The following is a 144179-nucleotide window of genomic DNA, read 5'->3' on the forward strand; positions in this document are numbered from 1 at the left end:
GTCAGGGGATATTTCACATCACATCTATTCTATAACCAGCTGCAAATGACCCAGTGGATACGTGGGTCAAATTGGGGTGTATGATTGTCTGTTCTGTAATCCATCACAGCGTGTGTTTGTATGTCCTGACAGAGCGACGGATGAATAGAGAGAAGAGTGAGGAAGGCAAATGAGACGGCGCACAGATAGAGCAAGAGGGCACGAGGCAATAGGCTGTGGCGTCTTATATCATTTCATAAGGCAGCAGATGCGCCATCAAATTCAATTAACAGCTTAGCCCCCGCCAAATGACACTGGCTTAGCCTGACCAAAATGACATCAGGGAATATGAGAGCTTTTTTTTTTTTTTTCCTGGAAATCCCTGTAATGTTTTCACTCATCCCAAAGTGACACAAGCTTCCGCTCGCTGCCACTCACATCTTACACATCACCGCTGTAATGGACTGGCAAGAATTGATTATGAAACCCGGTAGTAACAGATCATTTGATTACTCAACCCCCCTGAGAAAACACAATTATTTCAAACACATAGGAGGCACCCCACAAACCTGCCAGCCTAATGAAAGATAATCAGTTCATAATCAGCAACTTAGGAATTGTACTGAAGCTGACAAATCTAATTTCAATCCCATCAACCAAACTCAAATCAGTGGGGCATCTCCACAGTGAGACATGGACCAATCACCCTCTCACTTTTTTAATCTTCCATCTCAAATAGAACAGTAATTTCAATGATTTATAGATTTGTGATTTTACAATGGTTTCTGTTTACTGGTAACTCAATCTATAATTTAGAGTGGAAATAATCTAATGTAGCCACAGATTCACAATAACAAGTGCAGCATTTCAAACAGAAGACGGAGCTCAACGAGAATTGAGTGACAGGCACCTCCCAAGTGATATTGTGCACAACTCATTCTCTGTGAATCAGGGCATTAACACAAACATCAAACAGACTTATGGATCCGTTTTTTAGTCGACATGAAATAAACCTACCAGTGTTAAGGCTGCACAAAGAAACTGAGGTGGTGGGACCTGTTCTTTGTGTATCTCTAATGTCTGTACAGTACTTACAAATATGGTGTGATATAGTCTTCAGCTAGATCATAGAGTGATTTTACATCCACCTTGTTTGGTCCAGACCTTCATCTTTGTTTGGACCAAAAGGCAATAATTCGGTCCGACCAAAAGAGGGAGTATCCGTCCGGATCAACCTGAACCCCGATTGGATTTATCTGCAGTCTGAAAACACTTGTTGGACGGTTCTGACAAACCAATTAATGCCAAGTATAGAGAGACACAGGCCATGCAGGTGGTGACGACAAAATGGAGGCGTGTCATACAAAATGTTTTAGTGCACTTGCAAAATTAAATGAAACCAAACTACTCTGATCAGATATGTAAAATGTAACAAAAGCATGAACTTTGGTTTGGACCTTCAGGTGTGAAAGCATCCTTAAGCACAAAGTCAAAGGCTCTCTTCTGTTAGAGGGTAACACAGAGAGAGAGGACCTGAGCTCTAATAGGGCAGCTAACTCCAGTTTTCTATCTGTCTGGGGAGCAGATGTCAGCAGTCCTGATCCTTCTCTCTGAGAAATCCGACCACCAGGAAAAGCATGTCCTCACACTGTTGTTAAATGTTTTTCTTACCTCTAGACAGAGGAAAAGAGAGTCTGAGAGAGAGAAATCCATTCTTGATTCTTACTTAAAAACAACTACAACATTATTTTAAACCCAAAGTATAATCATTACTGTAAAGCAACAATGTACTGTGGCAGCACAATAAAATTGTCAGAGCGAGCTACACTTGAAAAATACAGACTCAAAACAATGAAGGACAATAACAAGAGTATTGATTATTTGAAAAATGTATTTGATGTTCATCCAGAAATGTTTTTATCGACTAATTTAATCCGTGTTATTGTCATATATTCAGTCCATTTCTATCGATTCAATGTTCTTTCAGAAGTTATGTCAGTTCAAAAGATTAAGTAAACTTTCAGACATGAAAAACACGAGGAACTGCATTGAAGAAAAGGTTTAATTGGACCGGTGGAACGTGTCTCTCCCGAGGCGGTAACATGGAAGAAAAGTGGGGGATGGAGTCAGATAAAGAAAAGCAAGTCAGCAGCTCTCCTAGACTGAAGAAGGGGAGATGTGTTCAGTGACAGGAAAGGGTTAAGGGTCGGTGTGACAATGTCACTACTCCCCCATAGTAGGAGGAATGATAGGGGGGGAATTGTCTCTGGGGAAAACAAGAAAGGGAACGCACAGACGGTTAAAGATGGCATGGATGCATCAGCCGTCCATACTTGCTAGCATCAAAGTGCACTGAAGTGGATAATGGATTTATGGATTTAGCAGCATATTGCTTTTACAGGAAGAGTGAGTGAAACTCGGAAATTGAAAATTCTCCAAATAAAAACATTACCACATTATATCACAATATACAAAGTGGAATTGACTTTATTTAATTGTGTACACGATGAGCTACACAGAGCTGCACCAGACTTTACATCCAGAAGCACACAGTTTGATAAGATGATATATAAATTGGGTCCAACAATATAGACAGAAACTAGGTCACTAGAAACTGAATTAATATCATTGAGATTTGAATTTTAATTGCTCAACTTCAATAATTGCATTACTACAATAATTTCAATCACTTAATTTGAATATGTAATTTCTAACTTCAATAATTGCATTGAGAAACTGAACCTGAACAGCACAAGTTCAAACTGAGTTTATTTGTTGAAACTGAATTTCAATGAACTTGAAACAGAATATTCAAGTATGAAATTGAATTTATTTGCTCAAAAACCATATTTGATACTCGTGAAAATCCAACTCTCTCTGTTCTTCTACATTCAGTTCTCACAAGTCAAATTAAGATAATGAAACTCAATTTGTCGAAATGATTATGATCTATTTTCATCTATTTTCAGATGAACCCAGAAGTGACGTCTATTTTTAAATACAGCCTATGCTCTTTACTATGGGGAAAGAGGAATACCACCGATGTCCACTAGGGGCTGGCTCCAATAAACTGCCATTGAACTTCTCATGAAATACAAAGCCAGAATTTTTTTTTTTTAAAGTAATTATGGTGTCTTTCACAAAAGTCACTCCTTCTTATTTGGTTTTCTGGCAGTCCATCTGAAAATAATTCCATCATCAATTATATATTAAAGCCTCAAAAAGAGGTTTGTTTGAGGGTGTGTCTGTTTGATTTACAGGCCCATGGTGCAGTCAGGTGGACGGGGCGAAGTGTTCTCGGGTTCTCAGTCAGATCGAGTCAGATCCACCGCTGGCTCCTCCCCAGCTCATCCAAATATGGTCACTTCTGGCTCCAAAAAAAACAAGATGGTGACGACTAAAGTGCCCAACTTGATGCTTCAAAACAACAGTTCACAAACCAACATCATGGTTGGTTGTAAAACCCTATGTCTCCAACTCTTTAGTTCCACGATTCTCTTACTCATTTTTACATTAGCAAAGAGAACAAGTAACTTTGTAGGGCATGCCGAGGTCAAGTGGACAGTTAACGCTGAGTACAAGGTTATTTATTGCTGTGCTTATATTACAATGAATTTGGTGTCTAAACAGATCAGTATTGATTCAATATTTATTTCCTCCCTTGTTTGAATGTAGAATTTCAGTACCAGCTTTAATACATGTGCATATCATAAAAATAACTTTCCTTCCTTTCATCCTGGTCTGGGCATTATGTAGCTGTTAAAATTATTCTCATGTCAAGTATATCTCCAATCATTGGTCTCCAGCTCACATTTCACTTGACCACAAGTCATGAGAAACATAAGCATAAGCCAGCGAGGACAAATAGACACAAGTGTGTGTGCACTGTGTGCCTGTATTATGCCTCCGTTTAGTGAATAATGTATGAGCTGTCTGCTCTGTGTTTCTCTGACAGATGCTCTCCTCTGTCACTCATCCAGCACTACCCACCCCCCTCACACACACACACACACACACACACACACACACACACACACACACACACACACACACACACACACACACCTCAACACATCCTGGTTATGTCCGGAGGTCACACAAGAGCACGGAGGAGACGGTACGGTTGCTTCCACGCCAAACAAATGCTGCCCCATTTACTCCAAACATTATCATGGCTGCTTTACAGCACAGTGAGTCAAAGTCAGGCTTCATTATAGTCAGCTGAGGGCAAGAGTAAAAGCTTTATTAAGTGGATATTGTTCACACAAAGCAGAGGAGAGAAGCAGTGAGGGAGAGATGGCATCACGGTGCCAAACAGACTCTCCTTTTAAGTCAGCATCAGTGGAACTTATCAGAGCTCTGGAAATCAAGATGAGAGGTTGGAATGAGAGACTTTTGGGGGGAAAAAAAGAAATCTGTTGGCGGTGAGCACAGCCGTGTAATTTCCTCTCCTGGCTTTCAAAGGCTCTTCCTATCACCGCCATTGATCTAGTGTGTCTGGGGGATCTCGCTCTGTCTCTCTCTCTCTCTCTCTCTCTCTCTGTCTCTGGTCTGTCTGGGGGGAGAAACCAAAGGAGGCGAGTGGGAGTGGGAGGGGAAGGAGGAGAAGAGCAGGAGGAGGGAAGAGAAAGTGCAGAAGACAAGATAAAAGGGGCTGATGAAAATAAACAAGATAAACACTCATAATTGGCATTTCGAGCAAAATACCATTTGATAATAACTCTGAACTATTTAATTATTTTTCAAAGACCCCTCCCCTCCTCCACCACCTGCCATCACCTTCACACACACACACACACACACACACACACACACACACACACACACACACACACACACACACACACAGACAGACAGACAGAAAGAAGGAGAGAGTCACTATGTAAATCAGGGCTCAACAAATGTCAAACGAAGCATGTCTGCAGCTTCATCTTTGAGATGAGGGCTGTTGTTTCATCTGCACGTCCAACATCAAACTTACCATTGCCATTGATTGCTGATCTGTCTGCTCTGTGCTTCGCTTTCAAATGACTCTGCATTGCTGTGGTAGACTTATGATTTGCTAGCTTTACCAGGCTGAATTTACACTGCACCTCATAGATTTATTTGTTGTAGTTCCACACACAACGTTTTGTTGGCTGAACTAGTTTTTGCATGTTTCCGCTGTTTGTACCGTAGCATCTGCACTTACATTGCCACACGTTTTAACCAAGCGGCAACCAACAGTGAAGTCACCCATTGTTTTGTAAATGACTGTAATGAAGCCTCAAGTTATTTGAATGAGCTGGGGAGGAGTGAGCCGGGGTTCTGACTCGATCTCATTGGAAACCCGACGATCCTACATCCCGCCCACCGATAGCCTTAACCTGACTGCACCACAGCCCTGTGACGCATCTTTTTGAGGCTTTTTTTTTCTAATTAATGACGGGATTATTTTCAGAGGGACCACCAGAAAATGAAAAAGAAGGAGTGAGTTTAGCTAGCAAAACCAAAATAAGGTCATATATTACTATTATTTATTGACTTCGAAATTTATGAGACTAGTTGAATGGGAGTCTATGGAGCCGGAGGCCTTTTGGAGCCGACCTCTAGAGGTACTCGGTGGTATTACAGCTCAAGGCACCTCAGCATTGGTCTCACTTTTCAGACCCGGAAACTACGTCCACTTTTATTTTCAGTCTATGGTTTTAACGGAGCCTGGAAGAAGAAGGTTCTTATTCGCCTCCTTTTCTTCTTTATTGGTGTTTGGCAAATTGCTTTTATGTGCATCACCGCCACCTTCTAGCGGTAGTACACATTACTACCAGGTGTTAGTCAAAAATAGGCAATAAATCCAGACAATAGTTGCATAAATGGATAAATTTAAAAAAAAAAATGTCATTACTATTAGAAAATTCGAAAAATCATGTCCCATCCCCAATAAACACCAAACCTGAAGAAAATACATGGAGAAAAAAATATGAGGAGAGAGCAGGGGAAACCTTGATGTGTCTTTTGCTACACAGTCATTATCAACCTTTTCTTCTACCATTCTTGTTTCAAACCTGATCCTCGGTCCTCTCCCTTCAACCTCCTACCCTGCAGCATCTACATAATGAATGTTACTCTGCTCTCCGTGGACTGCAGTACATTGCAGGGCCATTTATTCCCGGTGAGCACAAGGGCATAAGAGTCACACAGCCCACACGCAGTAAAGCCACTGGATGAACCGGAGCCTCGCTGTCCCATTAAATGTGCACCCACCCGGTGTCCTCTCAACCACCCCCCCCCCCCCCCCCAAATACCGTAGCATGAGACCATTAACTCTAACAGGTGTAGCAGACGAAAAAATTAAGGACTAAATCAGACACGCACTCTGTGCTGCCCTCTCATTCTCCTCCTGCCATTCCCATATCATAACAGCTTAGCTGTATTAGCAACACCGCCCGAGGAAATGATGGCGATTTTCACAGCTAGGATTGATGTCTAGAGAGATAATGAGAGCAACCGCAATTTTATATTAATGTATCGCTGTGAACCAGACAACCTGGCTAAAAATACTTACTCAATGACATCAGTTAAACACACTGTCCTCTGCTCGGAGGACTGTTCAGCAGTTCCGTCCTGAACTTAACTATATCTGCTGACTCGAGGCAATTAACTTCCACTGAATTATTTTGTAGGATTTAAGCCAATGAAAGACCAATTCATGATGACCACTCTGGATATGAAAACTGTCCCAATGTACCAGTGTACAATCATGAGGCCCCACACTCCCGTAGACTTTATAATTACCAGGATTTAGTAAGTTTAGATTTAGATTAAGTAACAATGCGTTCATTTTCCAATAAAATAACATTTTGTTCTTCAATTTCACATTTGAACTTTTTAGCTGCTTTTTTTTTTATGATGCATACATTTTTAAAATCACCTTTCTTGCCGTCAAAAATAGATGTTGCATTTGTTTTTTTAAATATTTTTTCCAGTTCATCAACATATTCTCATAATTATGCATTAATATTATTTTGGGCCACTTGGGGCCAGAACTCCACAACAGGCTGAACATCACAAACATTTGACATATTAAGCCTCTACAAAGTGAATATAGCTAACTTGTAAGCAAATAGTTGCCTATGAATGTCCAATATTAATTCTCCCCTTCACTTTTCTTAATTTCAAAGAAATGTATCTCCTTCATTAGCTTGCCAGACGCTGCATTGCGTTAACCAGACGTTGCAGTTTTCAGTGTTTGCTGTTTGGTGCTAGGCAGGTAGCAGCCGGCCGGTTTATCAAGACTAGAAAAACAACTGCTTGCTGCTGAGTCCCAGTTTGATGAAGAGTGGGAGACTGAACCAAAGCAGTAAGACCCTGTGTCCATCAAAGCGTGTTCGCCCGGTTGAAAACGTCAGGCGTGCTTCTGAAAACGTCCAGCAGGGAGCGCTTGTGAGCACTTCGGCGGTGCACTGTTTTTTCAGCTGACCCTTTGGTTGCTGCCAGACCAAATATCCGCAGAAGTAAAGGTTAATTTATGTGTTGCAAGAACCCAATTTTTCAGATAGTTTGTGTTGTCAACAAATACTGGGTGTAAAAATGTCAGAACAGAGTAGAGCACTCGCTCTGGATGAAGGCAAGACTAAAGTTTGTAGGGAGCGAGGATGGACCCGGGGGCCTACGTGGGTTCATGAGAATTTGTGTCTGAGGAAACAGCTCGGCGAGTACCATCATTTAATCCAGGAGCTGCTTGGACGAAGCCCGGTTCAATGAGTGCTTTGGTGTGAGCAGGAAATCCTTTAAAGTGTTCAAATTTGACCTTTCATTTCAAGGAAAGACACAACTTAACGCGAGGCCATCAGCTCAGAGCAGCACCTCTCTTGTTTGTCTGAGGTGTGTGCAGAGGTTAAAAAGATTTAACGTTCACCTTCATTGTGATCGGACATCTGGTTAAAAAGTGACAGTGACGAGCGCAGTGTTTTATCCAAAGTTCAATATTTTAAACACACAGTGACCAGAAAAAAAAAAACCCACAAAGTTCAGTGCTCAGTGCCTCGTCACGCTGCCAGCGTTCCTGTTAAAAAACAATTTGAAAAATATGCTCATGAAAATACGCTTTGGTGGATATGAGCCCAAAAGCTGTGAGCCGTGAAACCAAAACAACAAGCTGAAAGACGTTAAACATGCACAGTGGCACTGTTTGGTGTTACCGCAATCATTTTCGGTGACCCCTTTCACATTTCACGCAGCCATTTGAGGCTTTGTCAAAATAAACTTTTTGAATAGTGCAGCTTTATAGAGTAAATCATGACTACAGCTGCTGCTGCTCTACTTTTCACAGACCGAACCTTTTGAGCGTGTTGCTCCCGTCCTCACTCCAATCAGTGATGTCACAGCAGGTGCTTTGCCTTTGACAGCTGATGGAAAGCCCCCGCTGTGACATTGATTTTGGGGTGTGGTGAAAAAGGTGCACCGCGCTTCAAAGTTGGGGCCCAGGGAGAGGACTGCTGAGAGTTTTCTTGTCTGTGTGAATATTGTTGATGAAGCAGTCGTTAATAGACAGATCAAATACATCCAACACCTCCAGGATTAAAGTAAGCATTTTAATTGAAGCCCACTTGCACTGAGATTGATATTTACATCTTTTTTTTTTTTAATTAATTTTTGTACTCGCTTTCTGGTTAAATACAGGTTAACCAAGTGAAGCGTAATCGTGTCGCTTGTGATTTTCAGCCAACGGAGGGGGAAGTTGTGCGGATGCCAGGCCGATGTTGGCATGGCAATCAATCAGATGGGTGTGGAAAATCATTGCGATATGTTATTATTAGAACAAAATAGCCAATTTGTCACTCCATTATTCCGACACACACACACAAGCACAGAGAGGTAAGTCCTTTTTTTTTTTTTTTTTTTTTAAAGATGCCTGTGTTGTCTCGGTGTTACACGCTGTTGTTTGCACAGCAGAAATTAGATCATTCCCGGATCCCCCCGGGGTCACACTTCCTCAAGAGAAGGGCGAGAGGAAAACATGTGGATGAGAAGCAGCGCGCTCAGACTTGTAGAGGAAAAGGACTCCAGTTTTTGTTTTTTTTAGGTTTAAAAAAAAAAAAATGTGGCTGACGAGGGAGGAAGGAGGGCGAGTGCGTGTTTGGAGAGTAAAGCATGAAAATAGATAAGAAGGGGAGAGCAGAGAGAGGAGGGGGAGGAGGAGGAGGAGGCAGAAGAGTGGCGGTAGAGAGAGACAGGCCGCTTGCCCTTTTGCACTTTTATCAGGCCTGCATTGGAGTCGCCAGGGGGACGGATGCACGGTGTAGTAGACACAATTCACCATGCAAGGACAACTTGTCACCTTATCGTCCGTCTCTGCCCTTGTGTGCTCCTGTTCTCTTCGCCCGCAGCTTTCGTGTCTCTTTATCCTCTCGTTTGCTTGAATCGTTTAACCCCTCCACGTCCCTCCTGTCTGCAGACAACAAGTGCTGCCTTGAACCCGAATAAGACACCCTTATTCGAGTGTTTCTTGTATTTTAATAAATATCCTTGGTTTGGTCTTGCACCCGTGAAGACATTCATGGTTGAATGTGTGTCCTCTCTCAGGCGACCTGCATACGTAGTTTACAGGTCAAGCTTGGACGTCATATTTTGAAATCCTCCTGAAAAAGCAATATGTTTTCTGAGTCCTTATCTGGCCTTAAAAAAATGCTAAGAGCCGCAACACGTGCTGGATGTAACATGAGTGCCCCCTGGTGGTCACATTCAGCACCTAAAGGAGGTGGTTGGTGCATAATCTAGTTTTATTCTTGTTTTTTTTTTGTTTGTTTTTTTAGATTATTTGTATCAGTCCATATTCTGGGTGTCATTCATTACAGCTGAACTTGAAGTGGGTGTTTCTGAACTACGACCCCTGACCATGCAAGTTCAACAGATGAAGCACAACGCAAACTCCTTCTCAGCTCCTCCGCTCATCACTCATGTCTTCCCCACTTGAACAGGGCTTCGTCTCCATATTAATTTGGCTGGAATCAGCCGCACTCGACTACCCCGAGGTTACAGAGCTGCACTATCAACGGAACTTTCTGATTAAAGTCCTCCTCTGTCTCCTGCTTTGAAGTCAGTAATGATATTCAAGCCGACCTGGATGACACTGAATGAGAATTATAATGAAGGTGAGATCTCAGATTGGCTGGGGGAGTTAAAGGGGGGGTGTCACTATGAACCAGGACATTTAGAGTGGTGCGTTTGACTGCACACATTTAAGATTAAAAGAGAGGAAATATTAAAAAAAAAAAATCTACTAGGAATACAAACAATACTAAAATGATTATAAGAGTCAGATATTTGACAAAATGCCACATGTTCACAGTGTACAGTACTCTTTGAGGAGAATTTATGGACTTACTGTGATTTCAAAAGAGGGAGGGCTAATGGATAATGTGACAAATTAGCAGAAATAAATCTTTAAAAAAATATATACATTTTGGGGTTTGTTAAATCCAAAATTCATGAAAATATGGTTAACAAAGAAAATATATAGCAGCAACAGTAACAAGGATATAATCTTTCTTTTAAAAAAATCCACTCCACTGAAACAATATTGAGTAAATGCGTCGACATGAAAAGCAGAATTGCAGTTATATTTTAATTCTATTTCCTGTCACAGTATTTCATTGGTTGAAAGTCACTGAATACATTTACTCAAGTACATCTCTGTACTTGTACAAGTATTACCATTTTCTGCTGTTTACTTCTCAATATTTGTCTTTAATTTCCACTAGATTGATTGTATGTCTATAGTTAATAGTTACTTTATCAGATTATGTTTTTACCCACAAAACATGACTAATACTGTATGTTGCATTATTACAGATTAAATAAGAGCATATTAAACCGATAGATTTGCTCCCTTGCTTCAAATGCTGCTATCGTGTTATTTCATCATTAATAATAACACAATAACACGGTGCATAAAATAATATGCCAGTTAGAGAAGAAACAGTTTTACTTTTTATACTTGAAGCATACTATGTATGTATGTTACTAAATACACTTCTATTCTTTCACCACTGTGGATGAAATGCTTTTTTTTCCCCCCACCACTGCCACATTTTCACTTCTCTGTTGCCATCTGCAGTGTGCAAGACCAAATGACATCTTAATATCGAGCCCCTCTTCACTCTGACTGGTAGGTGGCAGCAGATACCAACATCTGAGTGTTACACTCACCGGGGCTGATTTCCACTGCTGTTTATATTTGTAATTACAGAGTCATTAAACGCGGAGCCTCCTCCCTCAGCTGTCGAGGCAGACTATTATCTGCAGATCAATAATGCTGCGTGTGTGTTGAGGGTAGAGCGAATACTTGGGGTTGACTGCGAGTAATGGGCCATAATTAGGGGTGAATGTTGACACACTCGCACACACACGAGGACGTGCACACACATGCAATAGCCCGAGGTAATTTGGCGGCACTAAATGAGATTATCAGTAGCGAGGTGATTAATGAGCATCCCTACTGCAGAGCTTTACAATCAACAGTCACCGCGCTGCTGTGATTCACACTAGCTGGAGCTCTGCGCAGGTACACCATACCCAGCACCTGCTGCTGCTAACATCAGCCTCTCCCCGCCACATCAACCGCACCAGGCTCCACGAACAAAGCTGAAATCTGAAACTGATCTCTGGGGTGCCGGGGAAACTTTTAATTGCATTATTGGGTCGTGATTGAATCCACTCACGTGCCCCAGTGGTGGATTTAATTCAGTTTATCTCTCTGGAGCTTAAATGAAAGTGATCGGTGTGTTGAAATGAGGGAGGCGGCTGAAATTTGATCTTTTTATGGTGAATCAAACAATTGAAATGCCATCCCAATCACAAAGCATACAGTAGGGGGACCTCCAACTGTAGCATTATAATTCATTTTAGTGCTCATTTTGAGACATCAGTATAATGACAATTAAAAAAAAAATCATCACTGACAAGGCAGATCATCTCGACATAAACTCTTTCGCTGTGTCCATTTGTGACAAAAACTGCACATTTTCTGATAATTTTACTTTAACTTATCATTAAAAAAAAAAATTGCCTTTTGTGCAAAGTGAAAGAAAAACATTGTCGTTTCTCCAGTAAATTAGAAGATTTATGGGAAATGTGTTATTTCATTTTGAGGAACATAAATACTATCCCAACAAAGACACAAATGTCCAGTTCTTATTTCACTTATCGGCTTCTACCTGTAGTGTTGTTGCATGAATCCACTGCAGCGAACAAACACGGATGACCTGTAGCCTCTACGGGACATAAATAAAACAAAATGTGGCATTTTACAAACATTACAGGGAATTATAGGGTTACACTTTTTGAGCAAATACAGCTTTCAATTTGTCTCAGGATTGCCATCAACAACTATAACAAAAAATCGGAGGAAATTTTCTCACACCTGGTGCTTCGAAAGAAATTACAACTCCAATAAAAATAGAAAAAAATACGCCGCACTCTGTCTAGGTTCCTACGGTAACCTGTTATTAAGATGCAACATTTAGGTCAGTTTTTGTCATATTTCAAAGGTCCTCTGATTGTTAATTAGGGTGTCCTCTGTGTGCTCGTCTCTATGAGCAGGAAAAAATGGAAAGATTGAAAAGCCAATCCGTTCCAAAGTCACATGCAAAGTGTGTATTCACTTCCATAAGGCAGAAGACAATTGTCACAGAGGAGAAGGAGGAAAGGGCAACAAACTCATACATCTTCCGTACTACAGTTAATTTCAGGGTTTATGGGAAAGTGGTGTTTATTTCGAAAAACATGAACTAAAAATATAAATATTGTCAGGTCCATTTCTGTAGTAATCTATATCATGTGTTGTTACTGATCCAATTTAGGACTGATATTTTTAAATGTCTAATATGGCCGAGCTTAGCCATCATATTTTCCTCTCAGCTCGTCCTCAGCGGTGGACTGAGCTGTTTCACCATCTCTGTGTGCAGACACCTAGATCAGATAATGCTCTCTAACTCTCTATAGTGAGCTGTTTGAAGAGGCTCCAGTGAACCGCAGCCCTCCCCCAGCCTTCGCCTCTTGTTCCGCGAGAGCGGTGCAGTGTGTGCGGGGTGACGGGGTCAGGGTGACTGGGTCCCCTCCATCTCCATATAGGCTGTAGGCTACAGCTGCTCCTATGAGATTGGCACCTCAAACACGCAGACTGTGCCTTAGATGTCCGCTGCATGTGTGTTTGTGTGTGTGATAAGGGCCAGAGGATAGAGACATCTTCATGGTGTAGGAGTGGGAGGATTATCCCATCACCGCTGTATTAAATACAAAGACGGGGATGGTAGGCCAGTTAACCAGGTGCTGCAGTACCCACCCTGACTGTGACCTTTCACCTTTACGACAGCAGGCCTGGATCTTCACTCTCTTTAAAATCCTCTCATCATGTAAGTTTTCACTCCTACACTACATACATTATACAGTACCTTTTCCTATCACTTTCTAAGAAGGCATACATTATAACAGGGATTGTAACAGAGTCATTGTTTTAATGTTACTAATCTACCGGTCCCTCCAGGAGTTATTTTGTGATTGCTATGACCAAAAACATTTGATTTTACAGCAGCTTTTCTAAAAAAAAATTATGATGCAATTTGCAGAGATTTATGTCTTATATTTTGGCTGTAAAATTGCGGTAATTGGCAAAAATTGCAAGTCAGGGAAAAAATGTACATCAGTCAATTACCACACTATCTACTAAACAAAAAAGTCGTATGTAATCACTTCCTATGATGATACAACTCTTTCACATCATAGAAATATGTGGAAATATTTTAATTCTCATCTTTTATGTTTTGTATTTTCTGACAAAGAACCATGAGCTTAAAGGTACAAAAAATATAGAATACATAGGGTACATATTTATTAAAAACTAATTGCTTTAGATGCTTATTAAATTATATTAATTGAACCCATATAGGATGCACTAAAACAAAGTGTAATCTCTTACTACTCTAAAGATGTATGAAACTCATGTATTTTAACACATACTGTATTTTAACACGATTGGGAGCATAATTCTTAGGTTTAGACCCCATTTCTCACAAACCCTGCTTTTTGTTTTTCCAGTTATCCGACATGTGGTTTGTTTTGATGAGAGAAGAGGTTGACTGTAAATGAGGACTTATTTTTTCAATGAAGCAAGTTTTGTTTTGAAAGGCTGACTTTGTCCTGTAATGCCTGCAGCAAAGCTTCTGTTAAGGACCGTAACTGCAGAGAAATCACAGGAATTTAGCAAAATTGCAACCTCCTGCAAATACTGTTGAATTTGCATTAGTTATTGCAATCGTAATATCTATTTAAGTCTAGTGGTATTCGACATTCATCCTCTCAACAAATCCCCCACGAACATGGATTGATCGCGCTAACAACTATCACTTGTATATCTAAAACCTGATATGTTTCATTCCTCCACCACGTGACCCCTGCTGGTGTCCAAAAAACATTTACAAAACTATCAGTAGACCACGTGTTACACTTGCGACATGTTCCTGGACACAGGCACTGTTTATTTTGAAAAATCTACACACACATCCTGTTGGTGTAAATTCTAATGGAAGTGTGTTTTAATCCACAGTTGAAAATAATCCCCAACAAAAACACTATTTACGTCCGTTTGAGTAATGTTTACTAGAAACTACTAAAACTACTACCTTCTTAACTTTACCTTATTTATTCCTTGTTCTAAATCTATACAATATTAATAACTGATTTATGAACTACTTTTAAAACTATTGTTTTCAATTTACAAACCATTCATGAAGTAATTCTTATTAGAAAATGGTTCATTTGTGTCTTTTGTTTGTAATATTAAAATGGAATTGAAGAGATTAACATTTAATTATGAGCTTTTGACAAAACCTCACATGCAGCGAATCATAGTGGGATGGGAGATGATCACAAATATATTTTTGTTAGATTTAGTAAATCAGCAGCTTTAATTGTTGTAGTTTTGTTCCTGCAATCCATCACAAATTTCATCATTGCAACAAAGTATGTTTCAATGTAAAACACTATAGTGTGAAAAATGTATTCCAACCTCATAGTGCTTTAAATAAAGGTCAAATTAGTGATCAAGACATGAAAGAAGCACCATTCAGAGGCCAAACATATTCTGCTCAAACCTCAATATTTCAGTTCTCCCAAAACACTGCTGACACTGTCACAGTTTCTAAGTTGTGCTGGCCTGCAGCAGAGCCACTAAGTGATCCCAGCTCCAGAGCAGCGAGTGAGAGTGTACAGTCTGTGTCTGTGTGTGTGTGTGCGTGTGTTCTCCACATTTATCATCCCAGCGATCAGCACACGACTAATATTTACCCCGACCTCATCACTATTTATCCGCTGATGCCTCAGCGTCGCCGGGTTTTGATTGTTTATCATCCTAAACAAACATGTGGTGTTGAACAAAAGAATGCATACGGTGGGAATATGGAGCGCTCTGGTGCTGCTTTCTGAATCAGTAACATGTGAGAGGGACTGCTGTCCGCACAGGAAATCTGCTGATGCCGGTGTCTTCCTAAATCTGTTCAATATGCTTCCTTAAATCACAGAGTGACAGTCTAATGACACAGCATCATCAGCGCTGTTGTCACTGCACAAATATGTGCTGTTGCATGTTGTTTACAGTCATGCGTTGATTGTTTGATCCTGTGCGGGTGGAAGTCAGATTCTAAAAATACCACAGGACACTTCATAGGGCATATACGTGCATTTATGTACCATATACAGTGTCGTACTGTCGTGGTCTTGCTCTTTCCTCCTCCAGCTCTGCCCGTGCAGATTGCCATTTAAAGTGGTTGAATAATTGAGGAGTAACATTTGCGTCAGCCATCCTGGGGTGTGTGTGTGTGTGTGTGTGTGTGTGTGTGTGTGTGTGTGTGTGTGTGTGAGAGAGACAGTTCTTCGAAACAAGTCACAAACACCTGCTGCAGTGGCTGCAGCTCAGCAGCCATTAGTTGTGTCATTATCATATCACATAGAGTAGAAATTACACCTCTGTATGCAGAGTTAATTTAATACAAACTGAGGCTTCAATGGGACATTACCATGGATATTCTTTTGTAATGAATAAACAAACAAACAGGCAAAAAAAACACATCAGTATTCTCAAATGCATTTTCTTTAAGATCCCAAAGCAAACACATACAACAGGAGAAGGAAATCGTTGTTATATAAAACAAAATATTATTTAATCTTACTGTGTCACTCAACCCAAAGCACCTAGTTTCCTACTGAAGGAATAAATCCTCAAAGGAGATCTTTTATTTTCTATCACATCATTTTTTTCATTTTTTAAATATTCAAAATATTTTTCTTAAACTTTAAGGGAAAAACTTTCCCCTCAAGCTTTTGACAAATGTAACTAAAATAGAAATAAATTGTGCATCTATGTGCTACTATTTTCAGCTGTTGAGGAATACATTCACAGAAGCAGGTTGATTTATTTGGAATGGGCACATTTTTGTGTTAATAGTTTTCAGACATGAGTAGAGGTGTTACTTCACTTAGGAAGTTTATTGTTTATCAGTTTATTGTTGCTTGTGATCTGTGTGATTTGTTAAGAAAACTTGAATGTTGCCGGCCTTATCCTTCAAAGGAAATATAAGCATTCTAGTTAAAAACGTTCAAAAATTAACAATAATCATCATCAGAACGTAAAGAAAAAATAGGTCTGACGTTATGTGAAAAACGTCAATGCACGCTCAGCAGCTACCCAGTCCCGTCTCGTAATACCACCCTGCACCTCAGGGGGCGATAATGAGTCACTGTAGCATCCATTTCCCTCAGGCCAACATCCTCTCATGTCAATTAATAGAACAGTAAAGGCAACGATGGCTGAAACCCTGGACAAGCGCCCATTACCACCAGCATGACCGGCAAATGGCAAAATACCACTTTCGGTGGAAAAGAAGTGATAGAAATATAGGCAAAACTAGAGTTAGCATTGGTGTTGCTCTCCCTGTCCAGAGAATCGTAAGTAATATTAATGTAACTCATGTTGAATATCAATTGATAGCTTACATAAGTAGCTTACGTTATAACATTACTGACATTGCTATTATGTAAATTTAGCTTTTTGTTGATACACGGTTCAGACTAGTTTTAATAGCTGGATGTGACTAGCTCGGGCTCATTAGCTGCCAAGCTGAGGCAACTTTATGTAGCAAATAAATCAGGCTTACTGACCTTGTTGGGACTCTTCAAAACAGCCAATGCAGCTAATGACAACACAAACTATGCCAGTAGTGTTGACAGGATGTAAGATGTGGCTGTGGCTGGAAAAGATAACCAAGCTGGAACGTAAATAATAGGCCAACGCTACATCTGGAACTCTTAAGATAGCAGTTTTATCTCGAATGTATTACTTTTCAGCTTTCTAACTTTCCAACCTTGTCTCAAGTCATAACAGTAATGACAAGTGATTGCAGTATAGTCAACCGATCACCAATTTTTCAGTCAATCCACGACTGTCTCTAAAATCTAACGTAACAATAATCAGTTATTAAAAAACAAACAAATAAAAATCTACTAACAGCTGGAAGGTAAATTGCAAAATTCAACCAAACAGCTGAAACTCTGAGAGTCAGACTAAAGGCAGACTGGTTGCTAAAGTGACTCACTATCGCCTCCTAACATACAAAGTGGTATTACAACCCAGGAGGTAATACTGACATAAAGCACCTTTAACCCACAGATAGTAATTTAACTGTGACTTATTTCCCCTCTGTACAGGATTTTGATGGTGGTAATGTAGTCATTCAGAAATGATTCATTTCATCATGGGATTATTTGAAATTTATACAATTATAAAGCTCTCTAATTTCCCTTGATCCCCTTCAGTGAAGTTCCTTCATCCCTGAATCCCAGTTTGAAAAATGTAATTACACGAATCCACAAGACTTTCTGTTCATTATTCAGCGAGTGTATGCCGCCATTTTGTGTTTCTCTTGTCACAGTTCATAACCCTCACCTCTGAACCTGAGCGTCTCGGAGGTAACTGAGGCCAACCCCGAGGATTAATCCCCAAAATGGCCGCCTCACCGAGCTGTTTATCCACTGACCTTTTATTAAGAGAGGGTCCCTAACCTGAACGAATACTGTTTCACTGGCAAACACAGGCAGACCCAATTAATCAAAGCCCTGTGTGTGTGTGTGTGTGTGTGTGTGTGTGTGTGTGTGTGTGTGTGTGTGTGTGTGTGTGTGTGTGTGTGTGTGTGTGAGGGTCAGATTTCAGGCCGCACACCTCATGAGTGTGTTTTCACACTGCACAGTGTTTCTTTAACCTCTCGTAGACTCCTCAAGGCCTCACCAGGAAAGGAATCACAACAGACTTAGGTTACACATGTCCTACAGGTGTGTGTGTGTGTGTGTGTGTGTGTGTGTGTGTGTGTGTGTGTGTGTGTGTGTGTGTGTGTGTGTGTGTACTGCAGGACCCCTAAAATTTAACAAGGATTATCTCTATATTTTCCTTTCATCACTTTTCTGACGAATCCCCAAATATGTTCAGAATCAAATCGGGACAAGCGGTGCCCTGTGCGGATGTTTGGCCGGTAAAGCCCCTTCTACCTGAGCGGGTTTGAGGTTGTTGAACTTTCACTCAACAAGGGACAACACCCTTGCCCACACGCACCCGAATGTCCTCTTTAAATCATTACAATAATCCCCTTCAGTCCAGTCTGGGAGCAGCGCTGGGACTGTTCGAACTTTCGATTAAACCAGACGCTGGCTAACTGCAGCTCAAACAAGGGGCCACAGCAGACCACCACTGTAGAAAAAATAACGCATAGAAGAAGAAAAAAACATGTGGGGGCCGTGCACACCTTTGCACACACACACACACACACACACACACACACACACACACACACACACACACACACACACACACACACGGGTGGGAACGTAGTTATTCTTCATGAAATGTACAGTTGAAAGCTGCAGCAGAAGCTAAAGCCGAACAGTGAGCGTGCATAATGGCATTTCCATACTGTGTCACACAAATGTATATTGACAATGCACACGCACACACATGCTCAGAGATGCGGGGCCACTATAAAAAGCTCTTTATATCTCTCCCATTCAAATCGATTTGTTTACGGTCGGCTGCCAAAGGGACCAAATCTAACTGTTTCCCCTTGAATACATTAGACTGCGAGTGAGGTTAGGAAGCGATAATGACTTCCCCTGCTGCTCTCCCTCTCTTCTCCTCGTCCTCTCTTCACCCCCCCACTCCTCGTCTCTCCATCTCCACTCGTCTGCATCTGTGCCTCAGATGGGGATTTTGACTTGTACTCGTCTGATTGAAGCCGGACAGACTCCATCTCTCTCTCCACCCCTCCTCTCTTCTGTCTCTCTTTGGTCCCAGCCACAAAACTGCTAAGTCAAAGCGCTGCTGTCTCTCTGCTGTCTCTCTGCTGCCTCTCTCTCTCTCTCTCTCTCTCTCTCACTCCCTCTCACTCTCCCTCTGAAGGAAAAGGGCCTTTATCCTTCAGGCCAGGACGCTGTGGCTGCACACATCAGGGCTGTGCACTGAATAGCTGAGGGGCCAAGAACCCTGAACACATAATTTCATCTGTCAGAGAGCTGCTTTCTCTCCGTTCTTATACACTCAAGTTACAGTTTGCACCTGCACACACTGTCCTGTTACTATTCGATTATACTTTTTTTTAAATTTTATTTTAAAGCTCCACATCACATATTTGCTAGCAAAGTATGACACCTCCTATTCTTAATTAAACCCTTAATTCAGAAAAGGATAACGTTCACAAAAACACTTTAAAAAAGAGAAATATTAGGAAGCTGGGAGCAAGGCAAGACAATAGACTAACAACATCAAAGTATTTCAGGCAATTTGCAAAGGTTTTTAGAGAACAATTATTCTGCGTTTTACACATGATTGTATTCTTAACAGGAAACAACATTGAGGTTAAGACACGTATTTGAAAGAGTTTCTTTCCTCTCTCTGAAAGAATTAGAGGTTCTTTTGTCAGCATAAACCACCCAGGCGGTCGCCTCAGATGCCACCAAGTGGAGGTGCGCCAAAGTGGAGGAAACCATATTTTGTAATTGCATCTGATCTACTTCTGAAAGTCTCTTACTAACATCCAATACATATAAAAACACCGTTGAGAGATAGATTGTAGAGGGAAACTCTGCAGGAGGCCGACTCTGCCCCATGCAAACCTTAAAATATGTTCCACACTGAGATAAATCGCAGTCAGGATACAGATAATACCATTTGTGCGTAGGTGTGTCCTCAACCCAAGTAAGTAGTCTGTATTTTGTTCATGCTGAGGTCAACTAAATCTTGTCCAGATGTTCCTGCTGAAGATTTACACTGACATCCTCACACTATGGGGTTTTTCAGAAAATACTGTGTGGAAATATAGGAAAGAAGCATGTCATATTTTGTACACTGTAAAGTGTATAATTCTGTAAAACAGAACTAAAACCAATGTTTTATAAAACATGGTCATGACTACCATAAGTGGAATTTACCAGCAGTGGCTGCACCCCAATAGAAGAATGTTTTTATTGTGCAATGTCCAAACTTTAACCACAATAATGTAAGAATCATACACAGAGATGAATAATCAGATTATAATATCCTGACTGTAGCTAAAACCAAGATGGTAACTAGGACATGTAAAGATAATGACAGATGATGAAACAGAAGTTCAATAAAGTTACATTTGAAACGGAATCATTTTAATTGTAATAAAGTATTCAAATAAAAAAAATAAAAAAAATTAGACCCTCAGGGGTGCCAGCGGACTTCTTGCCTAGGGCACCAAAATGTCCAGAAAAGGCCGCGGACACTTACATCAAGAAAGTGACATTTAGAGCGAATGGTTTGACAGTTAGATTTGACAGAGGAGGCTCGGCTCTTTGAGGGAGCTCTCAGAGAGTCTGAGCAGCTCCGAGGATTCTGCTCAGAGAGTCAATCCCCTACTAATAAACACGTAACATGGACATTAGATCATAGTAGATCCAAACTATGTTTGGATGCTAGTTGTGAGCTTGTGGCTGAGCAAGTGATTGTGGAGTGTTTGGAGTGAAGACTATGAAATAGAGAGAAGATATCGAGCAGCTTCCACAACTCTAGATTAAACTACTTTCATTCCAAAAAAGTCTTCCTTTTTGTTGAAAGCCACATTAAATATATCTATTTCAGCTTGGATGAAATTGTCCACTTATTAAAACTGATATTATATATTTATGTTTTGACAAATCCTAAGATCAAAATCAACAGTTCATAGTACGGTGATTAGTGAACTTCTCAAGCCTCTCTATGACACTACCTAAACTCACTGTTTATTATTGAAGGAAACAAATCATTAAAATAATGCGTTACAAACTTGGAGTTAAGTTTTTTTGATCAAGGCTGAGCACTATAGTTTTTGGCAAATGTTACTCAGACCGGAGTCAATAATGTATATGCTAGGGACTATTTTCAGAAGTCTGTTCGGTTTCCCAGGGCTTCACCATAAACTGTGTATAAAACTTGATATAGCTTTCGGGTCTGAAAAGTGAGGCCAATGAAAAAGCCTTGAGTGCCTTAAAGTGTAACACCATTGAGGGCCACCAGGGGCTGGCTCCAAAAAGCCTTTGGCTACATAGACTCCCATTCAACTTGTCTCATGAAATACAAAGTTAATACATTTTTTTCAACTAGTGAATATGATGTTATTCACTAGATTCCGCACTTTTGATCAGTGGTACATCTGGAAAAAATAATTAGATATTAGTCCTCAAAGCGATGTATATTTGGAGGCTTATCTGTTTGATTGACAGTGCTATGGTGCAGTCAGTTTCCCGCTCTAAGTGGGTGGGTGTAGTGTCCTCAGTTTCTCAGTCAGACCGAGTCAGATCCACTGGCTCCTCCCTGGCTCGTCCAAATATGGTCACTTCTGGCTCCAAAATAGCAAGATGGCGATGGCTGAAATGCTGAACTTGAAACTTCAAAACGCAGCTCACAAACCAAAGGATGACATCACAGTTGGTCACTGCTTGGGCGTCACTTACTGCGGTTTTGTCAAAGTCCGCTGGCCTTAGGTTTAAGCACTAAAACTACTTGGTTAGGTTTACAAAAATAGCATTGTTTGAGTTAAAAGAAGTATGTTAGTAACGTAAATAATGTCATGTAAGGTACTTTGTGTATGTTACGTACGTTACATATGTTCCTTATATAGGTTACTTAAAATAAATACACATTTACATTAGCTTCCGCCTAAACACAAACAGTCTCCTGATTTAACTTCCTGTGTTGGATCCATCCAGCTACCCCGACCTCCTCCCTCCACGGACTTTTTCAGTCTAAAGCCTACCTCATCTGACTTCCTTCTTCGAACTGGACATCACAGCAGTGATGACAAAGGGCACCTTGCGAGCATATTTGAGATGCGAGCGGTCTTTGACAAAACGTTATTGCCAATATATAGTATGTGCAGGATATAGTTTTAGAGACCTTGGCAACGAGAACGAGCTATTGCAGCAGCAGGGCACTGCATGTGATAGTCAATAATTTTTGGATCACAGTGGAAGATGGAGGTATGCCACGCCTACACGATCACAAAACAGAACTTATTACGTTCAGTACAGCTTTAAGCTTTTCGCAAGATTTGTTGACATATAGTGAATTGTCCCATTTTCCATCAAAATAAAATATCGGTGGGATATTTTGGCAACCGGATATTGTATTGTATTAAGTAGCATATATATGAAAGAGGATTTAATTTTTGGTGTGTTTATGTGCAGGTAAATACACTGCAATATGGTCATTTTGGTGATCCTGACTCTTAAAATCCAGGAGCAAGCAACACAAGGAGAGAGGCAGAGAAAGATTGAAAGAGACAGAGAGGACTTATTGTACCAATGTTAGCAGATGTACAGCAGTGGGATGTGTGACCAAAGCTCTGTCAAGCCTGCGGGTATCAACACAATGGGGACAGACTGTCATCCCCCCCTGGCTATTAATATTACATTACTGTCACTTCAGACCAATCTCTCAGTTAAAGAGAGAGTGTGTGTGTGTGTGTGTGTTTGTGTGCATGCGTGCGTGCGCGTGTGTGTGTGTGTGTGTGTGTGTGTGTGTGTGTGTGTGTGTGTGTAGGAGCTGTGGAGTGTGTGTGCAAATAGAAAAATAGAGTAAAATTTGCAGCAAAAGCCAGATTATTCTTTGATCCATTATGCAGGGAGGTAGGAGCTGGGCCTCCATAAATGAGTGTTGAATTATGTAAAGCAGCGCGTGTGTGCGTGGGGAGCCCTTCGTGGGGAGGTGACTATCAGAGGTGGAGATCAGGTGGGACGCGGTGGTGATGATGACACGCGTCGGCCGCTGAGGTCATGTCTGGTTCTCGGGGAAGCACGAAAACGCAAGAAAATATCATGTGACCAACATGTGGATCTGGTTTGATGCTGGATTACTGCCTCTCGCAGAGCCTCTACACGCTGTTTGTGTTACTCGGTCTTTTGTTCTCACTTCTATGTGGAGTGCAGATCGCGTGTTCGTGCTGTATTCCGTGTTCTTTTTTAGAGTTGACCAGTTTGTAGACTGATTTATCTGTTGGCCGATACTGGCCTGTCATACGTGTATTGACATCGGAGTTTACATATGGTGTCTGACAACTTTTTTTAATTTTATTTTTATTTTTAAACAGAACATTTTACTGAAAAAGATTATTGTAGTAAATTAGAAATTGCTCTAGTTGTGTGCGTGTATTTTAATTTATAGGTTGTTTTTTTTACAATTATTACATTCTCAGTATAATATAATCTATACTTGAATGAAGTTCATCATTAAGCTGTATAATATTCCGCCTCCATTACGTGTTTTTCACAAGAGTTTCATCACCATATTTTGTTTGATATATAAATATCAACTTTTTTTACTTCCCAATATCGGTATCGGCCCCAAATATCCAGCATCTTTTCGGCTCTAGTTTTGAGGACAGATCCAAGCTTCCCATTCATTGTCTAAACTCAATGTTTTAATTGCTATATTTTCAAGTAGCTTCTTAAAAGCTTATTTTGGTTATTTACTCCCTTTTAATTCTATTTTTCTGCATCTTTTAGGTTTAATAAATTCCCACTGTTAGAAACTCAACCCAGGATTACTCAGGAATTAATAACGAACACCATTAATACATATTTATGTGGAGTCTGTTCAAAATGCCAAATTAAAATTCCATTTAATGTGATAAAACAGTTTAGACAAGCTGTCAAGGAGGAACTTCAAACGTGTGGCGCCAGAGAAAATATCATGACCCAATACTTACATAGCATTTAAACATATATAAAGTATATCAGTGATGGCAGAAGGATTATATTATATTTCATAGTATGCACAATAACCTCCTGCCAGCTTGTATGCGACTTACACATGTATACGTCCACTCAATGAGTGAGAGAGCACGCAAGATAGAGAAAGACTGATTCATGTTTTTTACAGACACATCACCATAAAACTCTGATCGGACTATTTGCATCATGACGTTAGTGAGTGGAAGCAGCCAAAATATAAGAAAGGATGCGCTGCTACGTTTTACTTACTTTGTTTGTTCTTTTACTAAAAAAAAAAAAAATACTTGTGCTGTTACATCACCAATTATGTTTCCCAGGAACATTAGGTTTTTATTTGTCTAAAAATATCACCACAGTATATTATAATAACTGTAGAGGATGACCGTGATACCAGTTGGGAAGGTATAACTGAAGCTTTTTGGTCCCCTCCTCCTGTTTCAACCTATCTTTTCCATGTAAATCAATGAAATCGATGTCTTGCCGAATGTGACCTGATCACCTGTCACACACGGTGAAACTGTCAAAGCTTTTTAGTTTTCTTGATGTTTTCTTGCTCTGGTGCTTTGACTGAGGAGACTGACGGGTCACTGCCACCTGCTGATGCTACTGTACCTGCAGACTGAAGCTGGAAGCTGCAGCTGCTCCCACCACTCAAACACTGGTTTGATTTAGAAGCATTTGGGGCGCCTGCCACTAAAGCTATTGTGAAATGTGAAGACTTTGAAAGGATTCTTGGGGGAATGGAGAAAAGCTAAAAGGAGAGAGGTATAGTTGGGTGAAATCAACACCTATCTTAAAAATGATTCTGTAAGTGTTTTTCTTGCAGTCCATATGGGTTGGTAAACCAAATTCCAAAAAAATCATAGAAATTAAGAAAACTTCCAGCTTTTTTCTTAATTAAATTCTAAAATCATTTTGACCTTATCCGAATCCATTCGTGGCGACACAACGGCTGTAAAATATTGCATAAGGACTGCCAACTTTTTCGGTGAGGATGTTCTTGATTGTTTGTTGATGTTTCAAAATTAAAAAAAGAAAAAGTACTTGTTGAAGTTACACAGCAACACAAGGTGTTTTAAAAAATTAGACTCCCCAAAGAAATCCCACAGATCTTTAAAAAAGAAATGGCATTACAGCACACGCAACTTTTCAAGAAAACTTGCAATACAGATAAGCAAACAGACTGACACACACACACAGACACACACACACACACACACTGACACCGAGCTTTGTGGGGAATATGGCTGGAATGCGAGATCGTCAACAGAGCATGTGGAAAGGGAAGAGGAGGCAGCAGCCTGCCAGAGTGTTGTTATTCAGGTCCACACGCCTCGGCATCTGTGTCAGCTAATGAGAGAAACTCAGCTCTGTTTCATCTAGTCTCCCCGGACCAGGAATTAGCATCTCCAAAGACAGACGCAGTGAGAGGGACGGAGGGAGGGAGGAGAGAGGGAGGAAGAGTCGCAGAGAAAAAGACGGCGAGAGACAGAGAGAGAGAGAGGGAAAAATGTGGCAAAAAATAAGTGTGATCGACAGAAAAAGGGGGGAGGAGGGGGAGCTGGCTTCCGAGACAGGGAGGTGAATATAAACACAAACTCTCTGTCGCTCTGTCCCTCACACACATGCTGCAGCATATTGACAAGGCAGAGTTAAGTGAGGTGGCGGAGTGTGAGACAGCCCTTAATAGGTCCCTGATGGACCCCTGAGATGAGAGGCCAGCCTCACAACACAGAGCAGGGAGAGAGGTGGGGAGGCGGGAGGAGGGGAGGGGGTCGAGGGTTGCAGGTCAGAGGTCAGTCAATCATTACCACCACCACCGCCCCCACCCGTCCCTCTCCCACTTGACTGAACAGTGCCTAATGATTATTAACACGTTAAAACACTTAAGGAGCAGTGGGAGCGAACGCACCCCCAGAGAGAGTCAGAGATGAGAGGGAAGGAGGGGGAGGGAGGCACAGTAATGATGTGCTCGCGCATGATTTGCCGGATAGATATCGCTAATCACTTCGTCCCTATGGTGACACCGTTGGGACGCGCTAATACAGACTGTACTTCCACACAGAAACACTGATATCAACCTAATAAATATTTCTCTTTTGCATTTTATTTTTTTTCAAAGGCATGGTGCATATTTAAACGGCTGCTCATTAGCATTTGTGTGCATGTGTGTGTGATCTAACTGTGTGTGTGTGTGTGTGTGTGTGCATAGTCAAGTGCATTTTTGCAACCTGAATTTTGTTCTTGCGAGTGTTCATGCAGCCGGTTTGTGTGTACACAAGTGTGTGTGTGTGTGTGTGTGTGTGTGTGTGTGTGTGTGTGTGTGTGTGTGTGTGTGTGTGTGTGTGTGTGTGTGTGTGTGTGGAACAGCGGGGAGCCCTCTCATCTGTGCTTAGCCCAGTAAATGGTGAGTGATTGAAGGGTTTGATGTGGAGTGATTCAGCTGGGAGCTCGTCTGTCTGCGTTGAGCCCCACAGCTCATAATCTCGTGTAGCGACGAGGCTCTTCGCCGCTCCGAAAGTGAAGCCGGCAGAAATATTTTCCCAGTCGCCGAGGATGAACTCAAACCAAAGAAACCACCCACAAGAGTTTCCCAAAAGGAACGGTACCCTTCAGCGCAGCGAAATGGGCTAATGAGATGAGAGTGAGAAGAAAGAGAGAGCGAAACAGAGAAAATGGTGAATTCTTAGCACTTAGAAAACAAAGATTGCAATGAAATCCTTAGAGAGCGTTACAGAAATACAATCTATTTAATAATTTCCTTTTCAAACATTTCAGAATCAGTGTAGCTTACCTGCTCGACCTTTTACTGTCACCACCTCTAGCAGTTCCTGATGCTGTCCTGCATTTAATCAGATCTGTTGAAGTACCAACACTTCCTTCACTGATCCAAGTTTACTCACTGCAAAGGCAATTTCTGAACCCCAGTGAACAATGAAACTGAGAATAGTTACAACAATGGTCATTCTGTCGTAATATGGAGAAAGAAATCCGCTGTGAACCAGTATGAGGATGAAATAGCACTAAATTATTTTAGCAAACTCATTCAGACTCCTAATTGCTGGTCACACCACAAAGTAGTGTAAGAATAGTATAAAATTCAGCCATGCATCTGTGCAACAAAGTGTAATAAATACTACAATATCCATGAGCTTCAGCTGCTGTTGCCATGAAGAAGAATCCAGTCCGAGGTGAACGAGAGGTTCAAATGCGGCTTTGAATTCAGAGCGCTTTGGTGTCGGGAGCAGTGTTTGAAGTGGAAAAAAATTAGTGCCAGTATACTCCCCATATATTCACATGTTGGAGTGTGTATGAGCAAATCACTGAGTTTCACATTTTGAATTTCTACTGAAAGATACTCAGACATTGCTGACGTTCCCAACATGAACTCATTTAATTAAGGAGACGATCATTCCAATTATTGGCGTAAAAACACTCGGTCAAAAGCTACAGGTATTTGGCCGGACCGTGTGTGAAAGACGCTTAAACGGCTTCATTTGAAATGTGGGCTTTACATTTGAAATAAGAGCCTTTAATATAAACGGACACAGTAACTTGCAGCATTGTTTTTGATATTCACAGCAGACAATGTAACATCAACAGGTTCTTCCCTGCTAACAGTGGCGCGAACGTTAGCTTGCTGCTCTAGTCCTGCATTTAGTACTGTATTTGTATGTAGTGCCTTTGAAGCTCTGCTGTGCCATCGTCTGACTCTGTTCTTGTTCTCTTTGTGCCCAACATTACTGTGAGATTGATGTAATGTTACTTAGACTAGCTGCTAAAGGTTGAACAATTCAACTTTATTTTTTTCATTATGACAGAATCATATATTTTCTTACATACTGTTGTTGTTGTTTTTCTTTTGTGTTAGTGACTTAATGGAGAGTTTCAGTCTTACCAGTCGAAGCCATTCAAATATGACTCACTTTGGGGCTTTTACCTCCAAAAACAGGGGTGTCAAAGTAGCGACAGCAACTCCACCACTCTATACTGTTCTCTGTACTGGTCACTTACTATACACTTGGCATTTCATCTAATAAACAGTTACTGAATCTGAAAATAGCCTCCAAGCTGTCAGGTCAGTGAGCTTGGTCACTAACGAGACAGTAAACTCACATAATTAATTCAAAACACCTCTTTGTATTGCTGAATCCTGCATCGTAGCTGTTTACAAACCATCCCTCTTCAGCCCTACAGTTTACACTCTGAAAGAGATGTCACACAATAACAACAACAACAACAACACACAGTTAAATTTCTAACTCTCCAGCTTTAAATTCCCCAACATGTCAATTGTGAGTGTGAAGAAAGCTCACTGTTGATCACAAGAGCAGATTCGATGACAAAGTTCACCGGAGTTAACTTGAACAAATTTGTGCAGGTTTACGTCTTTGTGGCTGAATTCACAAATCTATTGGAAGTAATTGATTGATGTGCTTTTACTTCTCGACTGACGCTCACTCTCAGCTGTTAAACTCTGACACACAAACTCACAATTCAACTCACTGAGCTCAAACTTGAAACTAAATTTCCAGTTGTTTTCACACATGAACTCACACTTCGCCTGCTTTCACCAGCAAGTCAACGTGTCCAGACGCAGCCAGGGTGAATTTCTGTGAACAGATCCGGTAGGTTTCAGTATATTATTCCTCCTGTATAAAATAGTAAATAGAGCCGTATATATGACTCAAGGGTCAACCTCTCCATCTGTCATAACAGGCAGCATTTCGGGACTGACATGAAGCATTTCATCTGTTCCATCAGACAAGGTGTGTGTGTGTGTGTGTGTGTGTGTGTGTGTGTGTGTGTGTGTGTGTGTGTGTGTGTGTGTGTGTGTGTGTGTGTGTGTGTGAGAGTGTGTGCTTCCCCGGGGGGTGCATTGTGTCAGTGGGGGGTCAGCTGAGCGGCTGCTGGGGGAGGATCCGCCAGTGAAGTGGTCAAGCAGCCCCAGATGGGTTTCTAATAGTCTTAATCCAACAGGTCATCGTGCTGGGCTCTGCCTCCACATAAACCTGGTCTTCCTCTCCTTCTGCCTCCCCTCGCTGCCTTTCAACCCTCCTCTGCTTATCTAACCCCCCCTCCATCTACCCGCTCCTGTCTCGCTCTGCCTGCCTTTCCAGAGAGGCAGCAAGAAGCTAATGAGGCTTGGCTGGCGTTTATCCAGCCCTCTATCCCCTCGTGTGTCTGTGTGTGTGTGTTCTTGTGAGGAAGCAGTCTACATATCTCCGGGCTAAATGTATTATATTTATCTGCTTCAAAATAAATATTAACACAAATCACCTTTTTTTTTGCATCTGCAGACAGACTAATGCAGTAATAAGGACATAAGTGGAATGTGAAAAGTAAGCAGGAGTGAATGGGGAAACTGCTCCGGAAAGACAGGTAGTCACAGGCGGTTTAGAAAATGGGAATTCCAAGTTGGACTTTCAGGGGGCAGGAAGGCCGGTTTTCCGCCCCATTAACAGGTTCCCAGCGCCGGGAGATGCGCTCCACCTCGGATAAGACGGTCCCCTTATCTCTCCACGGAGCAGACAGATGGGAAATCATTCCCGCTTTTTCCATGTGTCCGTGAAGCACCTGCCTGTTTTCCATACAGAGGGACTGCTGCCTGAGAAACAAACACTAAACAGCCTCCTGGCGCATCGCTTTGATGCTCAAATACTGTTCCCGCCCTGAGAATATCCTCAATCCATCATTAACTCCCCATTGCTGGAATTTTAAAGACGCAGCGAGCTAATGAGACGCATTTCAGAGAGTAGATTTCAAAACCGGTTCACAGTTTGACAGACCGCTGCGACATTGGTACACATTTGATATAATTTACAGAGAGCAGCAACAGATAGGAAAGCGAGACGCCGCAGGATCACGTGTGATGCTGCTGCTGCGAGGATAGAGACGGAGAGGAGACCTGTCACACACACTGTTGTCGAAGTCATTAGTGCTAAGTGACAGTTTGCGGTGGCCCTTCAGTCAGCTGGGTAAGCACAGGGGGGAGAGAGAGTGTGTGTGTGTGTGTTGTGTCAGGGAGGCGAGACAGCAGGATGTAATGTATTATACCAACAACAGGTTCACTCCAGCACCCCAGCCAACGTGACAGTGTTAATATTGCAGAATTATTATTCAGCCGAGCTGAGCTGAAGGTGTGATGACCTGAGCAGGTGACGGGACTAATTAACCACCGTTTGACCCTGCCTGCCTCAGACAGCTGCTCTGTCTCTGACTCTTGTGTGTGTGTGTGTGTGTGTGTGTGTGTGTGTGTGTGTGTGTGTGTGTGTGTGTGTGTGTGTGTGTGTGTGTGTGTGTGTGCGGACTAACTGTGAGCTTAAGAAATCATTTTATATTCCTCTGCCAGTGAGGGTGAGGTAATTGTATGTGTGCATCCACCCGTCCGTCAAAATGTTTCCGGCATCAAATTTCAGGTGGTATCCCACACATGACTTGATTTGCATAGGAAACAAATTAAATGATCTCGCAGCTGTTGGCAAAAAAATAATAGATTTTTTTTTTCAACAATCTGGGTTTCAAATGCAGGATTTGAATCAAGTGTTAAGACTTAATGCTGCAGCAGGCAGTCAATCAATCCGGGAAATGTTCTCTTATTTAATGCACTGGGGTCTGCACATCATCATTAACATCGACAGTCACCGTCCATTTCTATGTTTGAATGACTTAATAACAGAAACAAGAAGCTGGAATACACTGTTTTTTATTTTTTATTTACCTCAATTATTCAATGAAACTTCTGAACCTTCTCAATGAAACATTACAGAAAAATATGAGATAAATTGTTTTAAAAATAGAGGAATGCAGTATAGTAAAGGGTTTTTCCTATATTTCTGGAGGGCTTTGGTGCTGTGTGAGCGTGTGTGTGTGTGTGTGTGTGTGTGTGTGTGTGTGCATATTTACATAATTTAGGCTTATTATCATGGCAGTATTTTTTTGAAAAATGTGCTATGCCATAACGATAATAATCATTAAACATTGGTAAATCGAGGTTTATAGTGAATGGATTTTAACAGTAATTTTCTCATCCTCCCAAAGTCAGCCTGTATCCAGCAGTCAGCCTTAGAGACGAGGATGATTCAAGTTGTGTTTTTTTTATCATTTTTATTTTTAAGTACAGATTCAAAACAGGATTTATATTTGAAATATGACCAAATATTGTTTCTACACCAGCATCAGTATTGTTTACAACAGCAAAGTCACTGTAAACTCAATAATATCTCACTAGAAGGAAATCTAAAACTGTCAATAAAATAAATAATATTCCTGAGATCAAAATACTGAGTGAAGTTTAGAAAGAATGAAGAACATAGACATCAGTCAGTATTAGTCTTCTCTTTGCTGCAGATGGGGGGTGGGGGGGTTGTTTAATGAGGGGGGGGGGGGGGCTGTCATCTCAGCCAGCAGGTAACTTTAGAAGAGTTTGACTAGTTATAATAAACATTACGAACTAAGCCGAACTCAGCAGCCAGACATTTGCCCATTCTCTGTATCAGAGTGGCTTAAATTGTCAGTATAATCAGAATAGGGGCTCCAACTTAAAGGTCAGTCCACGTTCAGAGAGCCTGCTCAGGTTAGGTTAACGTATTGTCAACTTCGTGGAAAACCTCCTTCACTTTACTGCACACTGAGAGGTGGGACAATAGTCCACTCTTCTATGATGTGCAAATCTGCAACAGCAACCACTTAACTGAGGTTCATACAAATACTACTATATCTGGATATACTTGCAATTGTGGTGATACTACAATTGTACTGCTTCCATTTCTGTCCCTTTAAGATGTGTGACATTTAATTAGCCAAACTCCCCATCTCACAACATAAAGGTACGAGAAAAATTGTTTGTGGATGCACCTTGAGATTTGGGTCATCTCCAAAATTCACTTGATTCTTCTGTATAATCCTGTTGACAAGCAGACAAACAAACCAGGTGATAAATAATAAATGACGTTGACTTTTGTTTTCACACGAGACATGAACATCAGTCTCCTGGGTGAAAGTCCTGTGTTTGATCCATCCAACCACTTCCAGCCTATACTTCCACCTGACTACTGCTCCCATTATAACTATTATGAGCAGCAGAGGTTACATAAAACATAAATAGGATGTTTTAACACCCTTCAACAATCATTTTCTGTATGAAATGTGTTTTTCTTTAAAGATGTTCATACAAAAATAGTTAAGGGTTTTAAGTGATGTTACCACTAAATTGACACATTTGGGATATGGGCTTGGGATCTGTTCAAAACATGTTTTATATTCAGTCTTAAAAACTCTGGTACCAGTATCCAAGTCTCCAGTCATCATCAGGGTTATATTTTCAGACGTAATACTTGACAACAACAATGACGACAGCTTCACTGTTTTATCAATTATATTGACAATAAAATGTGCAATCACAGACAAAGTTGGACAAGAAAAAGTTGTCTTCAATTCAATTCAATTCAATTCAATTCAATTTTTGTATTTATATTGCACCAAATCACAACACAGGTTATTTCATGGCACTTAACACATGAAAGTCCTTACAGCAAGACGTTACAATATTATACAGAGAAACCCAATAATTCAACAATTCCCACATAAGCTAGGAGAGGAAAAACTCCTCTTTAAAGGAGAAAAACCTCCAACAGAGGGAAGGAAAAACTCCCTCTTAACAGGAAGAAACCTCCGACAGAACCAGGCTCAGGGGTGGGCGGCCATCTGCCTCGACCGGTTGGGGTGAGAGGAGAGCAGAGAGAGAAAAGGACAGCATAGAGATCCAAAACATGAACTGTTGGTGGAGACGACAAGCGCAGGGCAGAGACATGCAGCTCCATGACGGGACATCTGCAAAAGAAAGAAGAGAAATTACGCGAGCGAGGGAACTGAATGGAGACAACAGACAATAAGAAGAAACTATGGGAGAGAAAAGGATGGTGAGGTATGAGTCAGTTAAAGAGTAGGAGGAAAGAAAAGAAGCTCAGCATGTAACGAGGTCCCCCAGCAGCCTCGGCCTATAACAGCATAACTAAGGGTTGGTTCAGGTCTACAAGAGAAAACCCAACAGGTTGATTTTAGTAAATAACATCCAGGGCTAACTATAGGCTTCATCAAAAAGGAACGTTTTGAGTCTAATCTAATCTAATCTTCTTATCCTTGCAGCCACACATAGTCCATTGTAACTTGCTAGTCTACAAACACATTACACTTCTGTTCAGTGTCCTGTTGCTCTCTGTGGTCACTTATAACTGTTTTAATACAGCTAAATTCACAGTTTACTCATTTACATACAGTATTTTTCTGTTTCTGTTGTCGGATGACTGAACACATAAGAAACTGTGATTTAATCATGGCCCACAAACACACCAGCACTCACTTCCAATATTATTATTTTTTTTATCGCGCCCCTTGATCGTCTGACAGGATCAACATGAATCCAATTAAACAGTAACTTCTCTGCTTTCAATTCAGCTTTGTTGACATTCAACATAATAATCAGAGTGAAAGTTAGAGATGACTCACTGTTGTCTTTGACTTTACTGACCCTGTGGCATACAGCCCCCCAGCCTGCAGTGATTTGGCTTACATCATAGTTTTGGAGAAGCTCTGTTTACCTCTCACATACTGAAACACATTTACACACTCTGAAGGCTGTTTTGGAAAAAGCTTTGGAAAAATGCTGTTTCTGTCTGGACAGAGGACTGAAACTTCAAGGTAAAAATACATTTATCAGTCCTTCAAAAATGTTGCACGTACCAACAGAGAGACTTATTATATAATATACTGGCTGTTACTTAAAAATTAAAAAAAAAAAAAAAATCAGTTTGAATCAAGACTAAGGTTCACATTAATTCCTATGCAACACACATCCTTGATTACACTGTAAAATCCACATTGTTGGGCTAATTTAATGCCTTACTTTGCCAACAACTGACTGACCAGGTGAGGTGTTGTAGTACCACAGTTGAAAACAGATAACGTAGTTATTGATTGGCTCAAACAGGAGCTGACTAATTCATGGAGTTTTCTTGGACTGTTTCAGTCCCAAGTTTTGACCTATAAGAGAAGCCAAAGCAGAGAGACACACACAAACACACACACACACACACACACACACACACACACACACACACACACACACACACATACACACCGAGGAATTCTTGTGGGCCCCATATGTACCGCACACTCTGGTCTTTAATGACATGGTGATGATAGAGTACTCTTGACCTCCAGGTTTTTTTGCACTCAAGCACATACACACGTTAAATCTTTGCGGCTGCTTTCCTCGACTCATCCGTCGTATCGTTTAGCTTCTCAGCGCTTCTACAGATTGGTGACTTCCCCGGTTCAACTCCTCGACAATAGGCAGGTCCTACCCGGAGCTGGGGAAAGCTGGCCCGCCATTGTCCCGACTGAAAGCCCAGTTATTCATTGCCCGCGAGTTAAAGAGCTGACCCCGGTGTAACACTGACGGAGCTGGCTAACAACACTGAGGTCCTTTGTCTTGCCCGGCCTCGTCTCTGATCACCCTGTAATGAACTGAGAGCTCTGTCGAAAATTTACAGCCTCTCGCCCCTCTTTTCCCTTTCATCCCCCTCTCTGCCTTGTCTTCATTTTTAGTGCTCCTTTTCTCGACAGACATCATTTTAAAGCGTTCCCCTCCCTCCCGAACGCCTTATACAATAACAATGCTGACAGTATGAGATGGGCCATTAATTTCCTCTCAATGGGTCCCAGTTGTTTCCCCCTCTTCTCCTGTCTTCCCTCCTTTGTTTTGCTTGCTGTGTTTTGTTCACCTTCTCCTCTATGGGCGATGTGGTTTCTTCATCCCATAGGGGTCCATTTGACACATGCGCGCACACACACACGCACGATTACGCGAGCGTCCCTAAATGAATCACCTCCTACTGTTCTGATAATGGGGAGTTAAACGCTCTAAATGCTTTACGACATTTAATCATTACCTCACAGGAGCAGAAGACACACACACGCGGACACACACAAACTGTTGCTGAAAACCCTTATCTATTGAAAAAAAAACACACAAAAAAACCTTCAGGACATATGCAAAAATGTCTGTGGATCCAAGCAATGCCCAAACATTTTTTTTTTTGGTCTGGCTAATATCTTTCTTTTTTTTCTCCCCTGAAATATTTCCTCAATCTGGAATTGGTGATGGATTTCTGTGAACTGCGGATGGACCTGCTGTAATAAATCCTCTCCTTGAAGTGCATGTGAGTGCAAGTGCATGTCTGACTGTGTGCGCGCGCGTGTGTGTGTGTATGTGTGTGTGTGTGTGTGTGTGTGTGTGTGTGTGTGTGTGTGTGTGTGTGTGTGTGTGTGTGTGTGTGTGTGTGTGTTCGTGTGTGTGTGTGATATCCCAGGGTAAATTGTTTCCTCCAGGCTTTGAGAGGTGGGCATTCAACAGCCTGCCAAAAGAGCTATAGGCGATAATTAAATGATTCCACGCTTGAAAGGAGAAAGAAACAGAGACAGAGAGCGGGTTAGAGAGAGAGGAGAGAGAGGAGAGAGAGGAGAGAGAGATAGTGAGACAGGGAGAGGATGGAGGAGCAGAGAGAGAGAGAGAGAGAGAGAGACCTGGATGGAGTTGAGGAAGGGAAACAGAGAGAGAGATTTAGAAAGAAGTTGTTGTTTTTTTTGCCAGTGTGGGACTGTATCACACTCTGTTGGCCAACACACAGCCGATCCAAGCCGGTGCCTGAAGCCAGCGTGGAGATAAAGAAACATCATTAGTCAGCCATGTTGGAGGAGTCTAAACCAGGGCGACTCCTGTCAGGCGCCAAACCAACACGTTTAATTCCAGCCACAGTTGTTCTTACCTTTATTTTTGCGTGTCTCTTTTAGCGTCATCATTTTTCAAATCAGCACATTTCTACAAATACAGTCCAACCACAGTTCAGTGCCTTGCTCAAGGGCAGCACAGAAACTGTTACTGAAGTGCAAAGTGCTTCTCCTTTATTTTTTTCATGACTCTTCCTTCAATTTTCTTTAAAATTTTGACAACTTTAATCCAAAGAGCAATGAAAACCAGTCCATATTTTTCTGCAGCTCCACATTTAAAGGTGACTAAAGTCTTTTGATACTTCATAGGTCTTAAATTCATAACTTGATAATCATTTGTTGATTAACCAAAAATGTCAAAGATTTTGTATTGATCTTTCATAAAGTTGGGGGACAAAAAGAACGGCTAAAATTGAAGCAGCTGATGTCAAGATATTTCTAGTTTGGGTTCAATTCCTTATGATGCAGCTCAATAGCGTTTCTTCTACCTGTTCAATGCAACTTTGCTCAAACTCAAAGCTCCAAGCTTCATCACATGATGTTGCTTTTTTCTATTTTGTATGGTAGTTCTATTTGTGTTTCGGACAGTTGGTGAGACATACTGAGCCAATTAAAGACATCACTTTATTTTACTTTATTTGCTTTGATATTTCATAAACTGATGAAAATAATGACAACAAAAAGTGTCAGCTTTCCTATTTCGTTGTCAGCTATGCAATAATAATTGACCAAATCTTGTCACTCATGTAGGACACAATTTTCAAGTTTTATCTTTAACGTTTTTACACCTGAAAGTCTGGACCAAGGCCCAACCAAAGTCCAGGTTTTTGTTAGCTTGTATACATTTGATCTGATTAGTTTCGCAATTTTGGAGTGCACTAAAAAACTTTGAAGGACATACCTTCACCCCGTCTTCATCTCCCACTCGGGATGAGTCTTGCTGTACTTGACTGATTAGTTTGTAGACAGGCGTGCGTTTCACATCGGCGGGTTGTCAATTCGGTCAGTTGCCTTTTACGTTTGAATGGCGAAAAATGTGATTGTTGCCAGTATAATTTCATTGTTATAATATTACTACAAGCACTTACTTTCTGCTCAGAAGTTATACATTTTGTCATCTTTTTTTTTTTTTTTTTTTTTAATTAAACTTTTAATTCCTTTGTCTCTTTCTCTCCATATTTTTATTTCTCTTCCGGTTCTTTTACTTCTTATATTGTGTAATGATTGACAATAGTCTGCCTCAGACTTCTGTAAAAAATTCAAACCATCCAGACAGTGTTTTCACACTGCAAAGAAAAAAACAAGTCATGCTTCAGTTTAATCCGGACCGAGACCACCTCTTTTGATTGGACCAAATTTTGGTCCTTTGGTTCGGACTGTTGTCCTTTCACACCTGCTATTTCAGTTTAAGGCCAAACTGAAAATTTCAAGGGTCCGGACCAAACAAAGTCTGACGTTCATCTTTCCTCACCTCCTAACCACTACTTCGTGAACTCAGGATGTGAACCCCAGTTATGTTACCAAACTCCTGCACTTTGTAACATGTGTAAATATGGCATATTTGTAATTATATCACATATAAAACAACATTTAACGTGAGAATTCAGATTTAGGGAATTTTGGACATTAGAAACATCCTTCAGATGTATGATTTTCATGCATTTCAAATGTAAAATAATATTTTTTGGTTGCAGTAACTTACATTATATCCTACATTGTCTGTTTCTCCACCTCTCTCACCTCTTCTCCACCTCTCAGGCGATCCAGTGGTTTAATAGACACTCATTTACATTTCTCAAACTGCCACTCACGAGCAGACACACACACAGAAATTGTTGCTGTATGTGCCAATTTTTCGAGACTCAGAGCATTCAGTTCTCATCACTTGACACTCTTGAGTTGCTCAGGTTTCAAATAGAAAAAAAAAAACCCTCTCTCTCTCTCTCTCTCTGTCTCCTCTCTCTTATTCTCTCGCTCACTCTGACAGTAGGTGTTGCATACTAATGTAGTGTGTGTCTCAGGGGGGCGAGATGAGGAAGTCCTCTCCCATTACTCAGTGCCCACCAGCTGGGCAGGGGCAAGGGCTACAGCAGCCAGACAGATGGTACTGTCACCCCCTGCTCACACACACACACACACACACACACACACACACACACACACACACACACACACACACACACACACACACACACACACACGCGCGCGCACACACACAATAGTGTAACAGTGAGGAGGAAGTCATTAGCTGGGAAAACCACAAGATTCCTTATTGAACGGGGGGGAAGAAGAAGAGGGGTGAGGAAGATATAAAGGGGGAGAGGGAGGTTTTATCCTAAACTCAGTTCTGCTGAGGCAATCTGTCATGGTTGAAGTAATTGCCCTCGTCTTGCGTGAATGAAGTGATCTGTCATCGGGTACTGCATTACTGCCTTAAGAATTGCTCTGACACACACACACACACACACACGGTCAGAAAGCCGTGACCCTCCTGAACGCTCCAACTAAGACGCAGGCAGCTGTGACATCTTGAATAAACCGCCCTTTCGAAATCTTTCGGGGGAGGGGATAAAAAATGGAGGAGGACACACGGCAAGTCTCTCTTCTTCCCCTCCGTCATTCATAATCAATCGTTGTCTGCACAGAGGAAGAGGGCGGCAGAGAGTAAAGCTCTGTTTTATCAGTAAGAGTAGAGCAGACTTGGGTCTCATTAGGTCAACATCCTCTAGGTCTTATATTGACTTTGACTTGGTTGATACAATGTGTTGAATGAGAAAACAGAAGGGGGAGGGGAGCTATAATTGCATTTTAACTGCTGCTATTGGACTAATATTTGTCCAAGTGGTGAAAAGAGGCATTAGTCCCATTAATTAGGAGTCATTATTGGACTGAGGCAGTGAGCTGAGCTGAATGGCTGCACATGTTGGTTGATGTGCACTGATGCACAGAAAGTTTAAAAAAAATTATACAACTCATGCTACTATTTTTATATAAGAATGTTTAAATACAGGGATATAAAAAAAAAAGCTAATACATTCATCTTCACTGTATTTGTTAGTACACAATTAGTTGTATACGACATCGCATCAGACTCTTGATGCTTTAAACCAATCTCACATTTTGATGTGAGTGATCTCACATCAAAATGTTTAGTTGCTACGTTGGTCTACAGTGCAAAACGTATTTGCGTCACAATAACTGCTCTAAAACTTTGAGAAGCCTGCGATTGAGACAGGTTTGTTGAAGAAGGAAGTCATGTGACAGAATATAAAGAGAGACACTGTCTGCGAAGGAAAGAGTTTGAATTTGTCGGATAGATCAAAACAGGAATTTCACGCAAGAGACCGATGTTTGTGTCTGAGAAAGAAAACATCGATGTGGTTTTATTTCAAATAATGTAAAATAAGTTACGCAATGTATACCTTAACTTGCGTACATCTTGTTACTTATATAAAGGACATATTAATGCTAATTTAAACCACGACCTTTTTATAAACCTAACCTAGTTTTAAAAAGAAAGTTTTGATGTACACCTAACCATCGACAACTGTGTGACACGTAATACAAACCATGATTTTTTTTCCAAAACCAAACCTCAAATAATTTTGGCGCCTAAGGCACCTTGTGTTTCTGCTTGAGACGCCAGCAGGCTTTGGTGGTTAAGCCTGTGACATGAACACATGCAGGACAACGAAAAAGAATAGGCTGAGAAAAAAATACACATCTCACTATTTGTAAGACATCGTGAAACTAATATGTTTTGTGGACCAACTTATCTGCTACACATTTTCATGTTAGACTGGGTTGTTTAACGCTATCAAAGTTTATTATACCCCATTTGTTTGACAGAACCTTTGTAAGCTGTGAAATAGCTGCAATAGCTGAAATGAGAGAATTTCTCCATCCCTCTTCTTACCACAGGTCAAAATGAACTCCCATTATCTCCAGATTATATTTGGGGAGGACTTTACAAAGGTTACTCCGAGCGTTATGAGCAACATTAATGTTTAAGTTAAACAGCATGGATTTTTTTGAGGACTATGTTTGCGTTCCCTCGCAATATGTTTCATAGGAACCCGATGCTAATGCATTCGGTTGCAATACTTCTGCGCTCCCATGCAATACTTTTGTGTCCTCCAAAAATTCTCCCTGTCACCCTGCGGGGACTCAGGAAATGTCAGTATTTGGTGTTTAAAACCAAATACTTTGGCATTTTTGTAATAAATGTTGTTTTGCAATTACTAAAGCAGAAAACCCTGAACAGTTCAAAATCCTGCCATCCAAAGACTCACCGTTTTGTTTACTGTTCAGTGCCAATACAGTGTGTCAATCCAGAGAAGTAGTGTGCTAATATGTGCAGTAATGACGTGGACATACAACATAGAGTGACAGCATCACACCTCACCGTGCTGACTGATGCTGTCAAAGCGGACACCGGTTTTACTGTTCATGCAGAAGAAGGCGAGCCGATGCAGGGAAATACAACACTGTCATATCCTGACATGTAACACCCATCGTCATGAAAGTACAATCAGTGTCTGTCTGATGGCTTGTGTACACAGAAAACAATGGGTGTGGAGGATCTTGATGTGCGTCACATGCCGCTAGTGTGTGTTGCCCTTATGGGTGTGGAGGATTGGGCAGTGGACATCTGACTTAAATGTGGGAGACCAGGTTTTGTCTCCCGTCACAAACCTTTTCCTATTTTTAACCAAATGTCATAGATGCCTTACTTCACAACATCTTAAAGGAACACTGCAGCATTTATGGGGAATGTGTTTATTTGCCTTCTTGCCAAAAGTTTAGATCGACACCACCTTCGTATTGTTCTGTTCAACATCAACTGATTCAGCTGACAGGTGGCTTAGCTCAACGCAGACGTAAAGCAGCAGGTAATAAACATCGTAATGATATTAATTAATATGCATATCTCATATGTTCTGGTTTTCTTGCAATATAGAAAAGTCTCTACATTGATCCTCTCATCTAACTCTTGATAAGCATGTAAGAAGTGCGTTTCACAAAAATGTTGAACTGTTACTTTGATCTCAGTTTACTTTCTGTGATGTCACTCAGTTTTTTAGGAAGAGTGGTTTTGAAGCTCAGTGTGGGTGGCCTCGACCGTCGCCATCTTGAAGGAGTCAGGCACTGACTCCCCCCTAACGCCTGACTAATCCAAAAATGGGCTAAGAAGTGGTGCATAGGTAGAGCTGAGGCAGGCACTTTTCTTTTTTGCAGAAAGTAGCACCGAAGAGAGTATCAGTCTGTATGGTTATGGCTGACAGTCAATGGTGAAGAATTGAAGGCAGCAAACAAGATGCACAACTATTATTCAAAGAAGCCCTGCCCTTAATCTTTCATAACTTCAAGTATTAATACTATATCACCCAACCATACGATTATTATTAAAGGGAAATAAGCTAATCAAGTTGTAGATTGTACTTCGCTGTAAACAGCAATGAAAGTTGGGCATTTTAACAAATGGGTCTTTGGGGACTGACCAAGCTGCAACCAGCTGTGACGTCACTGACTGGTTTGTCAACTGGGACCCCGAGGACAGTACGTCCACCCACCTATAGCGGAAACCTGACTGCCCCCCAGGCCTGTCAATCAACCCAGACATGTAATGATGAAATTATTTTCAGATAGGCCACCAGAAAACTAATCAGAAAAAATGAATTTAGTAAATGACACAATTATGACTTGTGGACACAATTTATTGACTTTGTATGTCATGAGAGAACTTGAGTTGTAGTCTATAGAGCCAAAGGCTTTTTGGATCAAGCCCCGAGTGACCCGAGTGGTATTGCACTTTTTGGCACTTCCGCATTGACTTCACTTTTCAGACCCGGAAGCTAGCCCTACTTTTACATTCAATGTAGTCGATTTACTGGCTTTTGGAGCCTGTGTAGCCTTTAGGGGAGCTGCACCTTTTTTTTTTTTTGGCACCAACGCATTGGCTTCATTTTTCAGCCCTGGAGGTTGGAGCTTCGTACCACTCCTTGCAACAGTTGGCATGCATTGATACAATAGAGAAAAGTCACTTCAAGATCAGGTGAGGCCAAATTGTCCATTGTTAATGTTAATCTGTTTCAAAAATGTCTTTACGTTAATGACAATAACAACTACCAAACAAGTTTAAAAGAAACACTGGTACATCAGATGCATTGCAATTATAGTCTAGTTGTAAATTCTACTTTTGTGCAGTTTAAATTGTTGAAGGAGTTTTTTCTTTTCTATATTGAATTGCATATTTTGCACAGGTGTTACTGTGTCCACCCCCTGTAAAGTGCCTTAAATTGCAGATGCACCCCCACACGCACGCACACTAACTCACCATCTCCCCCATCACCTCCACACATGCACACTCGCACAAACAGACGGTCAAATAGACATACAGTCTGTCATATTTGCGGCTGGTAAACAAGCGCTGAGAGGCTGTTAAAGCCGGCAAGCTGAGTAAACCACAGACAACGGTGTGCTTAATGAACTGGGCTGCCTCCCAGCACAACATCTCATCATCACTTGGACTTAAACAAACCACTCAGCTGCTAATTGGCCGAGCTGCATGGAGCCGCTGTGAGGAATGTACGCTCCCCACCTCCACTGTTGCTTCTCAAAGGCTTGACAGACAGCAGCAAGACAGGCTCTCTGTTATTGAGTCTTTGCACAGATATATGACAGTCTGGTCTTGCGTTGGGTTCGACTGTACATCTTCAGTCACTTCGTTTATTTTTCATCTATAATTGGTATTGATGTACAATTTCTCACTCCTACAATGTATTTGAGGTTAAAATTTCCACTACACTTCACAGAATGCACACGCCAGTCAAACTTCACAACCCGTGTGACATCTTTCTTTTGGACATTTCTGGTGATCGAGTACGTGTCGCTGCAGGTGTACTGCTCTGTTCATCAGTTCAGCTGATTCAAACTATTCACTTATTCTTCTTCTTCTGTTAAATCTGAACAAACACATAAAGCCCATCATTTCCTGTGTGCCAAAGGATTTCGCCCAGGAAAGCCCTACCAGACACCAGGTGTTTAGATTAGCAAATGCAAAGATTCATAAACTGGGTATAAGCTGAATTATATTATTTGCAAACAAACATTTATTTATATGAAATGTTGCAGATTATTCCTTCATTCGTATTAAATCCAAACACTCTTGCTAGCTGCGGTACCATTTGAGTCTCCCCACATGCATCATTAATCATTTTAAATCACTTTTTTTACAGGTTTTTTTTGCAGCATTTATACCCATCATATCATATCATATCATATGACTTATATGTTGAAGTGTTTAGGGGGGATACCTCAGCAAAATACGACAACAAATTTTGTCAAGAAGTATTTGAACAGTGAGCACTTGTGCTGGAAGGTATTCTCAGTTGTTCTTTGGAAGGTATTGGTTTCTCCTCCAGTTTCAGCCTCGCTGCAGGGTGGAGATGTTTCGAGCGAGTGTAGGGTTTAGGAGGAAGTTGATAGAGCTTAAGAGCAGGAAGCACACCCAGCGGCACATCTTTGCAGTTAGTTCAAGTTCACGTATCTGTTTGCTTTACTGTATCTGAGGTTTATTCAGGGAGTGTGCAGATATTTGTGACAAGGATATGAATGATGTAGATACTGCGGGTGGAATTGATTGCTAACAATACTCAAAGCTGATGAAGAGCATGTTTATGGCAGAAATTTCCCTTAATTATAATATTATATGATTTGAAAAGATACATATAATTGAAAGTTGATCTGTGCAGAGGATGGCCATAAGATCTTTAACTACTAATTTCCTCTCCACAAAATAACAAGAAGGGCTCTCGGGAAGAGAAGACCGCTGTCAATGTTCTATGATATGAAAATCTGCAACCATGACAATTACATAAGTCTGGTTATATTTATAATTGTGGTGACGTTACAAATGTACAGTTTCCGCCATCGGGCATACTGACAAAAATTCATGAGAGCCATCATATCGGCGGGACAATAGACTTAAAAAAAAAAAATCCATAAAGTTGTTATTTTGTGCCTGTCACTCAGGGTGCAAACATACAAACAAACAAACAGAAGCAACTAAAAACACAACTTATTTTGCAGAGGTAATAACCTCATAAAAACAAACCCATTTCCTAGAAGTTTGATTGAGGGTTGATATCAGTTGAGTTCAGTGGAAAAAGTGGTTTGGTCGATGTCAATGTGACATACTGTAGCTAAGCTGGAGGTGCTGGTAAATCGTCTAACAAAAGAGCTGGTTGCACCAAACTTGCTTTATATGTTGTATAGTCTTAGTAGACTAGCTAACACAATAAATGAACCCTACCTGCAGCTTCACTGTGAGGAAGAGACTTCTGGAGCACAGCTGAGTGCAGTCACCAGAGCTAACGTGAAGCTAGATGCTAATGGTCAGCAAATACATCTAAACCGGAGGCTGGTGCTTGTTGAACTGCAAGGTCTCATTTTATATTTCCACACTTGTTAAATACAGAAGATGTGGCATGTTGGTGAAGGTTTTGGAATCCTTTAAAGGCACCTTTATACAGCTCCAAGTAATACGATGATGATGATGATGATGATGATGATGATGATGATGATGATGATAATGATACTGGTGATACTTTACTGTCGGACCACTCTCAAATTTGTATTGCATCATAGCAAGGCAGTATCACAAAAAAAAATCATACAAATTAGGATAAGAGACAAAAATACACACATTTGAAATTATAATCAGAAAAATCATAATCAAGTCAATGTACTTTTGATATGGGCTTAAATGCCATATTTATTTGACTGGTGCACAAAAGACTGCTTCAGTCTCACCTTGATAAAACCTTGTGTCCCTGGTTTGATGGTAATAATTTATAGTCACTGTTTAGGGCATGGTAGGGATCAGAAATATAACTATATAACATAACTATCAATGAGCAAAGCAATGAGTAATTGATTCATTAATCCTCCCCAATAGATACAAACTGTTACACTGTCGACTGGGATGCCCCAAATTTTAAACTACAAATTTAAACGTCATAAAAAGAGAATTTTTTTTTTTATAGCTTTAAGCTTTTTATAAACACACAACAGCACCGCATTATACAAGTGAGAAGCTTCAATTTCAGTATGATGAAAGACAATCACAGACCTTCACCATCTCCCTCCTCACTAGCATTTAATAGGTGATTAAGCCCCGCTGCAGACAGTGGGCCATGGGGAGCCAATTGATCTGACCTTAGACCCCTCTCTCTGATGGAAGGGGTGGCAGGAGGTCAGGCCTGTAAGAGATACCCTCTTTATCCTTCCCCCAGAAAGGCAACTCAAAGCTGGGGGAGGCACCCAGCCAGGATCCGAGGGTCTCTTGGGTCTCCCCTCCACCCACCACCACCAGCAGCATCACATTCATATGGTCAATATGAGCCAAAGAGCACACACACCTCTGTGGCCTTGTGATGCTTTGACCTGAACTGAGTATCTTTGATTTTCCCAAGGGTACCTTACGTTAGCTTCCAATAGACTGTTATTAGATGAACAGAAAGCAAATATCACAAATAAAACATACAGTTAAACAATATCTATTTCAGTGTCTTGAGTCAATCCTGCTGTAACTCTACCAGCTCGGTGATCTCTGTCAGTTCTCAAATGAAGACTGAGCTGTTCCGTCTCTCACTCAAGGACCTGTAGGGGATTTTCAGTGGAGAGGGCTGTGTAATGCCACTTCTCTTTGAGGTATCCATTGAAGTCAGCACTATTGCATTAAGCTTACTGGTCTTCCTAAGGGCACCTTTTCATCACAACCCACACACACACACACACACATACATACACACACACACACACACACACACACACACACACACACACACACACACACACACACACACACACACACAGCCAACCACACACACACACACGTCCGTCCCTCAACCGCCCCCTTTTAAGTTGAGGTATTGTCTTTAACAGCATTATAACGGTATCATTCCGCTCCCACTGTGAACAACAAAGACAAGAAACGCCAAATCCGAGAACACAGCAATCTGTATATGTGTGTGCGTGTGTGTGTGTGTGTGTGTGTGTGTGTGTGTGTGTGCATGCATGCGTGCTCTTTAAAGCAATGCTAATGGGCCTAAGAAGCATTAAAGTGACCCCTACTGTAACAAAAGAGTTAATAATCCGTTTAGAAAACAATAAGATCCCCGGCCATGAGAAAAGCCCCCCGCTAAGTCTCTCTGTAAAGAAGAGGAGGAGGGAACTCACCTCTTTTTTTTCAGTCAGCAATCTTGTTGAACATCGCTTGTTTTCATCGCTCTCTCTATGGGGAATGATGGAACTGTATTTAACGGCAGCTCTCGGCTGCAGTCGGCGAATAAAAAAAGACACCACGGTGGGGTTTCGCGGCCATTTTTTTAAGGGATCCAAAGCGACCCCGCTCGCCGGAGGTCGCGGTCTGTTATCAGCCCTTTGGACTTTTAAAAGATCTGTTAACAAACAAACGCTGGCTCGCCCGTTAATTGCTAATGACAGGCTCTTTGTCGTGTGTTTCCCCTCTGGGTCAAAATGTTCGACCAGCAGGATCCATCTCCTGTCAGGTCACACTGCCACTGATATAATAGGTGATATAAGCCATTAAGAAATGACATTTCCTCTGTTGTGTCAAATATCGCATTAATGAATGAAAGTGTTAGCGAGTGATAAAGTAAATGCGATATGAGAGAGATCATTTGACTGGGTAGCTGGATGTATTACCTCAGGCTGGCGGGCTTATCTGTCATGCATCAGAGTGATCCATCTGTTTTAACATCAGGTCAGAGCTAAATCTATCACTGCTTATCTCTGCTGTCAAGTAGGTGAGGACAGGGTTTCCCTTTATCTCCCGGCTGCTTGTCCTTCCTTCCCTCTACCTTCTCCGCAATCTCTTACATCCTGGATACTGATTACAAAGCCTGAAAAAGACCATTTGTTTGGGCAAAAATAATAAGCGGGATGAAGAAAAGGCGACAATGAGGAGAGATCATTTTGCTTCTCTGCACAGCCTGTCAGCTCTTGTCAAGTGTCACCGTCTCATATCTCTTTGACTTCACAAATATTTAGAGTTTACAGGACTGTATGAGAACAGTTACCTTTCACGTATTACTCGTTGCGCAACAAGGCCTTGCAAAAGTAAAAGTTGCAACTTAGTGTTTACTTTACTTTTGCTATTCAGTCTAACAACTCCAAATCACACTCACGTTAAACGCACGTAGAAATGGAAAGAACGGGATGTATTTACTACAATTAACAGCCAGCTTACCGTTAGCCTTGTTGACCGCACGCAGCGGTAAAACCCAAGTCTCGTCCTCAGAGTGAAGCTGTGGCGTTCACACCACCTGCACACACGCCGGGAGTCACAAACACGTGTGTAACTCAGGCATCCGTGTTGATAAAGCAACGTAAAGTTAGTCGCAAATGTTATAGAAATGTGCTCTATTTCTGCTGTCAGAATAGAGAAAGTTGACAAACAACCTCGTCATCATCCATATAAACCAACAAAGGGATAAAATGGAGCCCAAAAGGTCAATATTATTTGAATGCTACATTATTTTTATTTTATTACTTTTCACCACAAACGCTGCATGTTAAGTTACGTCAAACCTTATTACTTGAACTCTCATAAATCTCCCTCGTTGTTCCCAGTTCAACAGGTGGCTTTCGTCACTCAGAGGTTGGAACTTTCCCGCTTCAGAGTTGGTCATAAACACAACATTTCACTGCTCCCTATATAATACACATTAGAGGACATGGTGAAATATTCTGATGGTGACAGCACGGCTTTACATTGCATTCAGAGGGAAGTGTAAACACAATGCAGCAGTTTTATTTGTTTTGATCGGCCATTTGCAGTATTTCAGCCGTAAATATAGTATATAAGTTTGCAGTAAAGTTGTAGTATTAAAATCCGTCACCAGCTCAGAATACACACGGTATTGTGAGCTGCAAATTGAGATTTGAGACACTTAAAGTCATAGCACTAGAATTTTTGTTTCTATAAAATGCAGCGCAATTGTATTGTGGGATTTCTTGCAGGCTAGTAGCGCAATTGCCATTGACACTTCTATGTTTGTTCCTTTTTGATCGTTTTTTTTTTTTTGCCACTATTTAGAGCTGAAATATATGCTCAGATTTCAGACACTAAATTGAAACAGTTATTCGTAAATATAGTGGATTTTTATAGTAAATAGAGAATGATTCTGGACACGCCCAAAGACAACTGTGGAGTTACAGCTTGGAGCTTTTCTCCTATGCTGGTAGAATCACCATATCCCCACACCTCCAGCTTTGTGCCAAGCTAACATGTTTTCCATCACTGAAATGGTATCAACCCTTCAATGAACGTCTGGTAAGATAAGACAGCTCACAAGTCGGCCTCCAGAGTGTTAACTGTAATTTAATTACCCGTATTGAAATTGTAATCCCTTGCACTATTTTTGCTGTAATATTACTGCTCCTCAGCGCTCGAGGGACATTTTTCATTTATCTCTGTTGCAGATTTAGGACAGAATCTATGACTAGCAAACAAGTCAAGACTTTAAACCTTATTGCATCACTGCTGCCACATCTTCTCTGTTGAAGTGTTAGCAAACGCACACACACACACACACACACACACACACACAAAAATCTGCTTTATGATGTTTTTGGGGGCATCCTCATTTACCAAAGTGCAAATTACCCAGGAGGAAGCGGCCAGTGTTGAGTGGATTGTGGGACTTTATTTGAATGTTTCCTGCGGTAAGTTATTCCTTTGTCTGGGCCGAGCTAATAGCAGGGAATGGGATTCAAATAGAGTCAAGCTGCCTCCTGAGATCCCTCAATCCACCGTTGCCATAAAAAAAAAAAAAAAAAAAAAAAAAGAGGTCTGAGGCCAGTCTAAATATTTGGTAGTCTTAGCAGGTTCATGTTAAAAGACACACACAGGCGCACGCGCGCACACGCACGGCACACACAAACACACGCGGTGAATGCACAAGCAGGCCGAGGCTGTGAAGTTGAATGGCATAGCTCAAAGCCTTCCTCCCCCTATCCCTGCCTCTTTCTCTCTCTAAACCGCCAAACCATTCTCCCCCTTTCTCCTGCTCAGAGGAATTCATTAACTGCCTCTCCACAGAGACACTATGGAAATCAGGCAGCTACAAAGGCAGAGAGAGAGGGAGAGAGAGAGAGCGGGGAGGGGAGGGAGGGAGAGAGGGAGGAAGGGAGGGAGGGAGGGAGCGATGGAGGGGTGGTGGTGGTGGTGATGGTGGTGAATGGGGCTATATTATCCTATTAGATGGTGGATATGTCTCGTTTCCCTCCCCTGTCATGAGAAAAACATTAATTTTAAGTGAGAAACGAGACAGAGGGAGGGAGAGACAGAGAGAGGCCGGGAGAGAGAGAGGGAGAGAGACAGTGAGAGAGGGGGGGAGGGGGGGGGGGATGGTGAGGGTCTTTAACATTGCTCTTTTATCGAGCTGAAATGGAGAGTCCCCTGGCTCCATTTACCTTGGCAATGAGGATAGAGCCGCTCTCCATGAATGCCATTTAAAATGCCATGGAGATTAAGCATCCTCTCTCCCTCTCTCTCTCTGTTTCTCACACACACACACACACACACACACACACACACACACACACACACACACACACACACACACACACACACACACACACACACACACAGCAGTGGCGGTGGCGGGGCTCGTCATAATATGTGTTTAGGAAAACAGCTTTGAGATTCATGAGTAAAGCCCTCTAGGTGCCAGCGCTGAGGAGGGAAGAGAGCGCGGAGAGAGACAGAGAGAGGACCATCACTTAGCTAGAGTGGGCTTTAAGCACTGTAATTAAATCATTAGACCCCCTCCCTCCTCCATCCATCCCTCCTCCCCTCCTCTTCTCTCTCTCTCTCTTTCTCTCTCTCTCTCTCTCCTCCTCCTCCTCTCTCAGCTCAGCCAAGCTCATCAGGGGCTCTGAGTGTGAAATGATGAATCTGAATTTATGGGGATGGAGTAATTACACAGCTAACCTCTGAGGGGGACCCAGGAGGGCCACAGGGCCACTGAGCAGGGTGCAGGGTGCTCAACCTCATTAGCACTGCCCTGAGTGTGTGTGACAGAGTGTGTGTGTGTGTGTGTGAGGAGGTGTGTGTGTTCAAAGGAGCAGATTGAAGCTGTTTTGATAGCTGAGACCGTTAATGGGGAAACATCAATCTGCATCCTCCCATAGATTTATTTTACGGCAGGTTTTGCTTGCATCTACTATCTCAAATAGAAACTTTTACCCTTCTGATAACTCAGGCCCTTAACAGTATACAGTAGTCCATTCTTCTCAGTAAACATGTCATTTTCCACTCCACGGCTCCTGCATATCTCTGCTATCTCTTGTCCTCTCCGAAATCTGTCATTACCTCCAGTATGATTTTGTCTTTTATTTTGGAAAAAAAATAGCTATGCTCCGCTGACTTCCGTCGATAATCACGGACATTCCTCGCGGGTCTGGCAGACCATATCGATGCCCGCCGGCCCATCTGCTGGCCAGGAATGTCCCGGCATACCCTGCGAGTCAGCGGTCAAATCGTGGAGGACAAATTACACCTAAAATATACAAGAAAAAAGTTTATATTATGATATTATTATTATTATTATTATTATTATTACGGTATTAATTAGTCCATATTTAATCTAAATTCGTGTAACTGTTATAACATTGTGACTGTGTTAAAATACAGAAAGACTGTTGGTGCATTTAAATCACGTCATACTGACCTCAAAAAGACGCACATACACGTGCACACAAACACACGTTTCTTTTTCTACTGTGAAAACTGTTGAAATTAAATCACACACATTAACACACACACGCTTACTCACTAAAACACACACACACACACACACACACACACACACACACACACACACGCATACACGCACGACCTAGGCTAACCAATGCACTAATCGCCTGCCCCGGGCATAGGAGGAGCTTGGTGCTTAAGTAGGCTGCCAATCAGTCAGTCAGCTCCACATCCAGAAGCTCCCGCGGCCAGACGCACGCATCACTCCGCACTCGAGGTGCCAAACTGCGGCTCTGTCACACAACTCGGTGGAAGAGGAGAAGTGAAGAAGCTTGACAGTTTCTCTAAAAAAAAAAAAATAAAAAAAAAAAATAGGGGGTATCTTGTGATTTAGACATCCCCCCCTTCATCCTCTTCTTCCATCTGGGGATTCCTACTTCTTTTTTTTCTTTTTTTTTTGCTGCATCCTTCTTGCTGTTGGTGTGAGTTTGACTTTGGGGAGAGATTTACTGCACGCGTTCTCCGGACATGGCTTTCCCTCAGCTGGGGTACCCCCAGTTCCTCAGTGCCTCCCATGAGGTGTACGGGAGCGAGCGACCGGCCTCTGCCCGGGAAGGAGCCACCGAGGGCGGCATGAGCTCGTCCGCGACCGCCGCGGCTGTCGGCTCCATGCTGGGGATGTACGGGAGCCCATGGGCGGCTCACAACTACAGTGCCTTTCTGCCGTACAGCGGAGCCACAGACCTCGCCCTCATATCCCAGATGGTGAGACATGAGACTTTGTTTAAAGACTGAAGCTGCTCAGCTCTTCATGATACAGTACTGCTATAGTCAGGCTTCTTTTTGGTTTCTTTTACTCTAATGCGAAATTAACAAATTAGCTAGACCACTCAGGCTGATGAATATATTTATATATTGCAAGATCATTTATTTTGTAGAATATTTTCAATTATTTATTTTTTTTACAGTAAATCCTCTTTAACATTTTATTGTTTTTATGTTTGAATTATGAATATGTATAGGACTGAACTGTAAAATAATAAATTATGTAATAGAAGCATCAGACTAAACTTTACATTTTAAATTTCCGATTTATTGTTTTCTTTTCTGTAAATTATGGAAATTTTAGGAAGTGTTTCTGCTATTTTAGATATCCTCTTTTGTATAATACAGCCTAGATGTTGTAGAAAGAACAGCATTTATTCATGAGAAATTGCAGGTTATAAAATATATTAGATTACATTTGTTTGTTAAATCAAAACAAAAATAATATATATTTAATATAATATAAATAGGCAGCCAGTTTAGAAAATAAATGTGTTGAAGGCTATTTTATACATTTAGGATATGTCTAATTCCTGATTTTCTGATAAATATCCTATTTGATGTCAAATTCACAATCTGTTGAAACTTTGCCAAACCTTTTGCAGCACAAGTATTCATTCAGAAGTTGGCTTTGACTCATTTCTTGAACTTGAAGTGTAAACAACTTGATAAGTCGCGCAACAAGTTGTTACTTCTGTCTTTCTAACAACATTTCAGGGCTCCCAGTACGAGCTGAAGGACAGCCCGGGGTCCCACCCGGCTTCCTTGCCTGTTCACACCGCTCAAGGCTTCTACCCATACGGCCAGTACCCGTACGGGGACCCGTCGAGGGCCAAAACGGCCACCAGGGAGACCACCAGCACCCTGAAGGCCTGGCTGCAGGAGCACCAGAAGAACCCGTACCCCACCAAAGGAGAGAAGATCATGCTGGCTATCATTACGAGAATGACACTCACACAGGTGGGTGTCACGTGACACTTGTGACTTGGGGTCAGAGGTGTCTAAAATAAACCAGAGCTGCTTATTAGAGGCCCATGGGAACGTTTGAAAGGAGGCACGCCGCCAACTCAAGGCAACCTAAAATAATCTTTTAGTGGGCATCAATCTCCATGTATCAGGATGATAAATTATCAATCGATTGTTTTTAAACATCACATTAATACGTATAACCTCCCAGAAGACCACTGCTTAGTCAAACCACGTGTTACATTAATTATTAGGATAATTTAGTTGCCAGTTGTAGTTTCAGAGAATGAAAAGTCTCCATCCAGATTTCTTATCTCAAAGCTCTATAACGAATTATAGAAACGGGCTGAATATTAATGGGGCTTTTTGCATATTTAATAATTTCTTCTCCACAGCTTTCAACCCTATAGCTTCAAACCAAACCATCTGATTAATAATGTGTAGAAATGTGTGTTCTTTTTGTAGGTATCAACGTGGTTCGCAAACGCTCGCAGACGCCTAAAGAAGGAGAACAAGGTAACCTGGGGCCGCAGCGCCGAGGACCGGGACGGCCGTATCTTCAGCAGCGACAACGAAGACGAGCATGGCAAGAACGGCAGCGACGACGAAGAAGAAGAGGAGGAAATTGATTTGGAAACTGTCGATATCGAGAGACCCGAGGAGCAGCGAGGAGGGGAGCAGAGCTCCGGGAAGGGGGAGGGAGAAGCAGGCCTGTCCGCCACGGAGCAGGCCTCGGAGTCGAGGAGCTCGGAGAGCAGCAGGACGCTTTCTGCGGAGGGCCTGAGAGGAGTGGAGGCTGGTGTTTCTCTCAATAAATCACCTGGTCTCAAACTCGCGGTGGATCATTCACCCAGCAGACAGGAGTGCCAGAGACCACCGCAGAGCAAACCTAAAATCTGGTCTCTGGCTGAGACTGCCACGGCCCCCGACAGCTCTCACAAAGCTTCCCCCGCGGCCCACGCGCACCACGCGGCTTTGGCCTCCGCCGGCCACCCGGCCTTACTCCCGGGTCATGGAATATATACATGCCAAATTGGCAAGCTACACAACTGGGCCAACGCGGCTTTTCTGAATGCCAACTCTCTTTTGAACATGAGATCGCTGCTCGGAGGGGCGCCGGCCGGACACCTGGCGCTCCACGGCGCGGTGCCGGCTGCGCGTCGTGACGCACGGCCGGCGGCGGCGGCTGGCACAGGAACGTCGGGCACGGAGGATGAAAGCGATGTAGAGTCGTCAGGAAGCTTCAGTCCAAAAAGAGATGGTATGGACTACAGTTCAATGTCTGCAATTCATTATTGTTTCCTAAGTGGGCCTCAGTAGTCACTCATGTGGCACCGAGAAATGATCCAACTAAACATTTGTCTACAGGACAATAAGCTTCATTTGAAAGGGAATTTGTGAAGTTAATTCTAACCCATAAATTATTATTCATCTGGCTCTATTTCTTTTCACAGATGAAGAGAGCGACCACAGGCCCGAGTCTCTGAAGTCCCCATTTCAGCTGATCACTGACAGGTAACCTCGTGCATTTTGAAATCAATTTGGCGCAATGACACTATCAACCTCAATTCCTCTCCACACGTCTTCTGCCAAATGAACCTTAAGGCAGAGGTAAACACTGTCACACCTGACTGGGTGGGAAGGAGGCAGACCCCCAGCACATAAATCATGTGATTGAGTCTCCACTTTAACGCCTCGTCAGGCAGCGGTCTTAATATATCCTGCCCCCCACCCCTCCTCCCAGCCATCCCTCCTACCCCCCTCAAACAATGAGTTATCGCCACCTATGTCATTTAAATAATATGCCGCCGTTTATTCACGCCCCCTCAGTGAATGAAGCTAATGTATGTCAAAGAAAGCGCTGATAGCAACATCATGAATGAAGTGGAGCGTGAAAAGACATAAAACAATTTACCTATAGTGGATTTTAATTTGCATAAAAAGAGTTTAACACAGTTTTAGAATAAACAAACTCAGAATTGTTTTATTATTTTAAGACGTGTTTGATTGAAGACATGTTTATTTAAGAGGAAAAACCGGAACACAGTTGCCTTTAAATTACTAAATAAATGTCCCAAATATAATATAACATAATGTCTGACATTTGTTTATTTTTGTCTCTGCAGACCTCACCATGGAACAGCATCACAGCGAGTTCTGACAACAACATTATGAGAAGACAAAGTAAACAAAAAAAAGAGAAAGGAAACATTTTATTTAACGCAGAACAGTTTAACGAAGGCTATTTTTGGACTGGGCCACCTGTAATAGTATTACTGTTTAGCTTCTACTTGCAACAGAGATGGTTGTTTTTGTCACAGATTTGCTTGTATCTCTCTTTTATGTCCTTTTTTTCTTTCTTTCTTCTTCTTCTTCTTCTTCTTCTTCTTCTTCTTCTTCTTCTTCTTCTTCTTCTTCTTCTTCTGCTCTTCTGTTGTGAATGGAAACCTTGAAAATTGTAAATACAGGATATGAATTTGTCTTTAAAGAATATATTTTTTGGGAACTAAATAAATGTCATTATAGTCATTTATTATTGAAGACTTTCCCCCTCCCTGTATTTAATTAGAAGTTGGTCATATTTTGTTGTGAAAATCAGAGGAAATGGGGATGAAGAGGCGACTAAAACTTCACGAAAGAAAGCAGCCACCATTTAATTTTCCGAGTGTTTATCTGCCTTTAATGGAGATTTTTTTTTTATAATGATAATTCACAATATTTTTTATCTGTCAGTTTTAATGTGAGCAGTTTAATTAATGCCAGCATATAAATTCTACTTTTATTGTTCCTCCCTTCAAGAAATAAAGTGTGAGGTCTCAGATTAGGTATTTTAAGGCTAATTATAATTTATATTAATATACATATAATACATATATATTACAATTAATTTCCAATTGACCCTTTCGTCCCTGTGTCTAGTTTGTTTTATATCTCCTTGCTAACTAAACCATGCAATGTCAGCCCTTTTTTTTTTGGTTTGCACGTGAAAAAGTCCTTATTGAAATCTGCACTCTCGCCAATAACCTGTCGACTTCTGCCAGTGCCTTTGGAAGCCGATGCAAACGCTGCGGAAATTGAAATTGAAGATTTCCAGGACCTTGTGAACCTGCGTCTGTGCTTTCAGCCCGGGCCTCCTTGCTTTAATGTTGGATTATACCCCCTCAGTGGCACCGCTGCCGCCTCTGAAATATGGATCAGACGGCAGGAAAAGGCCAGTAGCCGCTGTGGGGGGGCGGCCGCTCAGGAGGGGAGGTGGATGGGAGAGGAGAGGGGGTTGTGTGTGTCACTCTGTGGCATCCTTGACGTTCACAGGCCCAAAGACAGTGGGGACACACACACACACACAGAAAGACAGTGGCAGAGGGGGGTCTCAGGGCTGTTAGTGAGTGTTTTTCAAAGCGGTGGTCTTTTACTTGGTTTAGCAGCATGTTTGGGGTCCTCAGGCCTCTCAAGGGTACCAGACGGCCTCAGGTTTACTTACAGATAAAATTCACTTTTAATTTCAAATTTTAAACATATATTGCAGACTACATGAGAAATCTTTAAAAGGTGTAGCCTATATTTGCACCACCTAACTGAATAGTCTGGTGTTCAATCGACTTCGGCAAGGTGTACATAATTTGTGGCCTGTAAAATGTTTGTTCAATTTTTGTTGATCAAGTATTGCTGAAGTCTGCAGAGCACTGAAATAGTTAGAATTACATAATTTAGGTCAAGAAAAGTCACGTCTGCAAAATAATATGTGTGGAGGTGATGAACAGCTGCTTTTTGTCGTCCAATAGCTTCATATCAACAGTTGATAACTGAGATGAAGTGTCTCTTGTGTATTTACTTTGATTAATTTTGCTAAACTTTGTTGATAGAATGGACACTGTTATAGATGAGGGCTGGACTGAGCAGATGAACAGATTCAAGTGAAGTCAGGTGATGATTTGAGAGTGCATCATGCACTCAAAGACAAAAGAATCAGAGCCACCAGCCTCACGGACTTGGAGATGTGACTCAATGCTGCCACCTGACTCTCACAGAAAGTAGGGCAGAATTGTACCATGAGGACTGTTACTGCATCTGCATCCCCTCTGAGGTACAATACTCCTCCGCAAGTCTACTATTTGGTGAAATTTCGAAGACATTTTTTGGCGCTTTCTGCAGAGATGTCATTTGAGCTGACAGATTCTGACAGTCCTCAAACTACAAGTGAAAACCACTGATTTCCAAATTTGGTAATTAGTAAATCTATTTGTTTTATTTTTTTGGGGGGGAGAGGCAGTTTTCACATGACCGATATGGAGATACATGGTTTTCACAGCACATTATGCTGCTAATGATTTATTCTATTCATGCTTCTATTGGACTCAAACGACCACAACATAATGCAGTGCCAAGTAATCCCAAGTCAGGCTTCATATAATGGCTTTATTGTAAAGTCCAGTTCAGCTTTAATTAGTACAAATTTGTCATTTTCATGCCAGAAATTAATTTGCGTCTTTGCAGAAGATCACATCTCTTACAAAAGCCTGGAATGCACCACTCAGTATAAGTGTGTGTGAGTGTGTGTGTCCAAAACACGAGGTTAAAAAAATTGTTATGTGTCATCATATTTTTTAAACTTAATATCTGATCAGATGTGCTGGGATTTATGCTGTGACATCACAGTTTGTTTTGTCAAACTAAAGGCTGATCATATATTCCTGATATCATAATCTATTCTTAAATAATGTATAATATTTTCTCATTTGTTCCAAACTAAAAGTCTTAAAACCCAAACTTTATCATGACATTTATGCACGAGTCACATTTTCACATTTGGACACTGACATGCACTAAATTCATTTCCCTCGAGACAACCTTAAAAGAACATTTTAGGAGGTGTGATTATTTGATGTTTAAAGACAGAAAAATTCCCATAAAAAACAAAACATGTCATTTTATATATATATATATATATATATATAAAAAAAAAAAAATCAAACAACTAAAGTATCAAATGTGATGTAGTGAGTATTAGAGGCAGATTTAGTTGCATTTGGAAAGAGTCAGACGCTAACAGGAAGCTAACATAGACTCGTAACGGTGCTAACAAATTGCTTTAAACCTGACGTGTGCGTATGAGGTGGGAAAAATTTGAGTCGTGACTGGAGCATCTGTTTGTTTTTCCTCATTCAAAAGTTTGTAAATAATCCCTTCATCCATCCCTTTGTCCTCACACATGCCCATTCAACAGAGAGAAAGAGTCCGAAAACAAGCGACAGAAAGAGCACATTTGAGTCTAAAGAGAGCAAATGAGAGCGGGGGAGATGATGCAGTGAGAGCCGTCATTGATGTGAGAGCAGCGTGGAGGGAAGCCAGACACTTGAGGGCCATTTTCACTTCCTCTGCCAGCGCTGACAGACTGCCATGAGCACCGCTGAGAAGAATATCGGCCGCTCTTTCGCTCGCCCGCTCGCACGCACTTCACTTTTTCTACACTTCGTCCCAGCCAGATCGCGCTGCTCTTCTTCCAAGTGCCCAAACAATATGTTATTCTTTCAAACTTGGAAATCAGTGAGCTTAGCATGATGGAGCTGAAAATGACATCAAATAGCTGTTTTATCAGCTACACAGCGTGTCCCCAAACATGTTTTGGTTATGAAAGGAGCGGAAAAAGCTAACAGATCCAAAATATGATTAGTGTTTTCTGGCGGGTGCCGCCGCAAACTTCTTCAGAGTGTCAAGTTTCGGCTTTGTGTTGGCTGTTTGTTGCCTAAACTGCCCCACAACTTTGGTAGAAACTGGTGCACGGTGTGAAAAAAAAAAAGAAGAAAAAAAAAAAAGCCAAAACTGAGGAAAACAAGCATGGATAAGAATCTCTCCGAGGAGTCGTATCAGCCCCTCAAACTCTCAGTGTGAGCAGTGTCTTCATTGGGGCTTTGGTATTCTGATAGAGGCTCTTCGGTGGGTTCTAATCCCTATTAAAGAGGCAGATTATGGAAGGGATTTAGCTTTGATTTGCCAGTCCCACTGCTCTTTTCTGTCTCCCTCTCTATATATGTCTATATCCTTCTCTCGTCTCCTTTCTCCCTGCTCCTGTGTCGTCTTGATGGGATGGTCCGGGATCTGAACAATGATTGCCTCCATGTGTCATCCCCCTCACACTCCCACCCTTCAGCCATCCTCCTGTGATTATGGCCACATGTATGAGGGCACCCGGTCGCCTGAATAGATTTGTTAAAGGCCCCCAGTGGATGAGAGAGGTCCAGGCCCCGTAGCCCGGCCCTCGTGTGCGCATCTATCCCCTTTCGAGGCGCTCGGCATGGCGGTGAACTCCCGCCTCCGGCAGCGGCTGTACCCCTCCTGCTCTTCTCCGCTCCTCCGCCACGCAGAGATAATCAGGCTTATGTAAAGACGACGTGCTCTTTTGACAGTCATCAGCTCATCGGTGATCCAATCAAGCCCCAAATCCGCCATTGTTCGCCCCTCAAAATGTCTCAAATCCGCTTGTGCAGGAGAGAGGCGCTGCGCTCTTTATCCTGCCAATCACTCCTGACATTCCTGCCACTGTTGCCATGGCCTGGGGTCAGAGGTCGTGAAAACAGCGAGCATGAGCTGACTCGGGGAGAATGGCGAAGCACTAAAGGAGGGACTCTGCGCTTTAACGGCCCCATTGGTCAGCCAACCCGGGGGGTAAATGTAGACAAGTTAGGACTCTATAGCCCCGCTGAGAGAGGCCAACCGGACAGAAAGAGACGTGGGCATGTGAGGAGAGAAAAAGGGGGGATGATGGTGCAGAGAATAAGGGCCTAGCGAAGAGAAAGAAGGCAACAGAGGTGTGTGTGGAGAAAGAGGGGGGGGGAAGAAAGAGGGGTTAGGGAGGGACAGCGTTTGATTGCCAAACAGGCTTTATGGAGCTTGACCTCGAGGGGTTTGGAGAAGAAAAGGCCTGACACAGTTAAAGTCTATAGAGAAGAAATAATGAACATGAGAGTTCATATTTTGGGGGATTTTTTTTTAGTGTATTTCCTGCATGTAACACACTTTACCACTGCAGCTCAGGAAAAAAAAAAAAAAAAAAAAAAAAATCCTGTTTGTGTGTGTGTGTGTGTTAGCTGCTGAGCTGTAATTTGAAATGGAAATGTACCTCCCAATGCAATGAAGCTAATACATGTCATTGCAGGATAAGCGGGGCACTGGGTTAAATCTGTTGTAATGTTGTCAAAAGAATAATTTTCTGTACCCAATGTATACGTAAGTGAGCAAATGTTTAGCCTCGACCAGATATCATAGGGAATTTATACCATTCACTGTTTCTTCATAGGGATTAGTGGAATTAAGCGTTTTGCACAAAAGCAAAGTATCAAAACTCATGAGTAATTCAACAAGCTCCACAATACTGAGTTTACCGAGTGCTGCTGCTTCGCCTGCGTTTATTGTGGCGATGCAGCTGCGAGTACCGCGCAGACAAACAGCAAACACTGTCGCTGCTTTTTTTAAAAGACACAAATTTAATATACAGGGAAAATACACAGAACAACTCCTATGAAAGGGTGGGAGTGATAAATCTTCTCTCTTGTTGTCCACCCATTCATGGCAATAATCTGAGGGAAGAAGCAGATTAGGACGGAGGGCGGGTTTGCGGTCGGGTGTTCGCATCGCTGGCTCCTTTCAGCCATTTTGAAACAATGTTTATCCACTGGTTTGTCATAGCGTAGCAACTTAGCTTAGCGCACTGCTGGGAGAGCCCCGAGGGGGCTGAGGACTCGCTGCGTCTTTGTTCAGCGTCCATTGAGACACACCGTGGCGTGTCAGAGCGGGGCGGAGAAGCTGCACAAAACGAATTCATACGCAATCTCGGCTATTTCTGCAACTTGGGTCCTCAGTTTGTGAAATGTCTGGGAAATGCTGCGGGGAATGCGCACTTTAAGGTCTGGCTGAGGGTTCGCACTGCCACTGTTTGCACGCGAGGAAGACATCTGACCCTCGGTTGGACTTTTCTCGCGAGCATAAATCACCTCGGTGGCACGCCATTTTTGTTTATTATTAAGCCGGTGCAGTCCTGTGTTCTTAAAACAAGAAAAAAAAAAGAAAAAAAGAACCTTGGAGGAGTTTTCAATGCAAACAACTGGTTTCAGTAACTTTCTAGAAACAGCAGCCGAAGGAAGGAGCACAACGCAGAACTACCACCACAAAGGTTTAATGGCTGCTGCGGGTCTCCGGGGAGGGCCGTCGTAACACATTTATTCATTCCTAACTTCCCGTAGTGCTTCAAACTGGTTAAAAACAAAAACCACCGACGCCTCCTTCGGTCTTAACTTCGCTGACAGTTGATTATTTCCTGTTTTTAATGCCTCTGTGCCGGCGCTACGACAGCTGGAAGCGTTGTGTTTTGGTGTTGCCCGTGTTTCCGCACCAACGTATTTATGTTCGTCTCATTTTCGTGAACACAATATCTCACGCACGCCTCGATGGAATTTCTTCCAACTTGGCACAAACGTTCACTTTGTCCCAAGGATGAACTCATTTGAATTTGGTTGCTAAAGGTCAAAGGTCAGAAATCTTACGCTAATTCTGACAAAATTTCACGCAAATGTTCTTAATAGGATAAAACGATAAAGTGATGACATTTTATAAATTCAGCTTCACTGTGTCAGGAACGGAAGAGGAGATTAGTATATGTCCATATTTCACATTTGATCGAATACTGAATTGGTGACACTGATCTTGTGTGTCTTGAAGTATTGTGTACTGTTAATCAGCTTCATCAGCCGAGCGCGTCGACCCGTTTGGATTCCTCCAAAGTCTCCCACTTACATCAACTATGAGTCGGGACAAACATGGATGTAAGCTGCCCAGTTGAAGGAGGCGTACAACTGGTTCTAGTCTAGTTTTTTTATGAGTCAACCGACCTCGCACTGCTTCCTTCATGTGTACATACATGTGTGGAATTCTGTGTATTATGGCCTGTATTCTCACACTAAGTTAAGATGTAAAAGACAGCCTTTTAAACGGGCGGCCACTTTTTTTTTCTCAGACCAACGCAGCTGCAGAAGGTCGTCAAATTTCAGACTCTTTTGAAAAAGATACTTTTCCCAATGAGACTCCAGTTAAAGAGTATAATGAAATGAAGAAAAAACACAAAACTAAAAAAAATGAACACGCTAAACAAACAAAAAAAAACGTCTAAACATCAGCTTGCTCGCGTTGACTTCATGAACATGTTAGTATGTTGACGTAAGCGTTTACCAGCTAGCAGCCTCACAGAGCAGCTAGCTGACACCAATACAAACTGAGCTGCATCAAGATTTTTCCAGATACGAGTGTCAGCATATTGAAAGCAAACATTTTTTTCATTTTCGGCAATTCTTGACATAAATTGGTTTGATTTAGAATCTGGTTGAAATGATGTCTTAAGAGGAGGATTCTGTCAGTGTACAGTAACACAGGGTGCAAACAGCCCTCCTGCTGTCTTTCACTTTGTGGATAATGATAGATGACTCACGGGTCACATATCTTCACAGTGTAATTACACATGAGATGCGTGCGTGTGCACGCGCACACACACACACGCTGTCATTTTAACACACACACAAACAGTTGCAGCGTAATGTGAGTCCTCATTCATTTGCCCGAGTCGTTTAGGGTAATAGAGCTTAATGGAGTGTATTAACCCCGTCCAGCTTGCATTTCCCCCTCAGATGTGTGTGTGTGTGTGTGTGTGTGTGTGTGTGTGTGTGTGTTCATGCACATGCACAGAGAGAGGGGAAACCTGCCAACTGTTTATCTGCAAGGGACACACACACACACACACACACACACACACACACACACACACACACACACACACACACACACACACACACACACACACACACACAGAGGGAGCCGAGATCTGGTTTCCCACTGTCACAGATGCTTACCCGCCTCTCCATTAGTGATGTGATTGGAGTGGACATAGAAAACCAGCAGCCTCGTTCCCATAGGGGCAATCGGAGGAAATTATTGCCCAGCTCCTCTCTGGGGAATGTCAGCGCTGCAGAAAAAGAAGCACTTAATCGGCTACTATCACAACTTCCCTGTCAACCGCATAGCATGAGTTTGTGAGCATTTGGTGTGGATTAATACTTTGCAAAATAGTCTTTGATGACATGTGATCAGTCATGGCGCTCAGTGAGGAGCTCTGCAGCGCTCTCTCAGATGTGGAGTGAGGAGATTAGACGCTCAGCGGCGCTTACTGGGAAATAGATGATTACTGGAGAATGAAGATTGATATAATATCTGAGGTCTTCTGTCTGTCTTTACCCCTTTTTGCATTTGATACAGAGAGAAAATCATATTGTAATCTATAAAGAACACCCTAATATTTCATCTTTGAGATCTGGCCTGATGTAGTTCTGTGACAAAATCCATACGCTGAATAAAAAAATATTGAAAATATAGATGTTAAGACAAACGCCACTGGTGGCCAGAAGTCCTGGGAGGTCCAGTCGGAGCTGTAACATGAAATCTGCAACCACACCCGAGTGTGCATGCAGACAAGCAGGCCCACTGTGTTGTCTTTGGTCGGTCACTAAATTGTGGGCGACCTTTTCACCCTGGTCAATAACAAATGCAAGCTGAGCCTGCAGCACCCTCGGGCTAACACCACACATGCACACACACACGCACACACGCACACACGCACACACACAACACTACCACAAGAAGGTTGTAGTTCTTGAAAGCACCAGAGGATGGCAGCTGAGGTCTAGGCAGTGGCTCTGCAGCAGCTGAAACACAAGAGAAAATGTAGCAGTGACTACTCATTTTAATGGTATTCCCCAATCCAAAAATCAAAAGTGAACACACAGCTACAGTGCTCCGTGGCTCCACATGTGTTTTATAGTTTCTTGGATTATTTTCTGATTTATTCAATTGTAATTTCAATTTGGTTTATTTGAAGTTATTTTATATAGAAATCCAAAGAATTCTCGATTATTTTTAGTGATTTTTACCAAAGAAATATCTCAAAGTCCAGACATTTTTGAATCAACTTAAACCAGATCCCAGACCTTCTTTAATAGCTAAACATACTTAAAACTGGTTCATTATTAAAGGTATTGAAATTTTACAACAGTTTGTCCTTACTGATCCCTAATGCTGGTAACATGTGACATTTAAAACTATATATGTTAATTTATTTGGTACTATAGCATTTTTTTTATCTAAATTTCTATATTTATTTCCCCTTCAAATGTGCAAGTATGGTTTGTAACAAAAGGAAAATGTATAACCTAAATATACTTCATACACTCTGCATGTGGTGTTTTAAAGGTCAGAAGAAAAGAGAGAATATTTAAGTGGAATAAAAGGTTGATTTTACAATTATTATCAATTATTTTTATACACACTGCAGTGGGGTCAGCGGGGATGCCGAACAAAGAGGGCGTAAAGCCAACATCCACAAAATGCAAGTTTTTGATAAAGAGTAACTGCATTAAATACTGGTCAGATAGGTGAAAAAAACGTGTCATGAGAGCAGAGAGGAGATATAAATGAAGAGAAATCAAGGCAGACCAGAGAATGTACAGATAAACAGAGAGGATCAATGGGTGAGCTAAGGTAGGTTAAGGTGTTTGTTAAAAGCTGTATCGGTCCCTGCGGACCGAGGCTTGCAGAGCTGAATAATGTATGTCCGCTCTCGGAGTAATGAAGTGGAAGTGATAGGGAGGAATATGGCTGGCCTCCCAGGGCTCAACGCAAACTGTACACACTCTTAAGAGCTGCATGTAGCCTAAACCTGTCTCCCTCTCTGCTTCTGTCTGTCTGCGTCTGCCTCCTTCACACACACACACACACACACACACACACACACACACACACACACACACACACACACACACACACACACACACACACACACACACACACACGCTGCACATTGGCTAAGAGGGTTAGCTTGTCTCTGTTCCTGTGTCTTACATCATTGATGAGGACGGCCAGGGCATTTATAGTATCCCACTCTGAGTTGAGCAGCTCCAGATCTTCCAGCAAGCTCTTATTAGACGGGAGCGGAGGAGCAGCATGCAAACATAGCATGGCTGCTGCTCGGTGGTCAGACAGGTTGCTCGGTGTTGGCAGTCTTGTTTGTGGATTAGATTGAGCCTGGTTTGCACTTGTACTTGGTTGGTGCCATCGTGCTCGACATGAGGCAGCCACTGTAGGCCGTGTCTCGTGGTGGAAAAGAAAGGGCTATTTTCTTTCCTCATAATCCATTTATTGCTCGTCCTCCTCTTCCTCCCTGAATGTCCCTCTTTTTTTACTGTCAGAGCAGAAGCTGGACAAAGGCTAGAAAAGTTACCTCATGTAATCCCGAAACATTTGCCTGATGGTAGAAGACTGCGCAGAGAAAGTTTCGCATGGAATCAAGTTTTCTCTTTGTTGTGTTTCACTTTACCTCAGACCATTTCAAGATTTCTGTTTTAGCAATGCGAATGGTATCTGAAGAATTGTCCTATTTTTTGTTGTAGTCAGACTCATGAAGAGGATGTTTAAGAAGTAGCCAAGAGTCAAGTGTTAGATCAGAAAATTCGACAGCCAGCAGCTAGTGAGCTGAACTTACATAAAGACTGAAAACTGGGGGAAACAGCTAGACTTTCTTTTTCCACTGATACAAATTATTATTATCATAAACCATTAAGCCCTTATTTACCAGGAAGTCCCTTAAGATTAAGATTAAGATTCTTGTTTGAGGGAGACCTGGTCAAGTCAGTGCACCATTACAAGGTTTCAGAAATTCTAAAATCAAACAGACATGGGACAAATAAAAAAAGAGCATGAAGTTTTTGTTTTCATCAGCTTTGCACACTCCCAGAAAGACAAAATTGTGCTGGTTATTCCATGACCAGGGCACAAAATAGGAGAAAGCCGTTCCACAAAGTTCTTAGCATATCCTGTGTTTCCTGCAGAACAGCTATTTAAAAGAGAAAAAAAAAAATCATAACTGATGTTGGTCAATGACAGAAAAGCTAAACAGATGAAAAGGGAGTTTCCCTAGTATAGCTTTGTATATATATATAAAAAAAAATATACCAATGCTGCTGTCTCTTTAGGCCAAATGAAGGCCAGGATGTGTACAGGACAATGAGTTGGATATAAAATGTTGTGAACTGTGAGACACTGTCCCTAGGCAGCTAATAGAGGAGGCAGCATGGATAGGCTAAATAATACCACCGTCATCTAGATTAGTTAACAACGTAGCTTGTACAAGATTTTTCACAACTACTGAGTTAATATGAGGCGTACTCTCAGTCATAAAATTAGCTACAAGCTTTAGGAGATAAGGATCCAGGTTGTCTGGTCCAGATGACATTTTGGATCAATGGCTTTCAAGGTTTACCCACTTCCACACTTGAAATAGGTCTTAAAATAGGTCTAGGTGAGTTGGTACATTAAATAGAGTCACAAAATTGGAATTAGAGCTCAGGGACCCTACAACTTGAAAATAGACCCAGCTGACAACAAAAATGCTCATTTAACTGCACGACAATATCAGCATATTGTCCCTATGAGTACCTCTAAAGTTATCTATCTATCTTTGTATTATAGAGGTTTGGGTGTCAGACCTTCCTGGAGTCTTGTCTCAGATGTTGCCAGGCGTCTCGTGGAGACTCCACGAAATCGCTGTTCCTGGCCAAGAAGTAGTCTGACACATGATATACCACTAACGTCCTGCTGTTCAAACTGTAAGTATACGCAGCCAGGTGGGAAAAACTATTCATATTCATTCACCTTTAAAACATTGATCAAAGTCAGGGATATTAGAAATTTCTGATAACCCTAACTAGCTGCAGAGATACCATCACTGGCAGTTACAGCTAAATAAAATCAGTTGCTTCCTGTCATTTAAAAATAACTATGCACAGTTTATATGAATGTGGTTTTACTTGCCAACAAACTGCTCAAAATACATAGACTGCAAAAGCTGGAATAATATGAGATTTTGCTGACATTACATTTTTGTTTTTGTTGGGATTAAACAAATGTTTAATAGCGAGCTTTAAAAGCTTCTGTTCGATAGAGTTTATTGGCTGACGAAAGCATACAAGCTGTTTCCCCTGGTTTCCAATATATTTGTTTTTAAAGTAATATGGCATTATTTCATTTCCACTCTGGCACTAAAACAATAAAATCACGTTTTCAGTCGGGTTGTTAGCAGCACACTCCCTCCACTTTGGGTCCTTCAGCACAACCCGCTGAGATCCTTTTTCAAGGTGAAATAGCTCGAACCAAAATGAAGGCTCAAAAAGCATCTACATGTTAAACAGCGATTAAAATTGCATAGATTTCCGACTTTAAGGTGGAAAATGTTCAAATGCGACGTGCTGTGATTGAAAGAACTTGTGATTGGAGTTGTTTGGGCCTTTCCTGCAAACACTTTCTGCAGTACTTAGCCCTCCTCCTCTCACATTAACATGCTTCTATCATTAACCCCCACGCCCCACCTACTGCATAATAGCTAGAGCTGCATGCAGGATGGAGGAAATAACAGTGTGTTTCCTTTCTCTTTTTTGTGCGGAGCATCTTGAATGAATGATTGATGTGAGGGGAATGAAATCAGAAAGATATAATCACGGTCTAACGAACGCAGAGCCTTAAGAAATATATTCTGGAAGAATGCTATAAATTTATAAACAGACCCTATATTAATATATAAGTAGCCCATTGCATATTCAAAAAGAGGGAAATAACATAATCTATGCACCTGTGCAATGCATCCTTTATATGCATTCTTTGTTGAATAGCCTGGAAGAAGGTAACAAAAGCTTTGGAAGTTGAATCAGGACTGGTCTGTTCATTCATCTATAACTCACAAGTTATTTCCCCACGAAGTGTACAAACACAGTCATGTTCATTGTCAGCGGCTAAACAAATTGCTATTTTCTTTGAGTGACATATGTTTTGTGCGAAGATGTGCGACGCCACAGTGCGCGGAGATAACTTAATTTCCAAGCTTTGAGCACAGATGAGGGAGAGACAGTCAGTCCATGTTCGGTATATGAGCACCTTTCACAGGACAAATGGAATGTCAATCAAGCTCCGGTACACAGATGCTTTCTCCCCGGTGGGGACCGAGATGCTTTCTGGTGATGCAGCTCTGTTGTTCCAGCCTTACTCCGGGTGCACTGGGAATATTTTGTCCTTTTACCCCTCCACATCCCCCCGCTCCATTTCAGATCCCCTGGCTATTAACGATTTCTCCAGCTCCCCAAGTTTGCCTCTTTAGGCTTTGCCTCTTCTTCTCGTCCACTTCTTCATGTTGGGTTTTTGCATGTAAAGGTTCTTACCTGACTTTCCCTTTGTTTTTCATTTACTCTTTCGCTCTTAACTTCTCATGGATTTCTACCATACATGTCTTCCAATATAAAAGACAATAGATACCATATCAGTATTTCCTTTCAGCTCTCCACTTGACTTAGAAAAACCTAAAATACCCTTCCAACATAATATATTACAAGAAATCTTAACATACAGCTGCTAAGTAAACAGTTATCACACCCACAGAAGGATTGAACTGGGGAAAGGTGGCAGTTCATAGATGTTGATGGACCAACAACCAAACTTGTTTCCTAGATTTTATGTTTATAACTAATGGGCACAGCAACCAAAGAATTGCAATACTAGACGGATACAATTTTTACGAACATAATGAGGAAATGTTTAGTCTAGAAAAATGGTTACGCTGAACATATCAGAAAAATGCTAACTGACAACATATTTCATTTAGCCTGGCTTACTGCTCACGGCTTCGGTCTTCGGTGTGATTATAGTCTGGATACCCTGTTCGCATTAAGGTTCACTCAGTCACTCTGAAGTACGGACCAGTAGGGGTACCTAAATGCAATGACGTTGAAGTATCGTTCCAACAATGGCAGGAGTGGCAGAGCTTTGGTGCACAAAATACGGTATATAGTGATCAATGCTGATTATATAAAGCCTACTACAGTAGTTCCCAAATTAACCAGAGGTCTACGCCCATTATGATGCAACCACTGGGAACAATCCTCAGTGGAGTGTGGTGAGAACCATATATTCACGTAGTGAATTTAGATCTTATAATACCAGGTATATTTTATTGTTTTCCACCAAAATATCCAGTCCTGAAATACATTATCCATTTGTAAGAGATTACAGCATTATTTACTTTAACCATTAAGTTGAAGAATGCTGTCGTTAGGTTAGGCTAACGATTCTTCCAAATTAGTGTCCCAAGCTGTTGCATGGAAACATAGCACAAATATTTCCCCCTGTGTTTGTTTAGATTGAGACACACTTAAGCTTGGTTAAGCTTAAGAAAAGAAAATATTGGACCGTTGTAATCATTTATGCAAAAATAAACATGTGAAACATAGAATACTGTTTTTTAATGGGAAATTGAAAGTCCAATGTTTTGTCAATCCATCCATCCGCCTCAACTTTCTCTCTACATGGAATTGGTGGCTAAATAACTATGTCAACTCATTTTCCCCTTTGGTTCTCCTTATGGCCACTATACAGGACACACTCCGAATAACATGTAACTGTGGGTTGTAATGAACTGCTTGCACAAAAGACAAACAAAGTTATTTTTTTTATGGGAGGAGGCTCTTGTTTAGGCACGTCCAGCATTGGTTACAGAAACATTATGGAATCAGTAGTACGCCAAAGCATGTAACACACCCATCAGTCCACTAGAGGATACAGTGTCAGTATCAACTTTTGACTCGCCTGAGTGTGAATAGTAAGGGGCCTTAGGTTTAGCTAACAAAAACCATGTGGTTAGGTTCAGGAAAACACTATTTTGTTAGGGTTGGGCACAAAAACTGGACTTGGTTGCTGAACAACAACATCAACTCATTTCCTCCTTTGGTCCTCCTAATGGCCACTTGTTAGAGTTAGGAAAAGATTCATTCTTAGAAATCCATGTTGTTTTCTCACAGTCTAACCCTGGACCTAAACCTCCCTACTCGGACTTCATCACTTTTGTTCTTTGTCCATTGACCTTTGTCACATGACCTCAGTCCCATAATCTCCCTTTTTGACTGTGGTCATTTGTGTGTACTGTTCATGCTCAGGCGAGAAAAAACGTGACACTGATGCAGTGTCTGTTGCATGATACCAGGTTGACATTATTGTCTGGTTTAATACAGAAAAAGTTTAGAAGAACCTGAGACACAATGTGGTTACTCACATTTAACCACAATCTTTCCTTTACCTTAACCAAAGTGTTTTGGTTGTCCAAACCAAACTACAGATTGTAGTCTGGTGTCACAATCCTGTGCTTGAATCTAGTGCCTCTGTCAAAAATAAATATCTTCCTCTGAACAAAATCCTGTTTGTTACAACAACTTCCAACAATCTGGAAAAACAATTTTAGTATATTGTGAACTTATAGAAGACGTGGTGTCAAACTGCAGGCCACTTAATAAAAATGTACATGAATTAGGTCAGATGATGGTAGGTATAGCTATGATTTGTTAGATCTGATGTCTGACTGTGGCTCAATTCAATTACATGTTCCAGAATCCCAAGATGTGATGGAGACGTTTCTTATGGAGAGCGTATGCATGAAAGCTATGTTTCTGATTTCTTTCTGATTGATTTGATTTATTAAAACATTTCTTTATAATAAATTTCAACAAGAAATAACTAATCTTATATTTGACAAATTTAGACATTCACACTTTCCTTACCCTCCGCAAAAATAAAACATACAAAATCTGCCCCCCTCTCCCACCCTAATAACTTTCATGCAGCTCCTAACTCCTCTCCTGTTTCTCTTATCATTCAACCATCCAAACATTTTGGCACCACAATACTTCCAAACATTTCTCAATCCCCCTTTCTCACCCGCTCCAGTCTTCATCCTCCTCCTATAAAAAAATTATAAAAAATCTAAAGAAAAAAATGAAAGAAATATGTCCACTTCATCGGGGCAGCTTAGGACTTTGTTATTAAAAACATGACAAGCCATTCAACTGCTAAAGGTGCTTACTCAAGGGAATGCATGGAGTGTTTATTCTTTGATTAATTTGCTCGGAGGAGACCTGAAATTTCCCCACTCATGAATATGTGGGTGACAGCGAGATTTCTCCATGGTGACAAGTTATCTAAACTACAGGGCAAAACGATTATGCTAATATCAGGTTGTAGTCATCAATCATCTAGTGTCAATGTGGTGTCAACGCATCACGTCCCTGATTCCCCCTCTGGCCATATACTGCGCTGTGTGTGTGTAGATATGTGCGTGCATGTATGCAGCTTTGTATGTGTGTGTGTGTGTGTGTGTGTGTGTGTGTGTGTGTGTTTATTTGAAAAGGAGAATTGATCACATTCTCTTTACGCCTGGGGACTGATGGGGGATTTCACTTGTGCTGCGCAGAGCTGTTCCCTTGGATAAGAGCTGAAAGAAAACTGGGAGGGAATTAATTAGGTGAGTTTCTCCATCTTGATGTGAACACCGGGTTTCACGCACAGTCCATCCTGACGTCAGAGAGACGCGCCTTAAAACCAAAGAGCGCATCAGAGGGAGATGCATGGTTTGATCACACACACACACACACACACATACACACACACACACACACACACACACTCGCTTTGGATTGTAAGATAGCAGAGACACTGTAGAAGCTGAAGCAGCTGTAGCTGAATGAGACGGAACTGCAAGTGAAGCCAAGAAGTTACTTTTAAAGCCTGTTTATCGCGGTGCGTAAAATGAAAGTGGTGCGTAAATGTCAGCGTGCCCTCATTTGGACAAGGTGGTAAACGATATTCAGATGGTAAAAACAGGAAAGTTCGCTGGAAAACTATCTCCAAACTAGTGTCAGAAGCAAAAACCCGCGTTTGGCACGGATGCTGTTGGATGTCGCCCCGCGTCTGCTCTCCTGCTTTTGCCTCTTTGATCTTTTTTGAACCATGGCTTACTCTCAACTGGGATATTCCTACTCCACCACACCACAGGTACAGTAAATGTGTTTTTTTTTCCCCTCGAAGTTATCGTATGCAAAGTAAAGGGAACAATTAGATTTCTAATTTCTCAAAATATTCATCTGCAAGTCACTTTATACGCAATTTGACTCGTCAGAAATGTGGCAACATCAATTCGTAAACGTTGTTTCCCCTCGTGCATTTTCTATTTTATTTATGTGGTCAAAGAAATAACAGAAATAAGAGTTTTACAAATATTTTTTTCTTTATTGTTTGCAAAAGAAAATTGAAAAAGTTAAAGGAAACGCGTATTTCAGCTCTAATGTGTGTGCTTTAATAAGTGAAATGTTTTTCCAGTGAAAACTACTTTATACTCTGACTTTTCACTGTTCATAAGTGTGTGTGAGTCAATTTCATTTATGGGACAAATTAAGTTAGTTTGATACATTTCTCCATAGTTTCTGATGACCTCCAGCTCCCTGGCCGGCTGCCTGGAGCCGGGAACTCCTCCGTCCCACTCGGTGCTGCGCTCCCCGGGCCACCAGCTCACCCCTGGAACTGGAATCGGGGTCTACAGCAGCCCTTATCCAAAAAGCCAAAGCTATTACAACACCTGCGCCAGCGATGCCACTGCTCTCTATTCCAGAGTGAGTGTTTTTACCTATTCGATGCGTTTGTCATTAATTTAAAAATGTACAGCTGCGCAGACGTCTATAACAAGGGGAAGAAGAACAGGTGGATTCTTTTTTTTTTTTTTTTCAAAGAATAAAGTTAGAATATTTTTCTCGATCAGAAATGTATTCATATAATTTACTTTTCAATATTTTCAGGGGCCACTAGATCCTAAAGAAGGAGCTGCATCTGTGCATGTGGGGACATCTCAGCCTCCTGCTTATTATCCTTATGAATACACATTTGGACAATATCCTTATGACAGATATGGGTAAGTCAATGAGTGCTTTTATCACCTTTACATTAAAGCCCATTCTCTCATCTGAAAACATAATAATATCATAATGATTTCCTTGGGACTGCTGAAAATGATTTTGAGGGTGTCTGTGGTATCTGTGGTCTGTGTCTGTGACCTCATATTATTTTATGTTTTGGTATTACACCATAACTATAATGTCCATATTGAGATTTAGTGTCTCGAACTGGTTTATACAGCAGTGTTTTGAGGGTCTTTATATGTCTTCCGAATCATATTCGTAAATGATTTTATAATCAATAAATTGTGAATTTTTCTTTTCATTGCAAATATCTTTCACTTACTTTTGGTTTGAGCTCACTATTGATCGATTGTCACCATGTGGCTTAGGTATTCATGCTCAGACAGTGCTTCACGTCGTAAAAATGCCACTCGGGAGACCACCAGCACCCTGAAGGCTTGGCTGCAGGAGCACCAGAAGAACCCGTACCCGACAAAGGGAGAGAAGATTATGCTTGCTATCATCACCAGGATGACCCTTACACAGGTGGGATTTTGCAAAATATTTCACATTCAAGGCCTCTCTTGAAGACTTATGTCTTAAAAGTTAAGTTGGAGGAAAGGTCTGTTGGATCTGAAACTTATTTTTTCTCAATTATTTTTCTGCCTTTCCCTCCTTCATCGTCTCCCCGCTCCTGTATTATGTCCTTCTTTCTCTTCCTCATATGATTACAAGTTCCTCTTTTCCTTTCCTTACCCCTTTCCTTCCCTCCCTCAGGTGTCTACATGGTTTGCCAATGCACGCAGGAGACTGAAAAAGGAGAACAAGGTGACGTGGTCACCGCGGGCTTGTAAAAGCTCTGATGACCGATGCTGTGAAGACGACAGTGATGAAGCTGATAAGCCGCTTATAAGTGACAAAGACCTTCCTGGTGAGGCCCAAATTAATCTGTCGGCTTGTTTTGCTTGTTTTGTGGTTTCCTCAGGTTTGATTAGCATGCACACACTCACTGTTTCCTGCATCACTTGTTCTTGCAGATCAACAGTGTGCCGACCTGCAGAGTGATCTCGAGGACTTTGACCTTTTGGAATCGGATGTTTCCGACTGTGAGCCGAAGCCACAGTTTCTACCTGAGGACAACGAAGCGAACCCAAATACGGATCTCCCGCACGGGCATCTCACGCACAACTCAGACCCACTACACGGAAAAGAGAGACTGTCCCCGGACTGCCCCAAACTCACGCCGGTCCAACACCAGAACACCTCCTTCTACCTTAATCCAGACCTTCGAAGCACAGACACCAAGCCGAAAATTTGGTCCATCGCACACACTGCCGTGTCTTTGGATGGCAGCTTGCAGCCAGAATACCCTCCCTGTATGCTGTCGTCAACCGGGTCCTCCTCACCTGGGTATCCAACAAACATGGCGGTCACCAAGGCACAAAGGCAGCAGGAATCTCCAGTCGCCACGCTCAGAGAATGGGTGGACGGAGTTTTCCACGGTCCTCCTTTCCAACAGCCCAAACCTGCCGAGGCATGGAAGGGCTTAAATGATGCCGCGATAGACAGCAGGACACCAGGACAGTCCTTTGAAATTGTTCAATCTACGTCATCTTTGTAGTCCGCCAACTTGTCATCACTGGAACATTTAGACCGCTGGACTTAAAACAGAAAGTACCTTGTTTGTGTGACATGAACAGTTGACCGTTCGTTAAGCGCCACCCCTCCTAGTTGCTACGCCTGTCGAGGTTTCCATTCTCGTTCTAGGCAAAGATAGACGAAAGCAGGATTGCCATAGACAACAACCACTGACCCTAAAGTCTGGAGCAATCAGTGTAAAAGTTGTGGAGCCAATGTAGCTGCTTAAATGTTTGTGTATGTTTTGTTTTAAAACAATAATCTTGCAAAAGCATGAATTTTTTAGTAACATTCACGATATCTTGCTAAATGGCTAACACTCAAGTTTCATATCTATCGAGAGAAAAAAAAGTCAGCATCATCACCAGTTTATTGTCAATGCAAACAACATGCTGCCTTTTGGGGTGGGCATGCTAAGGATTGCAGCTTAAGTTGGAGCAGTTTGAGCTATCCTTACACTTTTTTTTCTTGTGGTTTCGGTTTAGAAAAGTCTTAAGAAAACACACCACCCTCCACCTGTGGTGCAGAGTATCACTCTTCTAGCCTCATGTCCACTGAAAATCGTAGTCACTGCTTACTTACAGTTGCTAAGTTATGTCTGGAAAATGGTCAATCGACGGCGGGGTTTAGCGAACGGTCAATTTGCAGTGTATGATCCTAATTTGGCGAATGGATTGTCCCTCAGTCTCTTACAGGCTCTTATGGACTTCGTGGATGATCGGATGTCTTGGAGCAAAACAACTGTCACCACACACTTCCCTGCAGGAAGGTTGTACGGTTCACACACATGAAAAATATACAATATTGTACACTTGCACTATAGCCTGCACATGCACTGAGTCACAAGAATAAAAAGTGTATTCCGTAGCATTGGCGAAGTTCTCTGAGTGTGCCCTTACATTAGCTGCCCACTGTTGTAGAACCGATAGTGGAATCACTTTAGATGATATAAATCCTGTTCAGGAGCGGTGGAATATACCACCGCAGCTTTGGATATGCGTGCGTGTGTGCGTGAGAGATTGTTTGTGTGTATGTGTGTGTGCGTGTGTGCGTGTGCGTGTGTATGTGAGAGAGACTGTTTGTGTGTGTGCGTGTGTTTGGAGGGAGTGAAAAGGGGGGAAAGTGGGTGGTATTCAGCCGTGACTAATGGAAACACACAGAGGAGGGTGCTGCTAAATTGTTAAATCGATGCCACTTCCACCTCAGCTCCAGATATAGCTGCAATCAGCGATGCGTCCCTTTTCATTAGGCGCCTTTTGACTTTGTCAACCTGGGACTGCAAGAAAATCCACCATGAGCAAAATGCCTCATAAAAGCTCTTAAGTAATTTGAAGTAAGTGTCACATCTTTATCCACTTTGGGGATTTTTGTTTTGTTGTTGTTTTGTTTCATACAGGCGGCAATAAGGAAACATCACAGAAATAAACAGAGAAATAAGGCTGGCATCATTAGGCCTAAATGTTTTATTTAGAAAAAACATTTCCATCAACTTTAATTATTAAACAAAACTTCACATATTTAGCCCACAAAAGATTTAAACCAACACTTTCTAAAACGAAGCACAACAGGAAACAGTGAGAAGTTTTTTTTTCTTTTCTCCACCCCCATCCCCATCTTTCTCCTCCTCCTGTTTTCGATTTAGGAACAGTGATAAAGTATTTATCAGAACAGAGGAGGGATCTGCCTGGGCTTTGTATGGAATTAACCATTTCAGATTAAATAATTCAGGATGAATTCAACCGAGAATTTCATTCTGTTTCTGCCTCATAAATAAGTAAGATTTAAGATGATAAATAATGACATCTGACTTCTTATTTCTGTAAAGTTTTCTTTCTTCCACTTGCAGGAGGGGGGGGGGATCTTATTGTGGAAGGCTGCAAATATATCTTTTATATTTATATTTCTGCTCAGACTCAATTTTATGCGCCACAGTTGGTGCAATTTTGTTTCCTTTTTTATTTTTCTTGAGGAAGATTTGACTTCAGAAGAGAAGGTGGTAGTGTGATGAAGGATGTGGAATGGCAGAGAGATAAGAGGTCGGCTCGGTGCTGAGTGGGGTTAAAAGATATAAGGTTATGCTTGTTCTCACCCTGAGCCATTCGAGACATGACTTTTCTCATGGGTAACAAGCATGTGGAGAAAGGTACATATACACTGTACACTGCAGTGTATTGTTGTTAAATTGCATTAAATCTGCTCCAACTTTGGTCTAAAAATGTTTAAGTTCACTTGATTTCAGTGTTAACTAAGAAGTTTCTTGAATTTGGCGTTCTTACCAGTGTTTTTTCAAAATGCACTTGTTTCTACAAGAGTGTATTGAAGAATCATGTATTCATTCACTCTGTTTGTTTGTATTTTATGAAAAATTAGCGACAAATATTGGTTTAGATTTAAATTCTAAAGTCACAGATGGTTTGACTGAAACATGGCAAACTTGTGAACAAATAGTTTCTTATTTATCTAAGTTTGATTTCACTCCTCTTTTTGCTAAACTCTGTCCCTTTAGCTGATAAACACTCCACTATGCTCACCAGCAGTTTCTGACTTTGTCTCTCAGCTGTTTGATTGTTGTGGTTGGTCTTTAGACCTTTTACATTTAAAGCAGCTACCTTGCTAAGACTAAAAGCAACGCTGCGAGAGCATTGAGACTCAACCAAAACAGGAGGCAGAAGTCGAGGGCCAGAAAACCAAAACAAGCTAAAAAAAAAAACCACAGCAAATCTCTGCAACTGAGGCTAATTGAAGAGTTGGTGATAATTACCAATGGGTTCATCACTATGACCAAAAGCTGCCATATCACACACAATAATTTGATTCAGGACTTGTGTAAAAAATGCTGATTACAGCTGAAGACTGTAGATGTATTCTGCGCTGCAGGAAGTTTGCATTTTTTTTACTAGCAGCTTAATAAAAAGCACGATCAACATAAACGCCACAAAACCTGCTTCTTAATGTTAAATTATTCAATTACAATGTTTCCCTAATGATTCTTTTCCGAAGAAGGTGCCGTGTGTGAACTTTTTCAGACATGATACTGTCAAAACTAGATGTGGCTGAATTTTAGCCGGTGATTTACATTTGCTTCTTCCACCTCTACTTTTCACTCTGTATCTTGCTCCACTGCCCTCTCATACCTTCACTCCTCCATCCATCCCTTCCCTTCCCTCTCCTCCTTCCCAAACTTCACATCCCCCCCTCCTCCCCCCACTCCTACCCCCACTCCTACCTCCTCCCTCCACTCGTCTCACCTCACCTCTGTCTGCTTTCGACACACAAGAGAGCCACTCAGTAGCCCGTCTGACACGAAGGCCTGCTCCCTGGGCCATATAATGTGATTAAGACTCAGTGTGTCGCAGCACAGGTCGGGGAATGTTAGACCCACTGTTTACTTGTCTGGCTCACAGCACCAGGAGTTACTTGGCCCTTCATGTCTTATGGGAGAATGAACACAGAGGCGACAAGCAAGGGGCTTTTTATTTGACTCTGAAAAGTAAACCATACATAGTTTGTCATGATGATATTAAACTTTCTTGTTCATTCATATTTTTCTTTTGCACACTGTGACCCTTTTTCTGAATCACTTCTACTTTTAAAATTTCAGATATCTGCACAGGAAGTATTGACAACTTCAAATTTCTCCTCTGCACCTTCCGTCTGACACCTATTTCCTTTCAACACCGTCTGTGTCTCTGTTGCATACTCAAACACACACACACACACACACACACACACACACACACACACACACACCTACACACTTTCTGGCTCCCATATACACACTGTTCTGAGTCTCTTGTGTCTCGTCACACACACTTTGGTTTTCCGTGGCTATCAAAGTGCTGAGTGCAAACCCTCTCCTCCAAAAACTGTCACATGTCGCCAGAGGTGTCACGCTCCCTGCGGTAACCCTCTGAGCTCCTGGCACAAGAACAAGTCATTATTTCCATGGTAAAGGTCAGAAGCTCTGTCACCTGACTCTAAAGTGGAGCTGAGTGGAGTCGCCCCGAGACAATGACCAAAGGTCAGTTTTCTCTTTTGCCTCTCGTACAGTAAGTGCAGATTTAAGGAGTGCGGGCTGCTCCCAGATCTGCAGGAGAGCCCCTTTTTGGTCACAGCCGCTCCCAGACGTGGAGGCTCAGATAATTGGCTGCAGGGAGCTCCATAATGAGCCTCAGGGTCTGTAATGTGACACATCTTCAAGGAGAAATATTTTAATAGGGCAATTACAGCGAAGAGGAGGATGTTTTTGTGTAGAGTGAGTGATTGTTGTGGTGGGGACGCTTTGTTAAAGAATTCAATGGCATTTAACTCCATTATCTATTGTGAAGCTCAGTGCTGAGGACATTTTCAATATGATTACAGTCTCATCTGAGCTCATCTTTGTCTCAGTGGTCTGACCCAACAGAACAGGTCATATTATGCTTAAGGGTTGTATTTGCAATTACTCTGCAGGATGAGAGGGGATAACTGGATGTAGCATCAGACCCTGCGCTGATTTGACAGTTCAAAACTGAACCCATGAATGAGTCCGTCTGCAAATTGTCCGGGTCCACCTTCATGATCTGGAGCTACCTGACATATATGATGTTGGAAATGTGCTGGGGGATGCATTTAAGACCAGTGAATAATTAAAGAGTGCAGTTAAAACCAGGCACAGAAAAAAAAAAAAAAAAAAAAAAACAGCGCTGTTTAATTCAGCACAATTCACATGCTCAGTTTCATCTGAAGATTTCGCCTCTGGCAATGCCTCCAACTCAACCAACCACCACCTCTGAACCACTCAGACTTACCAACCGCAAGACCAACCAGTCATCTCTCTGACACCGACCCGGCCTCATTTGAACAATGCACCTCTCTCCCCTTCAATCATCCACTGTGGCCTGACTCTAGATGAGGTTAACTACAGCATAAGCCTCACTTCCAGGAGTCACCATGGCCAATTATAGCAGCCTGACAACTCTTCCCAACCTGAGCTCTATGGTGTGGAAAATGCAGTTCCACTGGCTGCATCACTGGGGACAGAACAGGCTAGTGCTGTCTGGAGCCGGAGCCAAGCCCAGCACAATTTGGCATGCAGAGGTCTATGGAGAATAAGCCTGATGAAATATATATATGATCTTCTTCAAACATGTATTGTTCCGCGCTGCTGTGTCTTATCAGGCCGGCTCCCTCCTGCTATCTTCCAGGCTTGGCAGAGCAAGACTTTTACAGCGTAGATTGTGGGGAGCGGATGCACAAGGAATGCTTAAGGTTTCTCTGAGCGCTCCTCACAGTAAACGGCAGAGGCAGGACGCATCTCGCCTACGTACAGTTGCAGATCAGTTCTTCATGCAGGAAAGAAAATAAACCCAACTGCAGCAGATAACAATGGAGCAGATTAGTTTGAAGGTGCACTGCAACTTTAATCTGTGGTCTTTTTATGAGATCAGACTAATTAAAGGCTTTTTACACACTATTATCTTTATTGTGTATTATAGTTTGTGAATTACTTATTACTTGCATTAAAAAAAAATACAAGAAACTTGTCTTTATTTCTGAAGACAAAGAGCTTTTAACTATCTTTGTCCGTGGCAAACATCTGCAGGACGCTGCTGACCTCTGTCTGTCACAGGGTGGAACTGCATCCAACTGGATAACAGCCAGCAGCATCCAGGATTGAAACTGGTCCAGGATCAGCAGTTGAGGTAAACCCTTTCTCACACAGGACATTCACATTCATTTGAAGTATGTAACTTGTTGTGCAGTATAGTTGAGAATAATGTTGCCTCCATGTCGCAACATTTATTCCAGCAGGTTTTATAAAGAAGAACACGCTCTTAGACAGACAGACATCATTTATTAACCAATATGGCGATTTATACAGAGAAGCAAAGACAGAGGTACATTTCAGTGATGATGCTTCTGCTTGAACTGTAATCCACAGTAGCCACAGGTGCCCACTTTTGTGTCTTTATCCTGGAGACAAACAGGAAAAAGGTAGTTAGTGTTTACAATATGGAACTTTGGCATCATTTTAGCTGTTGTGGTGGTTCGACACTGCACTCTTAACTGAATATTAAAGTACTACAGATTACCTTGTCCATGTTTGCATAACTAAAAGCATACTAATTGATTTTTAAAAGCAAAAAAAAAAAAGAAGATCATTTCAATACAGCCCGGGATCATGTCAAAGTGTGTAATACGCCCGCCATGTTTTGCCGTGAAGAACCACGTGGTTCTTGTGAGGCACAAAAACTTCCTGGTAGGAGTTAAGAAAAGGTTTTCTTTAAAAATCGGCCTGAATAGAAAGATGTTGCTTTCTCACAGATTCGAACCCCAGTCTTCTGGATAAAAGTTTGATCCATGCTACCATCCTAATCCACCTACTCATACATTTTGTGTTCTTTGTCAAATTGTTCGACCTTGGTCATACGCGCAAGTATTAGTGGACTGACAGGTGTATTACACGCTTTGGGGTGATACCATTTCAATAATACTTCAGTTGGTCTGCTGGAGTACCTCATGATCGTAAAATGTTATGTTAGCACCAAAACAGATATTTTCCTGAACTTATATTTTCCCCTAAGATTTAAAAAATATATATCTCCGTACACTTGAGAACGCAAATACAACCACAAATGCTCAAACAAGCATGCCCGGCCAGTAGGTGGCGATCAAGTCTTCATTAATTATACATCAAATACCAGAGAGGAACATTCAGAGCATCTAGCTTTGATGGTGGTGACTTCAAAACAAAAACAAGAGGAGCTAATTATTCATTCATTCATTCATTTATAGATAAGTTGTAAACTCATAATTGTTGGTGAGAACCAAACGTAAAGAAACCAATATATAATCGCCATTGTTGAAGTGTGACATCATCACTTCCCAAACGCTCCATTTTACAGACGTGAAATGCAGTTTGCGTGTGGATGTGAGGCCAAAACATGGAGGGAAATGTTTATTTAAAAAAAATATATATATCTTCGTATGAACAAGGCCTTAATCAGAACAGTGACATCTTCAGTTGTCAGATGTCACTTACAGAAAACCCGCTTGGTTTAAGGGGTGCAATTATCTGTTTTTCTGTTCCTGCGCTTTGCCTCCAAACGATACTGAACCACTTTCCATTATTTTGTAATTATTGATGTGTGCAGGCTCTTACCAGGTTGATGTAGACTTTGGGGTGTCCCAGAGCTCCTCCACCTCCATCACAAGACACCACCCTGGCCTCAATGTCGCTCACTGGCTCCTCCGCCACCAAGTTGATGGCAAAGTTTTTATTCACCTGAACACAAACAATGACAAATAAATCAGTGCAAGAGGATTTCTGCAGTTATCTCTCAAATATAAAAAGAAAACACTAAGTTATGAGACACACTGAGGCTATAATGTGAAGCTTTGTTGGATCTCCACCTTTAAAATGGGTTAAGTAGTGGACATGTGGCATAACCAGGAACAGAAATGGATTTCAAAATAAAATGTCTATCTTTGACATTTTATTTGTGTTGTACAAACTAAAAGTGTGCAGATGTGAGTATTTAATAACAGCTGCACACATGAAATGGAAGTGTCGTTGTTTGATATTTGTTTATTATACCTGTTAATGGGTTTACATTCAAATTAGAAGCAAATCTGAGCTTCATGAAGCGTCTTTGTTCTTAAGTTCTTACCTCTTTCTGTCTGCCGACGAATCGAGCTCTCCTGGGATCCTTTTCATCAAACACCTGACAGGAAAACACTCAATGTTTTCATTTGAATAATAATAATAATAATAATAATAATAATAATTACAGCCAATGACACATCATCTTATTCGGTTGCTGACTCGGGGGTCAGATTCGGGGCAAGTGTTGTGTAAAGCAAATGCATCAGTTGTCCCTGCAAACTGAATAAATGTCGATGCCCTTTAGACCTCACGTGTGTTACAGCCAGCATTCAAATGGGAAACTAAATCCAATGCTATGAATGGATGCAGCGGAGCGTTTAGCTCCAGGGACACCAGGCGAAGGTTAGATAACGTGAGGCCGTCCGGTGGTGCCGAAGAGTCCGTTTTAATCTTACCTGGCCAGTGTGAGTGATGGCCTCGCCGGTACTGGACACCTCGACGCTGTAGCGGTGAGCAGGTACCGCGGCCAGCCTCAAAGGCGAGACCAGCACCTTAGCGTTTTTACTGAAGGACAGAAGTCTTCCCACTACGGCCGCCATGTTTACAGCAGCCGGATTTCCCAAGCTGCTTTGCAGAGGCAAGGCGGAGGACAAAATGGGATTCTTCACCCCGAGTTTTGTTTTGTCAGGTTCAAAGGCCCACAAGATCTCAAGCTTTTCAATTTACTTCGTATATGTAGGTATATTTGATTAAATTAAACAGGTGATGCTGCAGTTAAGTTGGAGTTTGCGTCTGCTAACGGTGAGGGAGGGGACATTTTCCAAAGCCATCGAGGGAACCTGACAGGCAACGCCGAGGGCACACTTTACAACCCTAACATTCTCAAACCGGAAGCTGTTTGCTGAACCAGCGCAGCAAGAACAGCGTCGCGGTCGTGTTGGAGATTTAAAACGCAATTTTTTTTTAAGGCATAACCCCTGTTTGTGACCTTGTAGGAGTTTCTGGCAGGTTTGTTCACGTTCGTTGACTTTGTCCGTACTTGAGTTAAGGCCAGGGACTGATGTTTCCCCCGTTTAAATGTCTGTCTCTGGATCACATGGCTCCGTGTACTACAGAGATACGTGTACTTTACTGGAGTATTTTCATTTGCTGCTATTTTATACTTCCTCAACATTTCAAAGGGAAATATACAATTTTGCGCGCCACTCATTTCTATGAAAATTGTAGTTACTTTTTTAGATCAATATTTTATACCTGAAACGTAACCAGATGTTATAAATGCGTCACTATACATAGAACATACTACAGCTGTGCTATGACGACATCAAAATGCTGCTCACGCGCACATATCAATGCATTTGCACAGAAGTTCATAAAGCGCCCTAAACTGGGACATTTTGGATTTTGGGTACTTGTACTTGTACCCATGTACTTTTACTTAAGTAAGGTTTGTTTACAGGAATTCTACTTCTAATTGAGTATTTTTTTTTTTTTTTTTTTTTTCATTTTTGTATGATTACTTTTACTTTAGTAAAATATCTGCATACTCCTTCCACCACTGTTTGATGTCTTTGCGTTTATTTGGTTGATGTTTCATAGAATAGCTGAGCAGTATTGACTTTCCATTACGTTTATACCTGGGCTATTTAGAGACATAACAGTGCAAAATTCATTCTGGGCTTTATTACATTTGCTTTTGCACAAAGTAGTAGAACGCTCCATTGACAACCTGATAATGCTCATTTAATTTATGTTTGTGACTGCAAGTAATGTATTTTCATTATTAAGTCATCATTTTTTGATTGATCCGAGATTCATCTTTCGAATGTCGAAAAGTGGTGAGAAAGTGCCAATCACAACTTGCCAGAGCCCAAGATGATGACTTTGAATTGTCAGATTTTCAGTAAACATCCAAAACTGCCGAACCTGCTGTAATGTGATAGTAACACTCCTGCTCCTGTCATCAGCCACTGAAGTTGGTTGAGTAGGTGGTCCATCGGTGTGGCCCAGGGTGCATCTAAAAGAATGTGGTCATTTCCACTTTTGAATGTGGTCTGAGCAGATGGGATCTCAATACGTGCTTGGTGCGTTCACACTTGTGCTTAAAGCTGACCGCTTGTGATCCGAACCCCCGGGATGGGTGGTAATGCCATGTGTCCAGGGCCAAAGAGAATCAACAAATCGCTCCATTTAAGAAATTTGCTCATTTTTTTGACCATTTTTGACAGATAAAAAGATGAATCCTCAACTAATGAAATATTTGACTAATCATTTCAGCTCTTCATCCCAATATGACATTAAATACCTCAGATTTAAAACATACATATTGGCCTATTCTCTGCAGACACCATGGCCTTCCTCCTGCTGAAGCACCTGGCTGCCTCCCTGACCCGCCCAGTGGCCCAGATGAGCCGGTTAAACGCGACCTTCTCCTCATCGGCAGCCTGCGCCTACAGATGTCTCCGCACAGTCGCCGCTGCCCCTTCCTCTTTGCTCCTGTCATCAGCCAGAGTCCGCTCCGTGCAGCTCCCCCCGTCTGGCTCCTCGGCTCAGTGTGGACCAACTGTGCTGGGACAGTGTCAGCATCTTCCCTGCATCCAGCCCTCGGCGGGCATGAAGACCAAGTCTGCCCTGAAGAGGCGCTGCAAGGACTGTTTCTTTGTTCGACGGAGGGGACGTTTGTTTGTGTTCTGCAAGACCAATCCAAGACACAAGCAGAGGCAGGGCTGAAGTGTTGAAGGAGTCTTGGGAAATTAGTTTAGAGGTTGTGGATATTTATAAGAACTTTGTTGCAATAATAAATTGTTTGACTGAAGAATGCTCAAAGCTTTTTTCAAACACTTCGTCCGTTTCAGTTTTAAACAGCAGTTGTAAAAAGTACACAATCTTTTCAAAGTGAAGGAAACAGAATTTTTTTAAATCTCTAAAATTTCATTTAGAATAAACATAGCTAGTGTGAGATTTGTTCACATAAAGTTAAGCTTCCAAATATCTCCAAATACCTTTTTTTTTTGGAAATAATTAAAGACCTCCACAATAACGTTTGACCGTAAAATGTTAATTATTGACGTATGTAGAAATATAATTAAAAATAAATACAGCATTCATGCTTCACTTGAATTGTAAACTATCAAAACATATTATGTTTTATCTTCAGGAACACAACTGTCACTGAATTATGGCAAAAAAAACCTGCAAATCAGCTCCTTAGTTACAAAAATGTTTAGATTACTCTTCTTGTTTTTTCTGTCTAAAATAGGAACCTTGGATAGAATATTTTGTCACAAACATGAGCCTCTTTCATTTCCATTATTCTGCCACAAGAGGGGGCCAAAGTCTTTGCTACAAGAAAACAGCCTCCAACCTGCAGTGTAATGCGCCTGTTCACTTTGACTCCCTCTTCCTCACCACTGTCATTGATTAGAAGTCATCTCTGTCACTGTGTGCTTCCTTGGCCGTGTGAAACACCTGCAGTTTACCCTAAAAATCTATGGCCACATTTTCTGTCATTGCATGATTGAGAGACAGAGAAGCAAAGCATGATTATAAACAGGACTGACACTGCAACATCAGAATCAGAATTGCTTTATTGGCCATGTATGTTGACACATACAAGGGATTTGACTCCGGTTTTAGGTTCACTCTCAGCGTCCCAAAACAAAACAAACAGACATAAATAGACATATAAAACATAAATAGACATATATTTACAGGATAGAAATGAATGAATATATACATATGTACATCTAAAACAATGGTGCAATTGCACCTAGTGCAAATTGTGCTGATGCGGTTGGGTGTAGTGCAAAAAGGTTCAGCGATGTAAAACATTTGAACTGTTTAGCAGAGTGACAGCCTGCGGATAAAAACTGTTCTTGCTCCTGGTGGTGCAGCAAAGGAAACCAGACTGTTTGGACGATGTTTGGCCACAAACACAGCGAATGACTCGCCCTGCTTGAAGTGTTCATAAAGGTTAATATTTACTAATTGAGGAACAGCAAAGCACCTGGGTGTGTCAATCAATTCATATGAACATGTCTAACTTCCAGTCCACAGTATATGGCACCATTCAGAGGTATTTCACATATTAGAAGTTTCCTTTTTTGCTCCATTGTAAGCCCTGTGAGTTGGAAAATGTTGTCAAACAGACTAGAGTTCACCTGAAATACTGACTGATCACAACTGATATGAAGTTGATAAACCAGTCAGTCACGGGACACAATGTAGATCAGCCATCTGTGGCTCTGAAGCTCAACAAAGTCTGTTTACATGGATGGTCGCTGTCATCTAGAAAAGATTAAATTAATGGGTGGATCAAACGCAGGAGGAAACTCGACTTCAAATGCCTGCTGTACATCAATGAAGGCCAATTGCCCCAAACATCTCAAACACGCATTTCACAGCTTGTGCGTTTGTGTTTTGTGCTTGTGTGTTTCTGTTTGTTGCTTTGATGAGTTACAAATGTCCACTTCTCTACAAAAGTTTTATGTTCTTAGTTGACCAGGGGCAGAGGTTTCACTTTTCCTGTCAAATGTTTTAAGGTCTCTTTTGATAATATGCCCAGTTGCTAAAAGTACTACAATGATTGGCACAACATTTGTCACATATATCCAGTGCCTACACAATGAATTCTGCAGACTTTAGTGATCCTCTGACTTGTGCCACCATAAGGTTGACATTTTATGTCATCAGTTTAAAATTACATTTAGTCAAATACTGTTTTATGGCTAAATACCTATAAAACATGACATTCCTATCAGCTTTAGTTTATGTTAGTAGTAATATTTTTTTAATAAATGTGTGTGTGCCAACACATTACACCAACAGTTTGTCTTCTTTGAAGATCTTCTCCAATTTAATATATTATATGGGATATACATGTCATTTTTTTATTGATTACTATTAGCAAAAATGCTCCCCAAAGCAATTTCTTAATGTCTCCTGTCAATGAACTAAACTGTAAGAAACTGCTGAACTAAATTTATGTGAATTTTCTGTAATTAATCCAAACAGTCTTAATTAATTAAAATGAATTAATCTTAGTCTCTAATGAGATAGAAACATAACGTGTTTACAATTTAGTGTTCCATGACTGGATCATTACATTTTAAAAGATTATTTATAAGATAAACCTGCTCCAGATTGTCCAATTTATTTGTTAATGTCTAAAATTGGCCTTTCAGAGTTTGTTATTGTTTTCAAAATAAAAGCTTGAACGCGACGCTGCTTACAGTATTTGCCGGGCTTGAGTATAGCTGTTAGCTTAAGTAAATAAAAATGACGAATATAAGCTGATTAGTAGTAATTATATATTAGATAGTAATTAATTTAGTGTGCACACCCAATATCATAGCAAATCCTTTTTTTATTTTATTTTTTTTTATTTTTTTTTATTAATTGTAGCGTCTTTAAAAATCGGCTGCATTCATGTGAAACCAGACATGGCTTTTATTCTGAATTTCACAACCGGAAATTACGTTGTTTCATATGGCGAGCTTGTTTATTAGCGTTATGTAAACTGTCCTCCTCCCCGTCCAGGCAGCATCAGTCTGCCAGAGCCAGAGGAGGGACGCTTCTTGCACGTCGTGACACCACGAAGTCACCTCAACGTTGCAGGACATTTTGGACTTTTCTTTCTGTTATTTTGGTGTCAAGGTTTTCAGGTATGAAGACGTCAAACAGTCGCCCTTCAAGAGTGGGACGGAACCCGTTCGTCCAGGCGCTGAAATTCACCATGACAGAGAAAATACAGGTAAAACATCTCAGACAACAAATGGTAAATCAGTTATCTGTTGTTCAACATCTTCTTTCCTCATTTGAAGTTACTTCCGAGTGTCGAGTGTTTATTGTGTGTATTTACTGCAACTTTGCTCACCTTGTTGGGGCTGACGGACACTTTTAAGACTTCCTCTTTTGGGAGCCACTTCACACCGGTGCAATTATAAAGTTTATAAACATTGTCATGAAAAAACAAAACAAAAACAAAGTAAATGGGGATGTGGTGATGCTGGGAATAAATCTGGTTTCCATATTTTTCTCGGTAATAATGGAGAGCAAAGCTCACCTTAAGTGGTCCTTAAAAAGATTAAACAATAAGTACTTTTAAAAAGGACAGAAACCACGAGGTCACAAAATAGTCCTTCATGCAAGGTCTTTGAAGTCATTCTAAAAATCTGTCTAGATTTGATGCATAACTACAATGTTTCCTATGAATTTAATTAATTTAGATGAACCTCAATCTTATTATGGATTTTGGTGTTCATTTCTATATTTTTGAGTGTCAAGGGACAAGTGCAGATACATGGAAGTCATACTCACTTTATTGTTTTGACATTAACGATCAGAATCGGCTTTATTTGACAGGTATGTTTACACTGTCAAGGAATTTGGTTCCGGGTTGTGACTTGCTCTTGATGTACATGCACTTCTGTGCACACATAAATAAACGTATATACAGCAAAAACACGTATACAGCCAAAGGGCATCTATCCTTTTTTTTTTGTCATACAAATCACGTAACTGCCGCATGTGCTTTATTGTCCTACCTGAAACCTGTGTTGTCTCAGTGGAGCCAGACACTCCCCACATTTACCTTAATTGTCCACATTTGCATATCAAACATTCACATTCGATATTTTTCTTAACTACACACCAACTGTCAGTGTTAAGAACTTACACTAAATTACACTCCAAAACCCCCCCCCCCCCCAAAACATAACTTATTTTTTATTGACTTTGTCAGCTGACTGACTGACACCTGCTAATCGGCCTCCACTTCCTCCCACGTTCTCCCTCTGTCACTCCGCACTTTGTAGCTGTTTTCTTTTGACTCATCCAATTGTGTGTCCAAGCAAGGTGCCTCAACAAGCTGACAGGTGAACAGCTTTAATGTGGTCGTCCTCAGTAGAATGTGAGAGTCAGAGTTTAGCACCCGTCCACATACATTGGTCGCTCGTGTTGATGTGAAAGTTAAAGCAAGGTGTTTGTGCTGTGAAGGTGATGGGGAGAAACTTCGCTTGTCTTGCTACACACACACACACACACACACACATGCATGGACAGCTGTGGCTACATCCCTAAATCAACCATTAAAATCAATAGAGGGACCTATAAGGCTGAAATACGTCCTCATCAATCAAGTAATGGATCAATGGATTCTCATGCCTAGCGATTGGTAGGGTTTGCTGACTGCCTGCCAATGTCCTGAACACACATAACTTAACGGACTGACCCACTGAAAGAGTCATTTCATTTTGTAACATGCGATTAAAAAGCACATTATTAGTGACGGTTTCATTCAGTTTGAAGTGAATAAACAGCTTTCATGGAGAAACAGCTGAAACAGGTCAGGGATGGGCTTTTCTGTATTGTTTGCAGTCGTACAATCAGACTATCTTCTCTCCCTCATCGGGTTTATCTTTCTCCCCGTAGCTGCAGGGCTCAGAGGTGCCTGCTTTCATTCAGAGCAAAATATACAAATCACAAGGCTCAGGAAATTGGCCTTTATGCTGGCACCACCAGCTCCCGACTATTAACAATTCCACTGACAGCGCTAAACACCAGTCCTTTGTCTTTTTAGTTTTGCATGCTTTTGTTGCGGTAAACTAAGCTTTTAGACATGGCCGCATGCCGTAATTACACTCTTTTCCCCATCGTCGGTTTTGCTGGAGGAATGTCTTCGTTAGCGCACGTGTCTGTCAGTGTTTATGTTGGACTTTTCAGTAAATTGTAAACAGTTGTGTGCCTGAGCCAGACGACAGCAGCAGGTCTGAGGATGTAAGGTGGACCATGTGTGGCTGCTTCACACCTCATGCTTCCTGCTTCTAATGTGGCGGTGAGGTGTGTTTTTCCACTTGTCAAACGTGCGGACCCGGTTGCACGCTCTCCTGTAAACAAACACGAGCTGTGCCTGAACACAAACAAACAAAGCGGAACCAAAAAAACGACAACAAAAATGGCCTGCTCGATGCTTTCGGCTTTCAATCTACATGACTGCATAACATGTATGCTTTTTAAAGTGTGTTGTATCTGTGTCTTTGTCGTAGAGAGGCTTGCTGCATAAGCACATTTGGCCCCTCTTCCTGGATTTTTTTTTTTTTTTTACTCTAACTTTCCAGTGAATATGATCAGCAGCACTGCAGATCAACAAAGTCCGCAAGTGAGGCATACAGACAGTAGCATTCATTCCAGCTGAGTCCCACACTGCCAGGCAGTGAACATCCCACAGACATAGCTGCCAACTCTCCAGCCCAGACAATACACCCATAATATTCAACAGAGCTGAGACTTAATACACAGCTTCTTGACTAAGGCAAATATTTTAATACCTGATATGGCTTTAGTCTTGTGTATGTGTGTAACGTGTAACTTTGGTTTTCATCTGGGGGACTCAGTTCCTGCTGCCTGGCCTTCCTCCCTGCCTGACAAGCAGCCTGAACCTGACAAACGGTAGGACAGTTTGAGTGCTTCCTGGGCTCCCAGGTGGGAATCAGGGCTCTCTTCTTTTGGCCCATTGAAAACAATTAGCCAAGAGCAATTATCCTTCACTATAGCACTACAGGGTATAGAGCAGTCCAAATTGGATGCATCACCCAGGGGAGCTGGTTGTCATATGGCTATGGAAAATGCTGCCTCAGCGGAGGCCTGGATGTAGTTTCTGTTTTAAACTGTCGCTGACATTTTTTTAAATTATTGATTAATATGCAGATTATTTTCTTAACTACATGTTAGTTTTATAAAACAGAAAACAGTGAGAAAGGCCCATCACAATAACAGAGAGTCAAAGTTGAGCAGCAGACGTGTTGTTTTGCTCGACAAACAGTATCAAACCTTAAAGTATTCAATTTACCTGAATGTAAGACCAAAAAAAAAAAAGATAATTTACACTTGAGATCGTGGGACCATGAAATGTTTTTTTTTTCAATTAGACATGATTTGAACCATTAATCGATTATATGAACAATGGCCAAATCACTTTTCTCTTAGTGCGTGTATTGATTAATCACTGCAGCTCTATCAATATGGATAACTGTGAACACAACATGTAGTAGGACGTACACAGTTTCCAGTGGCCTTTCTCACCCTTTTCCCAATGGCAACAGTGTCCCTTAGTTACGCTGTTAAAGGCCTAGATGGCAACATTTATGTAACATTGGTGTTTTGTGGGGTTGTTTATTTTTTTTTTTTTGCTTGTTGCATGTTCCTTTGTAATTGTAAAGTATATTGGGACCATGTCGCATGGTAATGTTATACTTTAACATAGATGTCAAAAACTAAGATGATGACATCAACATTCATGCACACATTAGCGGAGTCAGTGTCCAGTTAATATTTTGATAATAAATGAAAAAAAAAAAAAAAAGTATTCAAATACATTTTAGATAATTTAAACAAACACCACAGAGCTGAATCTTTCCATAACTTCTTTTTGTTGTGTTGAAACTGATGGTTTCATGGTGCCGCTTCACCTCGTACCCATATGTTACCATTGTTTAGACACCCATCCCGTTGTGTGTTTGTGCACATTTCCAGGTAATGGTATGTGTCAGATATTCCGCTTTATGCACTTGTGTGTCTGTGTATTGTTAGAGTGCAGCTGACTGATACATATGGTGTGTGTGTGTGTGTGTGTGTGTGTGTGTGTGTGTGTGTGTGTGTGTGTGTGTGTGTGTGTGTGTGTTTAGGAAGCGGAAGTACTCTGTTGTGAGATGGGTTGAGTGACTTTCTGCCTTAATGGCCCCTGACAGCTTTGCTGCTGCTATACTTACAGGCAGGAGGCTCGTGTTTGTGTGTCGAGAGACAATCGAGCCAGTCACTGGGAAAGCAGAAGCAGGATGATCTACCCTATTTATGTTATGTAATTCATGTTTGTCTTAAAATGAAGGTGTTGAGAATCAGGTAGAAAAGTTAGGTCTGCTGTTTGAGGCTAGTGATTTGAGGCTAAATTAGTCACCATTTTTGTAAAGATGTTGCAATTCCACAAAGACTGAAATACCCAGATTTTTAGACTGTTTCTAAATCTCAAGGATTCATTGTGGGTTGAACGGATCTTTCCAAATCAAGTTCATCAAAGGCTGTCTAGAATTCGGAGAACACAATGGAACAGCAGCAAGTGTTCAGGTCTTCTTCTTTTTTTTCTTTTCTTTTTCTTCAAATTCGTCCTGGAATTCTTCTTCTTGTAATTATTCTCCGCAGTGCAACCTGGCAGAGCATTATCACCACCTATTGCCGTCTTACAGAGTCTAAGAGTGCATCAATAACATGGTCCTGTCCTTGCACATACACACAGGCTTGTGGGTGCTTTAAGGGCACAGAGGCTACACCTCAAGCATCCTTGAAAATTCTCTGAACTAAGGGCTGTCTTGAACTTTGGAGGATCATTGACATCGGATCAGTTCTTCGGAATTTGATGACGTAGCGGCCTAGAACCTCCTCCTTTCACGGACGTATTCTTTAGATGGCGAAGCAGCTTCACCCTCTTGTCAATCTCCAAAACACTTGATCCAACAAATTTCCTAATGCATTTCAATGGCATTTTTCTTGCTCAGCCCTTGCTGTCTTGTAAATGCCCACATTTTTCAAACTCCATGTACCAGGCTCTCTAATAAAAGTTCAACACCTCAGGCACAATTCAAGACAACCTAACATTTTCTCAGGCCTTTGAAAACCTCTCTCAAAGCCGCAGAAGACAATATAAACACTTTTTCGTAGGTTCTAGTCTTCACTAAAAGTAAACCGATAGTAATATTTCAAAACAGGTGTGTAGATATCTTCCCCAGTCTTGCACATTAGAGGCTTTTGAGACAAAACTCTTCGCTATATTTGGAGTTGTAACAGAAACACAGAAACACAGTGGAAGGAGTACGGTAACAAATGATTGCATTCACAAAAAAACAAAACGGAAGTAAGCTCGGCACTGAAGCACATTTTTACTGTAAATTTCAAGGACTGCTCTCATAAAACACTTGAGATTGCTCGCCTCTGCCCCTCCCCAGCTCATTCTTATGCCACCTCCTGAGGAAATGCCAGCGGATCCTCCCAGATGGATTTGTTAAGCTCTGATGGTGACGCACAGGCATTGGGGGGTGGAAAGTCACAGAGAGGCGTTGGAGCAACATAAATCACCCCCCGCCCCCCCCACTGCTGTTTATTTATTAATACAGCCCTGAAGTGTGCACCTGGGCTCCTCCAGATAGAGAAGGACACAGGCAAGAAGGGGTGATGGGACAGGAAGGGAGGGGAGGTCAGATATGAATCCCCAGAGTGGTGACAAAAAGCACATCAACGCAAAGGAGGAGGAAAACAGTCGAAGGGAGAGCAGCATGATAAATGGAGGTGGAGCTGAGCAAATAGACACGGAGAGGGAGAGATTGATGGATGGATGGCTTGATGGATGGATACTTGAGAGGAATTCCTTTGGGATAACAGATTACTGTAAAGCAGGCCGGGAGCTTGATGAGAGGGCAATGAAGGAGCGCAGCAAGAGTGCAGGATGAAGAGACTGAATGTTGGTCACACACACACACACACACACATATACACACACACACACACACACACACACACACACACACACACACACACACACACACACACACACACACCCCACATCTCTCTCATTACACAGTAAGAGAAAAGGCATGACAGGTCAGTCTGCTGACTTTTCATCTCCTCTGTGGTACTCGGGTTTCAGTCAACTTCATTTCAATGACCTCGTTTAAACCATATGACCAGAGGTTCAGCACATGCTTGCAGAGTTGCCTTATCTTATTTCTCAGCTTATATATTTATATATGTTTATATAGGACAGGCAACGACGGAAACTTTTCCTCAGCGAGTATATGTGCTCCTTAAGACATTTAATTACAAATGTTCAAGTAATACAGAGATTATTAACAATGTATTACATATATATTAACAGAGTGCGTGTGTGTGTGTGCGTGTGTGTGTGTGTGTGTTTTGTCTGTGTACGCGCTTTCTCCTTGACTGCAATTACGATGTGAAAACCAGTGGAGGACTTTGGAAGTGGAAGACTGCAGTGTGTAGGCTTGTAGACAGTGAACTTTCTATTAAGTTAAAACAGCCTTTTAAGTAGGTTTTTAAAACATTTGAAAGTATATTTTAAACAACAAAGCAGCAAAATAACTGTTTTTAAAAGTACCGCATTTTAACAAAGGCATTGATTGTGCATTTGTTTTTTTTATCGTGTGTGTGCCTGCATGCGTGTATTAGGTGACACACATCTGAGAAACGGCACATGGCACCTAAATCCCACATTGGTCCATTCCTGCTCTACGCAGAAGCTACTGTTTCATACAACAAGACTATGTAAAAACCTAGTTTATGTGTAGACTGTGTAAAAAAAAATGCTGAAAGGCTTTTAATTTGAAACAAATACAGCAGGTTTCAGCATTCGGCCGACTAATGTGTGTAACCTTATCACACACAGTGACAACCGTGTTTATAGAGCTGGCCTGGCTCACCCGGTCAAAAGACAGCTTTTATTGTGAAGCAGCTACAGGGAATGTAACGAGTTTGAATCAGTGAAAAATGGGTAGTTTTAAAAAAAACATTTTGAGATTCTGTCAGTGTATCTGCAACCAGCTGAAACTGGCTGTAGGCTTGAGGTTAGGGAGTTGTCTGTCTGGCTGATTCATTACGTGACTGTTGGTGCTTCCATAAAATATTTACACAGGGAGTTTTTTGATAAATGATAAGCACATAGCGTTAACCAGAACATTGTGTGTTTAATGGTAAAAAATAAAAGTCTATTTTGGTTTAAAATTTTCCCTAGTTTCTGCAGGGCTTATTGGGGCGGTAGTAGAAGTGGGGGTGGTGGGCAGTTTTTTGACTAAAAACTACAATATTTTTTTATTTTGGAATATTATCATTACGATATTTAATAAAAAATGCACTGACCGCCATAAATAGAAAAATCACCAAACACTGGTAAAGAAAAGCTTATTGTGAAGCTGTAAAGCAGCCTTGTAAACCAGCACTAATCCATATCCAAAATCTTAGACAATATCTAATCTCACATCATGATATCGATATAATATTGATATATTGCCCAGCACTGAAATGGAGGAAAATGTTGGGTTTGCACAGCAGCAGTATGTTAGAACAGCTTTGTAAAGAAGTGAACTGTGAAGAGTGATGCTGATATTAATTAGATAAAGCCTCTGGATTACATTCATGCCTCGTTTTCCTGGGAATCCCTCGTATATACTGTTTATGCAGCACGGGAATAAATAACTCCACCACCTCCAATACAAGCTTCTATATTACGCGACTTTTAATTTTTTTTTTTTTAAATACATTGAATGGTTATTACAAAAAAAATGCTGACAATAAGTTGCATTAAAAACAATCTAACTTGGCAAATTAGGAGCCTCTTACATATCTTAATATATGGGTATGAAATAAATATGTTTAAATAAATCTATGTAAACTATTGTGAGGTAAGTTTTGAAGGTAAAAGATGGGACCTAGAATAATTAAGTATCTGTTTTTACTAACATTAATAGAAAAGATGTGCTTGAAACTCTAAAGAATACCCAGGTCTTAGTTTACAAACAGCTTTCGTATAGAGGCTGAAGAAAATCTCGGAAACAATAAAAATACCAGGGTTATTTTTGGAAACAAGTGCTAATAAAGATGCAACTCAAAGTGTATGAAGCTCCTTTGACTTGCTTTTTATTTTTTTAATCTATTCTCACACAGTTTATTTTTCCCCAACTTCCTCTAACATGAGGTAACTCGTATTGATCGTGTTAACCTGTGTTTGACATGAAAGCCTACAAACTGCCCAGGAAGCAGTGATTTAGATCTGGAGTGTTACTGTCATTGATGGATGATGTTTGTTCCTTCCTAGAGGCACTGATGGAATGTGAGTCTCCTCCTCCCTCAACCCTGTCGGATGTATGTCTCTCCTGTATAGGAATGTACTCTATGTTCATAAAGGCTTTTTGAAATTCTTGTTTGATGGTTGGCTAAAAAAGCCACATGAATGCCACAGTGACTATCACACTGCAGAGGAATTGTAACGCTGTGACTGTTTTCTGTCTCTCCAGATTGGCCTGATGTCGGTCACAGTTTTTCCAGTGCGGCTGCTGCTCGTCTCGTTCCTCATGCTGCTGGCGTGGCCCTTCGCCTTCGCCGCCTCCCTTGGACGCTCAGAGTTTGTTATCGAGCCGCAGTCAGGGTGGAGGAGGTGTGTTGCTGAAAGCTTTGTGTGATGGAAAGTGTTAAAGCACGTTATGTGTTACTAAGGCATATGGCGTTACACAGGAACGCGTCAGCGTCGTGTGAATAGCATCGTGTTAGACGGAGCTAAACAAACAAGCCTGTTGTCTGCTGATCGTTTACTGGTGTCTACTGTCTATTTCTACGTCTGAGAGAGAAGGTTTACAGTCAATCAGCTGGATTCACGTGTCATTTTTGGAGATCTTGGAGAGCCTGGTACTCTGGCAAGCCCAAAACATTTAGGGTGTAAAGTGAGCATCAATAAAGATTGACATGTTTGGCCAGTCAACATCGTCGGACATAACATGTTAAAAGGTTAAGACACAATGGGTTAGATAGGAGTTTTCAGCAGTGTGCGTGTCCTCCATCAGGTTAGTAGATCTGTGTCTACGAGTGATCATGCGAGCCATGTGGTTCTGCGGAGGTTTCCACTGGATCAAGGTGAAAGGGGAGCGGGCGACGCCCTCTGAAGTTCCCATCCTCACCGTGGCGCCGCATTCTTCTTACTTTGATGCCATCCCAGTCACCATGACGATGTGCTCCATCGTCACCAAACTGGAGAGCGGGAGCATCCCAGTCTGGGGCAGTAAGTCATACACATTTCCACAGTTACTGAAAGGCCGAGGAATCACTATGAAGTTATGTGCCTTACAAATCTACAGCGTATAAACAAATTCAAAATGTTGGGCTGAAGTTTCCAAACTGTAATATGAAAACCTGTATGCCAGATAAACCTTTATTAGAACGACACTAATTCTATATTTTTGATACTCCCGTTCAATTTCTGAAGTTTATAGAATAACTGCATTCAAACAGTGACTTTTCGCAGCCAAAACCTAAATGGTCTGGATTCAAATTTTGAGCGATTTCTGTTGAATAAAACCTTGAATCCAAGTAGTGCCAAATAATGTTTTCCAAATTAAAATTCAGTTAGTCTTAATTGATATCCAGTTGTTTAAAGGCATATACTCATTCAGGCATTAGGTAGAACATCGGCTCGTGAATGAGGCCTGTGTGTTCAGAATGATGAGACCGAAATAAAAAAAAAATAAAAAAAAAAATCAATTCCCGAATTTACTCAATAATCCCAATTAACAATCAGGAATTTAAAAAGTGTTTTTCTTATAAAAAAAAAAAAATGTAGAAATGATACCTGGCCAGGTATGAATATCTATGACTCAATGTCCTTTAATTTAGTTTTAATTTGAAATCTGGTTGCACTACACAATTAACTTTAATATATGAGATTAATTGGTCAGTCAATTGATTGTTTTTCCTCCTTGTTTAAAAGCTCTGATGATTAACTTGTATATGTATTATTTGTGTTTTGCATCCAAAATCTGCCTCTTCATCGCCGCCCTCCCAGCTCTGATCAGCTACATCAGGCCAGTGTTTGTGTTTCGGTCAGACCAGGACTCGAGAAGAAAAACTGTAGAGGAGATCAAGCGGAGAGCTCAGTCGGGAGGAAAGTGGCCTCAGGTGAAATATGTGATATTTGCACATAAAGACACAGACACAGTCTCACGTCAGCTCACACCACGGGGGAATTGAAAGGTGATGGCGTGAGTACAGTGAGTGACAGACTCACATTAAGGCCAAACTAAAAACAAGGAGTGAAAGTCCAACTGCATCTGTCTGTGTGCACTAATGTGTGTGTGTCTGTTGCAGATCATGATATTCCCCGAGGGTACGTGCACCAACAGGTCCGGTCTCATTTTATTCAAGGCTGGTATGTGTTTGGTCCTCTTCCTGCTTTAGCCTGCTCACGAAACCAGATGGAGGGAATGACCTTAGTGCGCTGAAATATGATTGAAAAGATAAATAGATTAATTACTTATTAACTGGAACTTTTCTATTTCCTTTAGCCTTAAAAAGAAGTCATTCATGAGGTCAAATTGCACAAAAACAGTTTGGTTCCCATTTTGTTTTTCTAAAACGAATGATTTGATTTACTGTGATTATTTCAATGCACACAAATGATACCATTAACTTTTACATACTGTATTTGTTCATCACACATAATGCATTGTAATTACTTTGGTGATCCCTTTACATCAAGCGCCACCATCAGGTTAAAATGTCCGTTTGCTCAAAACTTTGGTTCATGACTAAACTACCATAAAATTATCATTTTTATGATAGTATTATTATACGTCATTTTCGTATAATTTTCGTCATTTTCCTACAAGCAGAGTAGGTCTAATGATATTACAGGCCAATAATAATAATTGTGACCATGGAACTGTGTAAGACTTTAGCGTTTTAGTTTTCCTCAATGAGCTACTTGCACTTGAAATAGCTGATGATAAAACAAGGATGTATTCGGCTGGTTATTCTGGTACTTGCTGTGTTATCCCAGGAATGCTTTAAGGGAATTTCAGAATTTGGCACAAATGCTCAGTTGGACTCGAGGATGAACTGATTTGATTTTGATGGTCAAAGGTCAAAGATCGCTCTGACTGCACAGAACATGTTTGTGTACACAACTCAAGAATTCATGCTCTAAATTTCTAAATCAAAATGTTCTGCAAAAACAATTTTTTTGCCCATTATTGTCCATATTACATTACTAAGGAACTAAGGAGCAGAAAGGGGGGATTGTATTTCATATTTGGTCAGATATCAATCAGAAACAAGATTCTGATCAAAGGGTTGTTTCTGTTGTTCAGTTAAAACAAATCCTCCTTTTCTCCTTCGAGATGCGCTTAACAGACTAGAACATGTATAATGATGGTTAACCACAATCAATTTTTGAGTCGGAGGATGGAGGTGCGAGGAGGTGAGGAAGAAGAATGGAGAGCACCTTTTACAGTAGCAGCTAAACTTCAGTATGTTGGTGCTGTCAGTATGTCAGTTCTTATTAGCTTGCTGATGTTAGTTAAGAGAGCTGCTGTGACTGAGTACAACCTCAGAGGCTATTCCTGTTTAAACTGATGGGCAGATGATGAACAGGATACAATAAATACGTTTACATTTATAAAAACATTTTAATGAACCAAACATGTTATTTGTCCCATGGCTCCAGTTGGTAGATAACAAAACATAAATGTCCTCCACAGTAGTTGATGCAATAACACAGCTGGTTGTGGTTCTTTGCAATTTCCAGCCTTGGGTGTGTCAGTGTGTTAATAGAGAGACTCTGTGTGATCACTTTGTTCAGTATTCATTTCATTTAGTGTGCCAGGGCTTGTAAATGATTATTAATGCATGGAGCTGAAGGCATCGCTGACAGTCGATCCAAATTTACTTTCTGTTGGAGCTTCAGCGTCTTGCTTCAGGACGCCGCAACAGTTCACATAACTGTTGCGCCCATCCCTTTTAGGGGTTGTTTTTCTGCTCACATCCCGTGTGTGTGTGTGTGTGTGTGTGTGTGTGTGTGTGTGTGTGTGTGTGTGTGTGTGTTGTCAGCCATTGTCCACTGCCTGCTCTGTCTAATCCCCTTTCTTCCAGTCTGTAATTCTGTCATTCCCAGTAAGCCATGTTGGTCACACTCTGTCCTGCTTTTGTTGTGTGTGTGTGTGTGTGTGTGTGTGTGTGTGTGTGTGTGTGTGTTACCCGTCCGCTCTGGAAGTGTCTCCTCTCGTTACGTCTCATCCCTGGCTCCCAGCACAACAGAGCGACCGTGTGTGTGTGTGTGTGTGTGTTAACGTGCCTTTGCCACCTGTGCATGAAAACACTCTGCAGGTACTTCCAGTCTTTTTCTCATTTCAAACACCATTTTATTAGAGTTGTCTCTTTCGTCCTCACCCTTTTTCTCCCTGTCCGTCCTCTCACTGTGTCCCATTATTGTTATTATTTAGAGGGTGCAGGCAGTGATCACGTTTATGCTTCTTTAAGTTTTTTCCCGGTCTCACGAGATGGTTCAGCGATGTAACTTAGTCTTATTTAAAATCATATGTCAGTCATCAGTGTTTATTGATTGAGGTTCTTTGTTGATCACAGCTGCTCAAACTTAACACATCAGTTCATCAACTGTTTAATCAACAATGTTCTCTGGGAGCTTTTTATCTCACCACCTTCATTGGTGTCATGTTAAATTGAAACCAGCCTTGCCCTGCCTTTAAGGTTCTACTAATTATATACAAACGTACACGTACTGTATTTAAGCAAGGAGTTTATGCAGCAGCTTTTTGGCAGTTTATTTAAAAATGACAATTATTTATATAAATACCTGTTTTTCTTATCTTATTTTTGCTTTACTTCATTTAACTTGTATTATTTTTCTTTTTTTTTGAGTCAGCCCTGGCACAGCTGTATATTTGCATTTTGTCCACAAGTCATGATGTAATTAGCTAAATTTACGCCTTCTGATCAAAGTTCTGTTGGTCCTTCTGAAAATAAATCTATAATTATTTAGATATTAGGCCCTATAGAGAGGTATGTTTTGGTGTGTGTCTGGTTTGATTTACAGGCCTGTGACGCAGTCAGGTTACCGGTATAACTGGGCGGGCGTAGTGTCGAGTATTTTAGTGTCTTTCAGATCAATCAGTAAAAAGTATTGTTTTGTTTCAGTACACTCATCAGCCTCATCAGCAGCACCAGGCAGCTGTTTTCATCACTGTATTACACTTGATGTACTCTCTCCGGGCAGACCCACACAACAGACACACAAAGTTAGCGACTAGCTGGTGACCATACTGGAACATGTTTCTGCTAAACAGCCAGATATTTCCCCCAATTAATTAGTAAAAACCAAAAGAGAATTAGAATTAGAGTCAATATTGACTTTGGGTGTGCACAAACAGCATGTCACCAAATGAATGGCAATGTTGCTGTGTGTCTGCTGGATGTGTGAATAAGCAAAGAAATTGCATTTATGTTATGCTCTTAATTCTCACGTTTTGTTTTTTTTATCCCTTTCAACTGTCACACAATAGCTTGAATAGGTCTTTGTCCAGAGATAAATACTGTATGTAGATTTTATCAGCTCACCTGTCATCAACACGACATAATAGAATCTCTGCCAGTGCAAGAGGTTATCCTGAGGTTGTGAGCTTGTCACTCATCTCAGCCAACATGCAATACTCTGTCTCTGCTGCAGAAACCCCCAAAACAATGGATTGCTTTGATATTGTAGTTTCTGTTGGAAATATATGCATGTAAGAATTGATCAAAAAAATTGATCAAAGACGGCTAATTTCACAGTTTCTTTGTCTTTACTGTTATACATGACTAATAGAAATACTTGATACTGTACCTCCTATCATTTTCTCACCACCTCCCTCCTCTCTGTTCTTTCTCAGGTGCTTTTATCCCAGGACTCCCAGTTCAGCCAGTGATACTACGCTACTCGAACAAACTGGTAAATCCCCTGCACCTCTTTGTTTCTTCACCTTTTTGATGCCAAACATGAGATCATGTTCAGCCTGACTCCACCTGTGCGTACCGGCACGCCTGTGATGTAATGGTTTCTTTCCTTCACGTTAGTGTGTTCCTCTTGTGCTGAATGACTTCATGTTCTAGTGGGATGATATTTCATCCCCGTATTTCTCTCTCACACTTGTCTCGCATGCACGCACGCACACACACACACACACACACGCACACGCAGGTGTCATGTCCCTCTCTCGGCACCTCTCCACACTCTCTCATGAATTATGCAGTTCTTATTACCTAGTTTTTTCTTGTCTGTTTCCCTAGAAAGCTTTTGTCACTGTTTCTCTTTGTGCTCGATGTCGTCACTGTGATGACTTTAGTGACAGCGTGGCATCACGTGGTATTTAAGTAAGGCACTGAGAGCAGGAATAAACTGCAGTAACTGGGTGACTGGTCCTTGGTTTGTATGTTCCTGTCCAGGTTCCTTATTTCTACACCAGCAGATTGTTTCCATTCCGTCTGTTTCCATCTGTTCATTTGGCAATGGCGACCTTCTTCCACTGGAAATAGAAATACTTATTGACTCTCTTTCTGAAACTGTGACTGTGCAACACCAGCACACATAAAGGGAACCATCATCACCTATCGTCACCTGCTTTAAAGTGGCTAAATTCTCTCGAAAAAACGAAAAGAAGGCAGGCCTGCTTTATTGCATGATCATCATCAAATCTTGCCATTTTCAGTGTGTGGGATGCTGCTTGAAGGTTGTTGTTATTGTTTTATGTTGCAACAGGGATATTGAGAACAGTGAGACATGAATAACAGAAGGGGAGGAGAATGCCAACTGAAATAGTCGGCCAATATCAGGTTAATAACAACATCATACACCCAGTGAGTCAGAAGACAAACAATACACATAAAGTGTGTGGTAGTGCAAACAGTTATATGCATCACATATGGTACAGTATAGTATGTGTAGATGTGGAGCAGGTTGTGATAACTATCTGAGGAAACAGGATTAGCTGTGGTATAGCAGATGATACCTGGTCAGATATTAATGAGTGTGATGGCAGGAGGAAAGCTGCTCCTGTGTTAGTTGCTAGTTTTGTACACAGAGTTGTGTGGCGCCTCCCCTCCGGCCATCGGGACAGCGGGACAGAGCGACTGAGGGACAGTGGGACAGAGGGACAACGGGGCAGCAGGACAGAGGGACAGTGGGAGGCGTTTCTGTGCTTGTTCTCAGTCATTTCCTCTTCCCTCGTGTTCTCCACAGGATACTGTTACATGGACCTGGCGAGGTCCTGGAGCGTGAGTGTTTCTCTCTCACACACCTTCATACATACACACACACAGAGCTTCTCCCGGCCCTGTGTTAATAAATCTGTGGTGGAAACACCAGTGACCTGGTTTCCATTAGAAAGGAACGTGGTACCATTCTGTGGGGGAACCTCCATTATCTCCGGGGCCATCTGTTCGGTCTTGTCTCCATTCATCAAATGAATTTTCTCTTTCTTATACTCATGTTTAGACCAAGTTAATTCTTCTGCTTTTCAGGTTTAAGATCTTATGGCTCACTCTGTGCCAACCTCATAACTCTTTGGAGATTGAGGTGAGTAGTTTAGTAAGCCAGAAGACAGTGAATTAGCTTTTTTTTGTCACTGTATTTTCAGTCCTTTTTTTTCTAAATTTGTCAAAATATTAGATGAGAAAAAGATACTATACGTTTATCAAATGTAAATGTTTTTAATGTGTGTAATTCTCTATTTATTGTATTGTGGATCAGTTTTGTGACATTACAAAAAGACTGAGTTTACACTGTCTCTCCTTAGTATTTACCTATTTACACTCCATCAACCGAGGAGAAGGAAAACCCTGCTCTGTTCGGCAACAACGTCAGAAAGCTCATGGCCAAGTAAGTGTGTGTGTGCGTGCGTGCGTGCACGTGTGTGTGTGTGTGTGTGTGTGTTGGCACGTTTGCACAAGTGCCATTGATTAGCATCGGATCATCTGCACACGCTTGCTCTGAATACCCACAGCTCACAGAGAGCCACATAAAGCATTCCCTCTCCTGATAGGGCGTTGGAGCTGCCACTCACAGACCTCTCCTTTGACGACCTCGAGATCAGCCTATCACGGGGCCCGCTGAGCATATACGACTGCAGCAGCCTCCTGGAGTTCAACCAGCTAATGTGTCGCTTAGGGTGAGTGGAGGGAGACCGGACCGACTGGTTGAACAGGGTGGTGACTGGGTTTGATTCAAGAGTTCGGGGCGGTGAAGGTATAAACACTGCCACCTACTGGTGGAAGGGCAGAAACACACACTGGGTGAGGAAGGGGTTTTAAAAATTGCCACAGGAACTCAGAAGTATATAATGTGAGTTTTTGGTTAAATAGAGAAGACACAAGTGATATTAAGGGCTAATTAGTTTTCTATTAAGGAGTCTTTACAAAATCAGCTGTCTGCATAAATAGGAAAGGAATGACTATCCATTGTAGGAGTAGTTAGTGCAGTACAATAATTAGTTCTTGATGTGTAGTTTGCACAGCCATGATAACATAAAGTAGTTGTGATCATAAACTGAGCAGGAGGGATTCTTTATATTCTGTCTAAATCATATGACTCACTCCATCATCTTTATGAATAGATTGAGGAACTTCACCACCAGCTTTCTCTATGCAACATTTATACGCCGCCTTCTAATTGTAACATTTTAACCCTGCAGATAGTTTTTATTTAAATGTACTCCTAACAATAAATCTTCCACGTCAAAATATTAACAATTTTAATTAAACTTTATGGTTTATTGAAGCTAATAAAAAAAACTAATTAAGAAAGAACATGAATTGCATTTATTATATGTGAAATTTTAATTATATCAAAGGAAGGTTAGATCTTTATGCTAGATTTGGTTTCCTACTCATCGTCATTAGTTCTTTTACTTAGGAAGTGGAAAGTGCAAAAAATAGTTAATGAATTATCTTTTGTAAAGTTTTTTTTACATTTTTTTATTTGAGGAATTGGAGTTGTGATAAAGACAACGTGAATGATGGGAGTAAAATAAATTGTGTAGCTAAATCTGATTTAATCTAACAAACTGTATACTGTACAGAAGAGGTCAAGTCACAAGTAGTGGAAGAGTTATTCTGATCTTTTAATTAAAGGTGCAATTTAAATAAAAATCCATTCAAAAGTCCACTCAGCATCTGACCATACTTTGCACCTCACATCATAATACTATAGTAGGAAGTACTCATGATGCAGAATGGCCAGAATCATGTATAGTATGTCACTTTAAATAGTATATCCTAATCTTAAAGGTGAAAAATACACAGTGGAGTAGAAGTATGAAGGAGCAGAAAATGGAAAGAAAGTACAAATTCCTCCAAATTGTATTTTGGGTTAGTACTTGAGTAAATCTACTTAATTACTTCCACCTCTGCGAAACCACAGTCCAATAATAGGCCAGCTGGGACGATTTCAAGCCAAAATACTGAAAGGTAAAACTCATAAACCTTGGGTCTGATGATTCACATGAGCCCTTAATAGAAAAGAATATGAATAAATCACTCGCGGTTTTATGACCTCAATACATTTTAAAATGTTTTGATTTGCTGTGTGGAACTTGCATGTGAAAAAAAACCTTGTTTCCAAAAAACTGTATGTCACACGTGGTTTCTGTGTGACTAACGTAACACATTTATATACGAGGTGATCTCTTCATAGGTGTCTCTGTTTGACTTTGTCATAAAAGGTTGAGAGCAGGGACCACAGACGAGGTGCTGGAGGAGCAGGCAAGGAGAGCCAGAAAGCTGCAGGGAGACCAACTGGGTTTAGATGACTTTGCCCAGTTCCTCAAGCTACCAGTCACAGACACACTTAAACAAGTCCACAGCTTCTTTGATCAGGTAAAGACAAAAGAAATTCAAGGTGCAATGAAGTCAATTTGACAAAAGCAAGGATTTAAAAACGGTATTGATCCAGATACACTGCATCATAAAACAAAATAATCTTTACAGAATTGTTGGGGGAAATATCCAAAGTTATCCCATTGATTTGAATTACTCTTTTGTGGGCAGAAATGGCGATATTATCAGTTTCGTTATCTCTGCTGCATGTGTGTGTGGTGCCCTAAGACCTCATTAAAAATACATATTTGAAGATGGATTACAGGTTTAACATTGGTCATGATATTTTTTGTGTTTGCAGAATCTTGCTGCATAAATGTCACAATAATAATACATTTTATTTACTGGGTGCTTTTCAAAGTGCTGAATGATGCATATGATTTACATATCAAACACTGGAACACTGATTTCCCAGACATTGCTTTAGCTTCCTGCAGCCAGGTTGAAATTAAGGACACAATTAGGACATGTGTGATTTTGCTTGAACATGATGACTAAAGAAAATCACACGTACACCACCACTACTCCATAAGCAGTGGATGATCTGATTAGGCTTTCGTGTTTGTAGCCGCAAAAAGTACACATTAACTTCTGTATTGATTATTGGATTGCCACAAAAAGGCAATTCAAACTGCTTTGTTTTAAAATACAGAAAGTTCATGTTTGGTTGAGTGGACATGATTTCAAGCTGGAGATGATGACAGTTCTGCAGTTTTTGCTCACTGAGATGATTTTTGTTCTCAGCACGGAGACGGACAGATAGACATCAGACACTATGTTATTGCTCTGTCCACCGTTCACCGACCTTCACAGTCACTGGACACCCTCAAACTGGCCTTCAAGGTGAGCACTTTTACCACTACGTCTGGTTGGATGTCGACTTAATGCCGCTGAACTAAAACAACATGTCTGTGTGCAGATGTATGAGAGCGGAGAGAACAGGAAAATCCTGGAGGAAGAGCTGGCCGTCATCTTTGAAATCATGCTGGGAGTGAAGGAAGTGGATGTTAATAGTCTGTTTTTAGTGCTCGACGGACACGTTTGTAACACAGGGAAGATCGCTTACGGTAAGACCATGTTTTTGTCTGCCGCGACAGTTTTAAACTTCTCAAATTATCTCCAATATCAATGTACAAATGAGATGATTGACAGCATCTGTCATTGTGTCCCCCAATTCGTCTGCTGTCACCAGCACATTAGATTTCTTCCTGGCTTTACTGAAGAAGACAAATACCATCTGTTAGGAGAGATTTTACATCTACCATCTGTCTCTTCTAGAAACTGTCAAATCTTTTTTGTACGCTCTTTTCTTGTCCTACAAAACCAATTTCTTCTTTAAAACAATCCAGCAGTGTGTTAAATGCAGTAAACACAAAAAGGAAGCTTTTCATCTTACCTGTAACAATCCAGACTTATCATAATTACACCGATGCACTAAACAAAAGAAGTAATTACACGTTACACCTCTATTCAAAATATATGCGTTATTCCGGTGCCTGCTTTACCAAAACAATAACATTTGTTTCAATCTGTCACGCCTTTTCCCAGATGATCTTCTTCCCCTTATACACCCGCATCTGCACTTTGCGCTGCAATACCTTGACTTTAAAGACCATCCAAGTAGATTCTGCTGCGGACCACCCAGAAGCAGCAACGGCCAGAGCCACAACAAAGATGCCTGAACGACAGACGTCTTCATCACCTCCAGATGCTTCAGCTCACCTGCCACCTCTGTGCCTTTAAGTGCAGATAGAGAAAGCTAAGTTGTTAGGAAAGGGTACGAATCGCAGTTCTCCTCTATTTTCTTTGCCTTCCTTTATTTTTAGTCCCCATTATGATATAAAGAAAAAAAAAAAAATAATTCTCTCCAGATGCTATTTATTTAAAAATTTATTTTCTTATGTATGATTTAATGATATTTAAGAAATAAGTAGATAAAAGAAGGTTGTTTTTTTTTCTCTGATTTTGTTCTTATCTCAGGCATACGGACACCAGCAGGTTGCCCTTTTCTGCTGCGCCTCAGTTTCATACATAAAAACAAAGAAACTTAATTTCAGGTCAAAAAGGATTTAGATATGGAGCAAGCTGTCGTTTAGTGATAAATCTAGGATGTTATCGTACCGAATTATGTAACAAAATCAGCTACTTAATAAACAAGTGTTGACGCTGATGATTGGGCTCATATTTATCGAACGTCTAGGAATTCAAGGAACCGTGCTAAAGGTTAACGCAAAGGAAAAAACACTCTTGCCTCAGAACTGGAGCTGACAGGAGAGGAAACAGTCTCAGCTGCAAATTATGACACCAATTTTCACACAGTTGCTGTTTGGAGTTTTAGTTACAGGGGAAATTCTAAATGCATAAAATAGTAAATGCATTATGTACTTGGGGAAATAATAGATGGGACTAAGTAATGTATGCAAACGTATAATACCAAAATAAATCTTAAATCTCCCGATAGTTAAAAAATACTTGCACGAGGGTGCTGAACTGATCGGTTTTGGTGGCCTCAGTTTTTTGTGGGGAGAGCGTTTTGTATCTCATGTAAAGTCCGTCCGGTTACCTTCACCTCTAATAAGTTCATACACTGCTGGAGCTCTCCTCAGTGGTTGACAAGATAGGACTCATTTCCCAAGTAAAGACAGTTGATGAGTGCTTTGACTCCTAATCCCAAAAGTAGGACCAAAGATGTGGAGTCCCACAACTGTCCGAATCTACAAATGATTTTCTATTCCGAGGGCTCCGAACGGACACTTCTGCCGTCTACTAACTTTATATTTTTTTTGGTGTTAGAACAAAGATTTTAGAATTGTACATCTTCTGGTAGTTTGAGGAATAATGTAAGGTATTTGCAATTTTTTTTTTTTAATGTCATACTGTTTCCCCATAATCCTTTTTTCACCCACAAGTTAAACTAAATTTCCTAAGAGAAACACTGCAGAGGACGACTGCTTAGCCGTTCTAGATGATCAAATCTCAGATATCATGCAAACAGACATATCTTCACTTTTTTATGGGCCTTTCTCTTGACTGACACATTTTGTACCTTTTGACTCCAATGTTGGTATTACATTTCACTACTCAACACAAGTTTTAAATACAGAAATCAAAGCTTTTTGCTTTTCTTATACAAAATAAAATGCTTTCAGTTACGTTGTTGTCACTTGTCGTTTTTGTCCACTAGGTGGAACTCTGCTTTCACTCATTCACCTCAACATGGTTAGATTTTTCTGAAACTGTCTGACAGCACTTCCAAGAATTCAGCCAGTGCTTATCATAAAGATATCCTTAGTGAAAATGTTTCCACTGCTGTATTTCCTCACCATTTTTTTTTTTTATTTTTATTTTGGACTGTGTATTTTCCTTCTATCACTTTTAGTGATCACACAGTAAATGATTAAGTAGGCTGTAGCTACTCATCCCATTGATTTCATAATGGCTCTTCTCCTCTCAGTCCACAGGGTGGTGCTAGCTCCTTATGCTATACCCACCAGAGAGCCCATGCAACACTGCCCACCTGATGGACAGGAAAAGCATTACCTCATCCCCTTCCTTTCATTCCTTCAGGTAAAAATAGACAGATTAAGCCTGGGCTTTGATGAGAGAAACCTACAGAGGAGGTGTGGAAGCTGGGAGAGAGGGATAGAGATGGAAGAGAGAGACTAAATGGATCGTTCTGCTCCAAATCCAATTCCTAATAGCTGGAGGGAGGATGGGTGGGAGGAGGGAGAAGAAAACAGTCAAAGAAAGAGGAGAGGGAGACTGGAGATATCACGTCTAACAATTAAGACCTGCCTTTGGGGTCTAAAGAAGAAGCTTTGTTGAGAACATATAAATTGCTCATTGAGCACTGCCTCTCTGCAGTCTCTCCCAGATACTCCTGCCTCTAAGGAATCTGCCATAAAAAAACAGCAGCCCGCAGCTTACCACATAGGAGGGCTGGATCTGTTCGCAGCATTTGGGGATCCATCGCCCGCCGTCATCCTGGCCAAGCAAAATCCCCCCTACAGTAAACACAAACCTGGATCTAATCCCAGTGACTGTAGTTGGGGAAACATCACAGTACATCCACTGGAGATCCCTTGTGGTAGCTGTATTTTTTCAGGGTCAAAGATCCGGCTCGGATAGCAGTTATCTTATTTGTTTTGGTTGTGCATGCCGAGTGGATGAGCCTCTTGATACCTGGAAATTAGCCTGTTTTCTTTTCTCTGCGCCAGGTTGTGGATGTCTGCACAGCCAGCTATAATATTTTGACTGAAGGGTTTGTATGTTTAAACAATATTAAGTGTTCAAATGGGACCTGCAGTCTGAAACATCTGCTGCAGTTATTCCCAACCAAGGGTACATGTATGTCAGGGTTGCCAAGAGCTAAGTGGAAAGGTTGTGGATTAGTTCAGTTACTTTGAAAAAATATATAATTTATGATTTTGTTGTGACTGGGTGCATATTGAGTAAATACAAATACAAGTTACCACATAAGAAAGTTTATCCATTAACTAATGGGATGGTTAATGCAGCTACAGAGAGTTATAGAAACTGTTTAATCAAAACTAAAAGCGATAAAGAGCTGAAATCGAGAGCTAAATGTTATAGATAAATAGTCTAAATAGTTAGCTATACATACGGGTAATGTATTAAATTCATTGCAATTAATTTATACAGTGTAAAATCCCAACTTAAGTCCTCTCAGGTCACTTTAGATGGCAACGTGCTTATAACAGAACCTGAGCAACATTTTAGAGAACAACCCAAATATTCAACAATTCCCTCATGAGCGATCGCTGGGTGGAAAAACAGGAAGAAAACCGATAGAACTCGATTCAGAGGTTGGTGTCCATTTGCCTCGACCAGTTGGGGTGAAGGGAGCGCAGGGACAGAAAAAAAGCAGCATAGAAAGAAGGGGAAAAGGACCACATTGAGTAGGTTAGTGGGAAAGTGGGAGAATAAACTACAGAGTAACTGTTCAATTTTATTAGAACTTTCCATATCTAGGTGAATACATACAACTAATAATAACCGACCAGAGAAGTTAGTTTCTTTTTTGGGGGGGGCCGAAATTCCATAGTAACCTTTCAGTATATTTTAATTCAAGTGGTCGGAGACCTCCGCACCTCCTCTTGACTCTGTGCTAAAGCACAAAATCTGGCTGGTGAGGGAAATTTTTGGTTTCACTTCAGAGAGAGGGTGTTCTGTTGGCTGTTCTACAGATGCAAGACCCTTTAGATATTAAGCCTGAATCAATGGTGGAAAATTCTTCAGAAAAAGTTGCTGTTACATTATTGGCTGTACAACTGGGAGACATTTGAACCCCCAATTCAACTCTCCTTCCTCAAAGGAGAGGGTGCAGCCACCCCAAGGTGCGAAGGTTCTGAATGTTCCATACGCACCCTGACGTTGAGGCCATCAACCCTTAGAGTGCATTGCTTAGAGGTTGTAAAGGACAAAGGGCCATCAGGTCGGGCATGAGGCCTGGACTAGATGGGTGTCTTTGACTGCAATGTCCAGCCCCCCTTTCTCCAGGTTGCCCGCCCAAAGGAGAGTGCAGCTTTAACAGTTGAATTCAAAACTAAAAGTTACAAACAGTTGAAACAGTGAATGAGTGGTTGAAATGGTCAACAACATGGGTACTTGAGCTGGTCAGGGTTATGAGGGTACATCATACACTGATGTACTGCGTCTGAGCGCCCCTTGACAAACTCTTATCCTTGTCTTTAAGGTCCAGCTAGAAGTAGGATAATCTCCTCTTTTGCTGGCAGATTCAGTCCACTCGCTTAATTGCACCAGTAATTGTAGTGCTGGTTTGGCTTCGATTTCACTGTTGAATTCCTCTTCAGCTGGCATTATTTAAATGATCCTGCATTTGAGTGGGTTTTAGCTGTGACCTGATTCTGCTTAACTATTCACTGCTAGAAGTGAAGTGTATTTTTGGGGGAGTGATTGATGACACATCTGAGACAACATGTCAGCTTCTTCTGCCACTCAGCTTGATGTTGTGGTTTCATCATGCTTATCAGCCCTAAGAGTTCATTGACAACATAATACATGAAATCATCAACAGTGAAATGCTCGCTCTACCGAGGCTTTACTGCTTTGGAAAACAAGTCAGCACACAAAAGAAACATACGGTGTGTTACAACTTATTACACAATTATTTATTTATCTGCTGTCGCTTGTTTACATGGAAATTACAGAGTACCATCCTCGGTTTCAGCTGGGAATGACAGATCATGTTAGACTGAAAGGCATTTCCCCAACAGAACAGAAAAGCACTCTAGCGGTGATTATTTATTTTACAAATTGGGGTGAATAGATTTTTTTTTTAAAGATTAATACAGCACCATCTTTGTTGTCTCTGAATTCAATTCAGTATTATGGCATCCCGTCCCTTGAACTTGTAAGTCCTTGTACTTTGTTCCCGTATTTCATATTTCAAGATACCTGTATTGCCTCCGAGAGCTGCTGTTCGGAGGTATACTGCCTCACACCCTCATTGCTATTTTTAAGAATGCTTCACAGGTTCTCCATAGGGTAGAGGTCAGGGGCTGATGGTGGCCACCCCATGATTTTTAGTCTCCTTTTATTCCCATAGCAACCAAGAAGTCAGAGCAGCATTGTGCTTGGTGGAAATAAATTCCTTGCAGAAGGCTTGGTTATTTTTTTTAACCATGGCAGGAGATGGTCACTTAGGAGCTCTACATGCCTTGCGGAGGTCATATTGGCGCCCTTGTGGATCCTAAAGGGACTGACCATCTCACTTCCCAATTCTACAGCTCATCACCCCGCTACACTCTCTCCTGACATCTCAATGTTGTTGGAACAGGGTTGCTTTTCACCCACCATCCAGAGGTTCAGCCATCTTGACCAGGAAGTGTAGCACAGTATTCTTCTGTGAATAAAACAGACTGAAAATTAGTCATTATATATTTTTGGATCTATGGAATACACATCTCCTTGTGTTTTTTTTTTACAGGTGGCAGAGATGCATCTCCACACACTTACTGCCATGCCCTGGATGATCCTGATTAAGAAGTTATTGGGGCTTCAGAGAGATCAGCAGTTTCAAATATCTGTTTTTCTGCTCAGAATTACTTTTTATGAGCCTGGCTCTGCTAGACTGTTTCTCACAGCTTTAGCCCTTGTTGTGATTAAAGTCTGGAGACCCTGGTTGTATTAATATTTGCTCAGCTACTGAAGGGTGGACCAATGAGTGACCTGTGTGGGTGGCTAAGTGGGATGAAGTGAAGTTGCAGTGGTGGTAAAGTCTGGACGCAGATGGTGGTCAATGCTCTTTGATTAAAAGCTTCTCCAATAGATTCATAATTAACCCGAGTTCTAAGGATGGAACAACTGGAAACAATCCCTGTTGGAGTGTCACCAGACTAATATAGCGACAGTGAATTTGGGTCTGGTATTACCCTGCTAGCTTTTTAAAGCTGCACTTGTAATACTCATAAGTTGCTACGGATACTTTTCCTTTGCTTGAGAAACTAACAGTCCTACAGAAATTGCAAATGCGTTTCACTTCAGGGCGTTTGCGTTATGAGTGAACCCGAAGCAAGATAAATGAGCTCATAGCTGCGCGCATGGACCGTCATCTGTTAATTTTCCTTGATTAGCCTTTGTCTTACTGAATTGTTCTAGACCTACAAATGTTATCATGTTCCAGTATCTTTCTTCAGTTTTCACACCTCTGCCATGACGTCGCCCTTCATTTTTCTCATTTTCAGAAAGCTCTTTCAGCCTCCCAACGTGAGAACTGTGACTTGCTTGCTAATGTGTAACAACTGCTTTAAGTAGGTTTCTATTAAATTCAGATCACCTGGCAAACTAATTGACGATCCCGTCTAAAGCAATTAGCAGTTATCTGAAATGATAGGAGAAATTAAATAATTAATTGCTAAATCATTTAGAATGCAGTGCAAAGGGAAAGGTCAAGAGGATCACCATAGTAACTGCACTACATCCTCTGGGGATCATGAATGTCAACAAAGTCATCAGTCATGTCAATTATTTGGATTGTTGTTTAACCAAAATGGTGGACTGACACTACCAATGTAAACACCTCACGCCCAGAACTGGTGCAGTCTACTGACTCTACTCATGAGTGCTTCTCCTCGTCATGTGTTTATCTTTATCTCCAGCTCCCCTTTTGTCAATGATATACTTCAGACTTCATAAAAGTAGTCAGCATGATTGCCTCTTTGCGATTGGCTGTTGGTTCAACCCACGTTGTTCAGGTTGAGTGTAAAGAGCGGCATGACATCTGTGGGCTGCCTGTGGAGGTTTTACACTCTTATTGTTGTTCGGGCTGTTGGCCTCCAAAGACTATCCTCCTCTTTTTCCCTCATGAGGGTTTCGTGCTGTGCCTGCTCCAAAAACAGAGCAATGTAGGTGTTGAAGGAGGGATGCATGCATCAAACTCTTCTGAGTCACTTCCCATGTTTTCATGCTTCAATCTGCTCACTTTTGAACATCCATCCTCTGTCATATCCAAAAATTAATTTTTTTTTATACATCAAATGCCAGGAGACAGAAACTAAAAAAAATAAATAATAATAATTTCTTCGAAAAAGGAACAAGCACCCCGCTGTTTAAGTCACAGTGATTCCATTTTCTCGAAATCACGCCAAGCACCACAGGCAATGCAGTTTTTTAGAGAACTTTGTGTTGCTTTTCCATTGCTCATTTACATTAGAGCTACGATGATTGGACCACATTTTGATTCAGAACACACTAAGCTAGCTGTATTGACAAGCTTGATAAGCGGGTTTTTGGAATTTCAAAAAGCAGCTGTAACAGCCTTTCATATCGCAGCCATTTAAAGAGGTATCCAAGTAAAAAGCTGCGGAAAATAGATATGTGCCTGTGCCTGCTCTCTGAGTGCCGCACATTGATGGTCGATGGGTTGCACCCATAGGTATATTGCCATATCCGTTATGTTTTTCCTCTGTGTTGCATATATGCGGTATGGAAACATGCACTTGATAAAGGGACCCTTCCCATAAAAGACACACTGTGCTGTAATGAAGCCCATTAGCCACTGAGACAAGCAGGGAGGAAACACTTGCATTAAGAGATGGAGAGATGTAAAGAGAGTGAGATTGTGGCTGAAAGGTTCAAGGCAAGTACCAAGAAAATAAATCAGAACTTGGCTGATGCGATTGTCAGTGTGCAAACAGGATGTAGAGCCTATCAGGTAGAACAGCCTGTCAGCACCATCAGAGAGTACACTGGGCTTTCTGTGGAGGAGAGGCAGTAACACAAGGACAATTACAGTAGTGACAAATGTTAGAAATGAAGATGGGCTCCCGGAGACGTGGATGCAAACACTTTGAGTGAGGCACTTTAAGAGCATACCTTTCTTCATGTTTTCATCCATCATGAATCCTTGACATTACTGCCGAGTATGTTGAAAACCTTGTGTCGTGTCTTTCCTATAAGCCTTTGGTAAGACTGTACACCTAAACTTCAGTATCAATAACATGTCATATTTACCTTCCATTGTGAACTTTGTTAAAGATTGAGCGTGACTTCAAAAAAGTAGTAAAAAAATCTTAACTCAGGGTCTACTTACTGGGTAATTACCTAATCAGCTAATTTTGAGAAAACAACATCTGATGAAGAAGATCGAGAAATACCGCTAGCAGTTTTATTTTAAAAAGCGACTTGATGGACTTCAAGATAAGATTTTTTTCCTTAAATCTGATGAAATTGAAAGAATCTGCAATCTAACACAAACAAACGAAAAATGGCACAGAAAATACATCTGAAAATGAATTGAAAATTTGTTGTTAATTCTCACATAAAGTATAATGGACAAATCGTTAAAGCTTTGTTGAATTAAAAAATACTGCCACTGGATAAACAGCAGTGTAATCTGTAAGGGTAAATATACAATATATATACATATATTTTGCAATTTGAGAACTGCTGTCTTGCAATTTTGGAGCCAGAAGTGACCATATATGGACTAGCTGGGGACTGGCAAACGGTGGATCTGACTTGATTTGAATGGGAACCCGACAACACCACAACTCACCCAACTACAACTACTACAACCTAACTGAACCACAGGACTGCCAATCACAGAGACACACACCCCTCAAAAATACTGCATTTTGAGGCCTAATATCTAATTAATGACAGAATTATTTTCGGAAGGAATGCCAGAAAACTAATAAGGAGTGACTTTAGTGAATGACACCATTATGACTTGTGGAAAAAAAAATGTACTGACTTTGTATTTAACGAGAGAAGTTAAATCTGTTTATGGAGCCTTTTTGAAACCAACCCTAGTGACTCTCATTGGTATTGCAGTTGAAGGTACTTTCACATTGGCCTCACTTTTCAGACCCGTAAGCTTTTTTATATCCAGTCTATGGTTGTGATTGAAATCGCACAGTCACACTTTAGATGAGGAATCCAGGAAAATTGCAGGATTCTCTTGCTGACTTTCTTTGATTAAAGCAATAGAAATTTACATTACTGACTTTTGTCAGTGATTCCTCAACCTTACAAAAAGCAACAGTTTAACTTGCATTTGTGCGCGTGCGTAACAGATGCATATACTGTATATCTATATAATAGCACTACACACTGAATATGACAAAAAGTGAAAAGCATATCAGTATACCAGATACATCCTTTACATTACATGTTGCAACTTTTTAGTGTACTGTTTCCAAAGAATCATTGATGCTGAGTAGGAATTTGTACACACTGTTCTACAAGCCAGTCTTCCCCCTCAGTTCAATAAGCTTTTTGGTCCATTTAACACAATCTATAGTCCATTTGATGAGCTGTCAAAATGGCAGTATCAAACTGAGTGAGTTACATGATGTGGCTGGATAAAGAAACAAAATGCTTTTCTTTTTTTTTACACATTTTGTTTGTGTTGGTAGCTCTTTGCATCATGCTGTTGCCTATTAAGTTTCTTTATCCAGTTTTCAGTGACATGACATCACTGTGAACGTCCTCTGTCTTTCTGGTATTGCATATTTGAACAGGTATGCAGGTTTTGTAAAGCTGATTAGAAAGCGGATGTAGGTCTAATTTATCATATCTAGTTAACGGAGTCATATTCCCATCCCAAATGGACAGGTCGTCATTTTGCCTGCAGCAGGCTGTCAGTGGGACCGGGGCCCTGTGTGTGGTTGAATCTGTTAGTGTGTAAGCGTCCATCCTGCCTTCAGCATCAGTCCTTTTCACTACACTCATAATTACCACTGTCTGAGGGTAACCAACAGTGGCGGATCTCATTATGCCATGATATGGGTCGCGTCTGCATATACAGGCGCACATACACTGCCTATTTACATATGAATGTATCCAGTTTTGCACGCACACCCACAAGCAAGCACACACTCATCCATCCACCCACCCACACACACAAACACAACATTTACATATAAAAGCGTTAATGTGCGACACGCACGTTACACAGTACACACACACAGCAGCCTATTCATACATGCAGCTCACACATATGGGCTACTCATAAATTTAGACACTTCCGTCAGAAGGCCCTCGCCAGCCGACAGGGATATGAGCCCAATATAGCATCCCAGAGATAAGCCAGTGACTCTGGAAGCAGAACTAATATTATTTGCACGGTGTCGAACGTTTATCTGGCGCCGCCTGCAAAGTGATGGTTCGGTGTCACTTTTGTTTAATAATGATGTGCCAATAGTAATATGCCTGCTGGCTGGAAACCTATTACAGTTCAAAAGATTATCCAAATACAATCTAATTTGGAATATTGCATTTTGACAGCCTGTGACTGGAGGAGGTGGGATGGTAATGCGATATTTTCTTTCCTTTTTAAAAATTCCAATTAACATTTTTAATGCTCAACAAACCAATGGTGACTGCAAATATGCAGAGGTGTTTGACTGTGCCAAATCTCCTGATGGGTTTCAGACAAAGGAGAGGGGAAAAATAACTTTTGCACAATGCAAACTTTTGATGAGGCGAGCGACGTGTTTGGACTCTCCTGTCAGTTGACTTTAAATCGACATTGTAGGAGAAAAAAAGATTTTCTTTAAACACACTGTAGGAGAGGAGACACTGTTAACTGTGATACTCTGTAAACACAAAAATCCTTATTTGTCATTCATCATTCTTATCAGGGACGACAGAGTTGCCTTCTATTGTCTCACTAAGTGGGCTAATTTTACACGCACCCTCCTTTAATATCACATAGATTTACATTTAAACTAGTGTTACGCATTCACTGCTCAAAGAAATATATTCTATGATATGTAAGTACATGAAAAGAAGGACATGAAGAAATAGAACCCAGAATTTGCACTTATTAGACAACACATTTTTCTGAAGACACAATAATAATTCAAAATGCTATGTAGCACTTCATTAGCCCTGTCTTTTCATACCTGCAGCCTTGAATTTAGCCACCTTATTATCACCGTCCTCTCATAAATACTTAACCAACATAGATCAACACAGTAGATGAAATTGTTGGGTGAAAAAGATGGACTTTTTCCAAGTTATTAAAACTGAAATTAAAATCCATCCAAGATCATCTAACATTGTTATACATCACCAAATTCTAATGTTTAATGTATCCCTCAAGTTATTTTGTGATGAACTGTTTTAATTTAGCTTTTTTTTTTTCCCTTTTTACCCGCTTCCCCTCAGCTCCTCTCATCCACAGTACTTCTGCTTTAGTCAGTAATTGCCCGCTTTTGCATGAATGACTTGTGACAACCACCAAAGAAGCAGTGAGTAGTCGCTTCAATCAAAGTGGGTGAATGGGTGCGCTGATGTCATGACACTAGAAATATACGGTTTCATCTGATTTCTGGATGGTTTCAATTCCAGGAGCTTTGAATGTAAAATTTTTAGTTGCCTGAATGTGAACGTCATCTTTGCTGCCTTTTGAAATTCCAGTGGAAAACACAAGGCGTGTACATAAACTGTTAATTTATGCGCAGATTGCCTGTTCACAAGTTTCTTGTTGAGCGCATTGTTTCATACCTGATAATAATAAGGGTTTGCCTGAAACAGGAAACAAATAAAAAGTCTCTTCACGCGTTTAATTGTTTTCTCACAGCTGTTTAGTGGAGCTCGAAAAACTCTTCTCCTGGAAGTCAGCACTATATTTTTTTTTCCGCTGGTACATTCTGGCATGGAACATTTATGTTTTTTTTAAACTTGCCTAACGGTTCAGTTGGGATGCAAAATATTTCAGCACGTCATCTGCATTGTCCGATAAATACCTTAAAACCAAATATCAGCGTCAGCCCAAACAGAAGGTTTCTGGCTGTATGACAGGCCAAAAAAAAGACACTTTGCCTAAATGCTCAATGCTTGACTGAACTTCCATCACATTCCTTAAAGACTTAACTGATTTCATATGAATAATCAGATTAGAATATTGACATAAGATTCATAGATTTCTATAGTTTTATCTCAAATTCATGTAGTCACAAGAAATAACTCCAGTTCTACGAGTACATACACACCTTGTTCGAGGGCCAAGCACTTATGAAATAGAATCATAATGTCAATGCAAATCAACAATCACACTGCACCCTCATATCAAGTCAGAATAACCCATATGTGATGCTAACAGACAAACAGTTAATCTACAAAAATTAACCTTAAAAAACATGGATTCCCCAGACACAAAATGATGCAAAGAGAGATTTTAAAGACATCAGAATGACTGGGGCTTCTCAGAAGGGATGGCCGGTAGGTTTATGCCCCACGGGCATCCCACGGGTATCAAGGATGATACACAATGCATTATTGTAGCAGATATAGCTAGAAGCTAATTACCCCCTTTCATCCATGGGTGGAAGCTAAAAGTGATGAGGAAGCTACAGAATAGATAACAGCCAGTTGTGGTGAATTAAAATGTTAGAATCAAAAACAACAAAAAACACACCCTCAATAAAGACAAAAACAGCTATCAACGAATGGTACACAATCAGTAATGTCAGTATTATTAGGAGCACAAGACATTTTGAATCAGATAGGTGGTACTGATGCTTGATGGAACATATTTCAGAACACTCGACTCTGGGGACGTGAAATGTAAAAAAAAAAAAAAATCACAATTAGCTGGTTGTTTGGTTTTCTACATCCTGCTGCCTTAACTAAAAACCTTAAAGGAGTTTTGACCAAATTATAACTAATAATTTCATGATCTTATACAATAAAGCAATATCAGCCATACATTATTTTTTTTAAAAGATTATACTTTTAAAATGCATAACAATAGTAATCCCCCACATAGATGTAAAAATTTAATTTTAAAAATTGCACATCTCCAGAAAAGGTGAGAAACTAAATCTAATTAAAAGAGTCAACAATCATTACAATTTTAAATTTTTGTATTATTATTTTTTAAATTTTTTTGTTAATTGCAACACAAAAAGACAATCTACGAAGGGAATAATACAAAGACAATAAGAGCAGTCAATAACAATACGAGCAATCAATAACAATAACAGCAGTCAATACAGTAACAGGTTGTGTTAGGTGTTGTGTGAGTTAATGTTAATATGCTGTTGGTGTTGGTGTAGCCTTTGTGTGTGTGTGTGTGTGTGTGTGTGTGTGTGTGTGTGTGTGTGTGTGTGTGTGTGTGTGTATGTGTGTGTGTTTACTAAGCAGTCAGTTCCAATTTTGGTGCGAGTGTGGTTAAATTATGATTGTGGATATGCAAAGAAAACAAAAGTAAAATAACAGTCAGTTTGGTCATCTGGCATTCATTTCTCACAAACCTGATCCCATCTATCCTGAGGTTCTGTTGCAGAATGTTTAATGGAGGATGATACATTTTCCATAAAGAAGTTATCTATAAGAAGGTTTTTCCAGTGTGTAATGTGTATGATATTCCTTGATTTCCAGTTCATGAGGATAGTTTCCTTGGCGATAGTTCGGGCCACAAGGAGTCATCTACTGTTTGTTTTGTTCAGTTTGATTGTTCATAGGTCACCTAGTAAGCAGAGTGAGGGAGATGATGGGATGTGGCAGCGCAGGATGACGGACAAAGACTCTGATTTCTTTCCAAAAGTGATTAATGGGTGTGCAGTGCCAGGTGGCGGGAACGTAGCTATCACGACTGTTTTGCGTGCAATGTGAACAGATATCTGATGAGAATACCATTTTAAACATGTTTTGCCCAGTATAATGAATTCTGTAGAGTATCTTATATCGTATGAGTGAAGGTTGGCGTTTTTTGTCATGAGGTAGATGTTGTTGCAAATTTGGATCCAGAAGTCGGCATCAGGAGTAATGGATAGGTCGTGTTCCCATTTTATTGATGGTATGGATAGCATAGTGTCAGACTGTAAAATGATTCTGTATATTTTGGAGAGGAGCTATTTTGAGGTAGTGATGTTAATTAATTCTGAGGTAGTGAGAGGAAGATCTAGATTGGATGACATAATGTAGTATTTTGTTTGAATGGATGATTTAAATTGCAGATATTCCAGGAATTGATTTCTCCCAATGGCAAACTTCTGGACCGAGTGGGGGAAAGAAAACAGCCTGTTATTATGGAAGATGTGTTTAAGATGAGCCTTTTGTAGTCCACATGCGGAAGTAAAGTGATTTCTTGTTACTTAAGAAATCAGGGTTGTTCCAGATGGTAGTAAAATTGGAGGATGCTAGGGGGAAGTTTGTGATTTTGTGGAATTTCCACCAGGTTGTCAGAGTTCCAGATATTGTTCATGTTTTGAGACAGGGATGTAGTTTGATTGGCTGAAGGTGAGGTGTAGAGAATTTTGACACAGTTAATAAATTATTCCCCAAAGCCAAATCTGTGTAATGTGGTAAAGAGAAATTACCAGTTTACTCTGTCAAAGGCTTTTTCGGCATCTAAGGTGGCTATGACGGTTCCTGTTTGTTGTGAAGATGAATCGAGCATAAAATTAAAAATGTTCAATTTAATGGTGAAAAGGTTTTGCAAATAGTTAAAATGTTAGCCTCAATGTTATTGTTAATGGACATTTAAGTTGTTTAAAACCATATGGTTGAAAAAACAATTGTGTCTGCTGAAAGAACTCTGAAAACCAACTTCTTTCCCTCAGCAATTAAAGGGTTAGTCAGAAAATGATTGGCAGAGGTTTAATCATAAATTTTCATCAGTGAGGCTATAAAAATAAAAGCATTTCTCATTCAAAATGTCTTCTTTGCTTTCATAAAGGTAACTTAATTGCCTGATAACCATAGTAACATCTCTTTAAAAATAACTACACTGATGATCAGGCCTCAGAGTAACAGAACGTAGGTCGATAAATAATCATTAATGTTCTCTATATTAAGTTTGTTTTAATAAGGGTCAGCCTTCATGTTAATTTACTGTGATCAAATTCAGTAGTGAGTGATTTCACAGTTACATGTTCGACTCAGTTTCTCTTAAATAAAGTGTCTGATTGGAAGATGTAGCTGTAGATATCTTTGATTTCTCTTCCACTCTTTTTCTTTTTCAGATTCCCTTTTTGATGTGGGAGGTTGGGCTCATAATGAGACTTTTGGCTGATGAAACTGGGTGTTGGTCTGGTCTGCCCACCAGATCGTGTTTCATCTTCAGAACATCTAACATCAGCTCGGCAAAAGGTCGATTGGTTGTGGGATGTGGAGGAGTTCATGTTGAATGAGAGTACATTTGAGGGCTGATTCTGTCTAAAGTGGTACACGCTGTACTGAAAAAACTTTTCTTTCATTAAAATGATACTGGAGAAACATTCTCCAACTGACATGACTGTTTCCATATCACTTATTACTGTACATACTGTCAGCTTCCTGCAGCCATACAGCGTATAGTGGGGCCTGGGTATTTCATGGTGATGGACTATATATAGATAAGAGTTTGGCCATTGCAAATGCTTAGATTGAGTTGTGGCTGCGGAGGGAAATAACATATCTTCATGTGATGATGTGTGAGACATCAGCGTGGTCAACCGTAACATTTCTAGAATTTTTATGAGTTCATTGGCAATGTGATTGCCTGCTGTTGCTTCAATTGTAATGGTGCCATGTGCATGTTTAGTTCTTTTAGAGGGAAATGTTAATTTCAGCCCGGAGGCATGTAATGACGAATGAAAGTGATAGTGAGACTCTATTTGCTGTTGCATTCTTGTATTTCTCCCTCCTCTTTTCTTTTGACATTCACATGACATTCACTGTCCAACCCTCTTCTCTTCAGAGTGGTCACATCTGTCTGAACTCAAGCTGCATTTTGAATCACATACTTTTTATTTTTATTCCATGTAGGTAGTGCAGCTACAAATATGTACATGCAGTATGCTTACAATATGGATATACTACTTTGTCATAAAAAAGCACCTTGAACTTGACTCCTTGGTCATTTCTGTTATGATCCGTGGTGTGACATTTGAAGTAAAAGAAAAAAGGATTTGGATCGAGTTACCTTACACTTCTGTTCATTTAAAAGTGGACACAGCTTCTGGGCTGGAAAAATGAGTCCAATGCAGAAGTGCCATAAACTGCAATACCATCGAGTACCACTAGGGGTTGGCTCCAAAAAGCCTGTGGCTTCATAGACTTTCATTCACCTTCTCATTAAAAAGAGCCAATAATTGTTTTCCTCCAGTTATTATGTCATTATGATGATGTTAGCTGAAGTCCCCCCTTTCAAATGTTTTTGCTGGTGGTTAATCTAAAGCATGCTGGCCCACGTACTGCAGAATACGACCGGGTGTAGTAAGGACATCCTGGTATGTTATTTTACACCCTGCATTTCACATACTATGTATTTGGACGTACTAAATATTTTTCTGGCATACTAAATAGCATGGTAGTATGTTTGTTGGAACACAGTCAGTGTGGAATTCAGTGCTACAAATGTCATCGTAATATTAGGCGATGCTTCTGCAATTTCATTATACATATTGCAAAAAAATTGTCACTGAAATCTCAATACGTTGCTTTTTTTGTCACATCAATGTTACCTCCAGATTTACAGCTGAGATATTGGAAACACAGAGATGCACAAGGTAACAGATGCCATTATAAGTATGGTAATAAGAAGAGGGGTGGGGGAGGAGGGAGGGGGGCAGTGGAGTGAGAATACAGAGTAGTAGTTGGCCGTATAAACAGACAGATCAGCAGCAGTATGAATGACTGTCAGGTGATAAACAGCACCTTAGAGACTTGTTAGAATATGATTGACGATTGCACGAATCTGCCTGAATTAATTTTAGGTTTTGTGTGTGTGGCACACCAACAGGGAATTTCACAAATATAATCTGATGTAGGATTTCTGTAAATTACATTAAACAGGTGAGACAAATTCCACGTAGAGAGTTGTAATGGGTTTATAGTAAGCAAATATTTCAGTTTTATACCATTTTGTGTATTTGAACAGCGTTTCTGTATGACATCACAAATATTTTTTGGCCCTACGACAGCATGTTTATGTACTTCTGTTTATGTTTATGTGCACTCGATGATTGTCTGCAATACTGTTTTAAATACATTCTCAACCTGTTGATTGTTTCACTTTGACTCCAGCTGCTGATTTGCAGCAGGTAGCACAGAGCATTGCTTTAGCGACACTCATGATCCCGTCAGGACAAATTATACGAAATTGGGATTGTTGAACTTTGCATTTAGCACCACTGTCTGTTCAAACTTTCATTGGGTTAGCAAAATGTTAGCATGCTAACAAACAATAGACTGTAAACACTGTAAACATGGCTGATACACGTCATTGTGAGTATTGTTATTATAACCATGTTAGCATATTGCAGTTTTTTTTTAAAATTATTATTATTTTTGTGATCTAAAAAGCTTTTGTCAAAAATTGCAATGAACTTTGCGGACATTTAATTTTTTTTTTTTTTTTTTTTTTTTTGTGGTGAATGACAAAAATTGGAAGCAAAGGAAAAATATAGGATTTTTTTTAGACCACTACCAATAAAGAAAGAGTCATATGTACTCACTTTGTGGTAACAAACATACTGCACATTTGTTTTTTTGTTTTTTTCTTAATTTATAGAACCATAAGCTGAAAGTTACAAAAAAATTCCTGAGTTATAAAAGTGATGTTGCTTTCCAAGACAGACCATCTATGACTGCAACGCAGAATATGCTATTTCTGCTAAAAATGCTTTTTTAATAATATTAATTCAACACAGAACAACAAAATCAGAGTGCCGTCTCTGCCAACTAATAGGGTGTATACAAATAATTTAACCCACACTTAATTCCCATGATAAGACAAAATTTTACATTTTTTCCCGGTTTATTTTGATAAGAGGGGATGTTGGAGATTCTTGTTAAATGTGAATGAGGAGTTATGTTTGTAGTTTATTTTGGAAAAGCTTTTATCGTGCCAAAATACCTTATAAATAACGTTTTTGCAGAGAAATTGGAATTTTACTCGGTACTTGAATTTGCATTAAATATTGCGATTTCCTGGATGGACTGATATTAGCTCAGATCTGCTCTGTGCCTATAAGTGGCCTCCAGATCCTCTAACTTGACTGTTAGAGAGTATATTTTTCCAGTATTTTCTGTGTTAGAAACTGAACATATTTATGCTCTGTAAGCCACAAATATGCCATGTTTGGGCACATCTATGATCATAAATACTTCAATAAAAACACTAAAAACATGTGTGTGTGTGTGTCTCTCGCTCTCTCTGTGTGTCTCAGTGTGTGTGTGTGTGTGTGTGTGTGTGTTACCAGCCTGTATTAATTGTGGTATCACTTGGTATTGCATCATCTACCTTGTCACCTGTGATAACATGAAAAAAAATGCATCAGCTAAATCCCAAGCCATTATGGTCAGATGATGATTGAATTAAAATGAGAAAAGATTTATTTTTCTACATGACAACATGGCAACAGTACCCAATCCAACACACTGGCGGAGAGGCATTCCAGTTTGGTATGTTCTCCACAGCAGATAAGATGTTACAGTATCACACTGGGATGGATGGGCCTGCCAATCAGCCGAGCAGATTGCAGCCCAATCCTCGGCTGTGTGGCTCGCTCCCACAACAGTGTGACTCATACTCCGAGCTTTGCAGCCAGTGGAGCGTATCAGCCTCCATCTTCACAGGAAACGCTGGCACCGCTTCCACTTTTCCATCTCATTATGCGCATACATACACTTGCTAATAAACCTAGCATGCTCAAAATCAGCCATGCAAACATGCGCTCAAAGTGCAAGCAGCATGTTGACAACAGGGACAGAAAATAGTCCCTGTGATGGCACAAACGTTCGCTCACATGCAGGCGTGATGTGTTAATGATTTTACCACAGGAAGAAGAGACTTCGAACATGAAACACAAAAACTAAATTAGCATTTTTCATACTTGTTTGCATTTTCTTATGGATGTTTTTTCGAGAAAAATAATTCTTTTTTTTTATAATTTAGAATGTAGGAGGATTGTTTTATTGCAAAAGTCAGGGAAACCTACAGTATAGCAGAGCCAGGAAACACACAAAATATTATATTCTGTAAAAAAAAAAAAAAAAAAACGTCAGAATAATATAGGTGCATTATCCAACAATAAAATGGTTAAGACGTAGTGGGGCAGACATGAAAGCCAAATGTGCTGCAAAACAAGCATGAATCTGAGGACAAGTTGTGACCTAGAATAAATGTGACTTGCGTGTAAGTGTGTGGGAATGTACTGTGTCGACTGGCGAACATTAGGTGCCTCTCCTGTTAGTGTGACTTTCGGAGACAAGATGAGATGAGTCAAACTCACAGCTGTGACTCAACTCACCAAAGTAGCACGATGTACTCAAATACAGACATCAATACAACTCTCTCTCACACACACACACACACATACACACACACACACACACACACACGCACACACACACACACACACACACACACACACACACACACACACACACACACAACTACTTCACACGCCACATCTTACAGTCAGACTATATGATCACATTTTGTACATGCAAAACTCATTGTCACACACACGAGCTACATATATAATTTATCTTGTTAACTTTGTATTCATGTTTTCAAACATCAGTAATCTACATTTTTGGTTTGCTTGGTCCAAATTGCAAAAAAATTAAGGTTCATATAGCTGATTGGATAAAAATATTATGTTTTATTGATGACTTTCAACTGAATTTCAGTTTGTAGCAGTGAGTGGAGTAGCTCAGCTGTCATGGAAATGTGTCACATTAATATAATACTAATTATTATATCGATGCCCCGTGGCATCTGGGCAATGTCCATGTAATAGAAGACCGACACCCACACAAGGAAGTCCTGTAGACTATGGTCCAAATAGCGTACTTACATATTAACACTCACTATTTAGAGTACACACACTGTCATGTATGGAAACATACAGTGCACTATGAGTACTGAGATGATGCAATCAAAACAGTCAAAAATTGAGCATGAAACACTGGAAACTTTTCACACTCAACAGTCGCAATTTTTGGCTACATATCAGAAAAGGAAGGACCGTCGACCTTCGGAAGCCGAGGAGGCTGAAGAGGTTGTGGAACACTGCAGAAAAAGTGTACTTTTAGTAAGTAACATAAGAACATACATTTATGAGTTTTTGGAAAACATACTTTGCCATTTAACTTTTTAGAAATTTCGGACGGCATACTATAGTATGAGATTCTTTTCACATTTTGGATGATATGCTATAGTATGACATTTTTATGACATTTTGGATAACATTCTGTTGTAGTATGACATTTTGTTCCATACAGTATAGTATGAGGGTGGTGCAGTGGTTAGCACTGTCGCCTCACCATAAAAAGTGTCTAGGTTTGAATCCAGTCTTTTCTGTCGAATTTGCATTTTCTCCCTGCGCTAGCGTGGGTTCTCTCCGGGTATTCCTGTATCCGCCAATCATCCAAAAACATCTCAGTTTAATTGGTGATTCTACAAATTAGGTGGCCTTTAGGTGTGATTGTTCTTTGTTTCCGTCTGTCTCTGTGTTGACCACACACTATAGTATCACATTTTTATGACATTTTGGACGACATACTATTTTATTGTATTTTTATGACATTTTGGACGGCATACTGTATGACATTTTTATGACATTTTGGACAGCATACTATTTTATTGTATTTTTATGACGTTTTCAATGACATTCTATACATAGTATGACATTTTGGACGGCATACTATGGTATGACATTTTTATAATATTTTGGACGACATATTATAGTATGATATTTTTATAACTTTTTTATGACATTTTGGATGACATACTTTTTTATTGTATTTTTGTGACATTTTTGACGACATACTATATACTGTATAGTATGACATTTTCCTGACATTTTGGACAGCATACTATGGTATGACATTTTTATGACATTTTGGACGGCATACTATAGTATGAAATTGTCATTACATTTTGGATGACATACTATACGACTTTTTCATGATATTTTGGACGACATACTACAGTATGACATTTTTATGACATTTTGGACGGCATACTATAGTATGAAATTGTCATTACATTTTGGATGACATACTATACGACTTTTTCATGATATTTTGGACGACATACTACAGTATGACATTTTTATGACAATTTGGACGGCATATTATATAATGTGATTTTTGCATGACGTTTCTGACGACATAGAAGAGTATGATGTCATCATCACATTTTGGAGAACATATTATTCAAAGACATTTTTAAAACATTTTGGATGATACTACAGTATTTCTTCTGATATGTCAATGAAATGTCATTATAGAGTATATCTACCGAAATGTCATAAAAATGTCTTGGTATGGCACAAGGTAAAATATGTCATAGTATAGCATGTCTTCAGAATTGTCATAAAAATCTCATACTATTGTATGTCGTCCGAAAAATCAAAAAAATTTAATCAAAACGTATTACAATGGTATGTCATCCAAAATGTCATAAAAATGTCATAGTATAATATGTCGCCCAAAATGTCATGAAAATGTCATACTCTAGCATGTCGTACAAAATGACTAAAAATTGTTATAGTATGATATGTGGTCCATAATATAAAAAAATGTCATAGTATAGCAAGTGGTCCAAAATATCAAAACAATTTCATCGTATAGTATGTTGTCCAAAGTGTCAAGAATGTTTAATAATAATATCTCCTATTGACCTAGGAGGTCACCAGAAGGAACTTTGCATCCTTTATTCTCTCTACTTGGGAAACCGACAAACCTAAAGGCTTACTGATAAATATTACTGATGGATAGCAAAATGTCTGCACTATGGATGTTAGGCTACATACCCACAGTATTTTTCCCCATCATAATCAATTAGTAGCTTAATACTGGAACTGAAGACAGTATGTTAACTAAAAAAAAAAAAAAACGTGCTACTTCTGAGGACGACATTTCTCCTGATCCTTTGTCTGGGTCTTTCTTCTCATTTGAACCTGCTGCATCTTCGTTCTCTTCTTCTAAATCATCATTTTCTTCACTGCCATCATCTGATAAGTCCAAATCTGAATCTCCCTCAACTATCCTGTAAAGAATCGTCTCCTTGTCAGTCCTTTCTCCTAAAACAGTGTGGGGTCATTAAGTGCATTAAGATGGTCGTGGTGTCCACCATAATGGACCTTCATAAAAGAGATAACTTTTTCATAACACAACGGATTTCCCTGTCTTTAAAATTAAATATATGATTCCTGATATTTTAATAAACAAGAACACGTATGATAATCATTGTAAATAAAACAATAAATAAACATGATTTGACTTACCTCTCCTCTTTCCATAAAGTGTACTTGCTGCTACGTCGGACATTTTGGATTGAGAGGAAGTTCCCAGCATCCCACCATATCACGCAACATATCACCAGAAAGACCAGGATGTCCTCTTCAAAATGCAGCAAGGATTGAAGGAAGAGTAGCTCAAAAGAGTCGAGGAAGATGCACGTGAACAAAATGTCCACGACAAAGGACACCAGTCAATAGGCTGGGTCCCAGGAGGATATATATATATATACATATATATTTTTCAGACAGCAACAGATACCTAAATAGGAAACAGCTTTGTAAATAAGGTAATACATAACACTTCAGGTAACTGTTACAGTGTACATTGTTAACTGCTCTCGGTGACTGACAACATATTCTTTTTTATTTTAGTTGGACTTCAATAAAGAATCTATCTTTATCAGCAGTTCAGGGTGGCTCTAGAGCAGGTTGTCCACTAATTGAAGGGTTGGTGGTTCAATCCCTGGTTCCTGTCCACCTGCTGAAGTATCTTTGTTCAAGACACTTAACCCCAAGTTGCTCCTGCCTGCTGGTAGGTACCTTGCACTTCAGCTCTGTCACCATTGGCGTGTCAGTGTGTGCTACTGTAAATTGTAACGTGCTTTGTAAAGCTTTAAGGTAAAAGGCTGCTAAATAAGTGCAGCCCATTTACCATTCTTGCACAGGGCAGAGTATAGCTTAGAGAACCAAAACAATCAACTAAAAGAGGCTAAAAGAATCTGAATAAATCAAAATTAAGCATTTTAAAACCTGCATTTTTTACATCCACATACATTCTTCACTGCTTTTGCTGCCACATGGATCACAGTGTTGACAGAACTGTTCAACAGAAAAGCACAACAGTTGCTCATGAAACAACTGCACCTTTGTATTATAGTGGTGAAAAATGCCGCAGTATACCTTACAGTAAAGACACCCAGTTGCTGGTTGTGACATAAAAAGAGTCATTTGATGCAGCAAAGTATAATAAAATATGTATTACTCCAAATTAAAAAATACTTTCCTGCTACTGTGGAATAGATTCATTAAATAGATCCAAACACTCCTAAAAATTAGGTATTCAGATCACAAGTTTATTTTGGTAATTTGCTTTGCACCAGTGACACTTAACCTCATTTTACACCATTATTTTAACACAACAAAACAATGAAACACCACTAGTAACATTCAGTGGAATCAGTGCTCTTATATCAGGACATCATGGTTATTCTACTTTCCTATTTTTTATTATTACTTGTAACAACTATAATGACGAACTGGAGGACCCAATCAGACAGGTGGCCTCTCAGGTGCCGGTGCAAATTCCTCTCACCTCAGCGCTTCACCACTTACTTGCTACCGCAGTGAATGCCTGTAAACAAAAAATGTGATTGGTGTGAAAATAAAGAGAGGGGAAGTGAGGGACCAATTGGAAAAGAGTCTTTGTTCGGAGTTCAAAATAGCGCACTTGAAGCCCAACTGTTGCCTGGATACACAGATTGCAGGCAATTACAGAGCCAGATAACAGTGGGGAGAAAAAAGGTGATACTGTCAATGGAGCACAAATTTGTGCACATGCGTGGGTGTGTGGGTGAGCAGGTGAGTGAGAGTGCATGTGTCTGTACGTGTTCAGCACAGCGGGCTGAGTGTTAGCGCAGATATATGAAAACGTAGATACAGAATTGTTAATCATTCTATTTATCTACCTCAGCATGAGTGGAGACTCAGGTTTTATGTGATTCATGCAATATCACCACCTCGTATTACTACTTGGACAGCTGATACTACTGCTATTTAGAAAAATAATTCATCCCAAAATAAATTAAAAAAAATACTGAGCAAAAATACAACAGACACGTGTCGAGTGGGAGGAAAAAAAACATATAGTTCTCTAACATCTGTCACTACAATTTTGCTCTCTTTCAGTGTTGAGGCATTACTCAGTGTATTTTTTAAATATAACACAAGTGCACTGCACAAACACAGTCTACGGTCAACAACTATGTCCCGATGCTGCACTATGAGGTGTTTCAGAGGGCATCAGGGTCTCTGGTTCTAGTGTTGGGGCCCAATTTATACATTTGGATTTATAAATCCAAAAATCTATTATCTCTATTGTTCAGGCTGTGCTCTTAAAGCCGTATAGGTGCTTTAAGTCCCTTGCAAATGTTTTATGTCTGACTGCACAGCTCGGTATCACTGTGTAATACACTCATCAGTCCACTAGAGTGTACAGTGTCAGTGTCACGTTTTGCCTCGTCTTGGCGTTGAAAGTATCTACGCGTTCTCATTCCCAGGGTGTCAAATAAGCCTTATGTTAACACACCAAAATTATCATGGTTATGATCAGGAAATAAATAATGGTTTGGGAGAAATTTACATTTTGCTATTTCATAGACTTGAACAGCAGTTTACTGGGTAAAAGTTCTGTTTTTTTTTCCATCCAACCAAACCTCAGCAACCTGCCTATATGGACTTCAGCCCTTTTTGTTCTTGACTTTCTTCAAACAGCATCGACATGGCGCATAAGACATGAGGCACCTTGAGCGTATGCGGTATTCCTTGACGCCCTGGGAATGAGAACGTGCTAAAAGTACATGCATGTATGACCAGCATCCAAGAAGGAGATCATGTGACTAAGGTTATGTGACCGAGTATAAAGTCCATATACAGTATGTAGGACGTCACTGCTTGAATATGGGTCTAGCCAAGATACGGTGCTAGTGGTCACAGAGAGTTGAAAAATGACAATACTGTGCTCGTCACTGTCACCAACCGTCCAATCCATGTGAAGGAGGGGCGGGACTGACGCGGTTAACCATTGGCACTTGTCACTGATTGGTCTGCTCTTCAGAGTGGCTGAGCAAACAAAAGTTCACACAGCAAAAAAAGCTGAAGCTGTGAGTGAGTCGGTGCAGTAAGGCTGGGTTTGCGGTAGTTGGATGGAACAAACATTCAACTTTCACACGGGAGACCAGTGTTTAAATCTGTGAGAAAGCAAAAGTTAATGCGTAAGTAGTAAGTTACTTACTTGTATTTAACTTCCGTAATATACGTTCAGTGACTTGCATGACGTATAAAAGGGGGCTGACTTTACTGAATAACTTATTTTAACCTACACAATGATCTTTTCCTGACCACGAAACCTCAGGCACCATACTTTTCACACCTCAGCACTAATACAGCATCCTATAGTGGATTCATGGTTGTATTACATGTGTTGGCGTGATAGCGGGTTGGACTGTAATATCCAGGTCATGTAACAAACTCGAATTGAACAAATTGGATTTGTTCCCTTCCAGAACAGAACAGAAACAATCTTAAAAGCATGTAAACAAGGCCCCAGGACTAGAACAAAAGCCTGTGCAGCCCGAAGCTCAGCAGTGCACATTTTCCACTTTGGACAGAGTGAATGGCATCTTCCCTTACTCTGTACCTGGTGGCTTAGTGACCACATCCCCCAGATCCCTAAATCCGCTCCACTTTGACCCCGACTCTCCTCTCTGCTCCTGTTCCCCTGGTCTGTGGAACAGCCTCTCTTTCAAATTGGCCCTGGAGGGGATCCAAAACATGACCCCCAACGCCGCCAGGGCAGCGCCGAGGCAGGAGAGGCCGATCCCGGCCGCGGTGCTGAGGTGCAGCCCCCTATTGAAGCTGACGGCCTGGGTGTCCACGAAGAACAGGTCTCCCTCTCCGAATGACTCTATTTTGTGGGGAGTGGAGTAACCGGCTGACAGGGTGACAATACCTGCAGTCAGGATCAGGAGACCTAGGGCCAAGGACACCTGCAGAGATAGAGCAACAAAGAAAGATGAGGGGGCCATTTGTGCAGACATGGTTGTATTTTTTGTATGGGTGGTCCTATTTGCTTGGCGCTCTTCACTTCTTGTTAGGAAAGGTCATTTTATTGTTTGTGATGCAGAAAAATCCACATTGCCAAATGGGCAGTGGGCTTGCATGTAATCTCACCACACTGCTGCCTGCAGTTCATCATGCAGGGACAGTTTAAAATGCACTGTATGCAGCATATTACACGAGCATCTCGTGAGAATATTTTTTGGGAGGTGAGGCACATCACTGGCACATGAAAACAACCAGCAGGAGATGCCATGTGTCACAGAGGTGGCACATCTCTGTCTGCAGGCTTCCTCAGGCCAAGAAGGGGTTGGCAGGGATACGGTCATCAGTGTGTGGGGACATGATGAGTCCAATTCAGGAGAAAATGTGGAAAAAATTGCAAATCCCATAAACCAATGAAAAATGTAAATAACAAAAAGGCAAAGACTTTCTATTGTGATAATTTCATTTAGGATTTAATCAGAAAAGGGGGTGCATTTAAGGCTTTTTTTTTTTTTTTTTTAAACCTAATAAAAGTACTTAATCAATACAATTGGATACAGCTGTATCCCTTCTTTGGAAGGGACTAAAAATGGATCAAGTTCAAGTTAGTCAACCATAATAACAGCAACACATTTGTAGTGCCAAGAGATGAGATTGGCATAGCAAAGAGGCCAGTTTCTTTGCTTCAAGATGATTATTGGACTATAAAACAAAAGCTGAAAAGACCAGTTGTGCTTTAATTTTGTCTGTGTACGACAGAAAGGCTTCCATTTGAAAACTGTGTCCCGGTATGAATGAAGTGCAGTAGTTTTACCTTCAAGACTGCTGAGTTCCACCACAGGGCTGACCTCTGGCTTTGGATGAGCCCCTGATCCCTCGGGCCTCTCTCCCACATGGAGGCCGAGCATTCCTCATAGAAGTGGTGCAGATAGGAACGAACCCCAAACTGAAGACAGCTGGAACCCGCCTGGAGGGGTGTTGGGACCAAAGCCACCAAATTGTGTGAAAGAAAAAAAAGTCCTTCCCCTCCAACCCACATCACTCTTTCACATTTGAAGAAAGCATATTAACACTGCAGACTACAGTGAGTACTGAGCACATCGGAGACATCAATAAAATACTTATAGGGTTCTAAAGTGTAATTTATTTGCAAGAACATGTAAGCATGGAAATAAGTAGGTAACAATGTAATTAAAAAAAAAAAGAAGAAAAATTGCACTGTAAGTGTTTTCCACAACGTATTAAATTTGATGTCAAGTAACATACGTAAGATAATTTGAGTAACTTACGTGATGTACGTAACGTCACTTATTTCAACACAAACCATGAAATATTCCTAATCCTAACTGAGATGTTTTGGAGCCTAAACCTTAAGTAAATTGCAACTCTGTCATATTTAACCAAAAACATTTTCTTCAACCTAACTACATGGTTTTGGTGACTAAACCTAAGGCACCTAAGTTTTCCTCCATAAGCAAGCCAACACGTGACACTGACATGGTATCATCTTTGATAGATTTGTAGTCTTGTTTCCTAAGTGATCGTAGCCTCTTTTTTTTTTAATGCAGAATGTCAATCCTTTTTTCATCCACATTTTCAGAAGAGTCCTTGAAGATTCTGGAAATAAATTTGGAGGTAAGTGTAATAAAATTAGAAGTATATTATCATTTGGCAAAACAAATGCTGATCTTTGCGACTCTGAGGTGATGCCATTACTGAGATTCATGAGAGATGCAAACTAAGTTTAGTGTTGACATCGCAATGAAAGTAGAGTATCACTTATTTTTGAATTAGGATTTACTTGTAAAATGTATTCCGATTTTTGGGATGCAGAGTTGGAGACACAAAAATTTTTAGATTCTTTTCAAGCTCAAGTAAGGAGGTTTATTATTGAGTGAAATATCTTATTACAGGGTAAGTTTGGGGTATGTTGGCTTTAAATCAAAGCACCCCCAGTTAGTGTCCAGTTAGTATGTTCTCAGTATCCTATTTAGACTGAAATGTATGTTATGAAAGCATATTAGATGTTCTCCTTGGATTTGCCTAATGATGATCACAAGAGTCCTTCAGCTATAATAAAATCAACTGAAACTAGATCATCAGCCATGAAACCGAAGCTCACCTCAGTGCTGGAGTAGTCTCCTCCTGAGGCAGGAACACAGGCCTCGGAGCAGAGCGCCATCGCACACCTTGTACACCTGCAGTAAAGACACAAATTCATAAAGTAAGCATGGTAATACGCAGCCGCGGCTCTGAACAGATTGATATGTGCTGCTGGGCGGTTAACACAAACAATGTTTATCTGCTGAATATGGATTTCCCTCAATAAAAGCCTCCCTCCCCGCAGAGACTCGTCATAAATCTTGGCCTGTGTCGTCGGGTTGCCCCAGTTATTGTTGCCGCATGTGAACGATTGACGGCTGCCGTGGCCCTGAGGTGACTCCGGCACCACCCACAGATGAGTCACACATATATGAGTGTGTGCACACTGTATTCATGTCCCCCTGTAGTTATTCTCCCAAGGCTATTTGGTTGATTTATTTCATTCTTTGCCTTCAAACAGTCTCTTCAAACATCTATAAACAAGCCTGATCTCAGTCCATATCAAACCCTAAATTCATTGTGACTGAAATCTGAACTGGAATTCTCACTATCAAATTAACAGTGACCAGAGAAACATCCTACTCAGGTATGTGTAGGTTTTAATGCTCCTTTACTGCTGAGTTATTATCAAAATCTGCCCAGTAAACGAGATCTTTGTTTACAAGGCCTCGTCTCCTTGTAACTGTACATAGCATGGATACAAATAAAAGTCATACACAAACTCAAGAAGAGAACTGTTGAAAAAAGCTTATTTAAGATCAAATTGTTAGGATATATAGGCTAAATTACACATATAACCTCATGAGGTTTGTGCTTTTATCTCATTGAGTGAAACTTTCAGAAGCAGCATTTACACAGTATTACATTACCTTTCAAAAAGAACACTGAATAAGAAAAGAGTTGACCAGGTAAAAGCTCCATTTTTATGGCTCTCATCTACCATGTTATTTTTCTCCAGGTTAGTTTTTCCTTGAATCCGCAGGAAGATGGGGTAGGAAAGTCCATAACTTAATTTAATTTCTTAATTTAACTATAATTTTCAATGAAAGGGTGGAGCACTGACTGGTGACTCCAATGGTGGAGATGAAGAAAATGCATTACAATATACTACTTTTGCTTCACCACATGTATCTGCTCACTATACTGGATGCTTCTTTATAGAACCTGTTGCTTGTTATAATATATGTTGCATTATTAAAGATGAAACTAACCAGCATGATAAAAATGTAACTCTCATTTGATCAGTTACAATAATAAAATGCTAGTTATGAGATTTATGAGTTGAAGCAACAGTATTTAAAAACCTAATAATGGAATACTGTATAGAATAATACATTATTCATTGGGGGAGAACTTTTACTTTGATACTTAAAGTAAATTTGGTTTGTAATAAGATTACTTTTACATGAGTAAGAGTATCTAATTCACGATACGGCTAAAATCCATTCCTTCCTTTTAACAAAAATGTGAGGTAACTGATGACTCACAGTGTATTTATGAATTATTATCAAATAACCTTAAAAATAATATAACCAATATGGGGGCATTGTGCATTACAGTTTCACAGTTCCAAGGTATTGTCATGAAAACAAAAGTTAGCTAGATGCTAATAACAGCAAGAGGCAACAAGCTGTCACTAATGTGCTATCACTGGTTGTTCCAGTCTTAATTATAAATATAAACATAAAAAAAAATATTTTCAATTAATTGTACCTAAAGGGGTTACTGTGAAAATGGTTTGTAACAGTTTTTTAAAGCCATCCAATCAGAAAGATTTGAGGGTCACGTGCCCCCTTTAGTTGAATGGGCTAAAAGTTAATTAATGTTGAATACTAATGTGATTTTTTTTTTTATAAATATATATATATATATATATATATATATATATATATATATATATATTTCTTACAGATTGTTTACTTTTTCCCGTGATTATTAAAACATGTTGACTAAGGTTGGGCAGCCTATCATGTCTTAACCTAATTAACTTTTAGCCACTATTTCTGGTTTTTTTTACAGTACAGTATTCAAGCGGAGAACTATCCATGGTGCTGGAAGTTTGCCCCAACTTTCCTCTCGGCTTTCCGGCGGGTTAATTCCCGAGTTAAAAAACCTGCAGTAAAGACACATTCTACCACTTATTTGTGTCACTGGATCCTAATCCACTCAGGAAACGCAACAGGGTCTCTTTACGTACCCATACTAATGTCGGTTATATGATTTCAAATCCGTTAATTGCTCACTATAATACGGGAAAATGTTGGATTTTGATCCAATTAGTCGCATCACTTCAGATCAGACAGACACATTAGGAAGGATGGTCATTTCAACTCAGCAGACACAAACACAAACAGACAATCAGCACTGGACGCCAGTGAGTCATCGCAGCCGTACAGCCTCTCAGTGCATTTTACACTTTTCTCGATCGCACTTCATCGACAGCGATTCTCTCTTTTTTTTTCTCCGTCTCATCACCAGCAGCCTCCTCTCTTCACTCCCACCGACTTTACAAGCAGTGAAGGACTCAATCTTACCCCTCCTGTCCAGAGCGCTCTCTCTTCTCACTGGGGATCCATGTGCTGTCGAACCGGCGGATCTTCAACGCTGCTGCTGATGTGAATCAGCTGAGAGGACGCACTGAGCATGCGTTGACACAGAGAAAAAAGGAAAACGTGGAAACTGTTGATAACAGGATACTGTATATGACACATGTTAATCCATAATCTTCATTTTTTTTTCAGACCAATTCAGAGATGATTCAAAGCCTAGCAGAGACAAACGTAAGCGAGAAGTGGAGTTTCTAATGTGGCGTTAAAGTCCTCTCACATCTGGCAGCATCTGCTCAAAATCAGCAGTAATAAAACATAAGAGGTCACATTCTTTTAAAAGCACCATCCTGCATCTCCATAGAATGAAACTGGATTTAATCAAAGCAAAGTTAATTAAAGCAAAATTTACTTTATTCCTCAGTTCATTATCTTAAACCAAATTTACAAATAGTAGTAAAGAAATTTGTCTACATATATACTAAAGGCGATTAAAGCATTAGCTTCTCTAAATTCAGTATTAGTTGGGTGCCACGGACTCACTAGGGGTGAAAAGCCGGATTAAGACTCTTTATATATTTCTTATCGTTCTCATAGGTCCGGCACTGTTGTCAGTTCAGCTGGGATGAGCTGTCTGAATCGTTCCCCCCTTCCGGAATCATTCAGCACCTGTCCAGATGTTATCCCTTTGAAGTTTGTTTAGTCTGAAGGGCTTTGGCCACAGGAGCTTTTGAATTGGTTAAAACTTTTCGGGACTGACCTCATCTTGAACCCCCGTCCACTGAAAACTAAGTAACGGGCTATGCCCACACTCCCCACTGAGTGGATCTGTTGCAACATGACAATGCAAAATGTGGCCATCAGTGGCCGATGTCACTGCCCTCACGGAAAAAGCACAGGAGTTTCCCATGTTTTCTACATGTGATCACCTGTATTACACATGTTTACCACGTGTTGCAACATATGATAACATGCGGAAATATATGTGGAAAAGTTTTCACATCTACATCTACATGGGCTTCACACATTACATGTTTCCCATGGACGAAATACATGTTTCACATGTGCGCAGTCACGTGTCATTTGGTCGCATGTGATCACGAGTTTTTGCACATGTGAAATTCGTGTGTTTTTTTGTAAGGGCGTCATTAAGGTTATTTCAGGTATGTTTTCAAAACTACAAATGTATAAGAGAAAGTCTTATAAATTTAAGGTATGGACGGACATTTGCAAGGTAAATGGTTTTAGGAGGTTGAGCCATAGTAGAATAAAACTTTGGGATATTTTGTGCTTAGGTTTTGACCATTTTTCAGTTTCTTCTTAAGCGTTCAACTTTATAAAAGTGTATTTTAACTCACTAGAGTAACGCTAGCTGCAGGAATAGCAAAGCTTTTAGATCTTCAAAAGTCCACATATGTCACGATTAAATCCTCATTATCATCAAAGCCTAATAAAATACCTAACAAAGTTTAGAATAAAAAAACGTAACTTTAAATAGTAAATTCTGATGAGTATAATATGTTTTTTTCCTCGCACACAAAAAGTTGTATTACCTCAGTAAAAACCCAGTTTCTCAATAAAAAAAATTCAGAATCTCTGAATATGCAATCATTTTTCTACAAAGTCCATTCACAGTGTATGTGCAGTGGAAGCTTTGGAGTTTACATGACACGTTTTTGTAAGTTGCATATTTGGTCCAAGAAAATCATTCTAATACATGTCTTCAGCTCAGACTTCAGGTGCATACACAGAATCAGTCACTCTGCACATATACTGTACATTATGTGTGTCAGAATTTATCATTTTCATTCAAATAAATGATCCTATTGAGTATTAAAAAGGGAGCAAAACATCTTCAAGGAATATTACAGAAATACAAATTTTTTTAAAAATCACACGCTTATGTCTAAAAAGTTTAAAAAGTGTTCACAGACCAAAATATTTTTGCAGTTCTATGTCTGAATTCGGAAAAAAATGCAGACGTTTGTTTATATGCCTATGCCTGCTTCAGTGCGCAGTACTTCAATTTCATTGAGTGCTTTTAAGTACTCACCAACAATGAGATAAATATTGTAAGGTGAGGGGAGTTTTTGTACAACTCTTTCCTTTGAATGCCAATCTTGACAGAATGGAGTACTTAAATTGACTGCTGCATTCAAGCAGCTGTCAAAGGCTGATAATGACTCTGGGAATGCAAACTAAAGAAGCCCTGATGCCTCTATAAGTAGGAGCCCTCATTAAAGGCAGGCTCACTTCAAGGTGTGGTCCATAGCGGAAATAATGTTAAAAGAAACAACCTCTCTCTCTCACACACACACACACACACACACACACACACACACACACACACACACACTCCACAGCCAAATATACACCAATATTTGTTCTGTAAATATTTCAGTGTTTCCTGAAGATGCATTATTTATGCAGACTGTCACAACAGATCCCAAATGAAAAGGAAACAAATACTGTCATTTTCACATATTTATCCGATCTGCGTGTGAAAAGAACATTTGCTACCAGGCAGAATAAGTCTGAGCGCTTTTGTGTGTTTGTGCATGGGGGGTAGCGCTTCATCATGCCTGCATATTTGTTAATTGGACACAGTGTGGTAAGCCATAAAAGGCAGGATAAGAGTGTTTCCAAGGTGCCCTGGTGAGAGAAAGACATGGAAAACCGGTCGTTTGTTGTTCATTTTCACACACACACACACACACACACACACACACACACACACACACACACACACACACACACACACACACACACACACACACACACACACACACACACACACACATAAAGGTTTTTGTATGACCAAGCTGTACTCTACAAGAGAGAGAAAAATAATTTCCATGGTTACGAGTCCAGCAAGGTCAGGCACAGGAAGTGAGTGCTAGGTGTTGATTGGCTGATAGATAATTACACTTTCCTTTAAGATGATGTGCAAACAGGATTTTTTTCTTCCGCTGTATTTAGAAGCTGTTATAAAGCATTATCAGTCATTTCAGCTGCATGGCTTGCTGCCCTTATTACTTCCTTTATTCACCGGCTTGGGAGGGTTATTCTTTGGTGTGATAAATTATGCATTGTGCTTGTTTGCTATCTCAGAAATAACCTGTGCATCAACCCACACCAGCCCATAAAGCCACTGTCAATATTGTGGAACATCCAAGCAATCATGTTAATTAGTAGTGAAAAGCCTTTCATTTATTGGCTCGTCAAACAGAAAGGGCAAAGTGTTTTCCAAAGCTACAAAATTTAGGTTTGATGACTGAGATGGCAGTTTCAGTCTTTCATTTCTCCACCTCTGTAATCCTTTTTGGGTTAGTAGGGATGGTGGCGGCCATCCCAGCATGCATTGGGAGACACATTTTACTAGTTGGCAGTTCAGTGGACTGAGATTTACAGACATTCACACTCATGAACATTTTCCACCCTTCTGAATCTCTTTTTGCTTTATTTTGAAACACTGCAGTCGAATGCATATAATTTCTTTAACCTTAGAATTTAAAGGAATTGTGTTTTATGCTGCCGGAGCACAGTGGAATGATGCCCTGCCTCTTTTTTTTAGTGAGGAAATATATATATATATTTATATATATATTTAATCACATTTTCTTGATCCGGTTAATATTGAATTACATTTTTTAAATACTTGAAAATCCAATCATTCCAAAGGCGTATGTGATGAAAGAGAGACAATAAAAACAAATGGAATCATATGCTTGCAGCCTTGTTTTGATCCGCTACTGTTTGCCCTGTTAAGGTTACTGCATTACATGTTAATACAAACTCAACACTTCCTGAATTAATTTCAAATTAAAAACCCTCTAGCATTTCTTAACAAGGCATTTATAGTTAAAAATGATCACACTTTATAGAAGTGATCCAGAATCCTTGAAAATTGCATAATTATATTGCTGACTTTCATAAATTAAAGTGAAGGAAATATAAATATAAATTGACTATTGTATGTAAACTTACTCAGATGCAGCAACAACTTAACTGTGGCCATGACCTTATGGGCGCCACTTCAACATAGAGCACGGAAAACCTTGTGCCTTATACAATAAATCAACTGCTTGCAGAGATTTGGAGGAGGAGATTGACATCTGTAGGCTCCAGTGGGAACATGAGGGGCACTGGAGCCAAAAGCCAGTGAGCTTAGCTTTGCCTAAAGACTGGAAACAGTGGCCAATACCTGTCCAAAGGCAGCAAAATCCATCCACCAACACCTCTACAGTTCATGAACACAATATATATCCTGTTTCTTTAATCAGTACAAACACGTTATGCTTTGCCTGCTGCTATCTACAACATAGTTTTTCACATAATTGTGTTGTTTTTCATCATTTAACCCCAAGTAAACTACTTTGCCCATTCTATGATGAATTGTTGTTGTGACACTTTGATTTGTGCACTCAGCTAACATGTATCGTATGAGCTTTAGATTTGCTGTTTGTTCCCTTTGAGCAGAACTAGGCTAGCTGTTTCCCCGTTTTACAGTCTTTACCTATACTAAGCAAGCTGATGCAGCAACAAATTTGGCATAGCTGGAGCCGGCAGTTATGTGAGTGGTGGGCTTTCATCTTTTCATTTAAATTAGCAAGACATCAGACAGCTTTAAATTCACTCTCTGTGTGTTCTCTCTCTCCATCTTAAACTTGAGTTTTGTAAGCTCACCTATTTACAACGAGCTACAACTCGTCCTACTTTCCTTTTCTTCTCTATCTCAAACACAGCGAACCATATGGTTTCACAAAAGGAATATTAAAACTCAAAATCATTCTCTCATTCTATCTAAAAGCAGGCTTTGACTTATCATTTAATTGCACTAAAGGCTTGGTAACTCAAATTCATTCTCTTTTCTCCCTTGTATCATATCTCTCTTCGATTCAGACATACAGTCAGGATACATCTACTCTATCTCCATCACAGACATACCTTTTTAATTGCATAATTTAAAGCTGGTTAAACTCATTCTGTTGCGCTCTATCTCTTTCTTAAAAGCAGGTATTGCAGGCGTGCAGTTACGCATGCACCCGAACCTGTTAAAACTTCAAATCTTTTGTTATCTCCAGTGCGGCCGTGCTTTTAGTAAAGTACACATTTTAATTGCACAATAAAGCCTTTGTAAAGCACAAATTTCCTCTCCCTCTTTGTATTATATGAAGCGGAGCGGCTGCAGTGCTGCAGGCGGGGTGATGGCAGGGCACAGTTCAGAAGGTCACTGGATGTGTTCGTGGGTGCGGGGCCAGGGAATGTCTGCGTTACATTACACCGAGCGTCAGATAATGCCACATTAACATGAATAATGCATCCCATGTTGACAAGTGGAGGGAAACACACAGTCTAAATATTCTATAAGGAGAGGAATTCATAGAATAGAATAGCACTTTGGGAACTAATGGGCCGTCAGGTGTCACATCCTATGATGAAGAGGCAGAGGAGTGTGTGTATGTGTGTGTATGCGTCTGCATGCCTGTGTGAATGTGCTGATGTGCGCCTGCATGACCGCTCCGCTCATTATTGCTCAATATGGGCTATAAAATCTTTCCTCAAAAAACCTTTTTAAAATGTTTGGGTATTCATGCTCTGCGTTTGTGCCTGTCAGGAAGGATAGCTCTGTTTTTGAAAATACTATAAGCATGTGCGTGTGCGCTGTATTCACAATAATTAGCTTTCCAGACAGTGAAAGTCTGGAGGAGATATACAGCAAAAAGGAGGCTGTCACAACATTTGGTCAACTCTTTTCAAGACTTAGACAGTTAATTTGACTGAAAAATTGTTTGTCAGGGAGTCTAATTGAGTTGCTGTTTGTTGCAAGCAGTCTAATACCATTTCAGAAAGGTAACTCAGTTAAAAAGTACTTTAATACAGGCTGAAGTCCTACATGAATCAAAGAACAATCAAACATTCATCATGCAGGCAGAATGCTTCCTGTCAGTGTTATATTGTCATCAGTATACATACTTCATTAATGTGTAAGCAGCATTTTAATGATGTAATTGGTTTAGATGGAGCTAATTTAAATAACATGGGTACTGCTGGGTTGTTTGGAAACCATGTTGGCAAACATGTTGGCTTAAGTCCATTAAGTAGTTTTGTTCCCACCGTCTCCTGAGGTAGATCTATCTGTTTAGCTGCTAAATGCTCCACTATTTATCTTCCATTTAATTCTGCTGGTAGTGGGTTTGTAGAGATTTTTTATTGATGAGAACAGATGCCTGCAGTGGCCACAAACAACAAACACTGGGAGTGGACCAAAACAGTAAAGTTGGGGAGCTGTTCATAAAATGAGCTGAAAGATGCTAAAATGCCATGCTGAGGAGAGCTGGGTGTTAATTATTTTCTGGTTTTGTTAAAACGAGCAAAATCCCCTTCACATTACAAATAACTCTTTGATCCAACGGCTTTATAAAACAATTAAATCAACGCTGCTTTAAATAATCCTTTTGACCTTATTGGAACCCAATAAATATAAAGGTGTTAGCTGCTCTTCCCTTTGCAACAAAGTGGCCTTGCACATAATATGAAGGAGAGAAAATATAGAAATTACCATGGTGCATTGGTATTACACCCACTAAAGAGGCACTTTATGTTTTATAACCTATGTAAAATATTTATTTTATATGCCAGCGATTCACTCACTGAAATGAGCTGTGTGTTTTCCACAATGCTACTAAAGCAGATACAAATATATTGTATTTAACCAGTCTGATTAATTGTATTTACTCAGTCTCTGGTCACAATCCTTTAAATGTCATCATTATT

General features: G+C 40.6%; 6 protein-coding genes across 8 annotated transcripts in view; 4 read left to right on the plus strand and 2 right to left on the minus strand.

Annotated features, from left to right (window-relative positions):
• Positions 1-51101: 51101 nt before the first annotated feature.
• irx1b (iroquois homeobox 1b) lies at positions 51102-55188 on the plus strand. Its single transcript, XM_069176824.1, has 5 exons — positions 51102-51631; positions 52409-52651; positions 53123-53918; positions 54112-54172; positions 54784-55188. Exons 1-5 carry the CDS (start codon positions 51395-51397, stop codon positions 54830-54832), a joined length of 1386 nt encoding a protein of 461 aa, XP_069032925.1. The 5' UTR covers positions 51102-51394; the 3' UTR covers positions 54833-55188.
• Positions 55189-71451: 16263 nt separating this feature from the next.
• On the plus strand, positions 71452-74314 carry irx4b (iroquois homeobox 4b). Its single transcript, XM_069176542.1, has 6 exons — positions 71452-71611; positions 72037-72225; positions 72409-72521; positions 72897-73053; positions 73285-73438; positions 73545-74314. Exons 1-6 carry the CDS (start codon positions 71567-71569, stop codon positions 74126-74128), a joined length of 1242 nt encoding a protein of 413 aa, XP_069032643.1. The 5' UTR covers positions 71452-71566; the 3' UTR covers positions 74129-74314.
• Positions 74315-79961: 5647 nt separating this feature from the next.
• Positions 79962-82356, minus strand: ndufs6 (NADH:ubiquinone oxidoreductase subunit S6). The gene is made up of 4 exons (XM_069176153.1): positions 82189-82356; positions 81798-81851; positions 81290-81412; positions 79962-80100 (listed from the first exon to the last, which is right to left on the minus strand). The coding sequence occupies exons 1-4, from the start codon at positions 82330-82332 to the stop codon at positions 80032-80034; spliced, it is 390 nt and encodes a 129-aa protein (XP_069032254.1). The 5' UTR covers positions 82333-82356; the 3' UTR covers positions 79962-80031.
• A 266-nt stretch (positions 82357-82622) lies between these two features.
• On the plus strand, positions 82623-84547 carry mrpl36 (mitochondrial ribosomal protein L36). The gene is made up of 2 exons (XM_069176300.1): positions 82623-82741; positions 84078-84547. Exon 2 carries the CDS (start codon positions 84083-84085, stop codon positions 84461-84463), a length of 381 nt encoding a protein of 126 aa, XP_069032401.1. The 5' UTR covers positions 82623-82741; positions 84078-84082; the 3' UTR covers positions 84464-84547.
• Positions 84548-87305: 2758 nt separating this feature from the next.
• On the plus strand, positions 87306-108320 carry lpcat1 (lysophosphatidylcholine acyltransferase 1). Its single transcript, XM_069176787.1, has 14 exons — positions 87306-87485; positions 95806-95945; positions 96349-96563; positions 97344-97456; positions 97646-97706; positions 101221-101279; positions 102567-102601; positions 102848-102902; positions 103123-103205; positions 103369-103494; positions 105046-105199; positions 105944-106042; positions 106119-106266; positions 106748-108320. The coding sequence occupies exons 1-14, from the start codon at positions 87399-87401 to the stop codon at positions 106879-106881; spliced, it is 1509 nt and encodes a 502-aa protein (XP_069032888.1). The 5' UTR covers positions 87306-87398; the 3' UTR covers positions 106882-108320.
• A 21672-nt stretch (positions 108321-129992) lies between these two features.
• The window catches only part of nrsn1l (neurensin 1-like), a 287058-nt gene continuing 272871 nt past the window's right edge, over positions 129993-144179 (minus strand). For all 3 annotated transcript variants that reach the window (XM_069177068.1, XM_069177067.1, XM_069177069.1), the window contains 4 exons: positions 137391-137493; positions 134876-134951; positions 133568-133720; positions 129993-132698 (listed from right to left, as the gene is read on the minus strand). In XM_069177068.1, coding sequence (XP_069033169.1) covers positions 132339-132698; positions 133568-133720; positions 134876-134935 — 573 coding nt within the window. In that variant the 5' untranslated portion in view covers positions 134936-134951; positions 137391-137493 and the 3' untranslated portion in view covers positions 129993-132338. The remainder of the gene's footprint in view (positions 132699-133567; positions 133721-134875; positions 134952-137390; positions 137494-144179) is intronic.

The sequence above is a fragment of the Embiotoca jacksoni genome, unplaced genomic scaffold (assembly GCF_022577435.1).
Source record: "Embiotoca jacksoni isolate LCO1_2020_lvr unplaced genomic scaffold, fEmbJac1.0.p SCAF_7, whole genome shotgun sequence".
Taxonomy (NCBI): Eukaryota; Metazoa; Chordata; class Actinopteri; family Embiotocidae; genus Embiotoca; species Embiotoca jacksoni.

Bases quoted from the DNA above. Each gene is read 5' to 3' on its own strand.
- irx4b (XM_069176542.1), top strand. From the start codon at position 71,567: ATGGCTTACTCTCAACTGGGATATTCCTACTCCACCACACCACAG. The intron at 72,226-72,408 runs GTGAGTGTTTTT...CAATATTTTCAG, and splicing joins CCACTGCTCTCTATTCCAGA to GGGCCACTAGATCCTAAAGA. The intron at 73,439-73,544 runs GTGAGGCCCAAA...TTGTTCTTGCAG, and splicing joins AAGTGACAAAGACCTTCCTG to ATCAACAGTGTGCCGACCTG.
- irx1b (XM_069176824.1), top strand. From the start codon at position 51,395: ATGGCTTTCCCTCAGCTGGGGTACCCCCAGTTCCTCAGTGCCTCCCAT. The intron at 51,632-52,408 runs GTGAGACATGAG...ACAACATTTCAG, and splicing joins TCGCCCTCATATCCCAGATG to GGCTCCCAGTACGAGCTGAA. The intron at 52,652-53,122 runs GTGGGTGTCACG...TTCTTTTTGTAG, and splicing joins CGAGAATGACACTCACACAG to GTATCAACGTGGTTCGCAAA.
- mrpl36 (XM_069176300.1), top strand. From the start codon at position 84,083: ATGGCCTTCCTCCTGCTGAAGCACCTGGCTGCCTCCCTGACCCGCCCA.
- ndufs6 (XM_069176153.1), bottom strand. From the start codon at position 82,332: ATGGCGGCCGTAGTGGGAAGACTTCTGTCCTTCAGTAAAAACGCTAAG. The intron at 81,852-82,188 runs GTAAGATTAAAA...TTTTCCTGTCAG, and splicing joins CCATCACTCACACTGGCCAG to GTGTTTGATGAAAAGGATCC. The intron at 81,413-81,797 runs GTAAGAACTTAA...GTTTGTGTTCAG, and splicing joins TCGTCGGCAGACAGAAAGAG to GTGAATAAAAACTTTGCCAT.
- lpcat1 (XM_069176787.1), top strand. From the start codon at position 87,399: ATGAAGACGTCAAACAGTCGCCCTTCAAGAGTGGGACGGAACCCGTTC. The intron at 96,564-97,343 runs GTAAGTCATACA...CCGCCCTCCCAG, and splicing joins GAGCATCCCAGTCTGGGGCA to CTCTGATCAGCTACATCAGG. The intron at 106,267-106,747 runs GTAAGACCATGT...GCCTTTTCCCAG, and splicing joins CACAGGGAAGATCGCTTACG to ATGATCTTCTTCCCCTTATA.